The sequence below is a fragment of the Trachinotus anak genome, unplaced genomic scaffold (genome assembly GCF_046630095.1).
Source record: "Trachinotus anak isolate AG129_WGS33_773 ecotype Australia unplaced genomic scaffold, CSIRO_AGI_Tana_v1 ptg000002l, whole genome shotgun sequence".
NCBI classification, from domain to species: Eukaryota; Metazoa; Chordata; class Actinopteri; order Carangiformes; family Carangidae; genus Trachinotus; species Trachinotus anak.
The window spans coordinates 15,926,439-16,067,537 of record NW_027273853.1 but is presented as its reverse complement, the minus strand read 5'-3'; the positions used below and the strand labels follow the sequence as shown (position 1 = coordinate 16,067,537).

General features: G+C 40.6%; 12 protein-coding genes across 23 annotated transcripts; 4 read left to right on the top strand and 8 right to left on the bottom strand.

The window, feature by feature from the left end:
• Positions 1-34,826: 34,826 nt before the first annotated feature.
• LOC139634850 (uncharacterized) lies at positions 34,827-45,763 on the bottom strand. Its single transcript, XM_071501540.1, has 5 exons — positions 44,846-45,763; positions 41,736-41,912; positions 39,866-40,075; positions 38,122-38,335; positions 34,827-37,558 (listed from the first exon to the last, which is right to left on the bottom strand). The coding sequence occupies exons 1-5, from the start codon at positions 45,422-45,424 to the stop codon at positions 37,380-37,382; spliced, it is 1,359 nt and encodes a 452-aa protein (XP_071357641.1). The 5' UTR covers positions 45,425-45,763; the 3' UTR covers positions 34,827-37,379.
• A 3,756-nt stretch (positions 45,764-49,519) lies between these two features.
• On the bottom strand, positions 49,520-56,551 carry prpf18 (PRP18 pre-mRNA processing factor 18 homolog (yeast)). 2 transcript variants are annotated; one of them, XM_071501519.1, is made up of 11 exons: positions 56,376-56,551; positions 55,420-55,497; positions 55,155-55,181; positions 53,581-53,682; positions 53,369-53,482; positions 52,881-53,027; positions 52,575-52,643; positions 52,109-52,249; positions 51,923-51,994; positions 51,667-51,822; positions 49,520-50,329 (listed from the first exon to the last, which is right to left on the bottom strand). In XM_071501519.1, exons 1-11 carry the CDS (start codon positions 56,439-56,441, stop codon positions 50,249-50,251), a joined length of 1,053 nt encoding a protein of 350 aa, XP_071357620.1. In that variant the 5' UTR covers positions 56,442-56,551; the 3' UTR covers positions 49,520-50,248. The 2 variants fall into 2 exon arrangements, with proteins under 2 accessions (XP_071357620.1, XP_071357627.1); XM_071501526.1 differs by lacking the exon at positions 55,155-55,181.
• Positions 56,552-58,148: 1,597 nt separating this feature from the next.
• On the top strand, positions 58,149-63,283 carry bend7 (BEN domain containing 7). Of its 4 annotated transcripts, none has more exons than XM_071501469.1 (10): positions 58,149-58,344; positions 58,968-59,045; positions 59,129-59,482; positions 59,763-59,882; positions 59,972-60,318; positions 60,912-61,019; positions 61,208-61,325; positions 61,431-61,544; positions 61,796-61,837; positions 62,377-63,283. In XM_071501469.1, the coding sequence occupies exons 1-10, from the start codon at positions 58,281-58,283 to the stop codon at positions 62,424-62,426; spliced, it is 1,395 nt and encodes a 464-aa protein (XP_071357570.1). In that variant the 5' UTR covers positions 58,149-58,280; the 3' UTR covers positions 62,427-63,283. The 4 variants fall into 4 exon arrangements, with proteins under 4 accessions (XP_071357570.1, XP_071357582.1, XP_071357576.1 ...); XM_071501481.1 differs by having other exon boundaries at positions 59,766-59,882; positions 62,377-62,575; XM_071501475.1 differs by having other exon boundaries at positions 59,126-59,482; positions 59,766-59,882; positions 62,377-62,575.
• Positions 63,284-63,796: 513 nt separating this feature from the next.
• On the top strand, positions 63,797-72,052 carry sephs1 (selenophosphate synthetase 1). 3 transcript variants are annotated; one of them, XM_071501491.1, is made up of 10 exons: positions 63,797-63,923; positions 67,338-67,460; positions 67,587-67,683; positions 68,113-68,216; positions 68,370-68,477; positions 68,716-68,870; positions 68,999-69,089; positions 69,195-69,294; positions 70,017-70,229; positions 71,227-72,052. In XM_071501491.1, the coding sequence occupies exons 2-10, from the start codon at positions 67,365-67,367 to the stop codon at positions 71,439-71,441; spliced, it is 1,179 nt and encodes a 392-aa protein (XP_071357592.1). In that variant the 5' UTR covers positions 63,797-63,923; positions 67,338-67,364; the 3' UTR covers positions 71,442-72,052. The 3 variants fall into 3 exon arrangements, with proteins under 3 accessions (XP_071357592.1, XP_071357601.1, XP_071357609.1); XM_071501500.1 differs by lacking the exon at positions 63,797-63,923 and adding an exon at positions 64,143-64,446; XM_071501508.1 differs by lacking the exon at positions 63,797-63,923 and adding an exon at positions 66,770-66,888 and having other exon boundaries at positions 71,227-71,588.
• Positions 72,053-72,767: 715 nt separating this feature from the next.
• On the bottom strand, positions 72,768-81,892 carry cpt1b (carnitine palmitoyltransferase 1B (muscle)). 2 transcript variants are annotated; one of them, XM_071501419.1, is made up of 19 exons: positions 81,723-81,892; positions 80,344-80,496; positions 80,019-80,158; positions 79,644-79,815; positions 79,350-79,451; positions 77,574-77,711; positions 77,409-77,486; positions 76,998-77,105; positions 76,400-76,484; positions 75,854-76,049; positions 75,556-75,741; positions 75,361-75,466; positions 75,159-75,275; positions 74,913-75,077; positions 74,654-74,788; positions 73,937-74,089; positions 73,714-73,827; positions 73,503-73,595; positions 72,768-73,391 (listed from the first exon to the last, which is right to left on the bottom strand). In XM_071501419.1, exons 2-19 carry the CDS (start codon positions 80,482-80,484, stop codon positions 73,257-73,259), a joined length of 2,364 nt encoding a protein of 787 aa, XP_071357520.1. In that variant the 5' UTR covers positions 80,485-80,496; positions 81,723-81,892; the 3' UTR covers positions 72,768-73,256. The 2 variants fall into 2 exon arrangements, with proteins under 2 accessions (XP_071357520.1, XP_071357528.1); XM_071501427.1 differs by lacking the exons at positions 80,344-80,496; positions 81,723-81,892 and having other exon boundaries at positions 73,105-73,391; positions 79,644-79,796; positions 80,019-80,154.
• A 460-nt stretch (positions 81,893-82,352) lies between these two features.
• Positions 82,353-85,921, bottom strand: LOC139634785 (kelch domain-containing protein 7A). 3 transcript variants are annotated; one of them, XM_071501443.1, is made up of 8 exons: positions 85,157-85,921; positions 84,873-85,061; positions 84,574-84,758; positions 84,067-84,418; positions 83,804-83,949; positions 83,501-83,655; positions 83,127-83,284; positions 82,353-82,986 (listed from the first exon to the last, which is right to left on the bottom strand). In XM_071501443.1, the coding sequence occupies exons 1-8, from the start codon at positions 85,406-85,408 to the stop codon at positions 82,804-82,806; spliced, it is 1,620 nt and encodes a 539-aa protein (XP_071357544.1). In that variant the 5' UTR covers positions 85,409-85,921; the 3' UTR covers positions 82,353-82,803. The 3 variants fall into 3 exon arrangements, with proteins under 3 accessions (XP_071357544.1, XP_071357553.1, XP_071357538.1); XM_071501452.1 differs by having other exon boundaries at positions 84,574-84,750; positions 85,157-85,904; XM_071501437.1 differs by having other exon boundaries at positions 82,668-82,986; positions 83,501-83,580; positions 85,157-85,558.
• Positions 85,922-86,136: 215 nt separating this feature from the next.
• On the bottom strand, positions 86,137-93,871 carry chkb (choline kinase beta). Its single transcript, XM_071501406.1, has 11 exons — positions 93,277-93,871; positions 92,675-92,783; positions 92,339-92,452; positions 91,868-92,001; positions 91,670-91,774; positions 90,087-90,145; positions 89,348-89,435; positions 89,066-89,174; positions 87,867-87,967; positions 87,666-87,747; positions 86,137-87,518 (listed from the first exon to the last, which is right to left on the bottom strand). Exons 1-11 carry the CDS (start codon positions 93,783-93,785, stop codon positions 87,462-87,464), a joined length of 1,467 nt encoding a protein of 488 aa, XP_071357507.1. The 5' UTR covers positions 93,786-93,871; the 3' UTR covers positions 86,137-87,461.
• An 862-nt stretch (positions 93,872-94,733) lies between these two features.
• LOC139634762 (zona pellucida sperm-binding protein 4-like) lies at positions 94,734-100,265 on the bottom strand. Its single transcript, XM_071501396.1, has 9 exons — positions 100,166-100,265; positions 96,742-97,142; positions 96,431-96,615; positions 96,240-96,337; positions 95,868-96,025; positions 95,594-95,786; positions 95,304-95,511; positions 95,140-95,215; positions 94,734-94,923 (listed from the first exon to the last, which is right to left on the bottom strand). The coding sequence occupies exons 2-9, from the start codon at positions 97,100-97,102 to the stop codon at positions 94,820-94,822; spliced, it is 1,383 nt and encodes a 460-aa protein (XP_071357497.1). The 5' UTR covers positions 97,103-97,142; positions 100,166-100,265; the 3' UTR covers positions 94,734-94,819.
• On the top strand, positions 98,919-102,182 carry LOC139627492 (zona pellucida sperm-binding protein 3-like). Its single transcript, XM_071488280.1, has 8 exons — positions 98,919-100,430; positions 100,527-100,649; positions 100,874-100,973; positions 101,078-101,255; positions 101,362-101,479; positions 101,575-101,657; positions 101,749-101,912; positions 102,118-102,182. Exons 1-8 carry the CDS (start codon positions 99,969-99,971, stop codon positions 102,180-102,182), a joined length of 1,293 nt encoding a protein of 430 aa, XP_071344381.1. The 5' UTR covers positions 98,919-99,968.
• A 1,550-nt stretch (positions 102,183-103,732) lies between these two features.
• Positions 103,733-132,184, top strand: mapk8ip2 (mitogen-activated protein kinase 8 interacting protein 2). Of its 3 annotated transcripts, none has more exons than XM_071501354.1 (14): positions 103,733-104,208; positions 115,818-115,923; positions 121,296-121,535; positions 121,649-121,727; positions 122,162-122,365; positions 122,779-125,023; positions 125,140-125,348; positions 126,977-127,052; positions 127,807-127,979; positions 128,078-128,187; positions 128,300-128,422; positions 128,844-128,914; positions 129,006-129,104; positions 129,591-132,184. In XM_071501354.1, exons 1-14 carry the CDS (start codon positions 104,144-104,146, stop codon positions 129,661-129,663), a joined length of 3,873 nt encoding a protein of 1,290 aa, XP_071357455.1. In that variant the 5' UTR covers positions 103,733-104,143; the 3' UTR covers positions 129,664-132,184. The 3 variants fall into 3 exon arrangements, with proteins under 3 accessions (XP_071357455.1, XP_071357463.1, XP_071357472.1); XM_071501362.1 differs by having other exon boundaries at positions 103,736-104,208; positions 122,162-122,263; XM_071501371.1 differs by lacking the exon at positions 122,162-122,365 and having other exon boundaries at positions 103,736-104,208.
• On the bottom strand, positions 110,737-113,888 carry LOC139634739 (gastricsin-like). Its single transcript, XM_071501349.1, has 9 exons — positions 113,775-113,888; positions 113,522-113,663; positions 113,266-113,383; positions 112,790-112,908; positions 112,168-112,367; positions 111,893-112,009; positions 111,622-111,769; positions 111,351-111,449; positions 110,737-111,224 (listed from the first exon to the last, which is right to left on the bottom strand). Exons 1-9 carry the CDS (start codon positions 113,828-113,830, stop codon positions 111,069-111,071), a joined length of 1,155 nt encoding a protein of 384 aa, XP_071357450.1. The 5' UTR covers positions 113,831-113,888; the 3' UTR covers positions 110,737-111,068.
• Positions 131,522-136,246, bottom strand: arsa (arylsulfatase A). The gene is made up of 8 exons (XM_071501385.1): positions 135,981-136,246; positions 134,627-134,867; positions 134,284-134,502; positions 133,926-134,095; positions 133,528-133,652; positions 133,205-133,332; positions 133,008-133,110; positions 131,522-132,912 (listed from the first exon to the last, which is right to left on the bottom strand). The coding sequence occupies exons 1-8, from the start codon at positions 136,199-136,201 to the stop codon at positions 132,617-132,619; spliced, it is 1,503 nt and encodes a 500-aa protein (XP_071357486.1). The 5' UTR covers positions 136,202-136,246; the 3' UTR covers positions 131,522-132,616.
• Positions 136,247-141,099: the final 4,853 nt, after the last annotated feature.

Below are 141,099 nucleotides of genomic sequence, written 5' to 3'. Positions count from 1 at the left end.
CTGGTGGACCTCTTGCTGGCTTTATAATTTGAAAGATTGAATAATCTTTCCCTGGCATGATGTTGAAAATCCCTTTGCAGGAAGAGAGACGTGGGCAGCAGCTGGCATCTATGCGGTCAGGAAGACATTTTGTTGAGTAAAGTGTTGGCAGGCAGGAGGAACCCCCCGCCCTCCTCACCCACCTCTCAGGCTGTCAGGAGTGTCATATATCTAGGGGATATCTGAGGGCGAGGGAGATTGCAGCCCAATTACGGGCTGATAACTAATCAATAGGCCGCTTATTCCTACAGCAGGAAGTAAAGGAATGGGCCCCTGGGACAAGTAGTTCAGATTACTCTCCCTTCAACATGGGACAGCCACTAATGATGAGACAGGAGAGGAGAGGGGCAGACAGAAGGGGGACATTAAAGAAAAAATAAGACGGAGGGAGAAGCTGCTCATTCTGCAGAGAGAAAGAGATGGAGAAAATGGAGCATTCATGGGACAAAGTCCCATCATGCAAAACGCAGTTTGTCATAATAAGCAGCTGATACAATACACATAAACTACAACTCTTTAGATTTTATGGCAAGTACGGTAAAGGGTTGATTTAACCAAATCACCACCAACAACAAAAAAACAGCACTTACCACTTACCCTCAGTGTCAAGCCATGCCAATAGTGGAACTGGAACTAGTGAAAAAATAGTGCCTCTGAAAACACAGGCATTTCCACTTATTCTGGTTAATTAAAATTCTGTTCAGGTCGAAATTGGGTCTTGCCAGGAGTATGTGGTGGTGATGGTCTCTTGCCAAGAGCTTCAATGAGCCATCCTTGTGTGTACAACACAAGAGGTTATAATATGGCCTCTAAGCAGCGCTACTTCTTCAGAGAAGACTGGACGATACAGTGGCTCGCTATCAGAAAGTGACAAGACAAGGTTTAGCTGGACCGGGGCTAGCTAGTTAACATGCTAACTTCAGTAGTGATAACAATAGAAGCAAAACAATAGGACAATAAGGTTGCTTTCCAACACAGTGCTCAGCGAGTGAAGGAAATAAGTTTGATGCTGAACTTGCAATGTTTCTTTTAGACTGGTAAGTAGGCTGAACAGCTGTTAATGCAAACATTTGCTGTGTAGCAATAGCAAAGCAAATAGGCTGGGCTCGTTTTACCTCTGTCAGTGCCCTCACACTCACTACAGCGAAACAGTAGCTCCTCTTATCTGGTGCCTGAGCTATTTGGCTGTGCAGTTATAAAACAAAGATATAAACAACAAAATATTTCCTGAATGAGGGGTCAACCCCGCCCTGTCTCCCAAACTGGCTGGACATTGGAAAGCTGTGTGATTTCATGTGTCAAAGTTAAATCAGATTGAATTCTGCCCAAACCAATTTGCAACCAGAAAACTAAAAAACAAAAACATATTCAGTTGGCCTCTACAGAGACTCTTGGTTCATAGTAGTTACTGCAGCAGTCATGCTAACTGCAGATTTGGTCCTGGTTTCTGCTTCTAAACGAACCGCCCCTTGATGCTTGAAGGGTCCTCTTTCCCTGGAACACAGGAACTATTCGTTCTCATTTCTTTTGACAGGCCATTCGTTTTGTCGCTCCTCTGTCACTGTCGCCCTCATGAAGAAATATGGCAGCAGCCTCTGCCCCTGTCCCCCACACCCTCTGCCCTTAGCTGACAACCTGCCCAGCCAGGCCCCCCTACATCCTTGGGCCCCTCATCCAAGGCCCCTGTCACTCCAACCACTCCACCACTAATATTCTGTAAATAATCAACAGTTTGTGATTCATTTCAACACAATCAACCCCCGGCTGGGGAGGGAAATCATGATTTGATAGGTGTTTTGTGTTAGAAACTTAATGCCTGATCTGTCAGAGTTGAAGTAGAGTATGATTTTTATAATCAGCCTACAGAAGAGGACTGGAAACTATGGGCATAGTTAGTCTTTAGCTCCTGTCTTTCTTTTTCAGTAGCGCTGTCTAATCAGTAGAATGGTGTTGTTGGCTGTCAAGCAGAAGGCATCAGTGAAAGACGAAAGCCTAAACCATCACCATTAACACTGATCAGGTTTCTCCCAATCTGCTTGTTTATCCGCCTTTCTCCCCAGATCAGTACAAAGCTACTTTACAGCCTCTTAAACCGACATGTTTCTCCTAGACAATACAGACGAACTACAAAACAGTCCTCAATGACTCCAGTGATTAAATGCAAGCAGTAGTTTTGGATGAAATGAGACAGGAGAGAGCAATAGAGACAGAGAGAGTGAGCGAGGGAGAGTCACTCCTCCACACAACTTCATCTCCAAATCAGCTGCATTTGGCATCGGCACATTGGCCAGAGCCAAAGTTTTCCACTCAGAAGAACAATGCCATGCTCCCTCCAAATCGATTGGTAATACGTCTCATCCCATTGATGCCATCTCTAATCCATTCTGGGCTCCTTTGCAAAATGGAGATGGAGAGGCAGAGGGAGAGGTATGGCAAGGCACATGGAGAGAGAGAGAGAGAGAGAGAGAGAGAGAGAGAGAGAGAGAGAGTAAATACTGGCTGAGCGGCCATGTATTCTGAGGAATTTGTGTTGTGACGTTTTTTTTTTCTCTCTCCCTCTATTGCGATGGGGCTGTGTCGTTAAGCTCTTTAGTCCGCGTGGCTAATGAAATAGGGTTGGCAGGATTACACAGGGCTAAAGCACTGTGCCTGGTGAGCCTTGGAGAAACCGCTGTAGCTCCGCCAAGTGAAAGAGAGGGACGGATGGAAAAGAAGGAAGGGGTTTGTAGAGAGGAAGAGGGCAAGGAAAGGGTTTTGGGGGAAGGGAGATGGTTGGTTAATTGTAGAGAGGAAAACTCCTGGCAAAGTAGGACCATTATCACAGCTGTCAGGTCTCATTCTGGATCGTTTTTAGAGGTTTGTTGCAATGATCTGGACGTAGCTGGCCTCAGAGTCTGTTGAACCCTACACTCCCTCGAGGCTCTTAATTTTTAAGATGGTCAACCGCCGGTGGAGAGAGAAAATAGAGTGAAGTAGAAGATAGCTCACAGTTGGCTTCTAATAGCCATAAAAGCAGCAGAAGGTTTTTAACTAGTCGTAAAATCAGTGGCAGGAACAGGAGGATATTAATTAGATTAGCGCATTCATGGTCCTGTGATCACCTCTTCTGCTTCCATGATCATTTCTGAGAGATGGAATTAGATCAGTTCATTATATGATATGCTGTATATTGTGAATCATATGAAGACCTTGGCCTACAGTTACACTGACAATATTTTTTTAAAAACATATATAAAAAAGGCCAGTTTGAAATATTTCAGTGACTCTTCCCTAAAGTTTTGATAATTTTTTTTTTTTTATAACTTTTGCTTCTATTCTGCAATCATGAAAAATCACTTCTCTGCTATATAAATCCATAGAGGGGCTTTCCAACAATTTTACACATGAGGTTTGGTTTACTCACCTCAAATACTGCTCAGCCTATGAAAACAGTTATAGTGCTCTCTGTGGTACTGGAGGAAGCTTTCCAAAGTTTGAAAAAACAACCCTAATAATGTCATCACACCAAACCCATCTCCTAGAAATTACATTTCTATAGACTACTACTAATTTGCAACAGCACATACATTTTGAAAGGAATGTATTGCCACCTGGAACACATTTATCATAAAGACAATTAGGAAACATTATTGTCAAACTGCAAAATGTTGCACTGAATGTATTTTTGAATTTCTCACTAAAGGTCAGGATACGTTGGATATGTTGGTTTCTACTTTTAATATGAGATTTTCCAAACTTTATTGAAATGTGATTTTCAATCACTGAAGTACCACTTTAAAGCACCATTCAGCTTAACCCTCTGTCATGTCCTGCTATCTCTGCCCTTTACTTCTCGCTTCTTCCTTTCCCTCCCCATCTCCCCTCCTCTTGTCACATCGTAGGAATAAATCTGTTTCCAAACATAATGGAGCCCTCCAGGGGGGAGGGGCCTCAGTTTAGTATAACTCTCTCTGATTGGCTGCTCGCTTGATGTCGTATATGATGATAAATCTGGCCCAGGTGTCACCTCCCCAGCAGCAGGTGAGGATTGATGGGATACAGGAGGACTATCCATCATCCTGGGCAGGTGGCATGCTATCGGAATTTGGGAAATCTGTTCCCAATCAGGGTCCCGCAGTGCTCGGCGGGGGTTTGCAACGCTGTTTGGTAGGCGTTACTGGAAATCAATGGCAAGCACTCAAGGTCAATGTACTGTTAGAAAACTCCTTAAGCTCTGACGGATAGATCCCTCTACTCTTTCTCAACCGCTCTCTCACTTTCTTCTTGGGTGAATGAGAGGAGACACTGACATCTTCTATCCTCTGCAGCCCCAGCCCCTCTGTTAAAGGAAAGGTGGTTTTTAGGTGGATGTCATAGTGGCTGTCTGGAGTAATTTGCAACATAGCCCTTCTCTAGGTGGAGCCAGCGAGTGCCAATCTGGGGCCGAGGCTGGGACTGGGGTTGGGGCCGGGGAGTATCGGAGATCTAATAAAAGCCCAGGGCGCCTGCCTGGCTCCTTATTCTTATAGATTACCTGTAAGTCACCTTGTCCCTGCTACTGTAAGGGTTGGGAGTTAAGCTGCATAAAGGCAGACATTCACCCTCACCTCCTTGGCTGGCTGGAAATCAATTCAAACTGCAGATCAGAGGAGGGAGAAACTTTGTTACAGACGTGCTGTAAGCCAGTGATTCAGCATCCTGTCAGACTGTGGGCTCAGTTGCAGCACAGAAAAACAAAAACAAAAAAAATCAGTTTCTTTTGTTGCCCTCCCTCTTGTCTTAAAAAAGTGACTGATAGACCTAAAGTAGAGTTCAGTCATAGCTTGTCAGACACTGTAACAACACAACACATGGCTTGCCTGTTAAGTTATGTTTTTAGCTTTTCACTTCAACTTTGTCAAGCAGCCAGAACGCTCTCGCCTTTCCACAAGCAGGAAATTCATTGTTACCCAAAATATTTCAGAAAGGATGTATTATAGTACATCCATGCAAGTGCGTCCCAGCCGGGTTCATCACTTTTTTTTTTTTTTTTTTTTTTAAGTAATTTTTTGCCTTTATTCTGATAGTGACAGTGAAAGAGAGAGGAAAGTCACAGAGGGAGAGAGGGGATGACATGCAGAGAAAGGCCATGGACTGGAGCACAGGACATGCTCCACCAGGTGAGTTCTTTGTGTCTGCTGGAAACACTCCTGCGTGTTGTGACATGTGTTGTCTAATTGATGAAGATGTTTTCTGAATTTGCTTGTGTTATATCTATTTGCATTAAGTTGGCGTTGAGCTCTCTAGGTTTTGTTTAACAGAAAGCAGCACACGCACACACACTCGAGTGACACAATTAACATAACAGCATCGCAACGCTGTCAAATTTAAACTTGCATACATCTTACTCACTTTGTTAAAACTGGCGAAATTCCCTCCTTACAGTGGGTTGATCTCCGATGTCCAGTGATAGGTGCGCGTAAAGGTGCTCCTTAAACTTCATCGCTTCTCATAATCGTCAGATTCAGACATTTTCCTCGGTGTCAGCTGCAGGTGATTTTTGACCGTACAGCTGCAGATTTGCCCAAAGCATAAACAACACAGGTAAAAACACGCGGTGTACTTCAGTCCTCGGACATCAGCCGCTCATCCTCAAAACTTTGTCCTCACTGTTTATCACATTAGTTGTGCAGGGTGGACTGAGGCTTGACTGGGCCTTCTGAAGCCTGAAAACGTCAGCGACCTGACAGGGGACAGGAAACCGAAGACCTGCGCTTAGGGACCATCTCAAAAGTGCATGTTCGTGGGCCAAGGGAGCTTTTAAAATTTGTCAAATAGTTTTCAGTTTTTATAAGTAGACATTTTAAAAAAATAATTTGTTTCCACCTGGACAACCTCCTATTGCACAATATTCTTTAAGAAATATTCAGTTAGGCCCCATGATTTATTATAGACGTTTTTTTCCTCAACAGCTTTCTCATTATTTAACAAAGAAACTTAAGACCAACTTAACATTGAGCTTAAGCCTCCTCACATTTTATATGCGACCCCAAAAAGTAATAAAATTCATGCAATCGGACCCAGTGCAATCCTGACCTGTATTTTTCAACTAACCTCTAATACAAATACCATTCTTGTTTATATATATATATATATATATATGTGTGTATGTTATATGAGTAAGGAGTAAGATAACAGGAGAATGAGACCAGAACTATAGAAATTGAATTTGTTTTGTCTGCTTTAGGAGACAGTCTGTTTCTGATGTGTTAAACAGATAGGAACTGACTAAGTGTACATTAACACAAGTGCACCCCCACCTATGTCTCTCCCCACACTATCTGTCTCCTTATGTTGACCTCATTACGTGTCTGGAGGTCAACTGCAGGGAGGGTCACAGACCTAACAAACTCTCTTTCTGTTCCTATACACTCTACACTTATATCTTCTTCCCTCACCTTTTACCTTTCATGCTCATTCTTCTTTTATCAACATTCAACTGTACAGAACATTTCATATGTCTGTCTTGTATGTCTAAGTCCATCTTACCTTTACCTCTACTAGTCTTCCCATTGCACATTTGCCACCCCGTCCCTCTATCCCAAGGTGACCCTGCCTCCCAATCCCCACTATCGGTCAGGCTTGGGCCCCTATTAATCCTACTTCATTTGTCCTGCCTCTCCCCTTCACTTTGGGAGGAATTTATGACAGTACCTTAAATGCTAATGGAGTCTAATCTGTGAAGAGCTTCGGTCTTTTCTAAAGACTCCTATCACTCTTTGTGCCACATGCATACAATGAGTCCACACATACAGGGACAGAGCCAGACTTGTATTAAGAGAAAGTTCCCTCAGTGAATAGACAGCACATGTCCATTCAAATGTATTTCCGCCCAGGAAATCATGTCCTCTTTGTGGAATGGTGAAAATAATATATATTTTTTTTGTCAGAATGCCTTAGTCTACACTCAAAAGATGAATCCTCTATCAAAGTTCAATGGCTCAGGTTAAGAGTCACTGCAGTGAACTGGAGAGATTAATTTTGGCCTGAGGTACTTCACTGTGACTGAGTGTGCGTCCGTCCTGCTGTCTGTCTGGCTCCTTCTGTCCTTCTCTCACTGTGACAATTAACATGGAAACTCCATGAGAATGTTTAGCCTCACTCAAGGATAAAACCTGTCAAAAATAAGTGCTTCCTTTTAGAAATGTGTGTTTATAAGGGAGAGGATAAAACTGGACAATTTTCTGCCTCACTAGTTTATTTAATGCAGGGGTAAAATAATGCACATTTTAAATGGATGTAATTACTAGTTATCACTGGCAGTTACTCCAAGTCACTTTGTGCTGGAATGGAGTGAAGAGACCAGAGGTTTCTCTTCAATGCTGGCAGCTATACACAAAACGCACAATGGTTTTGTGAGGGGAACAATTGTGACTCTTCAGTCCTCTCCATTTCACCAGAGGGAGAGACACACTCAGTGAATCCTCTGTGAAGACAAGGACAGACAAACAGACAGAAAAGATGCTGTGCTGGAGATGGATTTAACTCACGACACATAACACGTACATATAAACATGTGATCTCAATATAAAGACAAGTTAATTAGTTAAGCATTAGCCTCTAGATATCTATATAATGTCCTAATCTGTTCCAATCCATATGGTTTGATATTGCAGTGCTGTCTGCCTGCAAAGACAGGTGATGGGTCTGGTAATGGAGAGAGTGGTTTTATTATCCCACCAGTATTATACACCATAAATACAGATCTACATTAAATATCAAACTTATAACCTCAATTATCTGGTAATTATTCATCCTTTTTTTTTTTTTTTTTTACAATAAATAAAGAGATGAAAAACACGACATAATCTAACTTCACTCAACTCTCACATCCACTCTTTACACATTACTTAACATGTGTTTGTGACATATTTTATAATAAATACTGGTATTAAAAGTGCATTGAATGTCACATGCTAAACAATTTTGTGTATTTAGACATTTAGGAGGGATTCCACAGACAGATCTCTCTTAATAATCAACTCAGTATAATTACATCCATAATATCAATGGAGAAACATCATATTGGAATGCACTGAGGCATATGTGGGGGATTGTGTATGTGCAGGTGTGTGTGTGTGTGTGTGAGAGAGAGAGAGAGAGAGAGTGCACGTCCACGCACATGTTAATTCTGTGCTGGTCACTGGAGTAAGCCACGCTAGAGAAGGCAAAGCTGTGATTGCGTTGAGCGCTGTGCTGCGACCGACAGACTTAATACCAGCCCCACTGGGCTGAGATCAGCTATTAAGATAAACCAGGCCAACTTAGTTTAATTCCTGGGCAGAATTACGCTCAGACCTGGTCTGCATTTGCATTCATGGAAATTTCATTAAAAGACTAATTTTGGCAAAGATTTAGGTTCTCCTGTTATTTCTGAAAGCAGGACATTGTCATTTGCATGAATGCATTATGTATGAGAAGCACTGTGACATAAAGCAGTTTAGGAAAAGACACACCTTTTATTTCAAGCCCTTTTTTATTTATATGAGAGATGAAGGAGTGGGTGTATGATCCAGTATCATGTGCAGGCAACATCTATTACAAACCTTGTCAGCTGCACTCTCTTTGTGGTCATGACCTCTTTCAAAATGCCTGCGTGTGGTACAATTGTTGGTTCATTTATCTGAATATATATATTGAAGCAGGTCATTGACTGATTCAGCAGTTCAGTGGAGCAACCAGGATAACGATGGCTGGTGAGACTTCAGTGAGGCTTCAATAATCAGATTGTAATAAAGCTAGTCATCCTACAGTTAAAACACAGTCTGACAGTGAGCTATTGTTTCCTGGAACTGTGGCTACCCATAAGGCAGTTCTATTCTCATAATCACCACACATAATGGATGATATGGGTCAACGTGGAGGTGGGGTATTTTTCATGCTCACTTTTAGCCAGCAAGCCTATTCTTTTATAGAACCTCTTCATGAGCGAGTTAGAACATCGCTGAATCTCACACCGTATTTCTTCCTGTTTTAACCTTGGTTTGACTTGTTTACCTCAAAACGTCAGGCGGAGGTCACGCTCCAGGTTCTTTGGAGGAAAAGAAACACTGAAAGCAGCGTGTTGTGGTGTGGGGGGGGGGGGGGGGGGGGGGGGGGGGGGGGTGTAGCGCATTTTACAGGACTGTTTTCTCACAGCTATATGATATAGAGTACTAACTTGATTCTCCAAATTGAATTTACCTTAGAAATAAAAGAAATACATTTTAAAAATGTACTGAAAAACACAGGAACATCACCAGTGTCACCAAGCTGTTTTTAAAGATGCATTTCTGCTGAGCATGATTTTTTTTAAAAACACACAGGGGCACAGATTGTTATATTTTCATATATTTTCATATTAAGCCATGCATTTATAACTCTGTATTGAACATAAAACACAATAAACCATATGGCATTTTTATTTGTTTTCTAGTGCAGGTTTACAGCAACAAATAAAAGCAAATGTATAGGAGTTTTATGACAAAGGAAATTACTCAAGACTTTTCACTGCACCCCAATGACTGAGGACAGTAAATGTGACAATCAACAGCTGAGAAATGCAGCCTCAGAACATGGCCTTTGTACACCATATCTATTCATTTGTATTATAAGCCATGCATATTGTCAATGTTAGCCACTGGTTCCCAACAACACTTAAATTACTTGACTTGTCAGACTTTTACATGGACATAACACAATCATGCTCTCGCAGAAATTAATGCTTTTATCAGATCCCGTGTCTTCTGCCCACATACTGTGTGCCTACACACAGAACAACTGTAGCCTCATGCACTATTGCCTCCCGCTCCCTAAATCTACACTGTAACGCTGTCAGGGGCTTTAGTGAATGTGTTTACAGTGCTGTACGCCCAGTGATCATGAAGTAGCCTCTTTTCCCCCCAGCTCCATCTCAACCGCCTTAAACTTTAATAGTGGACAGTTAAATATTAATAACTGATATCAGTGGGGGCTGCTTTACTGTTTTTGGCAGCAGTACAACATTAGCCTGCCTGAGCTCCATAACTACTGCGCTGGTCCTGCTCCAAAGAACACACACACATGTGCGTGTTCACACACACACACACGCACACACACACACACACACACACACACACACACACACACACACACACACACTGACCAGTCCATACACTGCATGAACTAATGAACACACCACATGCACAGGCCGTCATACACACAAAAAAAGAAAAAAAAATTACTACCACATTTATAACTACAGTTATTACTGCCACTATTAAAAATAACATGAACATTACTGATAGGAAGTGCTAAAATGATTGGAAGTTACAAAGCACAGTAGTATGCAGGATAAATAGTATTAGCTTGGATAGTGAAAACTAGGGCAGACGGTATAGACATGTACACACTGCAAAGCAATTTACATTGGAGGGAGTTTTGTGGTTCTCTATCGGAAAAAAGTGTGATTCTTTTTATTTTTCCCGAGCCTAAAATAAAATATAAATGGGGCCTGAGTTTTGTTCTGGGGGGATTCCTGTTTCTGCAGGTTTAACACACTCAAGAGAGAATCTTACAGTAAATTTAACATAAGATGATAATATGATTTCTTACTGGCAGAAGTAATAATATTTAGGATTTGAATAGTAAAGGAAAAGATATAATTTGCAGGATAAAAACTCAGCATTCAAACAAGAAGGAGAGTTTGACCTTATAGGTCAGAAATGTTGCATCAATTTAAATTTGGGAAGGCTAAAAATCTACGTGTGCAGACAACCTTTCCACAGTCCTTAATGTCTGTGTTTTTGCATGCAAGTCTTGTAGTCTAAGTCTCTGAAACAGCTTTCAGGCACTCTGTCACGTCCCATCTTCACCTCTAATGCTCAGGTACAGTGATTTGTCAACTGAGATGTCTCAGTGTGTCTGTACATCTTTACCTAAACATGCAGGGTCTTCAAAGGTCAGCAGACATCATACACACTGTCTCCTGGTGCCTGGAGGGTCTCAGGTTTGAGTACCCCCACCATCCTGACCATCAGCCTAGCACTGCAAAAACACAAGCTTTCTGCCTCAAGGCTATACAAAAACAGGCCAGTCTTCAATCACAATTACCTTAATTAAGAGAGAAACTGAGGCTCAGCGTCCGCACAAGCAATAGGCAGTGCTGAAGATGGTCAACAGAGGTTTAAATCAAAATTTCAGCTATATGCCCAAACTTGTGGAGCCTGACTCCATCAGCAAAAACAAACTAGTTAACAAGACCTTGACTTGAGTCCTGCCTTTGTGGTTGCATTCCCTCATGAAGCTTTAATGTGGTCAATTGTTACAAGGCTTTATCACTGAAACTTTTTTGCATTATTTTGAAAATTCAAATAGTTTGGAATCAAATTATTCTGGAGAAATATTACACAAATTTCAAAGTAAAAGTGAAGAGAAATATGAATAAATATTTCTCAGTTAAACATGTATTCTCATATTCCCAATGAGCATTTGCCTATTTATGTTTTATCTAAGGAAACGACTCATCCAGCCGGCACAGAAGAGCGAGTGTCAGCAGTTTTGGCCAGACTCCGTTCTCTCTGTTCTTGTTTTCTCTGTTTCTCTCGTCTCTCTCACCCTCTCGCCTTACGTTGTGCTTTGCATTTCCCAGATGAATCAGATGGGTTAAGGAGTGAAGTGAGCATATACGCAGTAATCCTTTATTTGCTTGATGAACATATTTGTTTACTCCAGGGTACTCACTCTTAGAGGTAATTACATCCCCCTATCTCAACCACTAATTACAGGTTTTGTAGTACAATCAAGGTCTTCAAAGTCAAGCACACAGAAACACCTTTCTTTAATCTTTCTTCATTTCAGTACCTTCCAGCCATATATCGTATTTGTTTTACTGAGCATTGTTATTACATATTCCTGAAACACTGAAGATGATGAACATGTGCCTTTAACCTTATTATGAAATTTTACAATCAAATTTCAGGTCAATACACAACTCCCAAATGTCCTCTTTTCCACCCTCCCGCGTCCTGTGAATGTCTCATATAACTGTTCATCCGGTAAAACTTTGTTGACTAGCAGCTGCTGTGATGAAGCTCAGGCTTGCAGCTTGTAAGCCTGTTCTCATCCAGAGGTCATTGTGGAGGAGAGCTCAACGGGCCGGCACCGGCCCCTACTGCGCTGCCAAGACGAGAGCAGGAGCGCTGCTAATCTGAGAATTGGGGGGATTAGGCTGCACTGTTATTGTCTGTTTGATGAGGGATTAAATTTGGTTAATCCAGACCTTCATATGGGATTCCTCATTTAAGATAGCAGCACAGTTCCATCACACAGCTTAAGCAGGCCTCTCTCACTCACTCTCTCTCTGTCTCTCGCCCTTCTCTCTCATACCAGTCAATATTTATTTTGCTCTCTCTCCTCTTCCCCATGTGACTTTGTGAGTCTACATCTGCGCTCCTCATTTACCTGTGATTGCGATCACTTCTGATAAGGACTGAAAATAATTAAATGTGCTTAAACGCTTTTGTGGTTCAGTTTAAGAATAACACAAAACACAATCTATAACTTGGAAATGAAAGTAGTAAATCTGAAGAATGCAACTGTTCTTAGTATATAAGAAAATATTTCATAGATTAATTCTGAAGCCAGGTAGCCTATGTCTGGAAAAAATCATTAGTGGGGCTTCTACATTGATCCAACATCCTTCAGCCAACAAGTTATTTATTTACTATAATTTTGATTTATTTAGACAAGGTCAGAGGGTCCAGTATTTTCAACTAAGTCACATCATATCACCCTAAAGGAGGTAAAAACAAATCTTGTTAATCACTTACAAGTAGTGTTTCATTTTGCAGGCTCCAGTTGCTTTGTTGCAAAGATGACAGAGTACAAAACACAAGATGATGCTGCTTACTTTGTGTTTTTCATCAGTTTAAGAAAAATGTCCAGATTCTAAATATGCAGATTCAGCTTCACGGCAAGCTAGTGTTGGTGTCTTTGCATAATTTCTTAGAGATGAAATATTGACATTGTTTCTCCTGTTCATAACACCAATTGATGCATGTGAATAAATTATTTCTCAACTTCAAATATTCATGATTGGAATGTGATTTTCTGTTTATTTCTGTAGGTGCAGCTGCTCTCAGGAGAACACATGCAAGGACAATAACAATACTCTTAAGTGCCATTTTGCTGCATCATCACTGTCCTTGCTGGTGTATTCAGTTTTATTGTACTTTTCATTCAGTCAATACAAAAAGAAAGTGGTTTTTAGATGGCTTGCCACTTGCCAATACAAAGGCGCGACCATAAAAGTATATGATCTAATTGATTCGTAGTGAAAATAAATTTCAGAGTTTTATGCATCTGAGTAGACTCTGCACGGGAAACAGATGTAGATATATTTCATAATCTCCCAAAATATGCTTACTAGTGACAGGCAAATAAAGCCACATATGTACATTTAAACAGTTAATAAAACAAAGCCTGTTTAACAATCAGAGCGTGTGGGTGGGCAGGAGAGAGAGATGGGTGAAAGTCAGTATATCATCCATTTATATCTTGCACAGCAGCTTGTAAAATCCCAAGCATTGTCTTTGCCACACGTGCACTGCTTCCCTTTCGCTGACATCCCATCCCTCCTCCTCCTCCTCCTCCTCCTTCGTTCACTCAGCTCTGACACCATTTAGAACAGTTGGCATCATTAATGGGAGGGATTGCCTCTAAATTGGCAACAATGAAAAGACAAATTATGAGTGGCAGAGTGCTGGAAAGAGAGAGAGGGCGGGTGGGAGGAAGAAGGGAAGAATTAGAGTATTTGAATAATTTAGCCCCCTGTGGCTGGGATGACAGGAGTGTTATTCTGAAGGAAGGCCCCGCTGCTAGAGAAATGAGAGGTTGTAATGAGATGTAAGTGTGCGTGTGTGAGCATGTGTACGTGGGCAAAATGTGTGTGTTGCTCTTCCTCAGTGGCTCAGTGCATTTGATTTGGCAAGTATTTTCCCACATAGCAATCAGGCTGGTTATAGAGAGGGCTGGTGTGACATGAGCCCTGCGTGTTTTTCTTTTTGTCAGAAACAGAGAGGCAGTTTGGCATGTCAGCACTGAGGTTTTTGTTTTGTAAGCTCTGTACATTACTTTCTCTAAGCCATTACTCTATTTACCCGTGAAACTATACATGCGGCAGACCAGAGCTTCTATAACTTCAGTGTAACTTTTTAAAAATAATAATGAAAAAAAAAAAAAAAAGATACTCCGCAAACTGTTACCCCCAAAATGTGGTGCAATCCATGGAACACTTGTACCGGACCAGTCACACAGTCTCTGTCTTCTAAAATGTGTGTGAATGTGGGCCTAGTGACAGCTCCGTCCCTCACCTGTCCCCCACAGCGCTATCTAGGGACCCCCTCCCAGGCTCTCTCTGTAGGGAAGAGGGGAGACACCCGAGACACCTCCCCACACTGCACTGCACTTCTGCCTTTGAACACTTCCTCTACTTCAATGGCAACTTGTCTAAAAAAGCTCCTCCACTCCGTTCCTCACACAGCCACTTATAAGAAAGAATTCTCTCTTTCTCTCCTCGCTCCCCAGCTCTCCTTCTCCCTGCCTTCCCTCTCTTTCTCTGCTGGCACTTGTAATTATCTTATGCCTGGGAGACAGGTTTTAAGCAGAGGTGTCAGGCCAGGTGCTTCCTGACAGCTGGGGATGATTAGGAGAATTCTGGAGTTCTGTCACTGGTCTCCATGGTGCTCCCCACGGCGACCGGGATGCCTTGTTGTCACAGCAACAATAGCAACTCTTAATTTGTTGACGGGGAGAAATTCATCAAGGCCTAGGTGGCTCTGCAACCCTAAACAACCGGCTCTCTAGGGGGTAGGAAGGCACACTGAGGGACCAGGGACTGGGCTACTGATGGAGAGACAAAACTTCTGCAGCTCTTCCTCACTTTGCTCATCACATATACTGCTACTTCTCACTTTTTATTCATTGCCCTCTCTCCCTCTCTGTCTCTTTGTCCCACTGCTTTTTGTAAAACTGTAAAACTATCCATCCCACAAATTGACCTCCACCCATCTATTCCTCTTCCTGTACACACACATGTGCACAAACAGAGAGACTTAACTTTCATGGTTCATTAGAGCCCAGCTCACTGTCCTTGGCATCTCCCCAGTGTCTGTGTCTATGTGTGTGTGTGTGTGTGTGTCTGTTTGCTTATGTGAATGTTATGCATGCCTGGTAATGTGCTGTCAACAGTACTAACAGCCATGAGTGTAAGTCCTCCTGTGCTATACTCTCTATTTCAGGACTACAAGAGGCCAGAGACTTTTACACAGACGCGCAGGCCTCATAAATGTTGAATTGGAGTCCCTTTGCTGTGACACACACACACCCAATGATTGAACCACAGGGCTGCTGGGATACATTACAGCCCCAGATCACACATGCACAGTCTACACAGGCAGAGAGAATGTGGCTTGCAATGTCTTTCAGCGGTTTTAAATGAAAGCATGTTTGTATTACGGCCTATGCAATAACATTAATTCTACATCCAACACCCTTAGACCTCAAAAAAACTGTTGCACCATGGCCGCTGAAAATTCTTGATTCTGAGTGGAAGGTGTGGATTAATTTTTCATAACCGGACAGTATACCTAGACACATATGTGTTTGTGGTTGTAAATAAATTATTATTAAACTGTAGGTCAGGACAGCAGCTGTGAAGCTTATTTTTGTGCAAACCCCTTCCCACAAAAATAACTACAACAGTAAAAAGATAAAAACATCCCACTGAGACCCATTCAAATATAATTTCCAGTCCGGTCACCCAGATAGCTAACTATAGGTGAGGGAGAGAGAGGACTAACGTTGGCTGTGGAGAAGCTGGAAGCCCACAGGTCTGTGGAACAGCTGCAGGGGAAAGGAGAAGGAGAAAATGTGAGACATGGAGAAGTCAGGGAGAGCTAACTAGCTGTGTGTGTGTCTGTGAATTACCCCTTACTTTAGAGATATTTCTAATTTATTGCAATTGGTGCCATATTCCTTTTTTTTTATCACTTATGATCACACTATACTCACCAAAGTAATTTTTGAAATCAGGGAACATGGGGATATTGCTACAATTAAGTCAAAGAGGGTAAAAACACAACAGTCAGATAATCAGACAGGGAGTAAACAAGCCCAACAGTTTTACCAGGTAATCAGAAAAATCACCCAAAATCACTTTAATAACTTAAAACAAAAATGAGCTGTAGGCCTGTAAACTGTGACAGATGCTCACAGTTTAGATAATAATTTTATGTTTCAGATTTCTCTTCAAAATAAATTTCATTAACCTGAGGGTTTGTGTAAAACCTGTCTGTTGTCTCCATGTGTTTCTTGTGTTTCCTTGTTCAAGTTCCAACATCTCACCAATTACTTTGGTGATTCCAGCAATGTTATAACTTATGGGAATGAAAAAAAGAACCAAGTTGTAATAAGCCATAATTGTCCTTTTAAAACTGCTCACAATTTTTCTACTTTTGTCAGTTATATCACTTCATGCAAACTCGGCTCTGTCCTCTATTTATTTGTCAAATAAACCTTTTAAAGGGCTGCATATCACGCCTCATTGAACACACACACACACACACACACACACACACACACACACACACACACACACACACAGAGAGAGAGAGAGAGAGAGAGAGAGAGAGAGAGAGAGAGAGAGAGATGGCCTGTCCAATTATGTCAAAGTGATCAGTGAGAGAGATTTTCAGTGGAAACACTCCTTAGTTGCCTGCATGATGAACTCAGCAGGATGAAGGCGCGCTGAAAGACTCACACAAACACACACACACACATACGCACACACATGCTTTGTGGAGGCCCAGGGTGGCGAAGCGGGAGGGTCTAATTGAGGGGAGATAATGAGTGAGTTTGGGCCTCCCTGCCGGCACCACCATGGATGCTCTCTCACCTCTCATCACGTCTCCATTCACTGGCAAAGACAAGGTGCTCAACATGCAAAGGAGCCTCTTAGTGTTGCTGCTATTGATTTGCCATCATGAAAGGCCCGAAATTAATATTGATTCAAAAACATCCACATGATGAATTTATCATGTGCTTGGTGTGTTGGATACATTTTAAAGGCAGAGAGAGTGAGTGAGATGAGATGGGCATGGAGGAAAGCACCACAGATGCCGCTACAAGCTTCTCTTTGCTCTTCCTGCGTGTGTGTGGTGACATTTTAAGGGAGTGAGGCTACACTTTGAGAAGTAAAGAGGAAAAAAAAACAAGTTAAGAGGGAAAGTTAAGTAAAATGCTGATATCGGCAGAAGAGGTTTTGTTGTGAGCATTGTTCGTACGCTTTCTTGCAAATACAGAAAAGAGGAATACTAGAGGGGAATAGGAGCTAATTAAAACTAAGATCAAAGCCTCCCTCTAAGTGTTTTTCCTCGACACATCCGGGAAAACTCAAAACACTGCTTTTATTTTTCTGCCACCTCAGATATTTCATTTTGGGAAAAAAGACAAATACAGTGAACTTTCTTTGAGTACATATTGTTAACTAATTATCCCATTCAGTTTGCTAACATGACCTGCTAACAAAAAAACGGAGGGTGTCAGTCGCAGTTTGTTCGGTTGTGATAATCAGTGCTCATTTATGACCTTCCCACACATGCCTGCAACCTTTTTACAGCCAAGATCGCCCCGGATCCTGATTTAATTTCTCTTCATAAACGATCTTGTCTTAATCCAGCACCAAGCAATTAAGAATGGAGTCTTCGCCTCCATTAACATTTCAATTAATTTCCAGTGTGATGTGTGTATATGTGTGTGTGTGTGATTGTGTGTGTGTGTGTGTGTGTGTGTATGTCTGGAGCCCAGGGTACTGATAGATCCCCTGTAGCTCTGCGAGGATTACACCCCTAATCTACACTGTCACTCTGAATGAGCCCATAGACACACACTGCACTGAGGGGTGTGGGAGCTGTCATGTTCTGTTACTACAGATGGTATAGCTTCACACACGCACGCACACACACACACACACACACACACACACACACGTACATGCAGACACCTCACCCACAGTTTATTCTGATGCAGTTAACATACTCTACATATGGCTCATATAAGGTTTCCTGTCCTCATCAATAACTCCTGGTTATTGTCCTAGATTTGGGAACTTGATTATTCTTCTTGCTGTAACAGTGTAAGAAAATGAAGGTTTGAGTAGAGCCAAGACGGGTCACAAAGTTATCATTATCATTGTGAATGACAACACTTTTATGACATTTTTCACTCTTCCTATACTCCCCATCCCAAAGACTTTACATGGGCTCACTCATTTTGTTTTGTTTTTTTTAACACAGCTCTTGCCCTGCCAACGTGAAAGCCCAAATGCTACATTTTTATCCCACAATTATGAAGGCCTACAACTTCATTATCGATTTATCTAACAAATATTTTTTTCAAAGAATTTTGTTATCAGCTGTCATTTCAGATCCCCCCTCTCCCACCTGCCTATTTTTCCCACCAGTAGAATCACCTGACTGGCTCCTCCATCCCACTAATCTGCTAATTTCCCTTTCCTTCATTAGCTCCCCAGTATGTAGCCAGTCTGTTTCCAGGTCCTCTCTGCCAGGTTGTCTTTGTACCATGTGCCTTAGCTTTCCAGCACTCTCTTCTTTGTCTGCCTGGTTTGCCCACAGTGCTCCTGTCATTACTAAACTAACCTTCACAAGTAAGATAGGTGGTGGGCTGCTTTAATCAGTTTTCGTTGATTTACTAAGCAATTATTCAATTCATTGTTTCATCACTACAATTAACTTCCATGCCAACAGTAAAATATAAGGATATTTGCATCTTTTAAAAGGTGTAGCAATTAAAATTGGACCATTTGTAACTATTTGTTTCTTTCTGAAATTATAAACGGCACCTTCATCTTGTTGTCACACAGTGCCACAGTCGCTGAAAACTGCTGCAGTGACAGTCTTTTTTCCTCTTCTGTGTCCTGCATTGAATGGATTCTGCACTATACACAAAATGGAACATAGTCTCTCTATTATATGATTTATGTCAAGTTTTTGGAAAGGAATTGTATTCCTGTGCTCTGTCCCAGCTGCCATAATATTGTATTGCTTGTATTGTATTGCAAACTCGCTTCCTGGTACAGATTCAGAATAACAAAACCTGGTCTCAGATCAAATTAAGTCTGCACAGAATAACAGGTAATCAACAGTAAAACTTTCTCAGATCTTTTAATTCTCTTTATGAATGAAAGTATTAGACCAAATGTAGGATCCAGGTGGAGCTGTAACTTCAATATCACTCCATAGGTTTGTGGAGGTCACATTCATCTTGTGATGCTCTCTGGTCCAATAAGAAGCGACATTATTACCTGGTCCACTCAGGATTGTAAGTGATTGAGCTGTGCTGTAATGTGACACTGTATTGAGTTAGACCCAGACAGGTCACACCAACCCTTCCCACCTCATCAGCATCACCAGGCCTTAAAAACGGCCTGCTCACCCCAATCAATGACCCTAATATACATACATTTGCATACTAACCTAATGGATCTTTACCTTGATCAGACCTGACCAGCACATGGACATTTGCCTGCGTGTCAAACACTTACATAGCCACAGACTGGGAGCAGACTATATGGCATAACTCATCATAAAGTAAGGCCCAATTTGATTTCAGCCTGTGTTGAGAAGTAAAAAAACTTTAGCTATTTCTTCCCTTCGTGAAACCAAAATTACATTTGAAATGTCTTTGTATGTCTTTTGTTTGATTTTTTCAATGCATGCCTAACTAGATATATGTAAAGAATTATATATTTTTTGATTATTCCAAACTCTAGACTGAAGACTAAACATTTCAGTCACTGGGTGTTTCCAAAGGTGTTTAACTATTTCACAGTTTTGTTTTTGTAAGTACTTATCTGTAACAAACAAAAGATTTGTTTGTAGTTCTGATTAGATTTTCATTCATCAAACCATTTTCTGTTCTTGCTTACTTGTAACCCTGTAAAGAAATTGTCTCTGCTTTCATGTCTATATATCCATATATAGTATGCAGGGTTTACTGCTTCTGTGAAAACGTAATGCTTTCTGAGATTGTTTTCACACACATCCAGGATTTTTGTACTCTGTCTGTCTGCCTGCCTTTCTCCATATTTCTCGATATCCCTCCATTTTCTCTGATCTCTAACAAAATCAGTATCACAAGAGAGAAAAAGAGCGAGAAAGAAGGCCAACTGTGTAAACCCCTGCCAAGAATCCTCCTCAGAGCAGGCTTAAACGGGTCTGTGGCAGTCCATTTATTTATCAGGGGCTAGATTCAATAAAACAGCCCATATATGAAAGAGGGGAAATAGCAGCACTGTCTGACCAGAGGATTTATCACAGCTGGAAAACTGGTTGTTGCTCTTATCTGTCCAACACTGTTCCATTCTTTCACTGCTGATGATGTATGGCTCCCCCCACCTCCACCCACAGTGGCAGGTTGGAAGGCAGCCTGGCTGGAAGACAGACCCTTTACTGTACATACAGTGTAGACACTGTGTAACTGCTGGATTGGAGGTTTGCAACAGCTTGTGTTTATTTATTTCATCCTTTATTTATCCCGTGAAAGGATAAATCACTTCATTTTCCAAGAGGTCCAACAGAGGAAAGAAGAAAACACATTAAGTACACCTAACTATACAGAACACAGTGACAAGAAAGTCTTTGAGGATTTTGGCAATTTTTGAGAAATACACTTATCACTGTTTTGCTGAGAGCTAAACAAGAGGATTGATACCACTATCATGTCGGTATGGTAAATATGAAACCAGCAGCTAGGTTAGCTTAGCTTAGCATAAAGACTGGAAACAGGGGGAATAATTAGCCTGGCTTTGTCTAAAGTTCATGAAATGACATGTTATATCTTGTTTAATCCATTCAGAACAGAAATAAGGAGATGGATCTGCAAAAGTGATTATGAGTATGTTCACCTCCATCACTTTTTAAAGCTGCATTAATTGTGTCTTTTGGATTCTATAGGAGAGTGTACCCTCTCCATCCAAGTGGCACCAATAAGATTATTTCACTACAGGAGTTAATACAGCATCAAGTGTCCCACAGCACACACGCTACCGCTAACAGGGTTAAACTCCACTAAAAACTCAAAGTTTGAATATGATGGTTACCTCAACTCAGAGCCATTACAGCACAATTTACTTTAGCAAAGCATGTGCACGCATGCACACACACACACAAACACACACACAGACACACACACACACACTTGACCCTAACTGAGTGGAAAAATGAGTGTAAAACCTGAAATGATGTTTACAGCTAACAATGTGAGAAGCCTCATTGGACACTTGGTGATTAAATGAGCAGGTCAAGGCAACAGCACATTCCCCTGTCACTCAAGTGATGGCAGATTAGTTGTATGAGTGGCAGCCATCAACTGCCTGCCACACACACACACACACACACACACACACACACACACAGGTGTCAGCAGGCCTATCTCTGGTGACAGGTCTGGCTGTCCAGTCCTGTCTCTCCGATTCTTCAGATCCTGTATCAACCACGTCACACACCAAATCCTGAACCCCGGTTACCTGTACTGCTGTTGGTGCCATGTACACACACCATTTCTCCTCTTGCCAGACAGACAGACAGACATGCAGACAGGCAGATGGACAGACTGAATGACACTTGGACTGATCCATGAATGTCCCCAAGGGCAGCTGCAGTCAGTCTGATTAGGCACACTCATAGCCCCATGCAGGCACTTACACTTACGTGCACACACACACACACACACACACACAAACAGGGTTACCCTGAAATCACCTGCCATAATTCTGCCCAGCAACCATGTCACTTGCTAAAAGTGAACACCTCAGATATGCAGTGACCTCAGACACAGTTTACATTTTGTTAAACCAGACTTTGCCATTATTGGAACAATTCAGGAAAAGGACCATTAGAACAGAAATGGCCCAGGCTAGGTATAGCCTGATGCCAGCCATCACATTATCTGTGTCAAATCACCACATATTAGCTCAACGGGAGCTGTTACAACTATCAAACTGTGCTTTTTGTCCTTAAATGTTGCAGTGTGCAGTTGATCTATGGTGAATGATATGAAGTTAAACGAGGCAGTGGAATCGAGCAGTCTTTATGTCTAGAGATGGGTCTGGTGAACGTTTATTGATTGACAGTTAACTTGGGTTAAGGTTATTTCCTGCTCAAATTATTCATCTGGTTGGCTTAAAGATAAGACGACAGCATGTCTCAAAGGTCCACTTCAGTCAGAGAAAAAACTGGACTATTCCATTTGAAGTTTTTATTTATTTATTTTTTTATTTTTTTACAGAATTCATGAGCAGGTATGGAATACATGGTAATTACCTTGTAAAATTTGTGTGTTTTTTGTCATTTGGTAGATGTTTGATAAAACAATGTATTGAAACACTGAGAGAAAGTGAGAGACTGACTGTGTTATGTAGCCTATTAATCACATCTGAGTCCACTAAACACATGAAAGGTACACGCAAAAGATGCATACCAAATGATGCAAAGGTGGGCGTGAAAACTGACAAAACATCCTTTGTGGCAGATGTAACAACATAGCAGAGAGAGCTTAATTCACATTTGTAGAGCTATATTTAATATTGGTGCAACAAGTGTCACCATACCTTGAAGTTTCACACATGTGCAACGCATCTGCACAAAACATATCAGAAAAATTACCAAAAAGCTGTGCAACAATGTTATCCTGATATTCTACACACTCTATAGCTTCAAAAACCATCCCAGTTTTTTTCTGAGAAAAAGAAAGAAAGAAAAAATAGAAAGGAAAAAAACACACACACTCAAAGTTCCTCTCTCTGTGGTTATATTCCCATGGTAGTTTGCACAAACCCCTCAGGCAAAGCTTTATCCCCGAGCTAACATGCTGGAAAGCCTCTGAGTACCCCAATGATCAAAGTCGCCCATTTGTTTGAACACACTGAGACAGAGTCATTAGAAATGCATATTACAGGACAGCTATTGCATATTAACACAGTCAGGCAGCCAATTAATCATTAGCTCATCAATATCTCATTTGCATGAAATTATTCTCTTTTAAGAGCCTGTGTCTGAGGTGACGGGGTGAGCTCATCGATAATGCTAATGTCCCTGTGGGCTTGGGAGAGGGAGGCAGGGGGAGGTGGGGGAGACCTTGTTCAAATGTATGACTCCCACTTTAAATACCATATGAAGAGAATTAGTATGTACATTAGCTAGAACAGTTTTATATCAGTGGGTTTAGGGAACTTCAGATATGTTGAGAAATGCTTAACACACATAAATGCAAACAGATGTACACACACAGACACAAACACACACACACATTTATGCTATTGGCAAGGCCAGAGAGACTGGAGTGTCTCAAGGTCGCCTAAGGCTCAGGGCTCTTATAGATTGCAGCTACGGTGTGTATGTGCCCTGACCACACCTCAGTGTGTGTCAGTGTGTGTGTTGGAGGGCCGGTAGATGGAAATGGCAGCACTGGGAGTGATTCTGTCACCCTTCCCTAAAGAGGAAGGTGAGATGTGCCATGCTTGTTATCCATCAAGTCATTGATTCCTCAGATGGAATATAGGAAAAGGGAGAGAGATGGAAATGCAACAAGAAAAGACTTCAGAATTACTTGTTAGCCAATTTGTGTAACGATGAAACAGACGGTAATTCAAATGAACGTCTTCATCATTAAATTGTGTGTCATATTTAATTAAAATATTTCTTTCTACCTGTGATTGAAGTTATCTATGAAATCAGCATAAAATAAGTCAAATTGTCCACTTATTAGAATGCACTTACTGTCCATCGTTTTGTAAAACTAGTCTCCCAATGTCCCACTTACAAAAAATGTTATACATTTGTTTTTGTTTTTTTTTATAAACCTTGGTTGTTTACAGATGCTGATGTAAGAACTGGTAAAATAATCTGAACAAAAGTTATGACTGAAGGATTTTAGAGAAGCTACTGCAGATTTATTGCGAACGAACTTGCATTCATTTTTTTAGTGACACCTATGGCTGTCCTACCACGTTAAAATGCCTCTTTATGTTACTCTCACCTCTTGTGTTCCTTCAACAGGCTTTTCTCTCCTTGTTTCTCCTTTCCATCCTCATCCCCTCTCCAGCCCGTGGAGGTGATACAGGTGCTCTTAGCTGATTACCAAACATGAAAAGAGTTTAAGTTCAAGACTTTTCATTGATTACTGACCCCCCCACCTCCCTCTGCTCACTCTCTGCCTCTCCTCTCATCCTCATTGTCAATCCTGCCATCTCTCCTCTCCTTTACCTCTGTCTCTACCCTTTCCCCTCTTTACCAGCACCAGAACCTGCCCATGTCACCCATGTTAAGTGTTGTCAACATAACACAACACTCCCAATTGTGCATGTGTGTGTGTCTGTGTGTGAACACTTCTCTGAGTCTGTCTATTCAAGTGTTTGTGTTGGAGGATACACTTGAGGTCTAATTAGAACTGTTATAGCTGCAAAGGGAGTGGTATAATGGCACATAATGAAAAATGCCAAATTTCCTCTCCAATAAAAACGAAATTGATTAATGAAAAGCACTTTGCGATAGAAGAGGTAAAGCGTTGTTGGATATAAAAGATGATATATTAATCCTCTGCCGTTACAGATGGTTCAACCCTCCTGACAACTGCTATTATGTCGAGACACTGTTAGCATGCATAATTATGCTAATTAAGACCTAATTAAGTGCTAATTCTTTAGAGAGTCTCTTTCTTTGGTTGTAATTTAACACGACTCAGCATTTAACACTTCTTAAAGAATTTCACACCCACTGTGATTCATTTGTAGTCCTTGTTTCATTTGTTATATGTTGTAGACACATGTAGGCCTCCACACTGGTCAAACAATGATGTAAAAAAAGGCCATGGTTGAGAGAGAAATGGGCCTGGAGCAAGACAGAAAAAGAAAGAGAGAATTCAGTGCACTGGTATGGACATACACATAATGAAAATTCAATTATGATAGGTCGTGTTAGAGACTGAAATATATTAGATAGGTTGCAGTATTTTGACACAGCTAATTAGTGAAAAGTTGCATCACTCAGTCAATTTATTTTCATTTAATGGGGTATGACAGGAGATCAGTGTTAATATATAGGTGTTTTCACTCTCCATTAATAATCACAATGTGCACTAAAACACTCTGTATCTTTTCTGGTTTTTTTTTTCTTCCAGTGTGTGTTTTCACTTGTTCATGTCTCCAGCAGGGTGACAGGACATTGTTAGGTTGAGTGACAGACAGTTCAGAAGTTGTTACAGTATATTGCGTCAGAGAAGGATGAAAATTGTGTGACAGTGATCCAGTACATGTTCAACAGTGACCCTACACACGAGCTGTGACTCATTCCGTCATTAAAACAAAGCCATTACAAACTTGACATGACATCTGTCACCCCGGCTATCATCACAGGTCAGGACTCTTGACCTCTCCCTGTCATGGTGCATGTAGTGATCAGAAGCAACGCAACGCAATGCGCTGATTTTCTGCAGAGCCCAGGAGCAGAAGCTGTTTCATAATGTTGTCTATTGTATCAGGCAATGATGTTTCTTTTCAGGCGCTGCAAATTGGCTGCAGTGTGTTTTTCTTCAAGAAGAAACCATAAATCTGACAGTCGGATTTTTAGAGCTCTAGTCTACAATTTCAGCAAACCTCCTCTTTTTGAAAGTCACCAAAAATTACACATTGCTAAATGTTTCATTACATGGGTCAGATTGGTAAAGTATGGGACATCCACAGAGTTTAGATGGACAAATAAATCGCAGACTGTATCTTTAAATTTGAACTTTCACTGAAACCAAATGTTATATAAACCACAGACAGAAAAATGTTGCAAGAGAGGAAACAGATGCAATGTAGTGTAGAGATTTTCTATGTTACTTTAAATCAACGATGGCCTGTAGCATTGGAGCAGGAGTATGTGCAGATAATGAAGTGTGGCACTAAGTAACTGTGGAGTCCCTGCCAAAGCTTAATTAGAGATTCATCCTCTGGTATATATCACTGTTAGTGTGTGTCAACAGGGTGCCATATATCAGCCTTTGGCAGAAAGGGGTTTATGGCTCAAACTGTGTGTGCATGTGTGTGTGTGTGTGTGTGTGTGTGTGTGTGTACTTATGTGTGTATGTGTGTGTGTGTGTGTGTGTGTGTGTGTATGCATGTGTTTGTGTGTAACAGCCACATCTAGGCCTGTGAAATTAAACACCAATAATTAATGGGAGGTAGGAAGTTTACCACCTGTTTCAGTCTACTGTTAATGGAAAATCTTGCAGGAAATCTACTGTGTAGGGTTTTAAGCTGAACATGGGGTCTGAATGTTAACTCCTGAGGTTTTTTTTTTAATTTATTTTTTTTATTTACTTGTATTGTGTGGCCCTGCATTGTGTGATGGTTTGCCCTTAAAGGCCCCACATTGTAGAAAGTTAGATTTCCATGTCCTTTATAAAGCAGGTCTAGGTGCTATATAAAGACTGTGAAAGTATCAAAACACTCAATCCACAGAGAAATGCACAAGGCACTATTCATAAACTCTGCCTTAAAACAAGCTGTCAGGACTTCAGTAAGTTTGTGATGTCACAATGAAACAGTCTCCACCCTCAGCCATGCCCCCAGCACAGCCCTCCTGAACTTGTATTTAACCTTTTTTGTTGTTTTTTTTTCAACTTTATTAACTACCTTTATTAACTAAGCAGTCATTTTGTCACTGAGCCAGCAAACTACAAGACAGAAAAAGGTTGAGGAAATGCTACATAATGGTTGGATGTCAATCTATCATTGCACTGCTTTCCCAAGGATATTAATATCAGAGTCAAGAGGCTGATCCTCTTTTGATTGATCAATTGATCCTCAATTGCACCAATCATCAGAAAAAATGCCTTGTATGTGAAAACATACTTGGCAATAAAACTGATTCTGATTCTGATTCTGATTCTGAAGTTTCTTTTCTTTAAATACCGGATTTTGGTCTCCACACACTTTCAGCACTGACTGACCATTGCCATTTGCATTTATCAGTGAGTTTTACCAAGCTACAGTAGTCAGTCTGTTACATGTGGGTCACTCAGCAAACAGTCAGCCAATCAGAAGAGGCACTCAGAGACTGATACAAAACACCTTTTTCATACTAGAGCTCCAGAGAGAATCCTGAGAGAGAAGATGTAGATGAATCCCCCAGTCAAGTCATGAGCATTATTTAGTTTCATTACATGAACCTAGCTAGCAAAGAAAATTCAAAACTCATTGCCTTTGTATCATTGTATTAATTTTTATATACAAGTTATTCAAAATGTACTACAGTATTTCCCTGTAAAACATTGCACCTGCAGCTCCAGTCCACTGAATCCACTATTTTGAGTTTGAGGATGGCCAGTAGCATTTCATCCTCATTAATGACCTGTCAATTTGACCTGTGACCACACTGAAACCCATAAAGCTTTGTTTTAAATTAGTTTAATCTAATCTAATCTTTAAAACAAAGATTTCAAATGTCAACACGACTTTTTATTTAATGTACTGAAACCATTAAAAAAATGTAACTTAGGTCTGAAACTTTCTGAATATGAATGGTATGGCTTCAATAACACACTCAAAGCAGTAGATACAGTAAGCAGAGCAGTAAGTGATGTGAAAGAATCATTTCAACATATCATTTTTTGTTTGTTTCACGATGAGCAAACTTACAGACTGGGATTCAAGGGTCTAATCAAATTGCGTATCCTCTGTGAAACAGTTTACCCAAATATAATGGGAATATTTGAATTTATGAATCTGTCCCCTTCCTCTTCCTCTGTGCCTTTTCTGTGATTGAAGGAATTCACATACATGTAATGTGTGTGCATCTGTGTGCATGTGTGTGTGTATGAGGGGTGATTTGTGCCATGTTGCACATATACATGCAGAGACCACAGACAATTCCCTTTATTAGTACACATAGTTTATGGTCTCATTTCAGTTCAAACAACATAATATAAATAATACATAATGATTCACATAATAAATAATTTAATTTAACTGTGTGAACCAAAGAGGTTGTAAATGTGGCATAATTAACAATACAAACACAGACAGTTAAACTCTGTCAGCCTTCGCATTTGAGTCATTCACCCATATGTGCATGAATCCATGTGTCTTATGTATGAACACTTACAATAAATGTACATTATTTCTTTACAAATACAAAGACATATATGCATATCCAAGATAGTTTTACATGGCACATATCACCCCTTATACAATGTTTTGTCTAGTCTGTGTTTGTATGTTCCTATGTGTGTGTGTACATGGGGAGACAGCCCCTGAGGTTTGATTATGAGCTGGCGACCATAGTGCCCAGAATATTTGGTGGAGAAGGAAGCACACAGGCGCTGGTCCAGTGACACAGTAACACAGCCCCTGGGACTCGAGCTTTATGATGTTGCTGGCTGAGGCTGGAACAGCACACACACACGATAATGATAAGGTCCCACTGCAGACAGCACACTGCTCAGACAACACTGAGGGCTTGTAAGGGGCTGTCAGCTGTGGGCTTCACCACTCCTGGGGCTGTGAACTTTTATTTCCACTGTGACCAAAGAAAATATTTAGATTGTAAGCGTGTGTATGTGTGTTTTTGTGTGTGTGTGTGTGTGTGTGTCATTAAAGACAGGACTTTCTTACTGTAGTGGGTCTATGAGACGATTCACCACTCCTGCACTCTCCATTACCCTCTGTAATACCAGTTTTTTCAGTGGCACTCTTCTACTGTCTTGAGGCAAACAACACATATTGTCGCACAAGCACACACACACACTCACACAAACACAAACACACAAGAAAAGCAGAACAGCTTCTATATAGTTCATAAAACATGGTGCGAGGTGAGCAGAAAGCCAGAGAGTCAAGGATTATATTGAGGGAAAAGTAGAGAAACAAAAAGGAGAATGGTGGCAGTGAGACAGAGACAGTCTATGCAGCTTCATCTCTCTGTATTAACAACATGTTTCTTGGCAGCGTCATTTAATCTGGCTAATTGAATGCTCCAATAATTCTGAAGAGATTATAGTCCGACAAAGCGTCACACTCAGGTCAGAGGTAAAGCAGGCCAATGATCTATTTGTCAAATACATCAAGCTCTCCTCTAATTTCCTTTGATTGAAATTGATCATTTTGTAAATGCAGGGTCCAGATGGCTGAGAAGATTTATTCCCTTTGTGTTGGGAGAGGCTGAGCTAATATTATGCAAAGGAAGTGCGGATAACTCTGGATTAACTAAAGATCCATGTGAAGAAAGCTGGTTTTAAAGATCCAAAAGGTTTTATTTAAGCCTGGTCTTTACAGATAAATAACTGATAACTTTGCATTATCTAATGTGCAGATGAATTTCAGCGTGCCTCTTTCTCATGAGACCTGGCACAGAGAAGAAAATATTTACTAAATATATAGTAAAGCCCATGAAGATAGTTTGGGATGAACTGGATTTAAGGTAAAAGAAAAGCAACCTGAAAGTGCAACATATTCATGGGAACATCTGCAACAGTGTTGGGATAAACTCTCTGAACTATATTTGATTTCCATTGTAGAAAGAACATCACGAGTGTGTGAGGCTGTTGGATGACTCGAAAATTTAGATTTGAGTTCAACAAGCAGATTGCATGGTTCCTTGTTTTTAGAATCTCCAATTATCTATTTGCTCTATGCTTTAATTTCAGAAACACTGAGACAGTGAATTGTGTAAATAAATTAAAAAAAAAAACTTAACTCAATTTAACTATTTATCTTAACCATCTTATAGCACAGAGCTGCTTCTGGTCAATGTTGCACAAGGCTGCACACATACAGGAAACATCAGTGAGACGATCCAGTGAGACAGAGATGGAGAGTAAGGGTAAGAGAGATGACATTTCGACGTGCAGAAATTTTGAGATTGACCTGTCATTTCAGATGGTTCGTGTATGGCTCTGTAGTGCAGCTATGAACTGCTGAAATGCATTTCTCTTCTGACATTCCACAATATGAGGAGGAGGGTCCAGATTATTCCAAAGTCATTCAAAGTTTACCAAAGCAGGTTGTTTCTCCCCTAAAAAGTCACAGTCTATGTTACTCAACATGATCCCAACTCAGCATTTTGGAGAGTTTTCTGTCAGCATTGCAAAATAAACAGCTCTCTCTAATGCCCCCTTCTTTCGCCCCCCCTCCACTCTTCCCTTTCTGTCTCTCTCTCTCTCTCCCTGTCACAGTTGCTCATTCACAGGTTGATGGGAGGCTTCAGAAGGGATGAGTAAGAGGCATTTGAGACAAGTGTGTGAGAGACACAGCGTGATATCTGTGGAGAGGGACGTCTCCCTCAGAGCCTGTCTCTGGTGATATCCACAACTGGGAGACAACAGATGATGCAGAAGAAAGGATAACCCGGGCAAACACCCAGGGGCAGGATGGTAACATTGGAGAGGTTACCATAGAGGAAGAGTACACAGGGGCAGATGGGTCACCAGGCTGTGTGTGAGCTGGCTCTCCCGCTCATGTCCCATCATTTAAACTGTGTTTTTGTCTGCCTGATGCCCCCCTTCCCCTCCCCTCCCTTTACTTGCCATTCTCTTCCTCCCCAATCCTTCGCTACATGTAGAGCCTTGTCAAGTAGATCTGCACTGACAGGCCCTAGCTGCATGCGTGCACTCTGACCGACTGCTCTTTTTGACTTTGTGTATGTGTTTGTATGTGCAAACATTTGTGTGCAAATAGAGGTGGGGGGAGTAAGTCTGTTTTCTTGGCATCTGAAGGGTCTGATTTTTGTGGCAGGGCTGTCAGATCTCTGTTCCCTCCACGCCAGATCAATGCCAGCACCAAGCAAGTGGCAGCGCCTGATGAGAACCACCCGTCCCTCTGACGGGTGCCCGCTACGACAGGGAATATGTTCTTCCAAATAGCAAGCTGGTAGCAACTAAGTGATGCACACACAGAGTGGCACTACAGAGGGAAATTGGTTCCTCCACTGCACAGGAGCATTTTTTGTTGAAAGCGGTAGGCAAAAAAAAAAAAGGCAGCAGGTACAGAGGCCTTGAGGTCTGGATACAGAAACTATATTCTAGATACACTTGTTGACTATTTATCTACAAGGACATGAAGTGACAATTTCTTCAACAACTCCTTCTAATTTATCGAAAAAGAAACAAAAACTTAACTTTAAAGAATGTTTTTCCTTAATTCATTTCATTAAAAGCAGAAATATGATTCTGTTAGCTAATTATTTTTTATGTATTTATTTTTCTTTCTTTATTTAATTTTTTCTCTCTCTCTCTCTCTTTTTTTTTTTTTTTTTTTTACAAATTACAGCTACAGTTTTTCTTTCAATTTACTGCTGGACAGTTACATTTAATACGTTACTTCCCAATGTGCTAATGGTGATTAAATTATATATTATATTATTATATAATTCAAAACGATACAGAAAAACACAGATCTGTCAGTAATGAAACTCTTCCTGCCTGTGATGTACTTTGATGAAGCAGAGTAAACTCCAGGCCCAGAAGTCTGGTTGGTTGACAAGCTTGACTAATGCACAGAATGCTTGTTGCAAAATCAAACATGCAAACAACACAGCACATCCACTGATCCCGGTTCAGTTTTCCATTCCATCATTGTGTTTAACGTGAGAATATCGCCATGCAATCAAATTTCTGCATGGAACAGTAATTACCTTCTCCCTAAAAGTGGTTCAGTCTGACAGAATGAAATCAGTGCAATAAATTTCACCGCACACATTCTTCACCAAAAAACCAGATGCAGAAGACCGGGTAAAGGGACAGCAACAGGGTGATGCATTTAATACACAGCACCAAAGCCATAACACTAAGTAGATGCTGCCCACTTAAATCTTTACATTCTTCATTCACTTTAGCTCACCAAACACGACAGTCCCCATAGGCGAGTAATGAATAATCATTAGCAAAAGGTCCACAAATTATTGATGTAAAATAAGCAATGATTCTTTTTTTTGTTTCGCAATTTATTGCCATTAACAAGTAACTTGCAATCCAATAAATGTCAGCATGGCTTTCAGTTAATTAAAGGGAAAGATATTATACAGTAATGCAGGGTGGCGTTTATATCTCGATTTCCACAGACTGCAATTTACTGCTGAGCCTTTATTTGAAGGGACCCACAAATAATGGCTATTAAGCCGTCAGGGGATGGACAGGGGATCACATTAATGAAATTAGATAAGGTGGAATGGTGATCTACACAGCCTGGACTCTGGAGACACACAGAGACACACAAAACTACACAGACCTGTATTGCACACCACGCTCAAGAATGACATATTAGGACTGTATACTGTTTAGTTTCCTTTTCCCTCCTCCTTTTATTTGCGCCAACCTGCTTGACTTGTGTTTTTATTTTCTTGTCTTTCTTGCCTTCACCACTTCTGCACTTTGTCCAAGCACCAACCTGAGCCCAGTTAGGTGTTCAACATGAGGAGCTGTCAGCTCATCAGGGAAAGTTTCCCTGTTTGTCCTGAGCACTGTAGGCAGCCAGTCAGTCCATCAGCCTTGCCATCAACACTGCCAACACACACACACACACACACACACACACACACAGACAATAACACACGTCCACATCTCCCCCACTAACAGGGAGGTGTCACTCGGGGAGGCAGCTGCAGTCGCTGGTATGACGGCTCTCCACAAATCAGAGACCCTCGTCCCTGTCAACAGCAACCTGGCCCTGAGGCTACCCCTGTCACACAGCGTGCACCCCTCTGAACACACACACACCAACTTGGGGGGTGGGGATGGGGGAGGAGGTGGTTGTGTTCTACCTGGAGAGCTGTACTCGACAGGATTGGAGGCGCAGGGTGATGGAGAAGAGAGGAAGAGAGGAGGCTGGGGGGGTAGAGGGAGGGTTGAAGATGTGTGTTTTAGTTAGAACAGCGCTCCTGATTTCCTTCCTGACAGAGAGGCCCAATTATCAGCTGTGACAGTTTAGGGAAATTGGGTGTTGAGTGTGATGGGACAGATAGGGGAACTGATAATTGTTCGACAGATGCCCAAGTCAGGTAGAAATCCGGCTGCAAGATTCAACTTTCTCAACTTTCATGTGTACAGATGCAAAACATTTTTTTTTTCAAGAATTACAAATAAGACATCAAGTGAATCACATTCCCTAGATAACTACCCCCCCCCCCAAAAAAAAAAAAAAAAAACATTTCTTTTAACCATTTCTTTTTTTTTTCTGCCTTTGTCCTCACCCTCTCACACTTTCTCTCTCTCTTTGTGTGTGTGTGTGTGTATGAATGACTTGGTCTGTATTTGTGCTGGCAGCAAACATAAGAGGACCTCTGTGCAATCGGACAAGGTGCCGATACCTCAGTCATGTGACAGTGACTTCCTGTCTGTATGTCAGACAGCAACTGAAGGCTTGTCAATACAAGCTCGTGCTTACATCCTTTCCCATCTCCTCAAACACAAACTCACCCGGCCAGTGGAGAAGTGTGAAAACCATTTTCCTTTTTTGTAGGCAAATGTCGAGCTTATCCTGTGGGAACGACTAAAAACCTTAGACTGTGACAATTTTATTTAGTTGATATTGATATGAAGAAGAAGAGAGAAATTCAACTTTTTGTTTTGTTTTTTTTTTTCCATCAGACTAATTGCTCTTTGTATGTCAGTGTGACAGATTATCCTACCCCAAAATACTATAGCATTATATATTTGATTTAATCAAAATAAATGTATATTTTCATGGATGTTTAATAGGACACAGCAGTCACACAGTTTCCATCTGTCCCGTCTACAATTGCTCCACTTCCTCCTCCAGTTTTGCCGTCTGATTGTGCAGCCTGCTAAACTTATAGAGAGCCTGCAGGCGATTTCAAAGGACAACACTGCCCTCCTATGGCTGGATGATGCTATTCAAATGTGACATTCATGCTGGCTTTCATTCAGAACCCGACTAGCTATTTGAAACCATGGAAGTCATCCCAAAAAAGTGTAAAATGCACCTCGTGAGCAGCTGTAAATGTGCAAATATTCTTTAGAAGTTTCTATAAATCAACGCAGAATGAAATATTACAGTTCCTCTCTCAAAACCAATCTCTCGCCCACATGATGCCACTCACACTCTTAGACAAACAAAGGTGTTCATCAGTAATCCAGCTAAATCTCAGTCTATCCCTACAGCATCAAATATGCTTGTTTGGACTGATAGATGCCCGTTGCTGTGACTACAACCCATCCAGTCTCTGTTTAACATTTGTCATTGATTGCAGCCAAACCCCCATTGGCAGGTCTAATTCATTTACGAACTTGTCATTCCACATCATTGATTAAGTTGTCCTTCATCCCAGCTTTAATTACATACAAAGATAAAAGATTTTCTCATTAATGTGTTTAATCTAATGAAAGGCCTTGTGCTACAGCAGGGGCTGGTTCAGAGGTCCAGACTATTGACCTTGGAGGGCACAGCTAGCGGATGAATGTTTTTAATTAGACAGAGCAAACGGCTTTGGGAGCGAGAGCCTTAACTTGTCAGTTAGGCCAGAGGGTGGGACAGGTTGGCACAGAGCAGTTTAATAGATCTCAGCAGGTCACTGTCTCTCACCTATATTGACTACAGCTCAAGACTTATCACTGTTTAGTGCGCTGCAAAAATATCTAATATTTAATATATATTCAGTTAACAAGAAACAATATGGTGTTGATGTTGAGAGAGGGAGTAAGAGAGAAACATTAGATGCATTAAAAAGATTTTCACTATACAATTCACAACACAATATATTTGCAATTACAACTTACTGGAGGATTTAACATGAATGGTTGAGGGAGGATTTAATGTGAGGCAAGAAAAACAGACATAATGTTTTTTCAGCCCACATGAGGGCTGAGGCAAACATATGCCAGCTACCCCACTGACACCTAAAAAATAGGTTTAGAAAAATCCATATATGTTTTTTATTTAGGAATAAAATAAATACATTTTCATACATTTTTCTATTACTGCATTTCAGTGGGAAGACTGATATTGTGACAATAGTGATAGTAGGCAATTAACCACATGATCTTTTGATTTTAGAAAATGTTCAGCTCTGTTTATGTTCATGCTCAAAGTTTGACACTATCCCATGGGTAAAATTATATCTAGATATTGTAAACATGTGGTATTATTGTGTGAACTCAGGGTAGGGGTGTCGAGATATATTGGGATTGAATATAAGCTTGATATTTAGAAAATGAAACATACATATTGTGTTAATAATACACATATAATAATATCATGATGGCAGATGTTCTGGTTGCCTTTTCACTATCCATTATTTGTAATCATTCTTTTTGTACACTTATTACAGTTAATTGTAGACACTCTCTCCACCTCCCTATGGTTGTATTTGAGTCTAAATCTTTCACCAAAAAAGAGAGAAAACACACAATAAAAGCAATTAAAATTGTATTTCACTGATAGCATTATTTTTTTCTAATTTTCTATAGACATTGTGATGATATTGTTATCATAAATTCTTATGGCCACGATAATTGTGTGGTGAAAATTTGATATGGTGCAGAAGGAATCATAGCCTACTAGCAGAATAGTTGGGCTATTAGAGGTGGAGATATTCTGCATGAAAGAAATTGAAAAGAAAGAGGCGTGTAACAAACAAAACTGATATTGCAGAATGATTCTATTAACAAAGCTGCAAATACATGTCATAGATGAAGATATTGAGTCTCTACCAGTACCACTGGTGACCTGACTTTAGAGATCTTATCTTTGAAGGATCATTTGCTTTTACACATTAAATTTAAATAGCACGTCTGACCGAGAGGTGTTCCCAGATTGAGGCCAAGCAGATGCAACTGATAGGCTACACCACTAGAGGACAGTACTGCTTCATACCAGACATTGTGGAAAAAGTGTATTGACAACAGTGTTTTTGCACAGTGCAGACCAGATACAAAACAAACTTTTCATACAGCAGCTTTGAAAACTGTTACAATAGTAAAAACCTTGACAGTTCCAGCGCAAAAGGAAATTAACAGAACAGAATAAGTCGACATGTTTATTTCAGCCATCATCACAACATGTGATAAATTGATACATTTGGTTTAATCATAAAATTGTATTATAAAGGCAGCTTTAATACACATAACATTTATTAACGTAATTAACGTAAATTATTTTTTTCTTTTCTTTTTTGTTAGAGACCTGACCAGCATCTAAATTTACGTTGCTTTTACTTTATTAAACTTCATCTCTGATTACACAAATAAAAGGTTTTCATGTAAAGACCATTGATGTCACTCTTACTAAATCAATGTTTGAACATCTTCACTGGTACTTCAACAGGAGCAGGACATTATTAACAGCACACTCTCCTTCATCTGAAATAATATACTTTTATGGATGATACTTGAGTCTTTTCAGATCACCTGCAGCAAAATATTAAAAGCAAAGTGAAAGTGTGATGCCAAGAAAAATCAATTTAAAATATTATAGTTTGTCCATAATGTGGTTGCAGTCCCCTATTTTTGAAATATGCCAAACACCTTTATTTACAAGGCAGCACACAAAAATAGACCACTCTAGCAAAAACCTCACCATGTCATTGCCACAATTATCACTGCATTGTTAAACCAACACAAAGACAAAAGGCTTGATAATAACACTTTGGAGCAGCTGCCTCCTCACTTCATCACCTGCCTATATGTGTGTTCCCGTGTTAAATCATGGACTATAGCAGTTTTATACATTTTTCATTCTAGCTTATGATGACACGGTCTCATTTCTCGTCAATGTGCTGTCCACAGACCACACTCAGCTCTGTTTTGAGAAAGAAAAATCCTAACAAGAGGAAAAGATGACAGTGATCTAAATGGTAAAGGTCATAAAGTAGTCCCTTTAGAGCTAGATCTCACTGGATTAGTACACTTTGGAGAAATCCAAATCCTACCTACAAAGTATATTGTTTCACTACATGTCTCTTTATGACACAGTTCCTTGTGTTATCAAGGTTTGTAACCTGAAAATCAGAGCAGTTCCAAATGTACAAGAGGAAATGTGGCCTTTGTTATTCTCGCTCCATCAATTAAGAGTAGATCTACCCGCTGAATGTCACAGAGACTTATGGGTACACGTTTACATCCTTTATCCATCTGTTCGTAGCTCACACTCATTCAGTTCCATTCAGTATGTAATATTGGTGGTCCATTTCAGCATCAGACTGATGATTCATTGTAAATATTCACTGTAAACACATATTATCCACCGCCACTTTCCACTAGGTGGCATTATGCATTCACCGGGACGTCCCTCGGTTTCATTCATACATTGATTCAGCCAGGCCTGTCTGCTTGAAGGTCTCAGCCACATGCCTGGAGTGCTGCATCTTAGCTGACAGTGCCTCTAGAATATCATTCTGGTCCACAGCGGTGGCTGTTCGGTAAATGAACGTCCCCATTGACTCCAGACCTCGCATACCGAGATTTACCCCACAACCTGGATGATGAACAGGACATGAAACATAGATATTATACATATGTCAAACTAAAGCTAATCTGTGTAATCCACATCACATATTTGTGATAAGAAGCACTGTTCCACATCTTTCAGACAAATGCCAAACTGTAGCCTTGAGGTCATAGTTATGTCCTAAATGAAAAGAGCACAGTGGCACATAAATAAACATTGAGCAGAATGGAGACAAATCCAGATAAGCATTGCTGAAAGGCCATTGAGTGCAGTAATGAGTCACACACACATCAACATACATAAAACAAAACACACAGCATGCATAAAAAATGGTTTATACCCTCCTTGCATCTCTTTTTCTTTGTATCTTGCTCTTTCAGATTCAGATTGATTTTATTACACAAATAAAAGGGTTTTCATTGTGTTTTATTTATTCTAAGGGCTCTCTTTTCCTGCTTATAAGGATCTTTGATGTTGTGACTCACTGTCAGGTACTTATGGCACATACTAGAATCTTCTACTGTGTTTTAGAGCAAATATTCCCTTCACATTCTCAGCAATTCATTATCTGGTATTTCATAGATGTGTACCTGTGTCAAAGTTGAGGACACGTGCTGCCTCCCCCTCAACAGTGACCGCCACATTGTCTCCTTCGATGTAAGCAGCACTGATGCGTCTGTGTGACAACTGAATCTCAAAGAGACGGCGGCTGCACTGCATGTGGTGAAGTGTCACATCATTGAGCCGAGGCTCTATGTCCGTCTTATAGGCATTAAAGGACTGGTGGAAAATGTTCTTCATGATCTAGGCAGCAGAACAGAAACAGTTACAAGACATTTCTCATAGTTTACAGCATCTTTTAAAGGCCACTTCACCATGACATCATGTGATGTCACATGACAACATTTACATACACATTTGAAGGCTCTTATAATGACCCTAAAATGGAATGAAATACAGAGAGTATGAAAGACTGTAATAAGGTGACAGTATGTAAAAAATATGCTTATTGTAACTAGTAACTGATATTGAGAAGTTGGTCACTTTACATATACAGTACATTTTCATGTTGACATTGCTAACTGAAGACATGGAAAGACACATCAACAACTAATCTCGACTAGAGCTGAAACAAAACATAAAGATGACTAGTTGAGGCTGAGAAATCAGTTGTCAATCAACAGAAAATAAATCTGAAGCTATTGTGATAAATTCATTATTTTTCAAACAAAATGCAAAAGCTCCTCCAGCCTCTCAAATGTGTTTTAAAATAATGTTAGATTGTAGATCTTTTGATTTTGAAATAGTTAAATTGTAATGGGCATGTTTTTGCTATTTTTAGACATATTATATATGAAACCTTTCACTGAATAGTTATCATCAGATTAATCAATAATGAAAATAATCATTAGTTGATGTGCCAATTCAAGCTTTGTATTTTAATAGTCTACCATAGGTCAAGACCTATTTTATGCATCCTTTCTTTCATGAATACCAAAGTAACCGTGTATTTTACCATCTGTCATGACTCATAAACTAACGTTATCATTTTATGGTGATGCATGAACACTGAAGATGAAAATGTGTCCAGTGATTGCTGTGTGCCTCCTTGATTCAACAGTAATTGTGGGTATTGAGAGGCAAGCCTCTCTCTGGCTGTGTCGCTCTGTCTCTCTGCTCAGCTCTGCTCTTCTTCGACCAATACTTGCACAGTCATCTGTTACCAAGTAACAGTGCATCTGAATGGCCACCCACATAGCAACAAGCGTTCCAAGGATGGTCTTGCTACGTACCTGTGTGCACTACACTACACTCTGTGGCTACAGGCTATACATGATCAGAGCGGCAAAACACCAACTGTTTGTGACTGCACCCACAGCCTGTTGTTAAGAACAGGAAAAAAAAACTCACTGCCCTCCATTTATTCACTGATGTGTAACAGCAGGATACAGATGGCCTCTACACACACACACACACACACACACACACACACACACACACACACATACTGGTGAGGGCTAATTTCTCCTCCCAGCTTTCCCCATATCTTCAGCTCCCTTTGGCTCAGACACACACCACACACAAGCAGTCATCCATGCACACGCAAACACATACAGACACTAATGGGCTCCCACAGTATTGCAGTCAAAGGCCATTTGCTGAGTGAAAGGTGAGGAATAAGTGGGTAGGCAAGGCAGTGCCACACTGTGGCCAATTGCATAAACATGGAAATACAGCTGGATATCCGTCACACATAGAATCTTTATCAACAATAGTGAGAAGCAAACAAAAGCTCTGAAAAAGTTTTTATCAAAAGGGGGACAAGAGTCTCACAGAGGAGTTAGCCGTGTGCCTGAGGAAGCGAACCATCTTGGTGTCGGAGAAGGGGCAGACAAGGGCCATGTAGCGGTTTCTGAAGGTGCCATAGATCTTCAGGTGGAAGCCAGGTTTGGTTGTTGGGTTTCTGTGCTCTCGGAGGGCCTCCACTCCGTAAGCGGACAGATCAAAGTAGAGGCTGTGGGCACGGATCTCAGGAGTGGGTACCTGAAGTTCAGGGAGACGGGGAAAGGAAGGGGAGAGAGACCAAAGTGACATGAGATCAAATCATTTCAGACATAATAAAATATTCAGGGACCACCAATGAGATTACTGTCATTTTTTATATCATCAGTTAGACATTAACAATATATTTTCTTAGTAAGTCTAATTCATAACATATATGTACCCAATGAAAAAAGAACATTACCTTAACACCATCTCTGCCTGTGGGGCTCCTGTCACTTGAGTGGAGATTAAGAAAGGCTTGATTTTTAATCAGCGGTTCAATCTGGCACTAACTCCCCTTTTTCCCTTCAGCCAGAATGTATTAATTTTCTTTTCAATGACATAAACCAGCCAAGTGGGATGAAACAGCATTTAGTGCAGGCGAAGGGAGATAGTGAGGGAACAGAGCAGTGGCTGGGAGGGGATGGAAGGGACAGTAAGGCCGACCAGGTCATATCCTGGGGGGTAAATTCAATCACTACAGGAAACAGCCAGGGAGAAAAGGAGCCAATAAAAGGCAGCCACACAGCCACTGAAGAGAATGTGTTATGAATGGTTATGGTGGCATAAAATAGCCACAGAGACTATGCTTGTGTTCAGTATTAGTCAGATATTAGTCTGGAAGCGTTTCACCTTGACCTGTTTATTTGTTTCTCCAAATGAAATAATGAATCTTCTCTGTTGCAGAGATTGTCACCGTATATAATCCTAAGATTAACTGTTCATCTACACAAGTCATTCTGTATGATTCATACATTATCAATGACAGCTAATGTCTGGTGATCTGCACAGGAAGAGGAGCAGGCTACTGCTGTAAATATCATCTGTCTGCACTTTGAATGTCTCCACCTCAGTGAACCAGCAGTGATGTGATGTTTGTTTGTTAGTCTGTCTGAACAATACTTCTGCCTGAATAAGTGCCCAAAGGCTGGTTGGCTGTCTGCACCAAATATTACACATTTCTTGGCTCATTTCCTGTTTTATGTCTGAATCTGAAGCTTATATAATATTACACAAACAAAGAAAGAATGAATCAAATTATTTTTAGGGGAATTTTTAGAAGTAATTACTCTGTGGAAGTGTTCCATATTTACCACATAAATCTTTGATGGCTCTCTCAGTAACATCACTGAGTCATCATTCAAGGAACCATCTGCCTATATAATGACAAGTGACCTTTGGCGCACAATGTGAAAAACATTGCAGCCGATGTTTTGATATCTTGATTCATATTCACCTGGCAGGGAGCAGATTATGAGCCCGTCCAGGGGGTGTAATGAATCCAAAGCTTTATCATGGCCATCGCCTGCCTCCATCAGAACAGCAGCTGCTCTTATCAGATTCAAGGAGAAAATCAAAATATTGCCAGTGTTGATGCTGACATGATCCGAGAGTCTGCTGAAATCTGGCTGTTTACATGAGAGTCAGACATTGTGTTCAGCTGCTGTTGGCAGGTCCACGTCACTGTTTGTTCAAATCAGCTTTATGAGGCCAAAGAAAAACGCCTTTACTGCAATATCCTGTTTTTACTGTCTTCATTCTTTACATAAACAGTTGGTTATTGCCTCAGTGAGTACACATGAGTAAATGCATATATTAGTGAATGCGTATATTTGTGTGTGTGTGTGTGTGCGTACAGACTGTGTGAGTGTGTGTTGACCTGTCTCTGGTCTAGTCTCTCTATAGTTGCATTTGCTCCATAGGCATGGCAGGACTCCACGGTGTAGTCAGAGCTGATGCCCAGCACCGAACAGGACTCGCCACACGACCCATCAGCCACCACAATCACACTCGGCCAGTCATTGTGTGGGATGCGGCGAAGATATTCCTCTGTGAACTAAAACAACAAGAGAAAAACAAAAAACTTTTTTTTTTTCTGTGTACAGCCAACTTCCATAGTTTCATACTAAAAAGAGGTCACCGTATTAGCAGAGTAACAATTCATATTTACTGTGCTGAAGCACAACTTGTAAATACTGATTTTCCATTCCACTGGAGTTGTGGGTGTAGTTGGTGTTTTGAAATGTCAGTGTTTACTTGCAAAACATTCAAGAAGCTTATTTAATACACATTACATACACATACACAAGTTATATTCAGTGCTTTCATGCTGTCATATGCAGGTCAGTTAGATCACTGGCAACTTTAAAAGACTTTTTACAGGTCACTAGAGCTGTAACTAATCCTTATTTTCCATCCGATTAATCACTTCTAACCATTTGGTCTGTAATATGTAAAAAAAAACAAAACTTGTCTGTCACTGGTAGCTAAAGCCCAGTTTATTTTGCCCAACTAACAGTCCAACAACCAAATATATTAAGTTCACTATCATGTAAGACAAAGAAAAGCAGAACATCATAACAAATGAGAGGCTCGAGCCGGGTAATGTTTGGCATATTTGACAGAAAAAAAGCAACTTAAAGGAATATTCAATTAAAAATAATCTCTGATTAATTTTCTGTCAATCAACTAATGGATTAATTTTTTCAGCTCTAAAGTTAAGATCCTCAATATTTAAACATTCTCAATATATAAGCACTTTTTATTTTATTTTAGATAACTCTTATTGCTAATACTTCTATGAGTTACATGTTGTATTATTACAACTTTTACACAAGCAAAGGATTTGATGTGTTTCTCTACCACTGCCTATTAATCTGAGAGACAGGTGGGTTGTATTGTAATATACTCATACACACCATTAAAATGGACTCCAGAGGCTGTGCTTGTCTTGGCAACAGTGCAACTCTGAGAGATTTATTATTATGCCTGTGTATGCATTGCTGCCCCTCAGTGAAACACCAGGTACTTTCCTGCGTGGAGGACGAGAAAGGCTGGGATGAAGTGAGTTAGGGAAAGACTGACAGGCTGAAAGGAAGAATAAAAGAGCCTTACAGAGTCTATAGTAGTTCAGAGCCCAAGAGATGTTTAAACCATTTAGACTGCAGAGAACAGCTGATTTAAAAGACCCCTTTTGTACATTCTTATCTTATTCTTATCTTATTTTTACAGTCTTACCTTCTCACCACCAACAGGCTGAGAGGGTAAAAAAAAAAAAAAGAAATTAATCATCAAACACAGTGCCCTGTCTAATCAAGAGGAAAGGGAGAGCTTGGCAGTGATTCTAAACAAAAGTGAAGTTTGTTGTGATCAAAGACCCTCTTGACCTTGTCTTCCATCCTATAAAGTTTGGTGAGTCATTAGATAGCAGGAAGGCAGCTGCAGCAAACAGGAATGACACTGGAGCTGAAGAGGAAAGAAATGCTGCTGGTCACAGCCTAGGAGGAGTACAGCAACACACAAGTGCACAACTAAGATAGTTATGTTTTCCACTGTTTGATGAATGGTAGGAAAAAACATCAAAGCGCAATAAAAGCACTATCACCCTATTCACAGTAACGCCTTGATGGAGCAGTAATAAAAAAATGTCGAGGCTCTGGTTCCCAGCCATGACACATTTGCTAAACATGTAGTCTTTGTTTATATGTTAATAGTTATTACTTTGTTCTAGGTTGAAGCCTAGGTTGGGGGTGGGGGGGGTGGGGGGGGGGGGGGGTGGGGGTTGTTCTGATGTTATTGTTCTCATGGCGTGGCTGTCCACAGTGAGAGACATATAATAAACTTTTATTTTATTATTATTTATTATTTTTAATAAAACAGGGATAATATTTGTTATTTTATCATCAGATCAGTTTACAATTAGTCATATACCTGGTGTTGCTCTAAAATCAGGTGCCAGAGCAACATTTCATTTAGTATGCATTTGGCTTGGGGATCCCCTTAAAAATCCTCTGCTGAAAGTCATAATTAAATCTTTTTTCCAAATTAGGTTACATTTTAAAATCCATTTGATTTTGATGCTTCAGTATGCTTAGATTGGAATTTGTCTACTATAATGGGTACAATGATCAAGTCTTTTACTTCCCACTGGCCTAAAAACTGTAGGTTTGAGGTCATCTTACATAACAGGTTATTTCAACATCAGCTTTCAGTCTGATTTTATACAATGTTGTGTGAGTAGAAGCTTTGGGAGAATTGTTGTATTGTATTGTATCTACAGCATGACTGTCACAGATAAGAAAATAGAAAAACATAAAATCAAATGTTGAATAGATTGTTCCTGAAGTATAGACTGAAAACAAACAATGAAAACTGAATATACTGTTAAAATAAATATGTTGTCTGTGTGTTTCAGGGCGCTTTAAGGGCAAAGTGGCTCATCTTGAATGGAAAAAATAAAAAATAAATAAAAAATAAAGATTCATTAAATGTCAAAATAGGAAGGAGTGAGCTACAGTCTCAGTCTCAGACAGCAGCCTTGTTCAGGTTCACTCAAGAGCCCGATGAGACTGGGACCTCTGACAGGTCGCAGGAGCAGACATCTCTGTCACCATCACTGCTGATAGCTGTCAGACCTCTGCTGGAGAGGAGACGCACACCAGCCTCTTGTCTATGACCGCTGTAACTCAGGGAGGATCTGGTTTTGACCTTAGACTGTATATAAGGCACAGTCATCACAAGATGAGGTAATGTGAGTCTCTCTCCTCTCTACAAAGTCACCACACATTATTTCCAGATCAGTGGCATCTATGTATTATTGATACTTTTGCATAAGAGAAATAAGTTGTGTAACATGGGATTTACACCCTGGTTGTGAAAGTAAAACATGATTGTGAGTATGAAGCCAGTATAACACGTTACATACAGACTACTAGACGATCCGTAATGTGTTACCAAACCATGAGCTGAAAATCACTGGAGAGGCTGTACCTTGGTTCCCAGCTGCACCTTGACGTCCACCTTCTGTTTCTTCTGCTCCAGGATGCTCAGTAGGTACTCCTGAAACACGCCTATCCTGGTGAAGAAATGCTCGTTGTGCCAGCAGCCCTCCATGTTATCAAAGTCCACCCCGAGTCCCAGCAGAAACTTCACACTGCGGGGATCCAGTGCGATCTGCTGGGGCCGGCAGAGCAGGGCAGTCCGGTACCTCTCATCCAGCACGGTCAGTTTCAGGACCTTCCCGGAGCGGACAGCGACCAGCGCGGCCGTCAGCCCGACGGGTCCCGAACCCACGATGAGCACAGAGATTCTGGCCCGCCACTGCCTGATACCGTCCAGGCTGACTTTCACCAGCACGTACACGGCCACTGCCACCAGGGTGCTCAGAGCAGTGTCATATGCTAGAGCGCGGTACTCTTCCTCCGCGTTTTCCCCGGTGCCGCCAACTCCAGCTTTCTCCGCCTGCAGCCCGTCCATGCCCAGAGCAGAAATTATACTGTGAGTGTGCCAGAAGATGTTTGCCAGCTGTTTTTCTCCCTTATCAGCCAGCCGAGCCTCCCCGCATCTCATCTAGCCTATGAGTTCACTGAAAGAGCAGCAGGATTTACATCCATGCTCATGCACAGCCAGACCAGCTGCGACTCGCCACATGCGTCCTCTCCGCTCCCCCCGCTGCAAGTTGAGTTGGTCTCTCTCCCTCTATCTCTCTCTCTCTCTAGCTTGAAGTAAGGTGTGCGCCCTGTATGGAAACCCAGGGAGCTCAGATAGCCTATAGCAATTTAACACGTAGGCTTTCACCAGTTTACCATAAAGGTTCAAATCAGTAGTACCTCTTGAAGCGCCAGGACTTCAGAAAGCCAGTGGAAACACAGACATGCGATTCTCCATCCACTAAAATGCTCAACAGTGCACTGCAGGGGATGGAAGGTGTGCTTTGGTTTTACTCTGAGAACTATTGATTTACTGTTGCTAAAACAAGAGAGGTCGATTCACTCTCTCCTTCTCTCTCCTACACACATAGGCCAGCATTTCAGAAAACCCACTGTATTATCCCAAAGGACTGATTCCTGGTATTTTACAATAACAGTGTTCCATTGGGGATGGGTTGACAAATGTTGTAAGACGCAGATCCTGAGACACATGATTGTATGACAAGAGTTAACAGAGTCACTCTAAAGTTGCTGCAAAAAGATTAAGAAAAAAGCCAGAGCACCGGGGATGCTGGTGAGTGTTTCCGCAAATCACATCAGCTAGGAAGCCTCACATTCATCTCTCCTTATTCCTCTGTGCCTTGCATTTCAGTGTCACTTGAGTATATCTATTACAGGACGATTTCCTTTTCCTTTTTTCTTTTTGCTCATCTCCTCTCTGGAAAAAAAGGAAGCAGTGGCCAAGAAGACACTTCACTATGGCGATGGCTCCTCAGAGGACAGGGCCAATTTATATGACAAGACGCCTTTCTGTGGTACTTCTGCTGAAGTTGGAGTGTAATGTCACACTGAAAGTAGGAAAGACGATAATAGCATTGTTCGTTTTTTTCATATTTCATTTTATTTTATTCCAAAAATTATATATATCTGTTTATAACTTATTTCTGCACTGTGATGGACAAGTGACCTTACCAGATCTCTCCTACCCAGGGTGCTATGGGCCCCTTTTACGTATACTTCACAAAGAAATAACAAGTAAAGGAGCTGAATAAATGAACGCTATGAAAAGCATTTGGTGTCATACTCTCTCATCGAAATATTCCCCATCATTTTTCTCCTCTCTGCTGCCACTGCTAAACGACCCCAATGCATCACATTCATTATACGATTTAACATTTTAACTAGTGCTCTGACCTTTAAGCTCCATTTGAGCCCTGCTAATAAAATGAGCACTTTGAAGGTGGTGATGACACCAATTTACCTAACTGACTCCTGATATATGCCAAAGCCTTCACAGGGGACTGAAAGGGGGGTTCATATGGTGAATTTCCCTCAGTGTCTCTAACTATGAAAAAAAAAAAGTGCATGGATCTATAAATCCATCTAAATTGCTAAGTGTTCAGGGAGAAAGTGAGAAGAAAAGGACAAACACACACACACACACACACACACACACACACACAGAGAGAAAGGGGCGGGGGGGGGGGGGGCATATTGGTGTGATACACTATGCCTCTACCCATAATTGGTTTCCACCTCTGCTCAGGTGCCTGGCAACGATCCTACCATCCAGCGAGTCCAGGTGAAAAAAGAAATGAAGCTCTAATTATAGTTGAAGACCTACAAGCTGGCAAGCATCAATAGGCAAGGCATTTTCATGGAAATCAAAGGCGAGTGGTCACCTGGAAACAAAAAGATGAGCTGAAATATTCCATAACGGGGCTCTGATCATCAATTTATAGAACTAAACTGTTGTCTTTATCTAAATGCAGAATGTGTTGAAAGCACAGCATGGTAAAGATATGGTCCACATCCACTTGCTCTGCATGCACGAAACATCTATAACCTGCTTAAATAACGTTTCTTTACATTTATGGGTAGATTTGTTACCTACAATGAGATTATATCTCACCCACCTCAACTACTTCCTGACCATGAAATAATTCACTAGAAAACAATTAAGCTTCTAAATAACACTTTTGGTTTGATTTCCACATTAGCATGCTAATATATGCAGTTGCACAGGGGCTATGGAGATAATCCTTCCACGAAGACTCAGGATTTGAATGTGTTAATGACAATTAGTGGATCTCTGACACATCCTGCAGTGACACCATCCTACGCCTGAACAAAAGGAGCATAGAGCAGGTTTTTTATCAGCTTGCCCACATCTTACAGCCAGTAATGGGGCTGTGCATAGATCTGAGGTCATTAGAGAGAGGGAAAAAACGTTAGGCCCCCACATAATGAAGACAAACCCTCATTGTTGTCAGGGAGTTCAAACAGTATTAAACCAGCATATCCACATACAGGGTCACTGCCAAGAGAATGGGATGAGGCCACATATTTGTCTACAGCCTTTAACAACATCTTTGAATGGGACAAGCTGAGGTGAAAGGAAGAGGACAATCAAGAGACAAAGACGGAACATGAAACAGAGCTCAGAGTTTTGAGATTGAACTGAGAAATTCAGAGGGCAGAGAGAGTCACAGGAGCACATCAGCTGCTCTGATACAAAACATATCAATGCTAGGAGCAAGAAGTGCAACATGTACCATCCCAGCAAAGTTTTGAAATACACTGACCAGACAGTACATTCTGCAAACAGGGGAGATATACAGTAGCACTTGTTACGACCTTATACATCCAAATACTGCAGTATATCCAAAATGCAATGCCTCTTTATGGTCCCATTTTCTTCCCAGCAAGCAATTTCTCCACCACTGTTCTAAGCCAGAGGTGTCATCCTTGCTGTCCACTGTGTCATGATGTTTTTTGGAGTGATCAGTCTGACGTCTGCCTAAGTAGTACAATGGGTTTCCTAAGCTGTTTCATCAAAAACTGGTGTGCTGATGATTAAATTCATTCATACAATTCCTCCTCTAAATTGTTCTGCTATATGCACCTGAATAATTATAATGATTTCATAGGCAATCTTATAGTTTCACTATGTTTACAAATGAAATGTATGTCCTTTTGTGATGTCCACCTAAAATAAATCTCCTTCCTGTTGGTCTTGGAGATAACAGAACTCACACAAACCCTCTGGTATGATAACGCACAAGGAAGTCTCTTGTTAATTTAGAATGAAATGCAAATATTTTGGACCATTTCAAGGCCTTGGCTAAGCAAACGACAGAGCTGACAGTGACACAACAGATTAGACTGGACAGAAGCCAAAATATTCCACTCTGTTCATCTCAAGGACAGAGAAGTGTTTCATGGACAAATGCACTGACTTTTGATTAGGTTATTTCATGCTCTTGAGCTCAAATGTTTTTCCACGCTGTTAAAAGAAAACTCTTCTTTACTGAGGGCTAGATGTAGGTGGTGAAAGTGGCACATTTCAGAGAGAATTTGCTTCTTTCAGAGGACATTTGCCACTGGAAAATCAGAACTACTTCACAGTATTTGCACTGCCAACTGTCAACCTGTCCAGCTGAGTCTCAAGCAGTGACGTGTTCAGAGCTGGCAGACTGAAACTCTGGTGACGTGGGTTCAGACAGCCGAGAACACACTATGACCACAAGGAACAGATCAGATCACCATGGTTACTACTCAGCGTAGTAAGGTCAGTGTGTGACGTTGGATGTTACTGTCTTAGCACACTACTGGAAGGTTTCCATCAGCAATCAGCTGTTGTAAATCTAGTTGTTTTTCTGGACTGCCATCCAGGAGAGCACATAATAGCACAATGATTCCTTAACTGGCTATTTTCATCTGACTAGTATGTTCTTAATGAATTCTTAAAGCACACAGTGGGCAATCAAAATATTCACTGAAGCATATTGTGGCACATTGCTGAGGAGAGTCCTTTATAAGGAACCGTTTCCCAAAAGACACATTTTCAAAAAAGAAAAAGAGAAAAAAAACACTGTGGTGGTTAAATATAGTCCTATTCAGCAGTCCAGCTGCTCAGAGAGCAAATCTTGACAATCATGGAGTAAAATTTATCTTGAAAGGGAAAATTAACTTTTCATTCTGCATAATAGTGATCAATCATAAGAACTGTTGCTGGTATAAGAAAACAACACTTTATTTTCTAATTGACATTGTACAGAAAGACATTAATTGGTTTCATTATCTGCTGAAAACATGACAACAAAAATGTACAGATAAAACGGACACTGCAGCGGTTATAGTATAAAGACCTGTAATATCTCAGGTGTAATAAAACTTACACTATTGGATCTTCCTTAGCAAATGACACTTTGCTTGCCACATCATCAAAATAAGCCTTTGAAGAACTCATGCAAGCCAGTATTAAAAGGAGTATGATTTTAACGACAAGAGCAGTAAATAGAATTAACCCTTTTATTTGTTTTGACTTCTCAGAGCATCCATACACATAGACGTTCTCAAAAGGACAGAAGACCGGTGACTATTAATGGCAAGACAGGTGCATTAGCTGTCCCAGTAGTTCACAATGACAAGTCTAATAAGACTCAGAGGTGTTGAGCGTTCCCCTGCTAAATCTAAGATATTTTCATTAGACTTTTAAGTTAGCATACTTCTGACTGCAGACAACTGGTCTTACCCCATTTTTGTTTGAATTATGCTTTTTTTCCTCTGAAAGGCATTTGTACTTGAAGTCCCCTGTTACACAAGATTTGGAGACATTTCTGGCACAACCACATTTCAGTCAGGCCAGAATCCATGACTGAGCTGCTACAAAAAATTCCCATTTTGAATAGTGATATAGTGGACCTGACAGCCTTGGCAAGGATAACAGTAACATTTTAAGTTAAAGAGCATTGTACTCCACACACTTTGAGGGATCAGTTGAGAAGTGTTTCTGGCAGATAGTCATTAGCCTCTTCAGTCCCTGTAGTAAGACAAATAAAAGGAAATTCAGCTGTCATTGAAAAATGTTGTTGGCAGAGATGACAACATTCACATATATGGTGAAGTGATTTCCAAAATTGCCTAGGAACACATATCTAGCTACTTTTTAGACCTTAGGCCTTCTTTAGACATGTTAATCAATATTAAACAATATTAATTAATTTGTTAGTACATGTCATGATTACAGCATTCCAGGAGACACAGTGATGCAAAATGATATACGACCAAATCTGTTGACTTCTATTAAATACTGTATATGACCAGCCACTACCCTAAATCCTGGCCTCGTCCATAAACCTGAGCAGTTTGTTTAAAACACATTAGTAACATACAACAAATGCTAATTTATGCAGGTATGGTGACCCTTTTACAATGAAAATAATGCAGCAGAATTTGCATTACCAACATGCAAAATCTACTGTGACTAGGGTAACGATAGGAATTGTCCTTCAATAATCCCTGTCATACAATTATGTTACAGTATGCGCTTCTGTGAAGAGACTGTCTTTTTAATTTCAATAATAGAACACTTCCATGAAAAGCAAGAAGTCATAAAAATAGTGCACTTTACTTAAGTAAGAATTTATGATTATTTGTAGTACAAAATTCACAATAGCCTGAATATGGCATTTCATAAAATTAAATTATGAGAAAACTACAATTACTGCCTCACGGTTGTATGCCCCCACCAGCCAGTCAAATTGCAGTTTACATCCATGTCTGTCCAGACTCATACAACATACGTAGATGAGACTTCGGTGGAATTTAATAAAATGTAGTGTATTTTGTCATTAACAGTGTGTGCATTCTCGAGTTATGGCCACACATATGTTATGGCTAACATGTGACAAGTTATGGCCACACATGTGACCTCACATGTTTTGTGAGGTCACATGTTACCTTGACCTTTGACCACCAAAATCTAATCAGTTCATTCTTGTGTCCAAGTGAACGTTGAAATAGGAAGTGAAATATGAAGAAATTTCCTCAAGGTGCTCCTGAAATATTGAGTCCGTGAGACTGGAATGGACAAACAACCCGAAAACATAATGCCTCTGTCCACGGCTGTCGCCGGCATGGAGGCATAAAAATGATTTCATGCTTTGGCATTGAGCATGGGGCATTCATCAACATTTTGTAATTCCAATACTTTTCCATGCACAGTGTAAACATGTGTACATGATGTCCACTGACGATCATTATATGTCAGTGTCAGGATCTTGCATTCGCTATTAGATTGTATTTGATCTTATGAAGGCTGTCCTGAAAACAAATCCCATCCCATTCCATTTGTAGTGAATAATGTGGGGTTCTCACCTGAATGTATTTTCTTTGTGTCTCGTCGTTGAGTACATGTGCCACATGTTTGGAGAAAATCTTTTCTCGCCCAGTACGAGCATGGATACCCACCATGGTCACACCGATAGGCCAGGGAGCATTTCCAATGGCCATCTGCAGATAGGCATCATTTGCCTAGAAAAAACATGCAAATTCATTAAAAGATGTAGAAGTAGATTTGTAATAATAAAGGGACGGCATGGATCAGAATCACTGTTTTTGGATATCCACAAACCTTGACATATTCTCTTTCCAACATGAATTTAATGATGTCTGTGATTGACTCTTTGATGTCAGCTGGTAAGCTCTGAAAGAGATCATAAAAAAATCTAAACTAATAGAAACGAAATATTCCCATAAAAAAAATTAATTAATTAAAAAAAAACATCTTGCAACTTGTTTTGCTCTCTGCAAATATTACCTTCTTCCTGAGCTTCCTGAAGAGAGGTTTGAGGTAGGACTCAGTCTGTGAGTGTGTTGCACTGGCCAGCTTGCCCTGGACACTGCGCTTCACGTGGTCCTCTCGGCTGTTCAGATCCTTGGCCCAAACACCAAGAAGAAACTAGAATACAGCAGGAAATGTGACTATTAAGAAACCATTATCAAGAATTGAAACAGTGACAGACACTAGACAGATGATTATTATTTGTTCTTGAATAGTAGCATTAAAATACATCACAAAAAAACATCCCATCATCCAAAAAAACTTGTAATATTTCTTTATCTATTACACAACAGTTAATTTATTCAACATGAATGCACATCAACGCCATAATATAATAGAGTAATAAACGACAACATGAATAGCAGCCACAGTAGTGATGTTAACATTTTTTATCCAACAGCTCCCTCTAGACTGAAGGTTGAGCATGACTTTCTTGTCTTACCCTCAAAAACTTGTCAATGACATCCTGGTCTCCATCATCATCTCCTGTACCCAGGGTTTTACCAAGAGCCTAGGGGGAGACAATATAGGGAGACAAAAATCAACTATAACCTTGACTGACAAACCCTTTAAATGGATAATTAATATGACCAACTGATCAAATTATCAGTTCATCGAAATTTGTACCTCAGTGTGTGATAGCTTAAGAACACAAAAGTAGTCATTACACAAATTGCTCGTAGCTTGACATAACTGAAAATGAACTATTTAACAGTTGAGGGCCCATTTTTCCTCCATGACACAGTACCTGCAGTTCTTCTATAGTGGTGTTTTCTTCATGTACTTTCAGGTCGTGCTGTGTGTCTAATTCTCCTGACTCTGTTCCTCCAACAATTTCATTCAGGTACTGCTGGTCAATCTTGTCCATGGCTGCTTTCAGGTCGTTCCTCAAGCCCTAGACACAGTGGCAGCAGCAAATATTAGGACCAAAAATTTAAGAGTGTAAATCGGCAATCAGTGCCAAAAATCACATGACAGATTAGCAGCCCTATCACTTCCATTTTTTTCACTCAAGACCGTGTGAATAACTCTGGGGATAAATAGCTTCATTACTTCACAGAATTTGTCAACAGTTTTGTTGAACAAAACAAAGAAAATCTGCTTTTGATTACTCTGGCCTGTTATCAGAACAGTGATAATGATCGTGATATGCAAATTTCCAAAGTCGAGGCTTCAGCGTGAATTTCTCTCTGGATCTGGATACTGGGCTCCACTCACAGAAGGTCTCAGGCCTACCTTGTTTACTTCTGGCGTCAGAATCTCAATCTTCCTGAGTCTCTGGAAGGCGTCATAGTCTGACTCTCCGAACAATCGGATTGGTTCTCCTCGCTCTCTAAGCCGTCGAATCACCTACATAAAACACAACAGAAGACACATTTAACATGTAACATGGAAATAAAAAACGAATGCTCAGAGGAAAAAAGTGTTAATATTACATATTCACTCACCTCCTGTCGGGATAGTGTCATTGGCAGTTTCTCTTCTGTTAGTTCCAGTTCTAACACTGGATTAGCTGAGGTGGATGGCTCATCTTCCTCCTTCTTATCAATCTTCAGGGCAACAAGGAAGAGAGAGAGATATACCAAGTTATTGGAGGTATCAAAATTTGACATCAAAAGATCAAACGTTTTTTGGGCAACTGCAAATGTAACTAATAGGACTGGGATATGCATGAAAAGCACTTGTAATGCCTTCATGAGATATCTCAGGACTGAAGAAAATGCATATCGTTACGATAAATTGTACATAGATTCATATCTCTATCTTACCTGTGGTAAGTTAGTCAGTGACTTAAAGCAGATAAGTCAGTGAATAACTTCTCAGTAGAAGCAAGCATATAGAGTATTAATCTCACAACTTTCATTTGGTGCTGGCTGCACCACCTGAAAACCTAACCACAGGCAAAACATATTCAGTCTTTTTTTGCAAAACAGAAACTCAAAGTATGCTACCAGATCATGCATTCATGGGCACATGCACTCTGGCACTCTTAGATTGTGGTTTAAACACCACAATCTAAAAGATCAAACAGAAACTGATGACAAAAAGCCTTCCAAACAAACAGTGGCCCTAGCTCGAAAAGACAATGTATACTGCAGAGCTGAATAAGTCTGACATTTAAAGTCTTGCACAATGTAGAAGGGGAAATGCAGTTTTCCATAGAGCAACTGTTACAAGGCGATGCAAACTAGTGACAAAAAAAACAGGGAAAACTCATAGTCACTCTAAATATTAAAGCTGCTGTCACAGATTATGTGCAAAATAAGAGGTGCAGCTTGACAACGGAATTATTTTTTTCATTTCAGTTCAGTATCCCATGCTGAAATCCATTCTGTGGCTGTGTCCCACCCTGACTTTGTGGCTTCCTTTCCTTGTTTCCTTGCTTTCTGACAAATGACGGTTTCTGAGTTTGCAAATAGTTTGTAACACATTACCAGTCCAGCATATAGACTAGTAGTCATAGTGGTTGTTGCACATATAAACAAACAGTAAAAAGCATAAATATCAACAATGGTGGAGTTTTGGATGCATGAGGTGATTCAGCAAATTCATACAATGCAAGTAAATTAGAATAAATTCATACTTTCAAAAGCTTTTATACGACTCTGACAAAAATTATTTGTGCGACAAAATAAAATTTGATTAGTAAAATTAATTTTCAAAATAACCTAAAGCAGACCAAATTTATCAAGCACATTTAGCAGAGACCTGGTGAAAATTTCCATTTCTCTAGGCTTGATATCAAATTCATATATGTTTACAGACTGACTGAATTGTGTGCTTGAGATGAGTGTATCTCAACATCTTGCACCAAAACATCCAGCCCTCATGGGGTTATTTCTAACAACCTGGACTCGCAAATAAAGTCGTCTCCACCGTGTTATTTCTGCTTTTATCCTCACTGGCTTCAGTGAGTGAACTTTCAAAAAGGATGCCAAGGAAGTGGAAGCTTTTGGGACACATTGTGTTTTATCCTTTTATCATGCATCCTGTCAGCTACTTTCACTCTGCAATCCCATACCTGGCTCTCAGGAGTCTCTCTCTGAACCTACAGATGCAGGCAGCAGAGGTAGGTTGGGAAAAAACAGCACAGTAAACACAGATACATACACTAATGTTCACCTGAGCATCAATGCCTGACCTTATTTTGTTTCCTGGCAAAAAATGTAATTACAGTATTAGACTGCCATACGAAATATGACATAAAACGGAACTGAAGAAAGGCAGTGAAGTGAACAGATGTGTCTGTGTGAGATAGTGAGAGTCAGAGCGGCCTTGGCATCAACCTTGTATCCACATCTTCTGAAGTAATCTTCTTGTTCCTTGTGTACAAGCTCAGCCCTTTTGAAGAATCTTTTCGAGTCCTGGGAATGAAAAGATAATAGCTTGATTTACACTTAAACTTCATCCCAGTGTACAGAGCAATGAAAAGATCACGTTGATGGTGAAGCCTGGAGCGGCATGACATAGCAACTGTTTCCCTTCCTTTACTATAACATTGTAGATATGTCTTTAACACAAATGGCTAGTAATGAACAGTTTTTCTTTCTCTGTACTGAACTAAACGTGACAACAAACCCAGTTCTTTTCAGCAAAGCAAAATCTCACAATTTAAAGTTCAACTTTAATTGAACGCAGGCATGTCATTAGCTAAAGAGAAAACTATTAAGAAATTCTGCAAGGTACCATGATGTGTTGTTACATTAACAGTCAAGTTTAATGAAGAAGGTGAGTAAAAGAGTGATATAGTACATTTAAAACCGACGTTTTCAATGACATTGTATCGGCACTGAAGAAGAAACACATCAATACGCCTATTCCAATGTTTCTATCACACTGATTATGTCATAAATAACCTTAATTTACTGAATGGATGCTTTGAAGTGTGGAGTTTGTATAGTTTTGAGGTTTTAGTCACAGTGTTAGCACAGCTATCCATTAAAGATTATCAGACAACATGGCGATAATCTGATAACGTTAGCGCTACGCATTTATTTCCTAATTAACTTTTTGCTCTATTTAAAATACGTTAGCCACACGTCTACCTTTAACACGCTAGCGTTAGCTATATCTTGTATTATACATGAGGTTCAGCGCTGCGCCAACGCATCTGTAGAGGCGTGTTAATAAAAACATCGATGATTTTGGAAAGACAACATTGTCTGAACTAAGTTAGCGCTTGTCAACATTAGCAACTGGGCTACCGCGCTCACAAAAACAAGCAACTTCATCAGCAACTCACGTCAACAAGCTGCTTTTCCTCCAGGAGTTTCCTCTTTCTTGCAATTTCAGCTTTAAGTATATCCATTTCAAAACTGTAATATTTGTCGTTATTCGCTTATTTCAGCAATTAATCACTGTAGCAGACGGATACAACCACGCTACCGGCTAACCCCTTTAACCGGAAGTTACTAATCACTGGATTTCAGTATAAGAGTCTTCAATGGTTTCTTCTATTTTATGGATTATTTCAAAATAAAAAACGTAAAAATAAACGTAAACACAAAAACATTTAATGCGCCAATTGATAAGAATATTATTTAGGCTTTCGAATAGGGTTGAAATTAACAGTGAACTTGTAATGGCTAGGTTACTGAACAGCAAAATGGGCGATCATAAACTTCCACTAAACCTTTAATAGCCTATTTAATAATATCTTATTTGATGTGTAGTAATATATAATGATGAATAATATATATATATATATATAATATAATAATAATATTAATAATATCTAATATAGCTATTTAAGTGTTGGGTTTTCAGCAAACCTCACTTATCTCCAGTGTATGATACCATCATATTTACAATAAACTTGTAAACAAGTGATTACATTATTTAAACACAGTTCTAAAGGATGAAAAGTGTCTATTTTGTATCTACTACTCCCAAATGTGCTCAGCCGCTCCCCCAGATTGTCTGCTTGTCTCAACTGCATCAGTCAAGCAATCTTTCCTTGAAACTGATCAAGACCCAGCTTAGAAACAGAGGTGAAGGAAGGCTCTCAGATCTTCTGCTGCTGTCCACTGAGAAGAACATCCCAACTGACCGTAATGAGACCATTCACTGACAAACTCCTCAGGATTCTCCTCAGATTCTATTACAAAGATGTTTGAAAAATAAATGTTTCAAAGGCAGATATTTTTTTTACACAGAAGTGTTGCTTTCCTTAGATCCTGAATGTTAATTGGGGATGCTGTAAGTGTACTGCAGTTCACACCCCCATCTATGAGCAGATTTTGATTTTAACAGGTGACCATCACAATGGTAGAAAATATGTGATGAGCATTCTCGTATTCCAAGAACAGGGTTTAATGAGAGCTTTTTGAAATAGGTTTAAGCTGAGAATGAAAATATGATGGAAACTTAACCATCTAGCCAGTCCTTGTGACTCAGTACTACCTCCTATTTTCTGCCAGGTCTCTTAAGTGACTTTATACTCGAGTCATGAAACGAGGTCATGACTGGAGGAGGGGGGGCAAATTCACCCTTTGATGTACCTACATGGATATGGATATCCACTACATGCTTCAAGGAAGTGGATTTATTCCATCTGAGTCCTGCCTGCCATGAGACACGGAATTTAGTTCTAACAAATGTACAACATAAACACGACAAACGTGTCATAGGTCATTGAATAATTTTTTTTAATCTATAAAATGAGTCGTTTTGACATCAATAGAAACACTAGTAGCATTCACGTGATAATAATTTCAGAATCTAGAAAAAAAGTTTGTAGTCTGGTCTCAATAGTGCTTTTGCTCAGATGCCAGCCAATTGTCTGGACACTACAGTGCCAAATGTCTGACTCGACCTTTTAGATGAGAACGTTACCATCAGGTGGCGCAAAGGGATATGTGACGATTTTTTAATATTAAAGTCATTAATTTATTTACATGGCGCAAGGGAAGAACCAGCATCATGTTGGGAACGGGAACAGATGATACCACAGCATTTATCTGGTCAATTTAACCAAAACACGGTGGAAATCCGCCGCTGACAGGATCTGTAGCGCAGCCTGAGGAGAAATTTAACTGATTAATAAGGCAGACGGACACTGATTCCGCTGAGTGTCTCCTTGTCACTGATTTCGTCTTTCTGAAGAGCGATTTCCGACCGCACGGCTCACTGAATAATCCTCCTGAAGATGGAGTTTGGGGAAAGGAAGAGGAGAAGGAAGTCACAGAGCTTTAAACTGGTCACGGATGAAGGTAGGCTGCTGAATGAATGCAAGACCTTGCAAGACGCGCGTCCGTGTCTGGGTGTTTGTCTGGCGCTGTGTGCCAGCAGAGACGACTCTGTAAACAAAAGCGATGGCCACGACAATGCCCATAGTCTGTGGCTCGATTTCAACCAACCCGCTAACTCTAATGATTCAAGTCTAACACGTAAAAATCCTCCCTGGACATCTGTCTCCACGTAGATCATTGTAATTAGATTTAAAAGAATGAATTAAGTCAGCAAACACTTCAAAAAATGAAAATATGTCGCGCATTCTGAACATACAACATTGTCCACTTTTTTTTTGCCGAAGCTGTAAGCTCCAGGCCACCTCTCTTCCCTACACTACTTCAATAGCACCTACAGGTGGTGGTTTCTACATGGGATGGGAGGGGGGTGGAGGGGGGTGGAGGGGGGGGGGGTTTCTGCCTCGGTTGACATCACAGTCCCCATTAGATGAAGCACAAGCTAACTATCATAAAAATGCAAAAGGCCGAAAACACCATTCTTGCAATCATCTGTCAATAGGTTTTAAAATAAGATTAAGCTTTTATTTGATTATTGTTATAGGCTACTACTATTTCATGACAAAACCTTGCTGTTCTACCTGCAGATTGTGAGCCCTCATATATGGTGAATTCCAGCTGTAAAGATGCCAATGGAGAGCCTAAGGATGCCTCTGTGCCTGATGGTATGTGCCACTGTAAGGATCAATTTCTGATATAGCATAGCAGAGCTCACTAATTCCACTAACACTCTTCTCTCTCAAAGTAGTTTGGCTGGGGGATGAGGGCATGGAGATCAAGAGACAAATCACAGGAATGATGAGGCTTCTGAGTGATAAGACCAGCAGGGTATATCAGCGTGTGGGAACAGAGCAGGACAGCTTAACAAAGGAGCCCCAGGATAAGCGCCAGGCGTGGGCACATCAGCCTGCACCTTTGTCTCTCGTATCAGAGGACCACCAGAGCAACAGCTGGAACTCTGCAGAGGACCCAGGGCCTTCCCCTTCATCCATATCCACCCCAATCCCCAACGGTCCAGGCTGTGGCCAGTACAGCACCCGCTCCAAAGCCCTGAGGATCCTCAACAATACAAAGCATTTAATCAAAATGAATGATGCTAATGGTAGAGTACCCGAACATTTGTGATGGAGACATGATGAAATATTTTCATAAAATTTGAAAGTAGATCATATCTAGTGCTGAACATCAGACAAGTGTTTTGTTGTTGAGGTATCTGTGTGTAAGGCAGGCACTTAGAGGTGCTCTTGGCAAGTTTATCCATACAAGTTTATCCAATACTTACAGTGCACCCTTTGTTGTCTGAGACATGGCATGAGAGTGCATTTTGTCAATATACCTGTTTGAGAGAACCATCACTAACCATTGCACCATTCCCATTCCAGCAGATGTAGTACCTCCTGCTGTGCCAGAAACTCCCTGCTGTATGTGTAACTGTAAGGGCACCTTGCAGGCAATTTTGCAAGAACTACGTGCCATGAGGAGAATGATGCAGACTCAAAAAGGTCAGTGAACGCACACACATTCTCACACACTGTGACAGAAAGACAGAAAGAGAGAGAGTGAAAATATAATGTGTTACTGTCTTTTCAAGCTTCCTTGGAAAGACAGGAACAGACAGCTTCACCATGCCAACCTCGTCTCAGCCCAGGACCTGCTCCTTGTCGCAGGCCCCGCAAGAGGAGGCCAATCTATAAAGTGGCACCACTGACTGTGTCTAGCACCAGAAGAGCTGCTCTTACCCCTCTGGAGGCATCGCCACTTGTAGTTGCACCTGTAGAATCAGGAAAGAGGGAGGAATCTGAGAAAGCGCAAGACTCATCCACAATCAGCAGTCAGCCCTCAGAGGTCTCTCTGCTTCCACCTCAGAACAATCCAGTAACTGTCAACAACACGCACAGTCCTCTCCTGAACCAGTTAAGGGAACCACAGTCATTGGAGGTAACCTACATGTTAGTGTACACTGATGTATATATGCTCATGTGTGTTTTCAGTGCTAAATTTCCAGCTCTGATTTATGTTTCAGTGTATTACACTCTCTCCCTCAGAAACAGTACTTATAAATTTGAACTTAATCTTTCCTATGAATTGGTTCTCAAAAGGAATTTAAATGTATGTATTTACTGCATTTACAATGAAAAGAAATCTGATACTTTTTCTTACTTTAACTCAACCGAAGATACATTTTAAGTTCTTCTAAAGTGTTGTTAAGCTACAGAAATTGGAAAATAGAATCTATTTCTATTACAAAAGGTTCTTTCCTCAGTGTGTTTGATTGCATTTACATCAACATCATTGTGTGTATTGAGAGCCTATGTGAAGGGGCATGCTTTTTTGCTATTTGCACCTTTGTGTCTCCTGACCTCTTGGACTCTTTCACTCATTTCATTTTAGAGCAGTTTGAGAAAATTTTTTTTTGCATGCTCATTCTCTGGTTTTTATTTTGCAGCATCTTGAATCTTGTTATGTGTTGATGTATCATTTTCCCATGATACATCACAATTCACATCGTGTGTTATTTGATTCCTTTTCAGTCTGAGGTGCGTCTTGCAGAGGATTATGACGTGTTTATCTCAAAGGCTCAGTTAGACTCTATTCTTGTCAACTACACACGCTCTGGGAGCCTGCTGTTCCGGAAACTGGTGCGTAGCTACATTTTTAAAAAGCATATTCTTTAGGCCTTTGATTAGGTTCACAGTCATTTCAGTTATGTTGTCACTTGATACTCGCATTTTATTTTAAACAATAATTTCTATCAATTCACTTTCATAATAAGCTAAGCTCAATAAAGGCAGAGCAATGTTTTACCATGGAGCTACTACATGTTTAGGTGTGTGCCTTCTTTGATGATGCTACCCTGGCCAACTCCTTACCAAATGGTAAAAGAAAGCGAGGACTCAATGATAACCGTAAGGGCTTGGACCAGAATATTGTGGGTGCCATTAAAGGTAGGTGAGAGAAAGATACTAGAGATTTTATCAGTCTCTTTATAGTTGGGTAGAACAAACGTGATTTGGTGGAAATATTAATTCAGTTGTGTGAACTGTATCCAGTGTTTACAGAGAAATACTGCACTGAACACAGAATAGAGAAGTTGCCTGGGCCACGAGACTGGGTGCAGATCCTCCAAGATCAGATCAAACTTGCCAGGAGGAGGCTGAAAAGAGGTATTGAACTGCTATAGAGTCTGCCAGCTAAGCTTTTCTTGTAGTAATTTATACTGTATATTTATATTTTATCTGGTGTCTTTTTTTAAATCTGGTTTTATGATGCAAAGGGTTTTGTGAGCATGGTCAGACAAAGTTACTGTATTATTATTATTATTATTATTATCAAGTAATACGTTTAGTTTAGCGGTCAGAGAAGAGGTCTTCTGTCAATGCATTAGGTAAATCTTCATGTTCCTTTGGCTCCTTAGATGCTGCAGAAGCAGAAGAAATCTTAAATGGACCATCTACAAGTATGAAAGATGCTTGCAGGGGCAGCTACACACACACACACACACACACACACACACACACACTATTGTACCCATTTATTCAGTTGTCTGCTTTTGTCTTTCTGTGTCTGCACCTTTCCCTTAACATCAGTGCTCCCATTTTACAACATCTTTCCATCAGCCCCCCTCTGAGCCCACAATGTCTTTACCTCTCTCCACTTCGCTGTCACAACACACACACACACACACACACAAACTGGTGTTGCTGGCTCACTTATTGGCTCGTATGTCTTTGTCACGCTGCCGCTGTGACATTTGACATTCTCACGCAGCTTCCCAAAATGTCAGCTAATTATCTTCACACCATGCACCATATCCTCTCTTTCACCTCTCCATTTCAACCTCGATGTCAGAAAAGCTTTTCTCTCTCTTTTTTTTTTCAAGGGAGACCAAATTTGTGAACACAGTTGTCTTGACATTCTCACACAAATGCATTAAGGCGTTTTTTATGATGTTATTTAATGAATTAAAAAAAAGAAAATGTCTTTCTTCCTTTATAGGCTGTGACTACAACAAGTCTGAAGGGACAGTGATGAACATGACTGGCTGATTCAAGGACCTGCCACCATGGCCTTAGAGCAGATTTGTTGATTGTCTTCATTACTTCTCTAACTTGATGCATTTAGCCACTTTAGATATTTCCTTTGCTGCTATGTGTTATGAATGTAAAGGAAACAAAACAACAGGACCAAATGAAGAAGAAGCCTGCTCCATGATATCCTCTCTCTCTCTCTCTCTCTCTCTCTCTCAGTCTCTCTCTCTCTCTCCTATACACACACTCCGCCTTTTGTGGTCCTTCAGACTTTTCATTTGACACATATGACACCACTTGGATCTGGGATTTTGTGACAGCAGACAATGAACTATACAGTGGTTAAGAAATGTCAGGTCATTTTCATGTTTAGAAGTTTACATTATTGACGACAGCTTTAAAAGCACACTTTCCTAGTTCTCATATGTCATTACTAGGAGAAGTCACAAGCCTAAAATGAGAAAAAGTACTGTAACAGCATAGCATTCATATATTTTGCACAAATTACATTTTACGGGAAGTTGCCCATTGTGGATTGTGCCTTTTAAGTGACCAGTACTTCAGTGGGTGTAATGTGCAGTGCAGCATCCGCCTCTTTTCCAAACATTAAAGTAAACATTTGATGTATTTTTGGCCAGTTTTTCTAATTAAAATGGGTTGATTTGCTACATCTGGCTGAAAAATAATAATAAAAAATGACAGTATTCTGTCAATAATGTTTCTTTTTACAATTATAATCTTTAGGCTATGCATACCAGTGCTATTGTTGTGAATATTGTGATGGATTTGATGGAGATACTGCATTTTTCTTTCATTTCTGCTCAGAGTACCTATGAAATGAATAGCTGTTTCCATCATTAAATATGGTTTCTTGACAACTGTTTTTCGTGTTGTGTTTAAATGCCCGACAGTATAATGAGATAATGAGACAAACAGAAGTGACGCATTGCCTAAAGAGGCCCAAGTATAATTAAACAATATCATCCTAAGGTGACACAGCGGTGTAATAAAACATTAGTTTCAACAATTACATAATTATTATTAAAAGGTACGCTCATAAATGCTCTTAAAAGTTTCTAAACCTGTGCGTTTGTTAAGCAGCTACACTTTGAACCTGGCAGTGTCGTGGTGCTGTAAAAGCAATTGGAGGGAAAACAGTAAATTAAAGGTACACTCCATTGTAGAGATTTTGTTGCCAGACTTCAGAGCTCGTTAAAGGGGATGTTAAAGCCGCCACTGTGCAGGCAGAGGACCCTTTGACATCTCGTTAGTTTCCTCTTTATATTGCAACACTAATAATTTTATATGAAGATAAAGCCAAGTCGTATACATTTATTGATTATAATATAATTAATCAGACGTGATGGCTTACATTTTTGTACTGTAGTTCTGGGGGAGAAGACAAATATGTCTCTCTTTTTGTCAGGCGATCTCAGACGACGCCCGATTCGAGCCGCAGTGCATTGTGGTCCAGTCCCCGCTCTTCTGTCGGGATCCACCGCTAACGTGAAGCTGGTAAGGATAAACTGGTCAGAGCAATTAAAGGGGAAATGTTGCAAGAATATAAGTCCGCTTTGGTCCTAAAATCGCATCTAGGGCAATTGTAAACACTTTTATTGCACCGTGTCATTATAAACTTTGCACAAGTCGCATGTTTAGCGTTGTTTTATTGCTACTAAGTCTGATGTTGCACACATCGCATGGCGAGGGACAGGAAAGGGTTAATTTTTTCCGCCGCCGACATTTTTGTTCGGCGGTCTACGGCAACTTTTTAACTTACATGTGCAGCGAGCTGACGCTATGTTTCGCAACCGTGTTTCACATTTGTAATGCAGCGTGCACGGCGTGTGTGTTTTTTTATTTAATAAATTACAGCTCGCCGGCTCGATACGTCTTCAGCTCTTTGTTGGTCAGAGCTGCTTATGCTCATCACCTCATGCATGGATCAGCGTTTGCTAGCAAGATTTTGTACCGAAACGAAAACTGCATTTTCAGCAAAACAGACAAACGTGAAAGATGTAGCTGTCACTGTCAGCATGTATGTCAAAGCTTAGAGCCTGGTAGCTTATACTGTAGCGTCCATTACACTGAACAGACAAGTTTAACTCTGGGCGCCACTAATATTGTCAGCCAGTGCCTCAGGGTTGAATGAACTTGGCAACATTTTGTCTCTTGAACACTCCCTCTGTTTACAAACCGGGCCCCCCTCAGCGACTCACAGCAGTTTAAACCACAAACCGGAGTTATAAGTAAACAATAACTTCATTGGCTTGTCTGACAGGTGGCCAAGTGTTTCTGACTGATATGTCATCGTGGATAATTCATTTGTTACTTCCGGTCAAACTACAAACATGAGCGTCTGTGTTTTATGTTGTCAGGAGTGATTGAGCCACAGAGAGATGTTTTTTTTTTAACATGGATTAAACATATACACTCCTGATCAAAATCTTAAGACCAGTCAAAAAATTGCAAGAATAAATTTTGCACTATTGGGTCTTAAGAAGGTTTTAAGTAGAGCTTCACAATGCTAAAAGAGGAAATGGGAGCAAGACACAAAAAAGTTTGAGCAGGCAATTTATTGAAAACAACAATTTAACTGAAATAGGCTGTTCATCAGCTGATCAAAAGTTTAAGACCACAGCCTTTATAAGCCACAATCTGCGCAAAAATTTGGATCCTATGTCATTTTTCTGTCAAGTATTCACACTGTCATGACCTCCTGATGGCAAAGGCAAAACAGCTCACTGTCTTTGAACGTGGTAGGATTGTTGAGCAGCATAAGCAAGGCCTCTCACAACGTGCCATCGCTGCTGAGGTTGGACGCAGTAAGACAGTCATTTTGAATTTCTTAAAAGATCCTGAGGGTTATGGAACAAAGAAGTCTAGTGGTAGACCCAAAAAAATCTCACCAGCGCTGAGCCACAGGATCCGATTGGCTGTCCATCAAGACACGGGATGACCCTCGACCCAAATTAAGGCCATTACTGGTGCTGACTGCAGCCCAATAACCATCAGACGGCATCTGGGAAAGAAGGGCTTCAAAAACAAAAAACGTCTTCAAAGGCCATGTCTCCTTCAACGCCACAAAATTGCCCGTTTGGACTTTGCAAGGGAGCACCAAACATGGGACATTGAAAGGTGGAAGAAAGTTTTATTCTCTGATGAGAAAAAATTTAACCTTGACGGTCCTGATGGCTTCCAACGTCACTGGCATGACAAGGAGATCCCACCTAAGATGTTTTCTACGCGGCACAGTGGGGGGGGGGGGGGGGGGGGGGGGGGGGGGGGGGGCATCATGATTTGGGGTGCTTTTTCCTTCAATGGAACAATGGAGCTTCAGGTTGTGCAGGGGCGTCAAACAGCAGCTGGCTATGTGGAGATGTTGCAGCGGGCATCCCTCATGACTGAGGGCCCTCGTCTGTGTGGTAATGACTGGGTTTTTCAACAGGACAAGGCTGCAGTTCACAATGCCCGCCTGACAGAGGACTTCTTCCAGGAGAATAACGTCACTCTTTTGGACCATCCTGCGTGTTCCCCTGATCTAAATCCAATTGAGAACATTTGGGGATGGATGGCAAGGGAAGTTTACAAAAATGGACATCAGTTCCAGACAGTGGCTGCCCTTCGTGAAGCCATCTTCAACACTTGGAGCAACATTCCCACTAGCCTCCTGGAAACACTTGCATCAAGCATGCCTAAATGAATTTTTGAAGTGATCGGCAAGAATGGTGGAGCTACTCATTACTGAGTCATTTTTTGACACTTTGATTTCTGTTTTGAGGGGGTTTTCGGTTTTTTTTTTAGCTATGGTCTTAAACTTTTGATCACCCGATGAACAGCCTATTTCAGTTAAGTTGTTGTTTTCAATAAATTGCCTGCTCATTATTTTGTCTCTTGCTCCCATTTCTACTGTTAGCATTGTGAAGCTCTACTTAGAACCTACTTGAGATCCAATAGTGCAAAATGCAAATTCTTGCAATTTTTCAACTGGTCTTAAGATTTTGATCAGGAGTGTATGTTGATAACCTAATAGATTCAAATACAGTAGAAGTGCAGAAATACTAACTGAGAACTGTTCATCGTTTGCAGAGAGGTGGTGCTTTAATTCTCTTCATGTTTGTAGCTGTAACTTGTGGTGTTGTGATGGTCTTGGAGGGTGTACCTAACATTATGTCTACAAAATATTTTTTACTTATCATTATTCAGTGTTGATTCGTAGTTATTTCTGTCTTGGAAACAAGATGACAACAATTAGTCAATGGAGAGGTGGATTGACAGAAAATTAATCTCTAACTATTTTGTTGAATGACTAATAGTTTGAATTAGGGCTGCACCATTAATTGAAATACAATCAAGATTGCACCATGGCCAAGTGCAATCATTTCCTCTTTCCAGTCTTTGAGTTGTGAGGCTTTGCTGCTGCTACTAAATATCTTTAGATTGTGGACTATTGGTCAAACATCATAAGAAACATTTAAAGGTATTAGCAAGGGATTTTAGGAAATTAAAATTTAACTGGCATTTTTAATTGTGTTTGGACACTACGTAAGAATTGCTAAAATTGGGAGATGAATTGATAATGAAAATAATTATTAGTTACAGCCCTGAAGATAACAATTGAGTTAAATCAACAGTTGTCGGACACAGTCTGAAAATATTAACATTATAAGCTGCACAAAGACAGGATTCATTGCAGTGCTGTTGTTTCATACTGTAAAGATGTTAAAGCTTCTTTGATTCATGATTTATTTGAGATGATGCACAAAAAAGCGCATTTGTGAATTGTCTCCGGTTGCATTGTAGTGTGGTGAATAAGCTGAGAGTTTGTTTTTTTTCAGTCTATGCAATTAACACAGTCTTCTTCCAGCCCTCCAGAGTGTGTTTCTAATAACCTATATTTTTTCTGTCCCAACATTAATGTGGTCCTAGTGGTGAAGGCCCAGAGTTTCTTCAGACATGTCTGTGAGGGAGTCCTTTAACCCCGAAAGCTATGAGCTGGACAAGAACTTCAGGCTCACACGCTTTGCTGAGCTCAAGGGCACAGGCTGCAAGGTTGGCTCTCTTATCTACCTTGGATGCATTATTGTCTGTGTACAAAGTAATTACACATTCTGCCTGATAAGGAATATAGTATAAAGAATAATGTGTGAAAATAGTGGTTATTTTCTCTGGTCACAGGTGCCCCAAGAAGTGTTACAGAAGCTGCTAGAAACCCTACAGGAGAACCACTATCAAGAGGATGAACAGTTCCTGGGGGCAGTTATGCCTCGATTAGGTAGTTATGATCTTTATATAGCACGATAATAACAAATACCTTAAGTGCTTAATAGTAATGAATCAAACAACAGCAATTGTTCTAACCACAACAGGTCAAACTTAAAAATTTATAATCTAAAAAATTATTGAAGATGGTATGATAAAGACTTGTCTCTATGTGACACTTCTGAGACAAAAACTCTCATTTGTGGTTGAAACCAGTTTTAACCTCACGGCACTGACTGTTGACAATTCTGACCATTTTGTTACTTTAAATGTCTTAAATAAATAAACTAAAATATCATGTGATGACATGATTTTATTCTACATTAAAGCCAAGCAGTCAAAATCTGCACAACCTTTTTGTTAAGGGGTGGTATATACAGTACTGTATCACACATACAAAAAAATTTACAATATATCACAGAGAACTTTTTTATTTTTGAAGGCATAGGTATGGACACCTGTGTGATACCTCTCAGACATGGAGGCCTTTCTCTGGTCCAGACTACAGATTACATCTACCCTATTGTGGATGACCCCTACATGATGGTACGGATCTCTTCTTTTGTGGGCTTTACATGTAACACATGGGAGGATGTCACTGTTTTAACTCTTGCAGATGTGCATTATTGGGTCTGATGTAGGCCTAGTTTACACACCCAACCCTTCATGTGCTTAATTTTCAGTATTTCTGTTTTGTAGGGGAGAATTGCTTGTGCCAATGTACTAAGTGACCTGTATGCCATGGGGGTGACAGAATGTGACAACATGCTGATGCTTCTGGGAGTCAGCAACAAAATGTCAGAGAAGGTAAGAGGCATGTCAGTTGATGCATCCCACTTTTGGATTGTGTGTCTGGCAAAATATCTGCAAGAACCAACTGTGTTAATTATTAGAATCAGAATCAGAATCAGTTTTATTGCCAAGTATGTTTTCACATACAAGGAATTTTTTCTGGTGATTGGTGCAATTTACAATTACAACATAGTAAAGTTATCATATTCCATTGTGCTTCTGCTTCTGCTCTGACTTCACTGGATTTTTACAGGAGAGAGACAAAGTCATGCCACTGATTATCCAGGGGTTCAAGGATGCATCAGAGGAGGCTGGCACATCTGTAACAGGAGGACAGACGGTGCTGAACCCCTGGGTGGTAATGGGAGGAGTTGCTACAACAGTCTGCCAGCCCAACGAATTTATCATGTAAGAATGGGTTCCTATAACACATTTCTTTACTTAAGCTGTTTAAACTACTCACAGCTGCTTAAGAATTACGTATAATTTTGTTGTAATGCATCTATCATGATGATGCCATGTTCGACATTTCTTAGGCCAGACAATGCAGTGCCAGGAGACGTGTTGGTGTTGACAAAGCCACTTGGAACGCAAGTGGCTGTTGCAGTGCACCAGTGGCTCGATATTGTAAGTCTGCCTGCCCACTCATGAATAATTATGTCGGGACAGTTATTGTTTTTTAGGATGACTACTAATGCCACAGGCTCTATATGTTTTCTTTTAATCCCTCAGCCTGAGAAGTGGAACAAGATCAAGCTGGTGGTAACCCAGGAAGATGTAGAGCTGGCCTACCATGAAGCCATGATGAACATGGCTCGCCTCAACAGGACAGGTAAAACCACTATGAATGTCCTCATAGTTGATTAGGAGTCACAACTGGCTTGAATTTTTGGTTCTTGACATTATTTTTCAATAAAATAACCATGTTAAATGAGCATTACTACGTGAGCTGTTGGGCAGATGTCTTGAAATTTGTGAACAGCAGCAGCCTCTGCTGCAGCTCAGCTGTATTACACCCTTTGCTGCTCAGTCTAGTCTCTGACCACACTGAAAACGTTGAAATACTAAAAGGTAATGTTTCTTGGGAGACAGTAGTTGCACACTATAGTTAAGTGTTTGCAACACACCATTGTTATCTCAAGGACAAAACTGGGACCCAGTCACATAGAAGCATAGAAATATTACTTAAAGATAGGAAGTGTTAGTTCACTGGTCACAGATTTGGTTTCTAATAATTGTTTTTGTTTCCCTTCATTGTATCATATTGTTATTGTTAACTTTTGTTAATTTATAAAAAGAAAAAACTTAAAGAGGATTAATTACTTGAATTGAGGTATCTGTCATCATACTGGTTGTTTGTTTGCTTTCAAGATTGCATATTTGGCCCACAGTGAGTTACAGTCTTTGTGAAAATTAACACAGATGGAATAATCTGTATTTGTTCATACCACTCACTAATCTTCAACTATCAAAACAGAGTTGTGCATATCCCTAATCAAAACAATTAATCCTCCAGATGCCTTGCTAAGTCTCTCTCTCTGCCTTCCCTTGTAGCGGCTGGTCTCATGCACACCTTCAATGCCCATGCAGCCACAGACATCACAGGGTTTGGCATCCTCGGCCACGCTCAGACGTTGGCACGTCAACAGCGAAGTGAAGTGTCATTTGTCATCCACAACCTCCCAGTGCTTGCCAAGATGGCTGCTGTGTCCAAGGCTTGTGGGAACATGTTTGGTCTCATGCACGGTACCTGCCCTGAAACATCAGGTGTGTGTGTATTCATGGTTATTTTCTTATTCTAATTCTAATTTAATCTACCTAACTTTCAACCCTCACGCCTTTTTAGAGTGAGTGCCAGAAAGTGTTTTATAAAATGACCTCATACATAACACAGGAAAACATCAATAAAATGCTGTTTTACTGTCTGTGGGGTCATAACTACAAAGATGCAGTCACCCTTGGTTTTGAATTTTCACCAAGGCCATAAGCCCCTGTCTGTATAGTATAGATGTAAAACTTGAATCTGTACTTTATATGCACCACATGAAGTAAGGCCAGTTTACTTCAAATGTGGATTCATGTGATAATTTGTTATGAGATGTGAATACTGGCTAGGACAAGATACAGGGTGAATAATTAAAACATGGTAACAACAGATCATAATTAAGAAATATTCTAAGCCTGGATAAACAAGAATATTGTAATAATTTGACACTTCTGCTGATTAGAAGTCCTGAGAATATGACATAGTATAGGCTGAACTTTAACTTAGGCTCAGCTGTACCTGATCAATGCTCTCAGTGCTGATGAAGACAAATTCTGCTTTGTTAGAATTTAGAAACTTAAAAACAGTGCTGTAACATAGCTAACTTGTGTAATTGATTTGGTTTGAGGGTAATGCACAAGTTGTCTATGTAGTAAAGCAGTGGTCTATGAAACATGAAAATGCTAAAACTATGATATATGGAGTTATGCAAGAAAAACCGGAAATGAGCCCTGAGGGACATCAACTGAAAGGGGAGTCCAAAAAGACAGAAATCGCTAAAGAGACCGAAGAACATCAGTCAAAAAAGATATGACGAGAACCACTGCACTTGCTGCCCATCTATTGCCACCAAACACCTGAGCCTATAAACAACACCACTGTGTGTATCAGTATCAAAGGCGACATGTAGATCCAGCTAGAAGAGAACTGAACTCTCATCGGCAACACTACACATTAGGAGTTATCATTTTAACTGACCAAATGTCCTTTCATTTATAGGAGGCCTGCTTATCTGTCTGCCCCGGGAGCAGGCTGCCCGCTTCTGTGCAGAAATCAAATCCCCGAAATACGGAGAGGGCCACCAAGCGTGGATCATCGGGATTGTAGAGAAAGGAAACCGCACTGCTCGCATTATTGACAAACCACGGATCATAGAGGTGGCACCACAAGCTGCCACGCAGAATGTCAATCCAACTCCTGGTGCGACCTCTTAATCCTCGTTGGCTGAATCATAGACCGGAACCCAAAAGCTCTGTTGAGTGATTTTAGACACATAAACTACAAAACCATCCTAGAGTGTTGAAATATATACACAAAATAGTATGTACACAGAAGAGACTGGGTTGGCTTGTATCTACATGAAAAACAGCGCACACACACCACACAGTGACCCGGGGAGCATGTCACCACCCAGTGGACTCAACCTGCAGTATCCCCATGATAAAAATTGGTAAGAAATAGAGCATACTTAAAATCCATATGCCTTTTGTGTCTGTTGTATTCTGTTATGTTAAATGTGCTTGACTGGCAGGCAGCTTCTGGTAAGAGAGTGATGAAGACAATAATCTGATACTGTTGATTCATTTTGAATCTTAGGAAGTCTGGAGTCTGTTGCCTCTTTTAAAGTTGTTCTCATAAGCGACATCAAGGTGATGTGATGGTGTTTTTGTTTGTCCATTCACTTTGTACAGTTATAAAACCTAGTATTAGTTCATTGCTGTAACTGATGCCTTGAAAGAAACTGAGTGTGACCAGAATGGTTTGTTTTTTATTACTTTGACTTTTTGTAATGTCCCCATATAAACTAATAAATATTCAAATAGAAGATGGTTTGTTCTCACTGTTTGGGACCTTCAGTTTTACAGATGAACTAAATCATATGTGACATTATCTATTTACATCATACAACTGCAGATTGATAACATACACAGCTGATGAGTCATGGTTTGAATTCATAGATAGAGAAGAAATCTGCATAACCCTCAGGAGATGTACCATCTGCGTTCCCAATAACAGAATCAGAATTGTCCAACTGTATAAAAGGAGAAAGAGGTTTTGTCAGTCAGCAAGTGCTATAATCCGTGAGTTTGCCGCTTGTTGCCTTTGCTCAGGATCTGGTGCATTTAGTTTTGCTTTCTCAATGTTGCCAGAAGATGTACTGAGAGAAATCGGACTTAGTGTAAAGACGCCTCCAACTGATCAAAGTCCAGATCATTTTTGTTTATCCTAATAGCTGGGATGCAGCTGAAAATCCTCTGTTAATGTTCACATGGATATCAGGAACAAGACAACCTTCACCTGACCTCTTATAATAAACTACTCTAATAACAGATTGTTTTTCTGTGTCTTTTTTGTATTAGTATTACAAATGTTTACTATTACAGTTGTTTAAATGTGTAATGAAAGTTACCAGTATGATGAATTGATATCTAATGGTTTATCTTTCTACTGTTTATTAATTGCACAGATGCCACTGATAGTAATCTTATGTAATGAGAGTATATGTGTGTTTTATTTTTAATAAAAAATGACAAACACTGTAAAATGAACAGTAAATTTATAAATGCTGGCATATACCAAAGGATTTACATCTTGAAACAGCACTGAAGTCTTTCGGCAGATACATGAACAAGCTTCATATGCACAAACTATAGACCACATCTAAGATTATATTTAGATTTATTGCATAGCATTAAATTTATGTACAGTCTATGGCGTAAACTGACAAAACATTTCAAGGAGAAAAAAACAGTCAAAATTTCCCATAATTAGAGATTACATCTTTCCCTCAGCACCAAACAGCTGTGAAAAGTACAATATAAATAGAAATAAATTAGTGGAGTAACAACTATTCCCTTTGTCTGAGTGAGTGGAATGACTGCCTCCTATAATATGACCCACCAGAAAAGCAAAAAGATCACAAGTGCAACCTGTCACCAGAACTTTGTTTTGTTTATATGAATGAAGCATGTCAAAGACTGACTCACAGTCTTGTCAGTCAAACCCATCAAAGCAACCCACAGTGTCTCTTATACATGCTTTTTCCCATTTTCCAGCTGCACAATCTTTCCATGCTCCACCATCTTCTTATCATTTTCAGGCTTAAAAAGTCCTTGGATATCAAGCATGGCCTTCCGAATGTGCTGACCAAACCGGAATGAGTCCTGCAGGTCACACAGAGCAGGAATAATGAGACAGACAGTATTGAGTTTTGAAAGGTTACCTAAACGGTATATGGATCAATAATATGCAGTGCTCTGATTTTGTGTTCTTACTGTGTCAGGGCTGGAGAACTTGCTGGAGATGTGGAATGTAATGAGGTTTTCCCCAACAATGATATAAGACACACCATAACCATCATCAGCCACCTGGGGGTACACAAGAGTGCCATTATTTCACTGTGCCAAACCTTCCAGATAATGACAACAGGACCAAACATGAGCATGTAACTTGTGCACATCTCTAAAATGAAACAATCTAACTCACTGGGCCAAATCCACCACCAGCACCCACGTATTTAGGGAACTTGTTGATGTCAACTAAATTGAGCTGCTGCTGTGGAGTCTGGCTGGTAGACAACTTCCAGGGCTCTGAAAGAACCTAGAAGCAAAGACATTGAATGCTGTGAGTAAAATGGCAGATTAGAAAGTAAAAAGGTTATGATAGGCAGGCTAAGACAAAAAAATCGGAATCAGAAATGAATCCTAACCTTCTTAAGAAATGGCGAGTCAACACCAAGGTATTTGGACACTATGTAGAGACAGAAGAGGTGACGGTCAATACCAGAACCAGTCATGGCCAGACGATACATATTTTGATGTTTATCTGCTGCCTTCCGAAACAGGGCAAGTCTCTGGGCATTCTGATCACAAAGACAACAAACAAACAGACGGTTTAAAGTCTTGTTTTCACAAAAGAATAGTCTCCAAGCATGTACATGTGACTTTAACATGACCTTATTTTTTGTTGTGACATGAGTCTCAGTTTAACCTAGAACATCAGGGAGTTCAAAGTCCAGTGCACTGACACACAGGGACACATTGTGTCTAGGTTTTGGTGACCAAGTCCCGAGCAGCACAATGTGACCTTTTACAGGGTGACCTCGCACAACATGACCTGTCATATACCTCTGTGTAGGATCGATGCAGAGCCTACGCCTAGGCTTAATATGTCACAGATTGTGAAATTGTAAGCCTGATAAGACACTCATTATTATGATATATTCAAGATTATTTAGCAAAAACTTGGAATTATTCAATCCAGTGAAAGGTTTTAATGTCTACAGCTCTGCTGGACTCACTACTACAAATGCATTATGAGTAACAAAGCATCCTTCAAACCCATAGAACCTTATGTAATGGAGCTTTTATGTTGCATTACCCTTATTTACTTTTAGTGTTTGTGTGTATTTATGTGTTTTTCTTACTGTTCCACCTGCATCTTCCATGGCTCTGACAAATGCAACTGCCTCAGAAGTGCAGGAGCGTACCGTCTCTGTCCGACCATCTCTGAACATTCGAGTCATTGATGACTCATACGTCAGACAAAACACTCCCTGGTCCTATAAAGCAGAAGGATTAATGTGATTTAATGAAGGCAGATGATACGATTAAAAGCTTTAAAGGCAATAGTGAGCAATATTGTCATTAATGTGATTCCAGACACAGGGCTGATTCGAGTCCTACCCTGAACTGTGCCAACTGCAGGGCCAGCTGAATGAAGGCATCAGGGCTGGTCCTGCACTTCTTGATCAGGCCTTTCCCAAACTCACTAAACAGATAACCATTGAAGTCCACATCATCAGCTATCTGCTTGGCTGATAGGTATGAGGTGCCAATGACTTCTTGACACTAAAGAGAGGGAACTCTTTTAGTGATGGAAACTTGGCTAACTGTATTAATGGCAATAAATGATTTGAGCCTGTACTGTACCTCCTTTGGAATCTGCCACTGCAGTCGAGTGGGATTAGGCAGGCCCTTGTTCACATCTCCTTTACAGTGTCCCTCCTCTGTGTAGCCAAGATGGAAGCAGTCTGTCGCAAGGACATACTACACAGAGGGAAAAGGACCGCTGAACATCACTGCGATTTTTCAATTATTGCTTTAACATAAAATACCTGTGCAGATTTCATACCTCCCACATATGACCTACAACCGGTGCATCAGCCCAAGAATGTTCAGCATTTATACCCATTTTTCCATTTGGATAAGAGATCAAGGTGAAAGACTTGTCAAACCACCTGTGAGACGAGAACATTTTTAGGGAAATAAACCACTAAATTCGAACCTGCAATGAGCAGAAAAAAACGGTCTCTCCTCCTCTGCCTACCTGTCGTAACATTTTCCATGTAGCAGGGACTTGGCGTAACTATCAAGTGAATTGGTCTTTGCGGGGTCATAACCCTGTGGCTCATCATCCAGTGTCAGGAAGAATGCAGCTGACTCAATGGCATCCAGGGACACTTTGTTTACTCCCTGGCTGAAATATTTAATCCGAGCCCGAGCCCATGGAACTCTAGAAGTAGAGCGAGACAATAACCTGTTTATCTAAGTGAGTGAGTATGTGTCTGTGCATGCGTGTGCGCACATGTCTGTGTGTTTGTATGAGTGTGTGTGTTTGAATATACCTGTTTCCTGCGGTGAGGGCAGCTAATTTGAGTTCTCCTGGCTGGGGTTCAGATGTATCATTGAGGATCCTTTGAAACTGTGTCTCAAGTTCACTGGGTAAGAGATGGCGCCCTCCGGTGTACAACCACACTTGGAAGAATCGGCCTTTGTGGTAGACAACCAGGTGCTTACGGTCAGTCAGGTGCTGCACAATATCTGCAGGGATAGTTCAGCGAGAACAACAAAAAAGTAAGTAATCTTTACTGTAACAACAAAGATTAAAGGTAGAATATAATTAGAAGAGCAATCCATTAGGAACTATCTCACATATTTTGCCTTCAGTGCAGTTGTTAGAGAGTAAATCAACACTGAAATCCACACTGGGGAGAAAACTGCTCTCTGTGGGCTGCAACTTAAGCCAGTTGCACTTCTGGCCATCTCTCAGAAATGTGTGCTGTGTGCCAAAACTTCAGCTGAAAAGTTTGACTCCAGCACAGCAGGAACTCTCCTATGTGACTGAGTGTTGATCCACCCCTTAAGCTGTGCAGACCTGAATAGTTGGTCACCTGTTTCAATGCCAGGGATGCGAGTGGTGTTAAACATCCTCTCCATCTGAGTGGAACACATAGGAACAGTCCCCAGAGCCCTCAGCTGAAAAGAGAAAGAAATGAAATCATGCCTAAGTTTAAATCAATGGGGAAAGAAATTAACTAGATTTAAAGGCCCACATGAACAAGATATTCTTCGCCAAAGCTGTAATAGCTTTAGTTATTTTGCATGAAAGATTCCTGTACTTGTGTTTTTGTCTCGTGAGTTTTAAGTGTGGGTTTCACGGCTCAGGTGGAAACAACACTATCATATGCTCCCATGCACCAATTAGGATGTACTAATATTCCAATCTAAATCTGCTGTTTGCTTCTAAGAAGGCTTCTATCAATCAAACCTGAGCAAATCACACCCACACAGTCCTGTTGAAATAGATTACCTTGGGTTTTGAGTGTTAAACTGCCAAGGGGTGTTTTTTTCCCCTCTAACCTCAGATTTGATTGTTGCTTGCGTAGTCATGAATGTTTAAAAGGTTTAATGTTCGTTCTTAGACTAGATAGAAGATACCGGGAGAAAATGTGGTAATGTCATTACATGGTGGTAATATGATGGCATTACCGGTGCGTGTTCACCACGTTCCAGTTTGCGTCTGTACTGCAGCATGGCATGGACCACATTTCCTGCACGCGCAGCCTGTCGGTGTGTTGGAGTCACGTACAAGAGGTCCTTCATATAAAGAAATGCACCACATGGACAAACAAGACATACTGAGCCAGCAAAAATAAAGATGCAGAGCAGAGTAAATCAAAACAGATTTTTATTCCAAATATTATTACTGGCATGTAAAAGGTGAAGTTCTGAGAATTAAAGGAATTTTTGTTGTTTTTTTAGTATTTAGCATGAAAAAGTCAATTGTATGTAGTTCTTTTTCACCTTTTAATGTATAATTTCCGAGTAAAATTTTAAAATAGCATTACTAATACTAATCCACTGGTATAACAAAACTGATCAGATGACAGTCTATCTTACCATTATATAGAAGTTACTGTTCACCATGATAGGACTTCTGCCCCTGAGGTAGATGTACTCCTCCCACCAATCACTTACCTATGGAAGATATAGATTATTATTATATAATATTATGATGCTCCTGAATTTGAATTCTAATGTAGTGTCACCTCTTTATTTACTTACATAATTTGTTGACCACCAGGATTTTAGGATTAAGTATCTCTGTAGCTGGGCTGCTTTGGAATCTTTAAAGTCATTGGCCAAAATCTCCATTTGGTTGTACTGGTCACTATTCAGCAGAGGATGAACCGACTCCAGGTACTGTGGGAAAAACATGTTGATGTGTGTTGTCAGAACAAGGGAACAGAGTTATGTATGAGATACACAAACAGAAAACCTGGAAAACACTTAGCAGATGTGCAGTACACGTAAGGGGACATGACAGATTCTATTACATTACTACTTTAATTTTCACAAGTTGGAAGAGGGCAGCTAGAACAGCAGATGGTGGTATAGTCAAACCATTATCTGTATTGCTAACCAAACTACATTCAAACATTTAGAAAAAGCTTCACTGTGAAGGCTTAGTTCATGTGTTAGATAGGGTAAAATGTAAGATGTAAAAGTCATAAATGGAAGATATGTGATATTAGTTTTGAAATAATGGATCACATGACAAAAGGGAATGTTTACATTTCAATGTAGTCTTGGTATATGATTATAGTAAGTTTCTGGACATGTGGCTAGAAGCTGACAGACATATTCAGACAGTCTTGACTTCACTACCATCTACCAGCCTTGCTCTTCTCCACCCACACAGGTCCCCAAATGTTATCTACAGGGCCGATGCCTACATGGCAACTTCAACTTCCCACCAACTGTGGCCTAATTAAAAAAAAATATATATATCAAATCAGATAAATTGAGTGTGACTTTGTTGGAATACAAACCAGTGAATGTAGAGTGTCTTTATTTGCAAAAAAAAAAAAAAAAATAATAAAAAAAAATAAATATGATAAGTGCTGTCTGTGTATGTATCATGATGATGTCAGAGGTCAGGTGATGGCCGTGGAAATTTAGCGGCTAATTGCGAGAGAGGATTTTGTTTTAAAACATCATGGAATACAAATTTATCTGGACTTTTCGGCAGAGAGCCACAGCCCTGCCACACACCTGTTCAACTGCACCACCCTCATCTCCACCTGTGTAGGTTCAGTAACGAGTTGAGCAGCGCCACAGTTTACCACTCTCTACTTTTGCACATTGCGACAATTAAAAATAAACTGATAATAAGGATGAGGCGACAACGCTTGAATTCTTTATCGATACTGGTCAGACCTGGACTTTAATGATGCAGTGGAGGAGTTTTCCAGGAGAAAGGCCAGAAAGAAGTCTGTCACATGAGGTAGGCTTTCTCTCATATTATCATTCACACATTATAGACAGTTCTATATCCTGTATGTGTATGTTCCTCTCTCCCAGTTGTTGTGCTTATAGTAGTATGTGAAGTAGGTGACATTGGTTGGTTTTAGAAACACTTGACTATTGTGTCAAAACGTCTCTATACCAGGATAGTTGATATGGTGGAAGTCCTGTGTGATACAGTACATGGTACATACATTATTTATTATAGGTCTACCTAAGCAGAACAGGATGAATCAATCACTGTGTGTGTGTGAGTGATTGATTGATTGATGGAAGAAAGCTGATTAGTGGGGCAGTATGAGTTTGTGCGCCATTCGTGTTGATATTGTTGCTGCTGGCCCAGGAAAAGTATCGTTACAATCATGCATTGTAAATCCTGTACGATAGAATATATCTATCTATATCTCTTTAAAAAAAAATCCAGTACATACTTAAAATGATGTCTTTCGTTTGCTTCCACACCATGATCATGTACTTCAAAAAACCTTTGGGCCACATTCATTAAAAAGAAATAAATTCTGTGTAATTACACACCCTGCGAATTGTATCATCCACACTGGGCACAGGGAGCCGGGGTAAAGAGGCCTGGAAACTGTAGAGGAGTGGTCTGCGTCCAGAGAACATCTTCACCAGGCTCTGGTAACAAACAAACAACACCATAAATCCTACAGTAGAAGAGATGACCATTTATAACAGATTCAAACAAGAATCAACCACACCTTCTGCACTGAGGGTGGGACATGATTAAATTAGATGGTGTACTGGCAACCAGACAATTCAATGGAACTTGTAGTACAATAAAAGACTTTGACAGAGGGACAAACGTACCAGCCAAACTTTAGTAGATGTGCTCATTTTCCCATGGGATTCAAAAATCCAGCCATGGTAGGAGAGCAGAGCTTTAAGGGTGTATCTCAGGAGATAGATGAGGAACAGCCACAGACCGGTGGCAAAGAGGATGGCACTCAGCACCGCTCGGGTCTGCACTGACATATAGTCTCTGCTCAGAAAAGGCACAACACTGCACTTGTCATCTTATCAAAACTTAAAGATGAAATTGAACAGACAAGACTATAAATGTACATTTTAAACACTTGGTTTATTGCATAAGTCATCTGAACAAGCCTATGATCCAGAGGAATACTTAAAACTGAACCAAACCAATGAATGATCATTCTGGACTAGGGGGAGGGGGATTCTGACCTTTGTGGTAGGTTATCCTTGATGGCATCAATCATTCCTAGAGAGGGGTCTATGCGTATATACAGGGAACTCATCATGGCAATCACAACTATCAGCCAGCTGGACGGACTGGCTGGATAGACTCCCGCTAATACTCCATTCTGTGAATAAAAAAAAACAGGATTCAGTATTAACACAGGAACATAATATCCTATGTTCTGTTCAGACAATGTGAAAGAAAATGACCAAATACATGCATTGTAAATACTACACTATGATCAGGAGTGACTCCATATTTTGAATTTGAACTTTGAACACTGACAACCAGAGCTACATCTGGCTATACCTTGAATTGTATGGCTTTCTTCTTCCATGCTGTCAGTCCTGATAGGTAGATGTTTTTGATGACCTCTTGACTGAGCTTAAGGTCCACACCATCAGGGCGCACGGTGAACTGGAAGCCCACCGCCTGATGCGCCTCAGCCATCTCCGCGTATTACTAACATGGAAAGCAAAGGAAAACTATTAGGTTTCTAACGGAAATATTTAAACATACATAGTATTCAAATAATAATAATATTTAAAAAAGACTTAGTACTAACACCTCTTTTGCAGTATGGAATATTATTTCATCTGTTTACCTTCTGTATAGGCTTTAATGTAAACCAATATCACATTAATATTTCACATTTTTAAAATATTGATCACACTGTAAGGCGAACTCTTAAGCCATTTTAATGTAATCTATGCTTTAAATGTACAGTATGTTGGTTTGTTTCAGCTATAGATGCAGGTCCATCCGACATCACAATGCCACAATCCATATCCTGTAATAGCTAAATATTAGATAACACACTCTTATTTCTCACAATCTCCACCGGAAATGCAGAGATCAACCTCTAATTTTATGCAAATTAGCTCCCAAAATAAACTTGACATTATTTTGATGAAGAGTTACAAAAAGCAGACAAACTTTGACAGATCTGAATAGAAGTTGTTTTTATTTATTTAAGAGAAAGTTTCACTGTTTGACTCCAGTGTTTGCTCATAATGTGATAAGAATGTCCACTGATATGGGATTCATGGATGTCAGCATGAAATGTTGCAAAGCTGGAAGCGTTCAGTTATTGTGTTTTAAATGATATGGGCTTGAGAAATTGTAAACATAAATATTTGGCGTTCAGAAGTGACTCCATGTAATGGTCAGGGTGACAGGTCTAGGATTTCTTTTTCCATGTCATATGACTGAACAGTCACCAAGTGGGACAAAGTTCAATGGCCATATATAGCGGTGCACCGGCTGAGCATGTGCATAGACCTCAGATGGACATGAAAATATAAACACAGAGTAAAACCCACAGATGAATGCTAAACTCCCTGGTATTACAGAATACTGCGAGAAGCTATCTACATGTTAAAGGTCAACATGATTGCTACTGTACAACTTATTAGAAAACCTTTTACAGAGCTAAAATTAATGTTTCAGCTCTGTGTGATTGAACTTCCCCATCACAACTTCCACCTAACATTTTGCATAAATGACACATGAAGTGCAAGACAATAAAAGATGTCAATAATTTAGCATTTTCACTGTAACCTTTTACACACAAACAGTATGTAGTTAAGTTTATGCTACACCTATCAGCCAAGAAAACCTCCGCACCTAAAACAAGAACATGCAGATATGAATAAGAACAACAAACAAGAAGCAGGACCATATTTTACCGTTGTCAGAACAGAGTCCGTGTAATCCACTCAGGCAAAGAAAAGCTGTGACTGGTTTGTGCTGGTGAGGCGGTGAAATTCCTTTGCACACAGGGTCGAGTGCTCTCTGTGTGACTCCAGTGCCCTTGAAATGGCTTTCCTCAGGTAGTGAGATCAGAGCTCCCGTCTGCACTTCCCCAACACCACTCTCTCTCTCCCTCTCTCTCTCTCTCTCTGTGACATGCTTCTTTTTGTAATAAGACACCAAACATAGACAGAGCCCAACCTCATGTGCCCAGGTCTCTGCTGTGTAACTGAATATGTTGCTGTGTTAGGATGTAACTGAGAGCGATGTGACAGTTCCTTTTCACTGACAAAGAGTGCAAGCACGTCTTCAAAATGATAATAAAGATGTAATTATGTGAGGGTAGAATTATCAGCAGATTCGAGCATCATGACTTTTCTTTGATTAGAAGGTTAGAAAAACAAAATGTCTTAATTGCGACTGACCCTGTGTGGCCAGTTGTGTGAGTTTAGTTCATAGCACCAGAAATCTAAATCTAAATCCAACAATAATGTCAGAAAGACAGGGAGACATTTCTTTAGTATAAACCGCAAACAAAAAATAAACAACACCTACACAGGGTGTTACAATTCAGGAAAGCCCATATTCATGAAAAACCTTTATTATCCAAAAAGAATTTCATTGAGATTTTGAATCCCACAAACAGGCAATAACAGTAAAAACTACGCTTACAGATCCAATAAGCACTAAAGTCCCAGCATAGGAATAGTTAAAAGCAATTATAATTTACAATCAAGTGAAGGTCTGAAGTTCTCTGTACTCTTCAAAATAATTTTCTCCCAGAATTACTACAGCGCTTTATTCTGTGGTTGACCCTTAAACCAAGATTTTAAACACAAGAGACAATGATAATCCCGCACTGATAATCCCCCGATGGAGTTTCAGAAAGACTTAAGTACTATTGTATTCATCCATGTTAAATAAAATACAGTACCAGTCAAAAGCTTGGACTCACTGTGTGTCCAAACTTTTGACTGTTACTGTAGGTAAAGTATAACAAATAAACTCACTATAACCTTAGAAGTGAAGATAAAAGACAGCTTCATAGCGGGTGGAGACTGGCAGAGGAGGTAAAGCTCTGAGGGAGAGAGTTTGGAGATCTAGGCTTGCAACAGCGTTGTGCTCGATACTTGGCATCAGGACCTTGTCACCTGCAACTGTACCCTGTCCTGCAAATGCCACTTTCTCAGCCCCCTGCACCTGGATGGGAAAAGGATAAAGGACATTTTGACTTCATTTAAAAAAAACTAGACAAGACGTCTTTGTGCTTCAGATGCAAATAGTCAGGAACCTCTTTTTTTAATCAGCACAGTCTCAGTCACTTGTTATCTGATTCTTACCTGTCCCCATTTCTGTGACTGCACACAGAAGGATGTCACAACGTTCTCTGAGTTGTTTCCACCAATCACAAGCAGTCTGTCGGTGGCACCCAGGAAGTAAAGAGTAGGGAGGTCTGCATCTGCTCTGGTGAGGGTGGGAAGTAGTTCAGACCAGGAGTCTAAAGCACAGAGAAAATGCAGCAGCACCGTTTTTCATAAGTCCTGATGAGCATGTTAGGAACCAGTGTAAACTGTGCATCTAAAGTGATTAGACTGAGCTGAAAGCAATGGAGCAGACAACTAGCAGACAAAAGCACACACAAGTATGAGCTTTTTTCCTAATGAAACCATTTGTTCTTCTGGTCAAATAGAGCAGTGGCTCGGCCTTGTTGTACCTTCCCTGGTGTTGTACTGCAGCACGAGTTTCTCTCCAGTCCTCTGGATACTCCCCAACACATAAAGACAGTGTCCAAGGCTAGTAGCAAGGGGCACATCATGGGACAAGGACACAGTAAACTGGAAGTCAGTGAGTGGCAGTGAGGAGACAAACCTAAGGCAGAGATTACATTCAGTCACCAATACACCAACAAGTGCCTGAGGAGGGCTATTCTCAAGGGGAAACATTTCAGTTAGAAAAGCATAGATCCAGTGCTACACAAACCTGCCAACTGGTTTGCACTGACAAAGAAGACACAAACCTCCATGTGTCCTCCCATGGATCGTAGCATTCTACAGCTGTATAGAGAGCCGTGCAGGAGTCCGGAGTCACCAGGGAGTCCAAATACCAGCCTCCCACAGCGTAAATAAAGCCTTCACAGGCCACTGCACTGAAGTGCCGTCTGTGCTGTGGACGCAGCAGATGGTTACAGTTTTCATCAGTGTTATATAAATGACTGACAAAGACAAGGCAAGAGAAGGGGTAAGGTACACAGATCAGATGGATTTACAAGCTCTGTCTCACCTTAATGAGAGGAGCTGTGGAGGCCCACGTATGAGTAATGGGATTATACCTAAAGGAAGCCATCTTGAACTCCCAGCCTCTCTTCACACGCTGCCGATAGCCTCCTATGATGTACAGGTAGTTATACAGAACCACTGTAGTGAAACACCACTTATCAGCCCTGAAAGGAAGCTCTGTAACTGGATGCCAGTCTTCACTGTCCTCTGAGCTGTTCAGGATGAAGAGGTGTCGGGCACGTTCTGTTTCTGGGTCGTTCCAAGAAGTTAGGTTCTCTTTCCTGAGACTGCAGAGATGCTGGTCTCCTTGTATCCTCAGGTTGACAATTTCACCCTTCTCCTCATCGTTCAGACGCCTGAGGTATGAATCAGTTTTATAATGACAAGAAAGAAACATGTCAAACCCAGTCCTTGTAGTAAATCCTGATTACAGTCAAGAGCTTTACCAAAATTAAAACTGAACTGATTTGAGCTTTCCAATCATTTAATGATACCATTAAGTGTTGCGTACTTGGTGAGGAGTGGCAGCTCCATCATGTTTCTACTCAGGTAGGTTAACACTGTCATCTTCAGCTCTGCACAGCAGATCTCCTGAGCCAGATTCAGGTAGGATAAACAGTTATCTGGCCTGAGTCCACTGGCCAGCACTGACAGGCACTTTGAGAGGAAGGCCTCAGTTAGGAGATAGCTGCTGACCTCCAGAGTCCGGAAGGGTGGAAGCAGGAGGTGGTAGGTTAGTTTTGGGGTGAATCACAGCACTAAAGGAACATGGATAAATATCCATGGAGAGCTAAATCTCTCTCTGCATACCTGGATGTGTGTGCACAACTCCTCCTGAGGGACCTTAAACTTATTATAGAAGGAGAACTCAAGGAGATTGTAGAAGACGAAAGAGGACACATGGTCCAGGTGGATGAGGCTCTCTGAGGTCTCTCTCATTTTGGACTGGGACAAGGCCCGGAAGTACTCGCTGCACTCTGAAAGTCTTCCAAGGTCCACCTTAAAAATGAATTACTAAAGTCAGTTTCTATGGTCTTTGGTTAGTTTTTCGATTAACCTGCATGGCTGGGAGAATTGTTTTGTTTTATACTTACATGGAAAGCATGTGTACTAGTTTGGACTGTAACCATAGTTTTGCCTCCATCTCCAAGGTGATATGTGCGGAGTGCCTCATTGGTTTTCCACTCCTCTGAGTCCTCTTGGCATGATTGCGTATCTCTGGTAACTGGGGATGCTATCCAGGTATTGACTATTGGAAAATCTCTGAAAAGCCTTCTGAGACCATATTTTAGCCATAAGCTTATCCATTCAAAGAGAATCATAAAATATTGCCTGAAAGGATTCATGTCACTGACAGAGTATTCTAAGTTTAACCCATGCCAAACTCTTTTAATGTCCCAGATGTTATTTGATTGTTAAAACTCTAAAGGTCTAAAGATGCTCTGCACCTCTCACACAACCACTGCTCTAATTACACATTCAGAATGGCACTGTAAATCCTCCATATAAAGGGAAGGCAAGCCCCCCACATAATTCAAAACAGCCACTGTACGATATAAAAACAGAGGACAGAACAGTCCATATTCAAGTGTAGTCCATGAACCAACAGCTCGTCTTCTTTTCCCTGTGTCAGCTGTCACAGTCACGTGCCCTTCAACAGCATAAACAGTGAAGCAGCTGTCAGCGATTTAAGACCGCAGGCCAACAGAAACAGCATGCTAAATAAAAGGCTGGTAAATGTAACACTTCAACTCCAGAATTCCTGTTTGTTCTGCAACAGATCCAGTTGATTTAGAAGTATCCTTCATTCTCTGAGCAGTGGACTTCTTTCTGCTGGTCTATTCTTGGCACATGGGGGTGGGACAACAGTCAGCCCTCTGAGATGAAACATGGCCACCTTCACGCTGCTCTTGACGTCATCATGGGGCACTCAAGTTACCTTGCAGTTAGATGGTAATAATGTAAGATATCAGACTAACTTCATGTTTCACAAAATGTATCCCTACATTTTTTGGAATATCTTTTATTTTAGATATTTTGTTGATGAGAAGAAAAATAGGTACACTGACACAGGTTCTAAGCACATGTATTTATTTGCTTTTAAATTATATTTTTATTAGTGCAAATCAGACCAACATAATACAGAGAAGTTCTAACAGAATGAAACTGTACTGGGACAAATTTGCTATAAAAACAGCTGCAGTTAATGAGGCACAGTCAAGTTTCTAGTTTCTTTTCATGAGTAGACAGATGCAGCTATGTGTAAAACACAATTATGCAGACGTTAACTGATGGCAGTGCATTAGGTCAAATCCAGGAGACAGTCTAAATAAATAAAAGAATCATAAAGGCATTTAAACAAAGCTTCTAGAAAATGTCAAACCCCACTTCACATTCAAAGGGGCTACAGGGAGGTCATGTGACTTTATTCCAACATAGATTTCAATTGTTGTTGGTTCTAATTTAGGCAATCCAGTTGAATGTGCTGGATGGACATTTTAGTTAACATAATACAACCTAATAATCCAAGTTAATATTCTTGGCAAAGGAAAACAAACAAAAAACTAAGAATGGAAATATTATATCAGATCAACAACAGAGGTGAAACAAGCTGAATTAAATATGGACACACAGTTAAAGATGCAACTGAAATGTACAGTTAATAACTGATATCTAAAGTGGTGACAAGATCAAGTTTTACAGAAGTAAATGCCATACACTTTGTAACATTAAATGTTGTTGGCTACAGCGATACTGTATAAAATAGCCCTTGTGATAAATTGATGAATGTGTCTAAGATTTTAACTTAACATTTAAGATTGTTGGGGAATATTTTCACATACTCTACAGTAAAACTACCTATGAGACATGGGATAGTTTAAGTTCGGAGTAGCTAGGTGAGAATGTTGACAGATTGCTTCTTCCCTCACAGGATGCCTTTACAGTCAGTCCCTGTGGAATCTATGCACCTGAATGCAGAATGAACATGAGAAGAAAGAAGTGAGGTAGAATGACTAAAAACACTAAAGCAAAGACCTATACAAAAGCCCTCAACACTGACCTCAATACTATCAGTTGAATATACCAAAATGACTATTACAGTAAGATTTAAAGTCTGACATAAATTCTCTGGCGACTGGGACTGTCCACCACTGACATGCACAGAGAGCACAGCTACAGAAATAACAATGCCCATGTCAAAAAATGGTCCAAATAAGTGAAGTGCATCTTAAAATGGCTGATAAAATAAAATAGCTGAACATCACATTTACTGAGCGTGTAAATGTATACCTCTCACAAACCATTACTTATCTTAAGCAGAGCTGCATAGAGCTGGACATGAGATAGGCTTGAAGGATAATGAGGACAAGTGGACGAGATGGTACATTCTGGTGGAATTCAGGAGAAAAGCTTTTTTTGCTTGAAGTAGGCATCAAAACGACACTGGGCATAGTCCTGCAAAACAACAGTGTTTACTACGAGGCAAGATAAACTGAAATCAAACATTAAAAAAATACTGTAGAGTGAAGAATATTAATGTGTGCCTTGTTTGTGTTTCCTTCAGACTGTTAAAAAACAACAACAAAACTAAATTCTCCTTACCATGTATCCAAACTCGATCTTGGATATCTTGGCTTGAATGATGGACCATAGCCCCCAGAGAAAGTGTGACGCTAATGCATATCTACAAATCAAAACAAACATTTAAAAAAAAAAAAAAAAATGTCAATGATCTTGTGACTCCGCTGAAAGTTTTATGATACATATTCACCACTGCTGTAAATTATTACAACACTGTGTTACCTGTTCGCCTCAATTATCATGTCCTCCTCGATCTGTGTCTGGTCCCTGGTAACGTCAGAGTGTCTTTTCTCCTCTGACAAATAATTTCTTATGAAATAAAGCTGCAAAAAACAGCAACGATTATTTAATTATTATTTATTTGTGACATGTTCCATGTATATTTCATGTACAGTGATCACATTTGTTGGTGACTTGTTGCTTTATTTTCTTACCTCCTAAATTTGTTTTAGCTTTGTTCCATTCCATTTAATATTTCATTATTATATACACATTTTTTCTTACATTTAGTAATTCTTTTTAGAGACAGGAATTCTAGCTTCAGCAATAGATAAGTAAGTTAATGCAAGCTTATTACATTGAAACATTACTTCATTACTTTTACCTATTAAAGATTAATATGCTTTTTTATTTAAGTGTTCGTCCCGAATCTCTATGTTAAAGGACAAAAAGTATTGCAGTGCACATTACTGATTTGTACATGTCCGGTAGGACTAATAACATGCGCAATCAGTTACCACCAAAGCCCAAAGATAAATTCTGATTCTGATTGTTCTAGCTGATTATTTTTGCAATAACAGAAGGCAGGGAAAAAATATCAATTGACAGTTTGGTTAGATTTCTGCGTGAGTTTGCACTCTCCATCTCAAGCTTGCGATAGAGAATGTTACCACTAGATGACACTGTGACACCAGAACACTTTTCTTTTGTTATCTTTTACCTAAGCACCCTTGCCCTTGGGTTTAAGCTGTAGGATGGTGTTATCTGTCTGGGCTCCACAGAGAGAAGAGAGTACAAAACTATTCCGTGAACTGTGCATCTAACTAGATTCAGCAGGGAAATGTTGCAGAAAATCTATTTGTAACACTTTAAGTCTTCCTATTTAGCAGTATATAAATATTTCATAAATTGTTTATAGCACACTATCGAGTACAGTAGTTGCAAAGCAGATGTAACTGTTTATTAATGTATATGTCAACATCTATAAATCTTCCTGTGATCACCAGGACATGGAGTTTGGTATATAGATAAGAATATTATGTAGGAAACACCTTTTACAACAGTAATTCCATGCCTTCAGAGGGGAAGTTACAATCACGACTGCTAACAAATACTGTGAGCCTCTGTTACAAGCAAGGATGGAGATAAGAGGGCAAATAAAAAAAGACCATCTTACTGTGCTGTAAAAACTTTAGACTGACCTGCTGCTCTCTGGTGGGGTAGTTCTCCGGTGTGGCTTTGTAGAAAGGCCACTGGTCGTAGGTGTAATCATACATCCACTCACAGAAATGGTTCCCAAAGTCAAAACCCCTACAAAAAAAGAAAATATAGTATGTTTTATAGTAATACACCAAGGTGCAATTAAGACTGGAGCCCAAAACCACTCATTTCTAATTATAGTATTAGTCAATACTGTTGAAGTATAACTCATTTGATTTGCTGAAAACAAAACCAGTCCCTTAACACCAAATGTATGACATTACCTGTAATTGTAACTGCTGTATTCAAAGTCTATCAGCATGAGTTTTTCTGTTGAGTTGTGGTCCCTTTCTTCCAGTATAAGAATGTTACCTGCAGTGGAAAAACAAGAAGTGATAAAAACCACCACACCCACACTGATGAGTCACGCTATTTAATATTAATAGTATTAAATATTAATTGCATCAGCTACTTCTAGGTTCAGACCACAGGATGGTTTAGCCCAACAAAATGGAAAACTGGTATATCTGTTATACTGACAATTATCCGAACTCTTCATTCTGGTCACCACACATACTGTGTGCTGCCCCGGTTGTCTGCCTCTACCAACCAGCCCAATTGCAGTTAGTTGGCATGTGAACTGAGTTAAAATGTATTTTGTGTGGTCATGGTGACCTTGACCTGGCATGGAGGAATAATTATCAAATTTAGGTATAATGTTCAGGTGTCCACATACTTTTGTCCATGTAGCGTAAGTCCAAGTGTAGTCTTAGGTGGTTTCCTGTTCTGTTCTCATTCATTAGGAACCTAAATCTGTGTCTGTCGCCCCCTCTTCAGTAGCTCATCCTCACCCATATGATGATGCATGTGAATATGAGCTGTCCCTATTAATACACCACATCCTTCCTTTGACTTATGCAATATACTACTCTCCTACGAAATGTGACAGCACAGCCAGACAGGACAGGTGACAGGATCAATCAGACAAAATTAGAGGTGTGACAGAACGTTACAAGGTTGTACCTTCCTGGACGTCATTGTGGCAAAACACCACTGGTGATGGAGTCGCTGCCAGCAATGCACTGTTGTGGAGGTAAGAGCCAGAACAGAGTGCACGATGAAAGAAAAAGGTAGAGGAGAGAGAGAGAGTCAGTATTGCATATGCAAGTAGTGTTATTCAAGCATTATTATAGCTCAACTATGAGGTCCAAAAAATCATTCAACACATTCAACAAGTGGCAAGTTTGTGAGAGTATAAATGAAATCTTGAGTTCACTACAGTGATAAAGCCTGAAAGGGGAAAGAAAAAAAAATCAAACTTAAAATGTCACTCTGATTGACTTGTCTAGAATGAACCTATGAACAGAGTACACTGAAGTCTTATATCTAAGCAAAAGATGTGTTATCAACTTAGATAAGTTGGAGGACATCAAATGATAGCCAGGGGATTTCCAGGCAGTGGTGACTGCATCTCAGTGCGAGACTGGTACATGTCTGCAACATAAAAATGTGCTCATAGATAAACACAGACAACAGTGGGCTGATTCTCTATTGGTTGCAGAGGTCAGACGTGTCAGCACGACTCAGCCCGTGAAGTCGTGGAGGCACTGGAACAAAGGTCAGCATTTGGACAGGAAACAGAAAGACAGCATGTTCTGTCCCTGAGATTAAATTCTTGTCTCCAACAAATCTCCAACTACAACCCTTCCAGCCTTACTTATATAACATACGATCTCTTACCATTAATCTACGTCACCTTATTTAACTATTTGCAGTCTTGTCTAGTCTGGTGGTGATGACATTGTGTACTGTCTAAATATTTGTACATCTGTCACCAGTTTGTCAACATTCTACTGTTGCAAGCCTGGTTGTACCACTAATCTTAACTTAACAAGAAAGACTATTCAAAAAAAGATATCAAGCTGTTTAAGGACCAAGATTTATGCTGTAAACTGACATTTTGTTTTAATTCAGCAAATCTAATGCCAATACAGGCCACAGATGAAACAAGCCTTTAAGCTTTATTGTGACTCCCTTACATGTTGGATAAATACATATGAATATGACCACGCACACACTAGATAATAGGATAACTGATTTTATTTTAGGATCCACATGTTCACAGGGTTACTGTGGAGCCAGACAAGAGGGTCTTCACTCCTATTTAATCATTAAATTGGCCTCCCAGTGTTCCCCTTGTCAACTCTGATGTTAGAACTATCATTCAACCATTCTTGAGTGATTTGGTGGTGGCCTCCTAACATTAGAAGATCAACAGACTAAACTGTCACTCTGCCCAAATGTTGATTACAGTAGGTAATATGAGACAGCTCTGACGACACTGCATCTAGTTGGCACTTGGCTTAAGCAATAGTGATTGCATCATCGTTCTGACCGTAAAGCTCTGGAGCAGGAGGGCTTTGCTTTGTCTCTCACTGACACTGGTGGTTACTGAAAGCAGAGGAGAGAGGATACTAGAGGTTTCATGCCACTACTTTCCTTAACCCTACCTATCACAACTTTATAGCTTTATATATACCAAACATATAAAGTCAGTCCATGCAATATGCAGTATTTGGCCTTCTGAGGCCTGTGCCACAACTCACCGGAGGCTCTCCAGCTCAGCAGGCAGGTCCAGCTTCATCAGCTTCTTGTACTTCTTCAAATGTGCATCCCGTACAAAATTAAGCTTCATCACTTGATCCATGTATCTAAAGGAAAAAAAAACAGACAGTAATATAATTATAAAAAACAGACAGTTCTAGTAGTAGAAAAATGTGTGAGCCATATCAAGGTGTCCTTACCTGTCAATGGTCCCAAACAGCCACTTAGGCTCTTTGTTAAAGGGCATGAGCATGTTATGGAAATGTGCCATCTTGATGGCAATCTCAGCTGAGATGGCAGGATGTGAAAGCTGATCTGTACGCATACGGGCATTCTGGTAAAACAGAAACACCCAGAAATGACTGCTGCTGCAAATGCTTCGTCAACATTAAGAATTAAGTCAAGTAATTACTCTCGGACCTTTACAACTCCACAAAAAATATTTTCTATAGAACCTTCACATTATAATTTGACCCTGAATATTGAATGCTTTACATAATAACACACACGATGCACAATAACTATTGTAACTATTACCACTACTATAACATGTGTCACTTTGTTTTCACACAGATGCTTATGCACTTTGGCTGAAGATGACAGCAATGTGAAACAAGGGAGACACACAGTGTGTGTATGTGCGTGTGTGTATACTTAGGTATGCATCATACCGGAAGGTATTGTTCCAAGCGTCCCTCAGGGAAGATGCCGTAAAGTTTTGGCCCCAGAGTTCGTTCTGCCAGGATGGCAAACATCACGCTCTCTAACACCAGAGAATCCACTCCCTGTGGCGAAGATACACAGAAAGAAAGACAGTCAGACTTGATATATGGTGATTTTGTTTCTATCAAACTGGCATGTGAAGAACAACGACAGCAGATTGACTACAGTAATAGCATATTACTTAATCAGACTCTGATATTTTCCCCACGATAATTAAATGTATGCGGGCACACATATTCACATAACAAAAGGAATTCTTGAGGACCCCTACTCGACAGACAAACCTGTAAGATGGCACCATATATTCTGAGGAGCACCTGGTGAGGTTCCTCCCCCTCAGGCTGCACATGCTCAGGCAAACAACAAAGATACAGCAGATTACTCAGTCCACCGCTGCAAAACATAAACGATAATCCAGCGTTATTACACTGTAGGAAAGTTAACAGGTCCTCATAGAATCTGTCATAAAGATTAGTCACAAAACAGCTGGAGATTTTGCTTAAAATGCTTTCATGTTGTGTTCATCCCCTTGGGCCCAGACATCTGCCAGAGTATTTTGATAAAGTCAATTTCAAACAGTACAGAACAAGTTTAACACAACACAACACACACACACACACACACAGATGGTTAAGTTTAGGGTTCCTTGGAGAAACAAATGGTAATCCCATAGTGTTAGAGGGACACACCATAGATATCACAACAAAATATGACAATAGGATAAAAAAGATATGGTGACTACTGCCACAGGAGATGAAAACCAATGATCTAAATGAATGATGACCCTTATAGAGTCCATGCAGAGACATGCAACACAGGTTCCTACAATGACTACTCGTTACAAGGCCATTCTAGTTTTTATTTTTTATTTTTTATCATTATTTACCTGACGATGCTGATTTGAAAATCATCCTCTTGGATAGTCTTCCACGAGCCTGACAAAAAGTCTCGGCACCAAGCAAACGCCCTGCTCCTGGTGTCCCGGTCGACCTCCTCGGTTCTCCCATCCCGGAAAGACTCTGCCTCCGAGTCGTCATCATAGTTTGCCCCAGACAGAGGACTCGGGGTCCTCAAGTTTCTCTCGTTAACGACAAGCGTGCTTCCCACTCGTTTCATCTCCGCCGGAGGACCCGTGTCCTCTGTTGTGATCGTAGGGATGTTGCTGAAGAGCCCCGGCCCTGGCTTGCCTGCTCCGCCCGAGCCCTCCTTGTCGCACCCGCTGCTGCTGGTCACATTTGGGCTCGACTGCATCGTTAGTTTCCGGGCGAAGAGCAAAGGAGGACTGGTGCGAAATGTCGGTCTGAGACGGCAGAACGAACTCGCTGACAATCGTAGTTCACCGGTAAAGCCACTTAACCGGAAGAGCCAAACATAGCTGGATGGTCTAAATGGCATGGGAGGCGGTTAATAGAAACCATTAAATTATTATATATTCAGAAAACACCTCTTCACACGCACAGCGCCCGGTGATTTGGAATGAGCCTAACTGGCGCATTCAACGTCCAATCACAATGCGATTCCGTATCCACCTGCCAATCCCATTGGCCGTTTTAGGGCCGTAACTTTACACGTCAACTTCCCGTACGCTGAAGGTTTCTGGGAAATGAAGTGTTTGTTTTGAGCCATGACAGAACCGTGAACTTAAACTGAATTGACTGTGTATTAGGTACACCTGATTTAGCTAAAAGAAATGCAGTCAAATACTACAGTCCTGCAATAAAATTCTCCCTTGTTGTTTCCTGGTTGTAATGTTCAGGTTATTTTGAAATAGTTTTAGAGAGATATTAATTAAACTGTATGCTCATTTTGTAGGATGCAGTTTGTGGTGAATTGTATTTTGTATTAATGTCGTTGTGATGGATCTACCTTATTGTGATGGATTTTGAGCAAATATGAAGCATTTTGACTTTTACACTGTATTGTACTGCATATAAAGCCTACAATATGCTTTATGAATGACATTCTGCTCATAGCCCATTTATCCTTAAGGACTTTCAAGGTGAAACACACAGAAATTCATCAGAAATAACTTATATATATGTAATGGTTTTCCTATTTATCATAATTTGCTCAAATGTGTAATTGTTTGTTTATATAAACTTATTAATGGATTTTAATTTTAATGGTCACCTTTTGGACAGTGACCAAATTGTCTCTTTATTTCCTTCTTTTTACTGTGAAAACGCATAACTGCATCTAATCTGGTCTTCTGGAGGGAAATACCTTAATGATGAGGCATAGTCACATAGTTTTATGCAGGATTAGTATTAGATTTTAGGCAGTGAGATCACAATGTATAGGTTTTTATACGTTTTATGAGATCAGACAACACATTCAGCAACTTGGAAGATTTATTTGAAACTCAGTCACTTTAACAGTAACCACTGGGAATAGAGATTTCATGACAAGAAAGTTCTGTCTGGTTGTTGTTACTGAATACTTCGGCTTAGGTCAGTGAAGAAAATCCCCTGACTGCTAACCACAGTGGTCTCCTCTCTGAAGCCGCTCTGAAAAGAAGCAGCAATGTCTCTCCCTGTGTAAAAAACATGGCAATGGTCAGTTTTACGTCAGACTTGAGGTTATGTAAGACACAAGATGATACCAGAACTTATTTACTCTGGAAATATGTTCAGCTAAAGGTTTTTCTATTTTCTGCAGGACAAAAATATATAAGGGAAACAGACTTCATACAAATGTCATAGGCTACTAGTGGTGTATATATCATCAAAGTGGATACTGTACTACTCACTTTTCCTGAAGCACCTGGGTTCACAATTATTTCCAAGAGAGGGTTGGCACACAGCTGCATCACAGTGGATATACACCTGGTAGAAAACAAGTGTATTGTTTGCAAATATGTAGATAAGGTGATGTTAAAAATAAGATTTAAAATAACATTTTTGGAACCCATACCATGTCCTTGAGAGGAACCAAAGGCTCTGAAACTCGACCCACTTGCTTGCTGGGATCAGCCCCTCCCTTGGGTGTATTGGCAACACCAGCACCTACAAATGTGAACATCTTGAAAATAAAGCGCCTGTGGTGGGTTGGGTAGAAGAGTCCTGATGAGGCACCCACTGGCACTAGGGTGGTCAGGTAACGGTCATCACGGTAGGGGCAGCTATGACAAGAGGAGAGAGGGTGGAAGTGTCAAAATGTATTATCAATAACATTCTCCAAGTCAGCCCAACACTTGCTCTTACCCATCAATCAGCAAGTCCCATTGAGGATAGCTGTGAGGGTAGGGGTCAGAAGTTGCCCAGCATCTTCCAAGAGTCAAGACAAGGTTAGGATCAGTCCTCTCTAGTATTCGGACCTCAACGTACACAGGATCCCTGAGCACCTTTGTGACGGGGTAGTCGGCATCTACGTAAAAGGAGCTGTAGGCCACCTCCTCTGATGAAACAGAGAGAGTGGTTGGTGACACAGTCACTGTCAAACAAGGCCAAATGCACAAAATATTTCCCTAACACTAACCGTCCACACAGCCTTTGACAGCACACTGTCCATTGGCCAGCCTGAGCTCCACACGCAGGGGTCCAGGAGCAGCAGCTGGGAGTGGTGGAGGAACCAGGTCAACCTCAATGATCAGAGCCTCAACTGAGGTGCCAACATATTTACACTGGACAATTAGCCTAGGACAAGAAATAAGCTGTATGTCAGAAAATCATTTGATTTAGGATTGGCTTAAAAAATTTCACAATGAACTAACCCTTACCCATTGCAGAAAATTCAGGGTGAGTTCACTTTATCTTCTTAATACCACTTAATTATCTGAGTAATGTAAGCCTTAGCCTAATGTAATATTTATGTTGTGACCACTCAGTGTTACAGAAAAAAGACACATACTCATAGCTGCTGTCCCTGGTAATATCTCCGAAGGGTCCAAGAGCGACTTCGTATGAGGAGGACATCCTGTTCTCATAGATTATAACACCAGGCTCCTCCTACAGTAAGTTGGCAGTATTTCAATCTTCATTACTACCTGACAAAAGTGAATTCAAATCAAATCAAATAGTCAGAAGAGTCACAACCCTTACCATCACAAGAGTGCCGCAGGCAGTGACAGGGAACTGATAGATGACAAAAGCTGATGTGGTACCAACAGGATTGCAGTTTTGATCATTTCCATAGAAAGAAATTTTGTCCAAATCGATGTTGGGTAGGGTGGCGTCTCTGGCCACCACAATAATGAACTGGGCATCCTTGGTGCACTGAAGAGTCACTGAGAATGACAAGTTAAAAAGCAAAGTGCAGTGTTCAAGCTATGCTCTTTGGACTCATTTAAATTCACTGTAAGTGTCAGAGTAGTGCATCTATAAAGTTCTGTGAGGAATAGAGAAATACTTACCAGATTTGCCGTAATAGCACATGCGTCCATCAAAGCAGCAGTTTATGGCATCACAGTCTGAAGCAGAGATGCTAGGAGCCCCGCATTGTATCTTGTATTGCTCCTCCACTTCACAGGTGTGAAATACTGGCTGCTTTGGCACCTGGGGCTGCTTTGGCTGGTTTGGCACCCGGGGCTGCTTTGGCTGCTGAGGCACTGGATCCACGACATATGTGGGTGGAATGTTTGACCTCTGAGGCTGTTTTGGTGGCGGGTTTTTCGGATATTGGGGCTGCTGAGGCTGCTTAGAATATTGAGCATCAGCCAGACAGCCAAGTATGGCCAGTGCCAGAAGACAACCACAAATCAGCTTCATTGTCATAGCCTCACAGCACAGAGTGACTCATGAAGACCACCAGATGCTGTGAAAAATATGGTGAAAATTAGTTGACTTTTATAAGGTATGGGTAATGCTGACTTGTTGATATCTTACATCCTATTCGTTGCCTGCAGCTGCCAATCAAATGCTCCAGTTACTGGGTGGTCCGTGGTGGAGCAATGAGGAGACTGAAGATAATGCCAAAAAATTAAACTCAAACAAAAGTTATATCAGTTTTACTGAGATATTCCATCAGTATATACTAACTGCGTATATGATAGAAAACATACTATTATATACACATGAATATTTATTAATAGGTATCTACACTCCCCTTCTACAGAGAGCCCTCTGGTTGTTATTGATATATATGACTTACAATGTGCCGGTCACACTATTTGTGCAGCAGGGCTGGACAAAACAAATACCTCCTCTTATCTTTAAATGTAGTTGTTATTGCTAAATATCATGATGAACTCGATGAAGCCTCATTATAGTAAAATAAAAAGAAATTAAATTGAGAAACATCCAGAATCACATAGAATGATTTTCACATCCATATATAAGAGTGAGCTAAAAGGTTTGAGCATGCATATAGAACAGTATGTACTTAACCCTTTTACTTTTAAGTAGTCACATGTACTGGGAGTTCATTTATGAGAGAACATCTCAAGTTCACTTTTGACTTGCAAGTGTCTTTGTTGTGATGATAGATAAAACTCAGATTGAAATGATCCTAAATATAGATCTGACTAGTCATGATTTTGATTAAAGATAAATAATCAAATGAAAGATAAATTGGATTTTTAAGTCAAGCTGGAGTCATTGTTATAGGCAAAAATATAAGGGAAACATTTCAGTTTATGTACTCTACAAAGAGGTTATGAGCATCTGGAGTATAGTGGAGACAGTGCATTGCGATATTTAAATGACTAGCTATCAGCTATCACTATGACAAGTCATTATTACATTGTGGCATAATAATAAATATTTCCTGAAATAGTTTTACTTGTTAAAATTCCTTTTGAGATCTACAGTATGTGAGGGATATATGTGATATTTCATTTGAAAAAAACATTCTAGGACCTTTTCCTGGAAAAAAACTGCACACAAAAAGGTCAATGTTTGGAAATTCAGGTTGGTCTGACACTGCTCTGAACCTGTTTTTTTACACCATTGTGGAAATAAAGATAGTGAAATCCCATACATGTTCTATATCTTTAGTTTTAAAAGGAATTTGAATGAGTAAACTGAAATAAGTCATATCATATACTGTATGTACAACTGTATTTTGAGGAATTATGTCTTGGTTTAAGATATCCAAAAAAATATGATTAAAATATATAAAATTGTCAGAAAAAAAATCATTAGTTAATATTGAAACTATGCACTTAACTGGAAATATCTTTAATTAGACTTTTGAGTGGTCATTTAACTTAAATGGAGCTTTATGTGCTACATTTTCATCAAAATTCTGTTAAGTAGTCAGTATGTAAAAACAAGTCAGCTGGTAAAATATAGGCCTCTTTTGGGGCTTTAACCAGATTTTTAATATTTTATATTCAAAACATTTTCTTCACCTAGATTTTTTCTGTATTCTTAAGTTGACTGAGAGATGGAATAGTGTCTATGTGAAATATTTTTTGTTAAAAGAAAGAAAGAAAAAGAAAGCAAGAAAATAAATAACACATGGACATTAAATACTGTCACAGCTCTATATTTTGAAGAATACGTAGAATATATATATTTCAATAGTTTCCCCCCCCCCCTAGAATTATGTAACAGGGCAAACAAATATTAGTTGTCACTTTTGGGATTTTGAGGTTGAGATTGTACTAATAACAATCTAAGTAATGCTAATAGTAAAATAAAGTAAAATAAAAACAAAATATAAAATGAAAATATAAGGGAATACCTAAAGATTGTAGGATTCATTGCAGAATAGACTATGAATCCCTAAAACCTGAGTAAAATTTTAGTCATGCCATTGCATGAGTGGTACGATAGTAATGAGGTTATCCAATAAAGGCTGGAGAAAAGAAAACACTCTTTTCACCACTTTTAGCCAGTACGAAGAGAAGGAAGAAAATGTATATTAAAGGATTGAATAGAGGTGGACTTATTGGTTTAAAACACCAGCTCGTTTTGAGCTTGCAGTATCTGTCTTCAGTTATCTCCATGCTGTGCTCTTAAAGACCACTTCCTCCAAGTTCCATAGACTTATTACAGCTGGAACTGACTGAACACTTGGCGTCTGTATTCTGTATTTGATGGTTAATCAGCTGATACTCGCTGCAGCCAAATTGATTTGTAGGTTTTTACAAAATGTGCTTTGGCAAAGAGTTTGACATGTCATATTGAGGGCAGGTAGTCCTAACCCATGTCAACATAACTTTGTGACCACTATTTTCCAAGTGCATGGTTGCCAACTATTCATACATCTTTTCTCACTTGTCTAAAGAAAATTTAACAGTAACTTTCAATTTACCAGTATGATACTATTATATATTTCATTTTAGACATTACACTCATATTGATTTATGTTGGCACATGTATTGTTTTGTGTTTAAAAGACAACTTGTATCCACTGCTTATATTAGCACAGTCACATTGCACACATTAAAAAATTATATAATCTCAACCCAGCTGAAGAGCTATAGGCATCATGCTGTCTTAGGTTTTGGTCAACAGCTACAATCATTTCACTGACTAAGGTTTAGGCTCCTTAGCTCTAATGGGGAGTGGCCAACTCAAGGGGCGGGAATATAATGGAAGTAAACAGGCTCGCTGTATTATAAAAGTAGGTGCACATTTCTACCATCCTTACAGCCCCGAGTGAAGTGTGCAGATCACTCGTTGTTGTGAAGCCATGGTGATGAAGTGTGCTCCTGTGTGCCTTGTGGCACTGGCCTTGCTTGGCAGCTTATGTGATGCTCAGTGGGGAGGAGGTATTCACAAGCCCTCAGTACCTAAATACCAGAAGCCATCGCCACCTGTGAGACAGGAACCCAAACACGTGCCTCAAGAGCCCCAACAGTCAAAGCAGACATTTGAGAAACCACTCACCTGGACATATCCTGAAGATCCCAAGCCCGAGCCTCAACCAGATGTGCCTTTCGAGCTGAGATATCCCGTTCCTGCTTCTACCGTTGCGGTCGAGTGCCGAGAGAAGATTGCTCATGTGGAAGTCAAGAAGGACATGTTTGGGATTGGCCAACTCATCAACCCCGCCGACCTTACGCTGGGAGCCTGTGGTGCTGTCGCAGAGGACATTGGTGCTCAAGTGTTGATTTTTGAAGCTGAACTACATGATTGTGACAGCAGATTAGCAGTAAGCACGATGAAAAATGCAATCAGTATTAATTAAAACTATGGAAGAATATGTTCATGTATGCTGCTATTTGTACTAATATTCATTCTTCACTAGATGACAGAAGATGCCCTCATCTACACCTTCACTCTGAACTATGATCCCCAACCCGTGGGTAATTCTCCTGTGGTGAGGACTACCAAAGCTGCTGTAATTGTGGAATGCCACTACCCAAGGTATGTCAACTATCAGTAAGAGGTGTGGCAATGGACCAACTAAACACAAAACAAACAAATGATATAAAGTAAAGATAACATAAAAATCTTAAATTAATGTGCAATCTGTAATGTGTGTAATACGTAATCTGTAGTCTTTGACCTAATCAAATCCAGTAACTATGGATTAAATGATGGATTACTTTAGTTTTCTGCATTTTAAGAAAACATGTTTAATCATTTAGGAAGCACAATGTGAGCAGCCTGCCTCTCAACCCACTCTGGATCCCCTTCTCCGCAGTTAAGATTTCAGAGGAGTTCTTATACTTCACCCTGCGACTCATGACTGGTGACAGAAAATACAATTTATCTGCATATTTCTCCTTTTATGGAACTGTGATTCCGATTATATATTTGTCAACAGTACTAAAATATCATTTTTTCGTTGCACAGATGACTGGCAATACGAGAGGCCAATCTACCAGTATTTTCTGGGAGACATGATTAATATTGAGGCCATGGTCAAGCAGTACTTCCACGTGCCCCTCCGTGTTTATGTGGACAGCTGTGTTGCTACTCTTTCACCTGATGTAAACTCCAGTCCCAGATATGCCTTCATTGAGAACCATGGGTGAGGTTTAATGAGTCAATTGAAGTTGATCTGTAGAATGAGAATTGATTATTACAAACACAAAAACATTTCTGTCCATCTCTAATGGTATTTTTTTCATGTGCAGGTGTTTGCTTGATGCTAGGATCACAGGCTCTTCCTCAAAGTTCATGTCTCGCTCTGCAGAGAACAAGCTTCAGTTCCAGTTGGAGGCCTTTAGGTTCAAAGGTGCTGAGAGTGGACTGGTCAGTGTCTCCAAGACTGAGTTAATATTTTCTGTTATACATCAAATGCAGCAGAATTACACCTGACAGTAACTCAAACTCTGTTATTCAAACAGCTCTACATTACTTGCCACTTGAAAGCAACATCTACTGCTTGTGCCATCGATAGTGAACATAGAGCTTGTTCCTACATAAGTGGGTGAGTCTGCGAGTGTGCGCATATGTTAATGAAAAAGTGTGATTAAAGAATTGATATGGAATTGACCTCTTACATCTCCTTTTCTTTCCAGCTGGAAGGAGGCCAGCGGTGTTGATCCAGCTTGTTCCTCCTGTGAGTCTGGTGGATTCATAACATCTGGCACTTCATCTGTTGCAAGTGGGACTGGTACATCAACTGGATCAACCTCCCTGTCTACTCCTGGAAGGAAGATCCGTGATGCACCCAAAGATGATAGTATGTTATATAAAAAAATTAACCGTCTAAAGTATTTGATATCATATAAGGAAAATTGAACAGTCAACATTTAACACTAATTTATTGAGTTGCTGTTATGTTAGCACTACCATAATGATAAATCAACTTCTTACTGTATGCTTGCCTGTGTTGTAAGACAGCCGCAGTGATACAGTAACACATGTCTTTTGTTTTTCTTTCTCAGTTTTCGAATGGGAAGGTGATGTCACCCTGGGTCCCATCCCCATTAACGAGAGAGTGATTGCTTAACTCACTTTCCTGCCATGGCATTAACCATCAAAATAAACATTCTCATTGGTTAATATCTGTTATTCTCTTCCTTCTTGTTAATAGTTCAGTTTAAACAAGGAAAGAAACTGCATGTACTGCATTAAATGTAATCAAAATTTGCCTCATCAAAAGCATAATAAAATTGTGAGAAAACAGAAGTCCCTAAGATGAATTTATAACATGTTCTAAATTGCTCTTTGTGTAATGACAAATGTTACTTATAGACCACATCTGCCCAGTTCATAGACTGTAAATCCTTCCATTTAATGGAAATAAAAATGCAAACATGTTAAAAGCTTGTGTCATACAGTGAAGGGGACATTTTTCCTATTTTTCTCTTGAGCTGTACACTGAGTGTGGAGCTAATAACTATTAACTACTAAATGGGCTTTACTCTACATTTCTTCGGTGTTTGTTAGTTGAATGAAGAAGGTCTAACATACAAATCTCCTTCTGTTGTCTACACCCAGTGAGTAAGTTAGCATTCACCGCCCCCCTGTGGCACAAATGCTCAATTCTAGTTTAGCAAAGTGCACAGTTTCAGCACCACAGGCAGTGAACAGCTCCACACTGCGCTTGCCCAGTACAGCATGATGGCTCCTGAAGTCTGAGGTGTGATTCACTAAGTGATTATTCATTTACAATCTGTGAGGTAAATAGAAAGCAAACCATCTCATAGCAATGCCAGTCTCAACACAAAACACGCCCACGTCTTTACGTACTTTCTTTGAAAGACATTGTGTCCTCTGGAAGTAAAAGGGTAGGCCTATAGATGCTGTGTGGAGCTTATTGTGGTGATTCTACTCTACAGTCAGCTGTACACCAGCCAACACTGTGTACCACCTGTGCACAATGAAACTAACACAACAGGCTTTTTATATGTCTAATCCATTATATCTTACCTTGTGGGAGACTTTTGTGTCCTTACTTTGTGTCCTCAGAATTCACCAGCTCTTTGCCAGGCTTCATGCTGTCTGCCTGTGCGCTTTGTGTAGGTCTATTGATCAGCTCTTCGGTTCACTGACACTGTGCTCTTTTACTGTCAGCACTGCTCCTTTTTTTTTTTTGTCTCTTTGCTTTTGTATGTCGTCTTTTCGGTGCCTGCTCTGTTATCTTTACAGAGCCAAAGCTCAAGACAACTCTAACTGATGGAGTCCAGGTCAACAAAATCCAAACACTATCCACATTCATTGTCCATTAAAATCACGTAAACATGGACAGCTTGATTAACATTGAAACTCGTCTTTTCCGGGGAACCCCTGGATCCCCCTCTGGGGGAGGATGTGGTGCTGCCCGGACCCAACTTTGGAGAGCACGGTTGTTCTGGCTGTTAATTCCACAGTCAATGTAATGCCACCGTAGACACTTTAAGGACACTGTTTTTCAACGCCACTGTTTGACTGCTTATCGAGCCTGCAGCCTTTAGCTCTGCTTGCATCCACTCAGGGCGGCCCCGATCATACGGTAACGGCGCTGACGTTACATCGTCTCTGCTCCACACCCCCTCCTCCTCTGTCTCTGCCTGTCTCCGCACTGCTGGCCTCTCATCCGCTGCGTGTCACAGGCAGCATCACGGCCGCAGACGTTTGGCGAGCACCACCACGGACTGCGGTCGCATACTGCGCGCTTGTGCTTGGTGTGGACGTATCGAGGGAGACGCAGGATTGTGTTTTAATGTCCGTGGTGTTGTGAGCTGTCTCTGAAGAGCCTTTCCGCCTTGACACCCCCTCCTAGCCTGCTTGCGTGGATGGTTGACTGCAGATTTGATGGTGCTGAGCAGGCTCGTCTGATTGAAGGCTTGCGGCCAGGGGGGCATCTGTGGGGCCGCGGAGAAAGACGCCTCTGTCCACGGCCGCTTCCGTCCTCTGCCCTGCCACTGTGAATGGACTGCGCTCCCTCCGTGATTTTCTGCAGTCGCTCTGAGTCATTTGTGGAAGAAGATGGCGGACAGGGCTGAGATGTTTTCCCTATCCACTTTCCATTCCCTCTCTCCTCCTGGCTGCAGGTAAGAGCTTCCATGCACAGCGACGGCGGAGGAGGGATGATGGGGGCCGATGTGCACGGTTTATTAGTGGAGAAAGGGAAACGAAAGACGAGAAAACACAGCTGCCTATCAGATTTGTTTTGATGACTGCAGTAAAGCGCACATCCTGAGCCTGGTGGTAATAGATATTTTGGATAACCTGCCAGGCCTGCTACTGCCTCCCTGCGCGCCTATTGCCCAGGAGCTGCAGCTTAACTGTGCTGCTTGTTTGTTTCTTTTTTTGGGGGGGGGCTGATGCGCTGGATGAAGACTGTTTTTATGAGAAGACTGTAATATTCTCGTCTGCAGAGTGTGAAGGAGGGTAAATGCTAAAATAGATGGCAAATGATTGATCTTTAGCTGTCGCGTCAGTCACCCGCTTTGCGCATTCTCTGTGTGAGGCCCACGCCCTGTTGAGTCCTACCCAGGCAAGGGCATGCTGCCGAACAATGATTTACAGAAGTCCTACTGATATTGAAGCTGTTTCATCCGCCTCTAATATGACCTCTGCGACACACAATATGACAAATCTGCTGGCGGTTTCTTCTTGCCCAAGCACAAATGTGAGTAGGATTCTACTGGCAGTTACCAGGGATCAATAACTTGTGCAGAATCAGTGCTAGAGCTACATGAATTTCTGTTCGCAAGGTTGTTGCTTTTATAGGTTAGAATAAATGACATGGGGTTATTTTACTTAACTGTTTCTTGGATGAAAATTAGGTCTGGCAAGATGTGGAATATTGCAACACTTTGGTTTGGTATGGCTGAAATGGTGTGGAGGCTGCTGCAATATTCAGATCTGCTTTTTCCTGGAGGCATATTCCAGGAATATATTGTAGAAATATGATAGAATTCATTGTATTTCTACTTTGATATGATTTCCATATACAATGATCTCAGTTACTGCTGCCCAGCCCTCCTCTCTGTTACTCCATGCAGAAGAACAAATCCTATATTGGCCACTCCACAACAGAAGCAATTATTTATTATTGTCTTGCTATCATATATTACTCTACAACTATATACAGTAACTTTAACCCACCCATACAGTGGTAGGAAGAAGAAATGTGAGGAAATGGATAGTGGAGGGTCTCAGCACTAATGCATAAGATGCAACAGAATTTCATTGTCCCTGTGTCTGGCTCCACATGTCCTACGGAGTCCAATCACATTAGCAAGCCATCTCCCAGTGGATTTTATATACACAACATGCACTCATGCAGGATTTAGTTACATACTGCCTCTTCATCTCATGAGCGGATCATATCAGATCAATAGACCTGATTTTTTGCATGACTACCAGTGACCTTAGTTCAGAGCACAGAGCCAAGCTTTGGCCATTACATCAACAATTTGAATTTACAGTACTGGCAAAGCTAATCTTAAATGTATCATAGGAATAATGGGTACAGGTCTTTCTGTATGTACACTTTTGACCTGCTTATACATTGTGTCACTTAGGCTACTCCAAATGTACTTAAAGTCTGTCTAGTTAATGTGCTATGGAAAATATAGCCAGTGTTTCAGACCACTGAAGAAATGTGAATAATCAATACAGAGAGCACCACTCTCTTTTGTGTGTGTGGTGGAGAGTTCATTTTTTTTTGGGTAGAATAGTAAGTTTGTGTATAATTTTAGGTCAGATGTGCACCATCAGCTTTAGGAAGTAACATACCAATAAATCAGATTAATGAAATATTAGTTTGTGGAGCATAAAGAAATAAAAAGTGTATTTGTAGATTTGTTTTTCTGTAAAATTACATACACTGATAATGTGCAGCATCCATGTTTTCTTTTACTGTTTCTGTGTGTATGTTTGTGTGTCTCTTTCTCCATGTCTCTCTGTGTGTGTGACTGATTCATGGATGGAACCACCGGCATTGTGATGGTGCGGTACAGTCATCTGCCTTACATAACCTTAACACTGTTTCCAATGGGCAACATAATCCGTAAAAGAGTCTTCGTAATCTTTCTTCCCTGAGCACCAGAAATTTATGACAGACTATAATTTCTCCTGCACTGAGGGAGCTCTCTCTCCACTGAAGATAGAAGAACATGAAGAGTTGGGCCTACATGCTGTACTTTACAGAGAAAACAGAGTTCACCAATCATGATATATATATATATATATATATATATATATATATATATATATATATATATATATATATATATATATATATATATATAGATATATATATATGAAGACTTGAACTTACAGAAATATTTATTTAGAAATGAGATGAACTCCAGCAAACATAAGCTCCTCTGTGGTTTGCTGCTGAAACCTAAGACAAAAACGCTGACACATTAAAATGTCGTGCTTATAAAATATAGACATACCCATACCCATATACCCATACATGTTTTTTGAAAGCGTTTATTTGTGCTGTCTTTGGTAGATTTGCTGAGGCAGCAGTCTTAATGCAGCCTGGAGGGAGAGGTTTTTTTTTTGTTAGGCTGTGAATTTGCAGAAGGGTTTATCAGGTTCCATTTTGGATCCAGTTTGAGGTTCTGTGTTCAACAAATCACATACTGACAGTATACCGCTTGTATTTTGAATGTACAAAACATCCACAGTGATTTAGCTAAATCATATGTAATCTACGGTGTCTGATAAAACCCAAGCTTTGGTCCTTTGAATGTCAGTCCTTATGTTTTCTTGTTGTTTGTTGTTATTCATAAATCCTTGAGAATAGCTAAACCGAAATGGATTCTACCAGAGTTAAAATTATTAGTCAGTGAATCATGTTAACCAACACAAAATACATCAGCAATTTTAGATAACTGATAAATCATTGAAGTCATTCTTAAGCAAAAATAGCAAAACTGCGCTTGCTCCAGCTTTCCCTTTAGCAGTCGATGCTCCACTTTTGCCTTCCAACTCTTTGAAAGCTGTAAGAGATGGCAGAGGGAGGGCAGTGGGTGGTGGTGGGTATGGTTATCATGGGGTAAGAGGCTTAAATCAAATACAGATTCATTTTAGCTTAAGCGTTCCATCGCTGCCTCCCCCCTGCTATCATCCTTTCTCTCTCGTGGTGCTCCTGTATTTCCTTTCGCTCATTCTGTGTACAACCACCACTTGCCATGTTCTTGCCTTTCGGTCTTCTCAGTGGATGCTGCTATAGCTTTGTGTTTCCTTTCAACAATAATTAAATGAGTCGTATTTGTGCAGTCCGTGAGATTTGTTTTCCATCGGTATGATGCCACTGACGTTTCCCATCTATCAGCAGCATTCACTTTACATCTGATGACCTCATTAATCCAAATCCATACAAATCTTAAAATCATCCTCTCTGAGCAGACTGATGCATCATCTCCGCCTTCGGTTCAAAAATGGCATGATCTTAAGGTTTGGATCTGACAAAGACAACGGCAAGAGCTTCATTAGGTTAAATGCATGACTCATACGTGTGTGTGCCTGAATGTGTTTGTGTGTGGGTGTGCGTACATTACTGGAGACTGACGGTGGGTGAAAAGCCTGGAAAATTGATCTTGTTAATGAGTCAGTGGCAACCACATCAAAAGTCCTTATCTTTTAAAGATGATGATGTCACAGTGGAGCAGGTGCTCATGGTTAAAAGTCAGCTCAATTACGACAGAGACCCTATTTCTGGTCCCCCTTTGCATCTGTATCTATTTTAATGTATTATTAGAGTGTCTTTTCATTTCTTCCCAGCTTGAGAGCCTGAGAAAATATGAAATTTACACTTTTTGTCTTATTTCATTCTTTGATAATGGACATCTGCTATTTTGCTATTTATACAATTCATATATGCAATTCTGTAGGCATTTGCTTGATACTCCTTTGGTTTGAATGTGGTTATTTAAAGAATACCTATATAGTAGATGGATCATAGACTGGATTGGGGGTGCAGTCTACAGTTTATTTTCTCAGTTGGTCTATAAATGTTCGACCAAGAGACAGAATGAGTTCACTGTAATGTAAGAGACGGAGAAACATCATCAAATGCTGGGCTTTATTGATTGAAAAATAATTGTTGATTGATTATAAAAATGGAAACATTTGCTGTAGATTGATTAATCATTGCCACTCTAAAATGAACGAGGCTCTTCTATATAATAAAGGTTGTTAAAAGTAAAGGGCAGCTTAACTCAATCGGACAGTTGTGTGAACTTGGGACACAGAATAATTGTTAGAATAAATGTGGGCTGGAGAGATCACTTGAAACTGAAAGCGGCAGGGAGAAAAAAGAGCCAGACCCGAAAACACATAGAGATGGCAATGAAAACCTTATATGGGTGTGCCCTTGCAGCAACATGACGTGTAAGTGAATTGCAATTTTGTGCTGACTTGTGTTCTTGTGGTAGGATTCACATTTTGCTCAGCATGTCACAATTCACAAGAGATGGAGACTAATGTAATGCAGGACTTTTTTTTTTTTCCTGTACGATCTCAGAGAGCATCCTAATGATGTTTCTCTCTCCAGCTCAAAAGCCTTGGCTTCAAATCCTAATTGTTAAGAACAGTCACAAGCAAAGTTGGACTGGATGCAAGGGATGTCACAGTGCGGTGTCAGATAAGCAGCAAGCACCACACAATATAGTGCGACAGGCAGTGCACACTCACTTGGATGCTGTCTAAACACCAAGCAGGAACATGGACGTATAATGTCAACACTGCGAAAGTGGCTGCATCTCACTATCTGATATAGATTTTGAAATCAAAATAATACAGAATATTTCATAAAGGGATGCAGAGCATCTATTGTGAGACAAAGTGAGAGAGCAGGAGAATAGGGAACTTTTAGGTTTGTTGTTGAGATGAAGGAGTGTAGGTGCATGCATTTATGAGGTGCATCTCATATGCATGTACTTGTATGTTTATGTGTTTGTGTGCGGCTAGGCTTAGTCACTATTTCAACACTGGAGTGGGCATCATTCTGTGTCTGCAGCCTTTCACTGACACACATTTCTTAGGTTTTGCAGTTCAGGGGAAATGGGGCCACACTCTGTTGTGACATGCATTGCAGAGCTACAGGACGACTCCAACGCTAAGCAGAAGAGGACACAAACAAAATGGAGTCTGGAAACACAGGCGATTAGGAATCAATGGAGGATACCAGAAAACGGATAACAGAAAAGGAGATGGAAAACAGATGGCAGATAATATTAAAGAGCCTATTGATTCAAATGACAAAAAAAATGATGTATGTAGCCATGCTAATTTTTCCAGGTTTTGACATATTCATCTACATCCCAACACAGTGGAGGGGAATTGAATTTTTTTTTATGTTGCTCACAGCACTGGAAAATTACATTTGTGATCATTCAGCAGCAAATGTGGATAATTCACATATTTCACTATGAACTGTTTTCATTGATACTCACTTTCTACCCAAGAACTAGTCTTGGGTTGACATTGTGACTGTGTTCTGTGGTATGATCCAGAGTGATGGGGACGTGGTATTTAGGTGAACTGACTCTTTAAGTCTGTTACTCTATGTATATGCAAATCATTACCACATCCATTTTAGGACATTAGTATAATTATTTTAAAAACAACACCATTAGAAGCCACACCAGTCTGCATGTACTCTGCATTTTACAGAGTGGCAGTAGGTCGGATTTCACCCGGAATCTGTTGCGATGCTTCTTGTCACCATGAAATTTTTATTTCTCTGGTGCACTTGTACTTTTTGAATTCAACAATTCTACTTGCCAAGTTACAGGATTCTCATCTTCCTCCCTCCTTGTCCAATTCAACTTTATGATTACCTACCTGTCTCCTGTATCCCTGAGTGTTTCTAGCCCTTCATCCAAAAAGCAAACATGGGACTTTGTTGCAGTTGTGTGCTGATGACAAGCTGCCTTGGATACAGTTGCGTTGATGTGGTGTTTTTCCATTGTGAATCACACACCCACACATACTTAGAAACACAGATTCCCTGAAGGCTCAGATGGGTGGGGAGCTCATTAGTGACCTTCTTCCTCCAGGTTCGGTTAAGACAGGCTCTTTCTGTCTCGGTGTGTATCCATGTGGAAAGGTTTTGAGTCTCAAGTCCCACCCACAGACCACACATAGGCTGAGAGGTTGCTGTCATTTTGCGCTACATGATATATTGTTTCACAGTGTCTGGCACCAACTGTCACACTGCAGTGACACCAGTGGTGCCTCAAATCTGGCATGGTAGACGATAAAACCGTTTTAATGTTGGGCAGAAAAGAAAAAAATGGAACGTCCGCTTTTTCATGACTAGTCTTGAAAAACAACTGTCTTGTGTATCTCATAAATAACACAATTTCTCCTGATTGACATTATACTTAGTGGTTTGGCATGTACCTGAACGGCGAATGAGCTTGTATGGCATTTAAAATTGCCACTAATTGTGAGGAGTAATTGGACACGCACACACACATGCACACACACACACATACAGGCCCATGGTTAATTACAAAGGGAGAAAACCCCTTTGATGTCCCTCAGCCCAGGACCTGTGCTGTTATGATAATGCAGGCTCAAAGATAAAATGTTAAAGCACCCGCAGCAAGTATTTTCACCTTCATTCTGCCAAAGCATAATGCAATTTCATGGACACATTTAACTTTTTTCCTTTGCTGAATATACAGTTTTCAACTACAGTAGTTCATCGAGATTTGTACACAACAATTTGAAGATTTAATAGACTCGTATAACAATATTTTTACTGTAAATTTACAGTGACAAATATGTTAACTGCAGTTAAACCCATATTTCCAGATGATGGCAGATGTTTGAGATGTATCAACGCCTCAGATTCTTTACAGTGTTTGACTGGACTCAAACGTAATCATTATTATCTGATCAGGTTTATGGTCACGTTAGGTTACACTGATGATACTTAAGCAGCTGCAGCAAAGCCGACACGGTTGTTGGTGCGGTCGTAGACGGAGTAGTACTCTCTGAGGAACACGTCTCCAAAGATCCACAAGGGCTCTCCATCACGAGAGGGCAGGTAGGTGGGGGTGATGCCCACTGAGCAGGCATTGTATCCATTCTGGTTTTGTGGGATGTGAAGAATGGAAATGTATATATCATTGTATGTACAAAAAAACAACATGGCACGTACGTGAAGGGAATTTGAACCCACACAGACACATGCTTATGCTGAGCAGTTACTTACCTGGATGATGTAAGCAGAGGGAGGCAGAGGGAAGGAAACGCCACTGATAACGAAGGTGAGAGTTGGCAGGTAGTTGACTTGGCTGCAGTCCACCATATACTGGAGATCAAGACAACAGAGACATGCTGTTTGAGAGATCTGATGGTCAGGTATGTTTTGTGACTCTGACCTCCTCTGCTCATAATGACTTGGTGAGGGATCACAATGGTGGCTTAATATCTGATTGCTTCGTCTAAGAGTGTGTGTCCACCTGTTTGTCCGTTTGTCTTACCATTCCATACTGGTTCTGCTGGGCTCCAATGGCCTGCATGATGTAACCCAGAAGCTGGCCTGGGGCTGTCAGCATGGAGGTTCCAGTGTCCACAATGGACTGGCAGCCCTGAGAACACCAGCCAGTCTCCTGACCATTGATCTGGAATCTGTGGGGGGAAAACACATGCCAAAAGGTTTTTTTTTTTCTTGCAGTCATATCAGGACACAAAATACTCAATAAAAATCAGAAGATCATTTCACATTGCACGTTTGCAATATGTTGAACAGACCCCTGAACGCCGATCTGCCAGTAGGTCTGAGAGGTGACAGGGGTCCAGTAGATCTGTCCCTGGTACAAGCTGCTGTCCACTCCTCCGAAAGAGAGCACACTTCCCTGCTGTCCTCCCCTAAACCAGACAACCAAAACTTAGCTGCAAACTCTGCATGTTGAGAGCATTTGCTTAGTGCCAGTAGTGCGGATATATTACAGTAACAGCTGAGGCAGTGTGTCCTGTACGTGCTACTGGATAGGTTTGACTACATAAAAGTCTTGTGGCAGTTTTACCTTGACAGGTAGAAAGCGAACATGTTGGCATCCAACAGGTTTTGAGACATCATGTTGTCCATGACAGGGGTCTCTCCTCCAGCTGAGATTGAGGGGTAGGACAGTCCAAGGATGCCGTCAAACTTGGCCACAACAAAGTTCTGACCAGGCTCATTTGTGCTCAGTCCAACTTCCTGGTTATTGATAACAATCCCGCCAACCTACCGGTACAAAACCAGCCAATAAGATGAGTAATATGCAAATCATAGACTGTATTTATATACATTCAGCCTTGCAAAGAAGTGTGACTGTAGACAGTAATGTCAATAAATGAATGGGGTAGACCTCTACTACAATACCATATATTACAATTATGCCTCTAATTCTAATGAAATGAGAATTACAGAAAACTGCTTCACTGATCTTTGTGTCTCGTCACACTTTAGTCAGGGATGTTTTTGCTGTGAGGTAACACTGAGGTGATATTGAAAAAGGCCTGCTTTCTGGTAATAGTGTGTCTCAGTACCTATGACTCAGTCTACTCTAGTCTGCTAAAATTGAATGAAAAAGGTCACAACTCAAACACTAGTAATGTTTTGTTGAACCAGTGTAGCTACTTGCTTGTTTGGTGGGTCAGACTCACATTGACAGTGTCATATCCAAAGACTCCATACAGGCTTCCAGCTCCGTAGGGCAGATAGAAGGACTGATGTGTGCCACTGAAGGTGGAGGACTGCTTGGGGTTGAACTTTTTGTGTGTGTCTGTAAACGGCACAGATCTGGATTATCTTTGCAGCCTTTTCCTTAAACATGTCCTTTTGAGCATTTTGACATACTGATAACTCACTTGATTATAGAAATCATGAGCTGAATTTTAACTAACGCAGTCGCTGATGCTTCCCTAAGACTGAAATTACTAAGTGGCACGCCTGTAATTACACAAAAACTCTAAATCCCATGTGTGTACGGTATTTAATCTCTTGGAAACAAGCTGGCAAACTGAAAGGTCTGTATGCTCAGCCTATATCAGCTTTAAGTCCTCTGGACAAGTTCTTCACATGCAATATGCTCTGAAGAGCATGACAGATGAGGGATTTTTGTCTGTTGGTTTGTACTCACTGCAGGCCTGAGTGTTACAGTAGATGGAGTCTACCCACAGGTTCGCAGAGCCAGTGTCAAACAGCACCTGGAAGGACTGGGGGGGTGTCCCAATGGTGATGGCTCCAAAGTAGGTGGTCTGGGTAACACGTTAGTTGGAATTTAAAAAAAAGATAGGAGCAGAATGTAAGAAAATACAAACCCATCAGTCAGTTGATACTTTCATGAAATTTGTTTGTACAGTATGCTTAGGTGGCGCTGACCCAGGATCTCTTACATCAGCATAGTTGTTGATGTACATGCTGGAAGAGCCGGCGAACTCATTGGGCTGGTACTTGAGAGCTGGATCCTGGTAAGGCAGCTCGATCCCTTTCTCTCTCAGGGCCTCGCGCATAGACTTGTGCTTATGCAGAGGGATCCTGAGGAAGGAGGAAACAAAACCTTTCATTTTCAGTCACTTTAGAAGAAGACCTTAAAGTCAAAATTGTTTCATGCCAGAATTAAGAAATACAGTGAGATCGTTTCCTTACTTGACAAGTCCCTCGGCGAGCACCACACAGACCAGAACAGCAACAAGACACTTCATGATCCCTCCTGCATACACAGTTCTCCTGGATGGATACAACTCAGCTTGGATCTGAACAGGGTTTATATACACCTGTTTGGTCCCGTATCAGCTAGACTCTTATCAAAATTTCAGTCATATCAGCTCAGACAGGGTGACCCTTAGAGACTTTTTCCTTGAAGCCATAGTTGGTTTGTAGATCTAACATTAAATGCTCCACAAACACAGAAAAAATATCCTAATTAAACATATTATATAAACAAGATATACTAAGAAAAAGGTATTAAGTTGGGTACATCCAGTGGAATAATCTAGTGGTGACAATAAATATTTCATCTTTTTATTTTTGACACTTTAAGTGAAGTTCTTAAATCTTATTATTGTACTATGATCATAAAAATACCATAGATAAATCTTGCTCATTCTACATCAGCAAAATGGTTTGAATTAGTATTATAATCTTTCAAATTAGAAAAATGTGACATGAAGCATCATAAACATGTTTCTCTTTTTTCTTTGTTTTTAAAAAATTAAAGCTGAGAGCTGAGGTATGACTTCAAGTTGGGATTATGAATTCATTTCTACCATTTGTAATCATAACTTTCTGTTGCTTTCTCCAAAATAGTCTGCATACTGTTGCTAATCCTCAAGATGCCACTTTTAGTACAGTAGTACATTTTATCTGATTAGATATACAGCATACACTGTATATCAACAGCAAGGTCAAGCTTAATTGTAAGGCATTGTAATTTTTTGCAAATGGAAAATGAATGTATTATATCTAGGCTTCAGTATCAGTAGCACGTTAACCACACAATTTTATCAAAACTTTTTGTGCTGTTCAACTTATCATAACTTTAATATTGTTTTCCATTTGAGTTGATTTGAGTTTCCTCACCCTCCGATAAAATAAAGACTGTATGTTTTCAGTCCTTGTTTTTTTAAAACATGATACAGTTATATATGTTTCATAACACAAGGACATTTAGTTAAAATGAAAGTCAGATTTTTATTTACATTAACTGATTTTATTCTCTGTGATTTGAACTACATAATCAAAGTCTTACTGCTGCAGATGACATGCGCTTAATATAACTCGAATTGAAAACCACTCTTTTATCCTCTGATATCTCCTTCATGGTTAACTATTCCAGTGTTTTCTCTCAGAAGCACTGTCTTGTACATTAAAGTGGACCAGTAGCATTGGGATGCTCTGATTACTGTGACTTTTTCGTCACCCTCTTTGTTTCACTTTTAGATGCATCAGCACATCCTCATTTGCTCCATGGGACCAACGACATTGTGTAGACAGGACCCCTGTATGAACGTGTGATATAAGCTTGCATCCATACGTAATATGTGGAGTGTCCTTTTCTTAGTGGGAGAGCTGCAATGCAGCATTTCCTTCAACTCATTGCAAGCCAACTGCTGTGGAACTGAGAGCCTGCTGAAACTAATGGGGCAAAGATGAGACAGAGCATAATCAAGAAAACTTACAATGCCATGGTTCAGTACAGAGACATATATACATCCCTGCTGTAGTGTGTTGGTGCTGTAAATGGAAGCTGAAAAACTCTGGTGTAAGAAGAAACAGCCAATAATTCACTTACAGCTCTGTTTATAACATCCACAGCTCAGACATATATATGATACAATTCAGCTAACTTAATCTGAAATATTTCATTTCAGTACTTCATGTGTTGCTGTTTTTATTCAGCGCTACTGACATGTGTCACACCTTGTTAGTATGGCTTGGTATAAGCGAAGAGAAGTCAGAAGATGTGGGTGTTTGAGTGGCTGCCTGTGTCCTGTACATGAGACTGAGACCCAGATAGAGTGTGACAGGCATGAGTTATAGCAGGTTCCCTAAGAACAGGGCTCAGTGTGTGGGTATAAATCAGTGAGAAATTCCCCTCTGGAGCGTTCACTGATGAAACAGCCATATTGCAGATACCAGTTTTCTTTTTCATGACATGTAGTGAATATACTGTCTCTCATGTATTTCCAGGCCAGCCCACGACATCAGCCTGGAGGAGTTTGATGATGAAGATCTCTCTGAAATTACAGATGACTGTGGGATTGGACTCAACTATGACTCTGATCCATATGAGAAGGTGAGGCTCTTTGTTTTTATGGTGGTTTTTGCATCGTTCCATTTAATTATATTTTACCCATTTGTTGCTTTGTGGTTCCAGTATGTAAACACACAAACTTACAGTGTCAATTGCATCATGTCTGCATTCATATAAAGTAGTTTAGTAGTAGTGTAAGTGTAAAACAGAGAAAGTCTTTTGTTTTCTAAATATTATGTGTAATGATTCCTTAGACAAACTGTGTGTCTGTCTGTTGTTGCTCCTTTGCAGTTTCTATGGGTGACAACTTTCAGTATCATAGTTGATTAATAACAACCTGAAGTAGACAGATGGCAAGTGCAATGACAAGAAAAATATTAATATAAGAACAAAAGATAAAGTCTGACCTGGTTTTTATAGTTATTTAGTGTTGAGCACTGCTCATTTGCATATGGATATCTTACATAAGAATGTCTGTAGCTTCAGATTTTAACTTCAGGCTACCTATCTTACCAGCATTGCAGTTTTAACAGCAATGGCCAAGAGCCTACAATACCAGGGCCAAGATGAGAAAAATGCATGGCTGTGTTTAAGTGAAAGACTCTGCTGAAGTACTCTCCATGTACTCAGAGCATCATTAAACATCATACAGACTGGATCTGAGCAAACAGCACACATTCACTAAACTTCTCTGCATATAATATGAATTTTAAGCAGCACTTCCACTAAGCCTCCTATTCATGTGACCATGTTATGAAGTATATGCAAATAATTGAGTCATTAGCTGTATCAGCCCACATGTCTGACCAGCTTAGACCTTAATTACACAGATTCTAAGAACTATTGTGTCACCCCTCCCTTCTCTCTCTCTGTCTCTCTCTCTCTCTCTCTCTCTGCCCCTCCTTCCCGTTGGATGTAAATGTTTTATGCTGGTGGCGTGGAGCCACAGCTGCAGCAGAGGGTGGGTGACCCAGTGCAGTTTGCTGCTATGCAGAGACAACCTCCTTCCCTCCCTCCATCTTTCCCTCCCTCCCTCCCTCCCTCCCTCCCATATGTCTTCCCTTCCCTTTCTGCTATGCAGTGTTGCTCGGAGACAGAGCTCAGATTCCCTCCTCTCTTGTTCTCTGCCACCTCTCCACTCCCTCTCCCCTTAAAGCTTTCCCTCCCTCACTTTCTCTCTTCTGCTCCTCTCTGCTGAAGTGATTTAGCTCAGGGATGGTTAGTTCTGAGGTTTAAGCTCTCGGTATAAATCTGTGCTAGATGTTTTGCTTCCTCCTCTTTAATCCACCAACAAAACACATTATGGACAGCCAGCAAAGCCCGTCTGTAACAAAGCTGGATTTCGCATAGCATGAGAGGAGAACTCCAGAGAGAGAAAGACTTTAGAGAGTGGATTTTTTTCGTATCATGCCAGATAGGTCATACAGTAGTAAAACATGCATCAATGCCCTCTTTCTCCTCTCTACCCCCCACATTCAGTCACACACGCATCAAAAGAGGCCCTGACTGCCCACTTCACAAACAAGAGGGTGTCGGTCCTTGTTACGTTACATCATTGCCCAGAGGAAGGAATGTTGCTGACATGGGATGGATAGGACACACACCCAGCTGCCCTCTTAGTATGCGCAGAGGAGACCGAGAATTTCATGTAGAGGGTATTTCACATGGTGTTTTGCTTGCATCAGTAGGGTGTGTGACATTTTGTCAGCTCATCAGCAGCAGCAGTCCCTCCCTGCACTGCACTCTGCTGATGAAGAGAGAGGCTTTTGGTTTATGTCAGTATGATTTGGTCATATTGGGCAGCATGTCTTTGATGTTTTGGAGGAACAGCCAATCTAAACAGTGAGATTATCCTCCGGCCCCAATCCCCAGCTCTGATTAATTCTAATTCGTTATGGGGTTCAGGTCTTAATCTGCAAAACCCTTTAGATCAGAATTTAGCCTTTATGATGGGAGGACACATACATGTGAACAAACAGACATGCATAAGATGCCTTTAAATAGCTTATTCTGTCATCTGATTAAAGATCCTTCGTGTGGTTGTTGTCCATGTCAGATTTTCTGTCTTTTAGGAAATTGTCATTTCTGGCCAAATGGCTAAATGCTTTAGCAGTTCTGGCTCAGGCTGCCCTTTTCTACTATCTGTGATGTCACTGAGGATTCAGTTTGACAATGTGCTTTCACTCGTGTGATTTGTTTTTTGTTTTTTCTTGACCTTTAATTTTAACCAAGCATATAAACATAACAAACAGAGAGAACACAGCAGAGGGAGTACCTCCCTTTTTTGTCTCTGAGTCTCTCTCTCTCTCACACACACACACACACACACACACACACAACCTGCTGCGTCTGCCTTGCCTTGCCTCTGATTTTTCTGTCTCTCCAGAGCCTTGATTGAATACCACGAGCGCATGCATAATTCAGTATGTGACAGAGCAATGGTGTCTCAGCTCTGAGTTTAAAATGTGGAAATGTACAGAAACACTGATAGATGGAGTCCATCACTCACTGGGTGGTCTCCATTATTGGAAGACTAATCATTCCAGCATAAAGCTGACCCACATTACAAGCTATATTTGGTATATCAGGCTTAGGTGGCACATGCACCCACACACGGACACAATTTATACAATGAATGTACAAACAAAATAAACGTATAGATATTTTTGCAGTGGCGGAGATTATGTGCTGTAGGCGTAGTTGCTTTCTTTGTTTTGTATTCATCATTCAAGAAGCGAGCTTATTGCAAAAACTGTGGATGTCGTAAACATACGATGAGTTTGCAGGTGTATATGGAGCCCAACGATGCACCAGTGAATCATTTTATGCCCTGATCAGACAGCATCCCAAATAAAAAAAGGACACTGATGATTAGACAACTCCAGCACATCGACACTAATTGAGCAGCGTCATGGTCAATCAATAGCTGTATATTAGTCGGCGACGATGCTTGCCATCACTATCTTTTTTGTTTTCTGTTGACCCACTGCCTGTTAGATCTTAAAACACCACTTAATTCTCAGCCTCCACTTCTCTTCTCGGAGATTTATGAATCCCATTCACAAGGCCGTGCCACCAATGCTCGCTTAAGGATTCTGTCCTCAGTTTCTCTCATCTGTCCAGCGCTGCCTCTGTCAGCTGGTCAGCTCATTAAGCAAGATGGCCCCGCAGTTCAACCCAAAGCCTCTGCTCTCTCCGCTGCTGAGGGCAGTGCTGTGTGGTGGAACTGCCATCTCACGGTCTTCTCATGTGCAGCAGTCAGTAGGTATAGAATTAACCCTGCTGAGGAAGCTTGTGGTCTGCCAATTAGAGATGGAAAAGCTGCTCTGCTATCATTTTTTGTCACAGTGATATCTCTTTTCTGACTGAGTAATACATAAAGGTGTTTCTAACTGAGGATCAGTACAGTTTGTATGGGGTTGGGTGTATCTGTGCATGATATGATATGAAGGGTTAGTACCAGTCTGCCTTTAGACTAATTTAATTTAAATTGAATACATTGCTCTCTGATGCTAGTGAGTGTGTAAGAGGGTTAAGCTCATTCACAACACATCCCGTGCCAGTAGGACAGCATGCTTGCACAAGTCTGTTGGGTGACAGAGGAGGGACAGTCACAGGGCTGGGTGTCCTTGGGAACTGGAGACCGTGGGGATCGATTCTCGCCAACACACAACTCTTATTTATAGTTCTCCCTCTTTCTTTAAGCCTGCCTGCCTGTTGGCCTCACTAAAGGATGTCTCCTGACAGTGCGGATTGTTCTCCCAGGCAGATGTGGCATTTTCAAAACCTCACTGATGGATCTCTGGATTTCTTACACTGTAATAAAGTTATATGTCACATATCCCCAGTGATAGATTGTAATGGGTTAGTGTGGGGAAACAGCACTGTGAATCTTGACAGTAGGTTGTGAGAGTTGAGAATTCATATCTAATTACAAGTAATTGTCTATAACACCAATGCACCAATTCAAAACATTTCTTCGCAGCTAAATCACAGAAAAAAATAGATATGTTAATTATTTAGAAGTCTGCATATTAATGTGTACTCTCCTGGTAATAGATTGAGCGTTGATTTCTGTTGCTGTGGCATGAAGTGGATGCACCAGGCGTCAGCAGAATTGTGTGGTGGATAAGTGAGAGGGTGAGCTTTGATTCAGCCATTAAAAAGACTGCACTGAGAGGCAGAGAAACTGCAGTGCTGTTCAAACTGCAAACCAGATAAATCAATCCCGGTGTTTTCATTGTGAAATCCATTCAAAGTAGGGAAGAGATGATCAGAAAAAATGTGTTGGTGACTGCACTGCACAGTCTGTCTATAAAAATGACAATATAACAGCTTTTATCAATATTTTGATAAAAACAAACAAACAAACAATACTCAACTCAGTGCCTCAGTGAATGTAGGTGAAAAGACCTTAAATACTGTTGGGCCAATTATAACATGATCATTATTTATAGTTGAATCAAACAATTCCACTCCACAGCTATGTGAGAAATTGTGAGAGTTGAATCTCCTCTTCTTACAGTGTGAGGCGTATGTCAATAATCTACTGTACTTTGTAGACCCCACAGCAACATACCTTGTATCTGGCAAATGTAAGGGCTACACAGCCTTTTCTGGAGGTGTGGTCTATTAAATCTCAAAATCATTTAGTGCACTACGTTCCGGTAAACCAACTGAAACCTGAGAGATGTCGGATTGATCCACTCTTGCTTCATTCTTCTTCTCTGTCTTACCCACACACACACACACACACACACACACACACACGTACATACACATACACACATCCTTGTACATCTACCTTTCAGGGGACCCATCATTAACATAATGCATTCCATAGCCTTTTACCCTAACCCTAACCATCACAACTGAATGCCTAACCCTTACCCTAACCCTAACCTAAACCTAATTTTACCCCTAACCTTAAACCCAAGTCTTAACCCTCAAACAGCCATTTAAACACACACACACACACACACACACACACACACATATAACACATCAGCAAAGTGTACTGTGGCTGTTAACGTAAACTCTGTTGCCCACTACAGTGTTTTGATGTGTGTATATGTGTGTGTTTGTCTGTATTTTACAAATGCCCTCTGTGTAATCAAAGAACATTGTGTTGCATGCTGTCCATCTGTGCTCTCTTAGTTCTGTTCATCTCTCAGACAGGCTTGTTCTTGGCATAACTGTTAGATGAAAAAGGAAATAGTATACTATGGAAGGCAGCACTGTTTTCCCTCTGTGTTTGCTCACTACATAATAGTTTCCCCTCTGCTGTAAGAAACAAAGATGCTTTGATTAGTGCATCTATCATCTGGAATATGCTGAATGTGTGTAAATATTTAGCATTCTCTCCTTTTTCACATGTCCCCATTACTAACTCTGTCTTTCTTTTCTGGGGTCAGGATTCCCTCATTCTGGAGAAGAATGACATGCACCACCCAGTCTGCTCCTTCCAGGATGACTTCCAAGAGTTTGAGATGATTGACGACGAAGATGAGGATGACGAGGAAGAAGAGGAAGAGGATGAAGAGGTTGACCCTGATGCGCCCCCATCCCCCTCTGCCTCCCCTCCTCTCTCCCCTACTCTTGGTACTCTAAAGAGCAGACCCACCACACTGAACCTCACCACTGCTGTGTCACAGGTAAGCAGACTGAAGCTCTGGTCCTAAACACACAGCAAAAACGTACTATGCATAGTGTCTTTGTAACATGTACGTGCAAGCTTGTTAAATGCCCTCCTCCATCTTCTTATTAGGATTCTCTGAACAACAACAGCAGTCTGTCCCCAAAGAAAGGAAGCTGGCAGGACTCTTTACGCAACCCTGCCACACAGGGTGAGTACATGACTAGTTTATCTAGAACTAATTAGGTGTGGACAGTGGATATGTTTTCATCCACATTTGTATTCATTTGTGTTCACTACACATAATACCTCATACAAGATGATGCAAATTTTATTTTTGTGAAATAAATATATTGTTATGTTAATATTCAAACATTTTCAACAACAGCATTAATTATTTTATCTGGACAACTCTGAATCAGAGAGGGATTTCCTGATTGTATTTACCCCCGGAAACTCACAGATGCTCCGTTTCTTATAAAATGGCTCAAGTGAGGGACCAAAATCACAAATACACATAAATTACAATTAACATAAAATAATAATATTTATGAAATTGCCCAGATCCTCAAAACATGGGCTGTTGCCTTCAAATAAAGCTCAGTTATGATAAATTATTATTTAAAATATCTACTCTACCTCCAGGCCGTCTTTCTCCAACCCACTCATGTCTGGAGGATGGTAGCCATGTGACAGGCCAGTGCCCAGCCTCTCCAGTTTCCCAGGCACCAGGGTCTCAGAGCAAAGGTACTCCACCAAAACAGGCAGGGGAGGGTGGGAACCCCCAGTCCCCTCACAGGCCCCTCCTCTGCGACATGGAGGGCAACAGGCGGGAGAGGCCCGAATACGGTAACAAGAAGGCCAGCCCAGCAAGCTTAGGGCTCATTCCATTAACATCAGTGTCGTGTTGTGAAATTAAGTGATGTGACGTGAATTTGACTTGTGATATAAAAGTTCAGCAAAACATCATCATGTTGATTCTTACAAAGCAGTTTGTACCAGGGAAATTAGTTTCTCAATAATTCAAAAGGGTTTGCTGAACTTGCTCATCCCTCATCCTTGTGAAAAATACCTGCGCTTTGTATCTCTCTTGGTTCATTATTCTTAATGCTCTTTCTTTCTATCTTTGCTCTTTAATTGTCCAACTTGCTCTAGCCTTCACAAGTCCTCTAATCTGTCTCCTTTCTCTTTTTACATCATCCTGTGTTTTCACACTCTCATGCCCTTTCTTGTTTCTCCACACCTTTTTTTTTTCTTTGTAGGCTCATTTGGTCAACATAAGTCCCACCCCTGCTCTGGTGATGTTACTGAGCCAAAAGCTGACCCTTCAATCCAAACGACCAGAGTACCCTCTGTAGATGAGCACTCCCAGTGTTCGGACACAGAGGTGGACCATGACCTCAACAGTGACCACAATCACAAACATTTGAACCGGTGTGCCACTGACACTTACACAATCACCAGCGAGTCAGGTCTGGAGCCAGAAAATGACCCAGACCCAGATGGAACCAGTCGATGCTTGTCATCCACTGCACCCATGGGGGTCAACGATGGCGCCGACACACCCTTGTCTGATGAGGAGCTGGATAAGGACTTTGAAGTGGAGTTTATGTGTAAGGAGACCTATGATATGGTGTGTAAGGAGAATCAGTCATCATACATTGAATTCCCCTCCATTGAACCCTCTGAGCCTGCCTCCTTCTCCAGCTATGTGTCCTCCAGTCGCTCAGATGCTCTTGACCAGTCCAACAGTTCAGATGCTCCAGCAACTTCTGCCGTGGAGGCAGCAGCTAACGACTCCACATCTCCATCCTCAGATCCAGGGATAGCCGATATGAACCAACAGGGTTACATAACTTCAGACCAGGACAAGGACCTCAGCTCTCCAGGTTCTGACTCAGACATTGAAGGGGAGCTGGAGGCAGCGTTTACCTGTGGAGGTGCCGTAGTGTCCAACATGATCTCCTCTATCTCAGAGACAGAGCTGGACCTTACCAGTGATGACAGTAGCAGTGGACGCTCATCTCATCTCACCAACTCCATTGAGGAGGCCAGCTCGCCTACATCAGACCAGGAACTGGACCCAGATACAGAGTTAGAGCAGGACAGTGGTATTGTTGGACTGAAAGCGTCTCTACTTCTCGGCCAGCCTGACCCAATCAAAGAAGGGTCTCCTCTACCATCTCCTTCCCCTCTACCCTCACCCACTATTGCTACGCCATCCCCTGTTGACTCACCCATCTTACCTTCTGAGTACTACGTTAATGGTCAAGCTCTGATGGGGCTGCACAATGTGGACGATGAGCTGTCCTGCGAGCACCAGGCTGACCCAGATGAGACTTTGCCGCCAGCCCAATGTTGTGAGGACAGTCTGTCCAGACAGATGTTGCTCCAGATAGAACCAGACCACAGCCTAGAGAGCTTTAAACGCTCCTTCTACCTGCCAGTGGGACCCAGGCTAATGCCAAATGCAGACGAATATGATGGAACCAGTGAGGGAGACTCAGAATCAGAAAGTGAAGATGACCTGAGTGAGAACTCTGACTCACCCTGGCTGCTCAGCAACTTGGTCAACAGGATGATCTCAGAGGGCTCGTACCCAATCAGCTGTCCTGAAGAGTGCTTCAAGAGGAAGGTGTCTGTGTCAGACACCATCTCACCATCATCAGACATTGGAGAGGGAGATGGTTTCAATGATGAGGACCGAGAGAAGAAAGCACGGATGGAGGGATCAGAGGAAGAAGAGAAGGAGGATGAAGCGTGCAGAATGGAGAGGATGGAGCCTGGAAAAAGGAGTGTGGAGTCTTCAAAAGAAGGAGCAGTGATAAGTCCCTGTCTCTATATGAACAACCCTACTGGTGACTCCATAACCCCTCTGGTTTTAGAGCGCTGTGCAAACAATGGGAGGGGAACCACAGATTTTAAATCCTTGTATACCAATAAAGACTCTGAGAAGAACATCACAGACAAACCAGCGAAGAATGGCAGGCGACAAGAGGAAGATGAAGAGCCTAATAACGACTTGATGATGATGGAGGGGAGGAAGGATCTGGACTCACCAAGCCTCAGTGAGAGTGTGGTCAGTGACAAGGATGAAGGTCGAGAGACTGAGCCCAGGCCAACAAGCCGTTCCTCAGCCTCTCTTGAGCGTATCACAGAGGTCAAACACAGCCTGACGCTGGACATCCCCACCTCTCAGACCAACCGATGCTTTAGCCTTACCTACTCCACAGACAATGATGAGGAGGAGGATGATGGGGACTCTTATCCATTCCTGGGTGGCTTGAGGAAGCAGTCCTACAGAGGTAGTGACTTGGAGCTTGACAGTTCACCACCCATTGATTCCAGTGTGCAAGACCATCCCTTATCTGATAATGATCTCCCACTGTGTGAGAAAGATCTGGCTCTAAGACAACCGAATGAAGATGATGGACTGGCCTATGACTCCATGAAGTACACACTAGTGGTGGATGAAAATACTACATTGGAACTAGTCAGCCTCAGAAGGTATGCTGAGTAAACACTACCTTTTTTATTGTTTGCATTCTGTGAGTTAATCCAGCACTTTTATGGTATTAGTGTTGTCTACCCTTAAACTGAGATTTGAAATTTTGTCATCACAGGTGCACCTCTGTTCTGAGTGATGACAGTGAGCTTTCCACACTATGTGATGAAGAGCCTTTGGGAACAGATGAGGTGGGCTATGGTCGAGATGATGAGGAAGTGAGGCCAGAACTTCTCAGTTCTTCTGAGGACTCGTCCCCTGAGGCTGACCTCCCATTCTCCAAGAAGTTCCTCAATGTGTTTGTCAACAGCACCTCCCGCTCTTCCAGTAAGTCAAGCACGTAAACTATTGGACATTTTGGGAAATGCACTTTTTTTGAATTTGTTGCTGAGAGGTGGATGAGAAGATTGATACCACTCATAAATTTGTCAGAACATTGTAACATCAGTCTTGTGTGTCTAAAGCTCCACACAGATTTTTTAAATAAAGACGGACAGTGCAGATTTAAATTTGAAGTGAGGATGAAGCCTCCATGTGTAATGTCTTTCCTCACACTGACTGATCTATCATAAAAGAGGTCATGTTTGTAAAGACAGGTCATGGGTAACAAACTGTCTAATTGGGATTTTAATCTTCTCCCAACATAAATTCTTTAAATGAGTGTGCTCCAATCTGCACTTTGATACAGAAATGACGCTGTGTCAGAAGCTTCTAAATTGCAGCATTAGGGGCGGAAACAGACAGAAACCTGGGGTTTGTTGAAGAAAACCTACCAGCGAGCAGTTTAGCTTCACAAAGTCTATTATCACGGCAACTGAATCAGAGTTAAAGTGATCTCAATTTCTGAAACTAAAACTCAGAGAGGATAAGCCATTGAAACTAAGCTGCTGTGTTTGTTTTCGCTATCAGGCCACTGCCCCTAACTGTAACCACCAATCACAGAGCACCCCTCCAATTGATCCAATCTAGCACTTACCACACTCCACCTGACCTAGCACACGCTGCTGCTCATGCAGGAGGCATCCTTGCGTTTTCTTTTTGCGTATCGTTAGACTTTTCATCTCCACTCGCTGTGTGTGTATTGTGTGTCGGTCGTTGCTGTTCCTACCATACTGAAATGTGTGCATTTGACTTTTCCATATCAGTAAAGCAAAAAGTCACATAGGCTGTGTTTTTTGCAGAAGGTTTATATTGGGCGTGGGGGTGGGCCATTCAACTGTTAAGAGCACTCATCAGCAGAAACATATATTGGTGCCAATGGTACAGCACACGGTACCCAGAAAAACCATGACTTGATTCTTTTGCACTTTGATTTTTTTTTGTTCCCAGCTTCCAGTCTTTATGCTAAGCTAAGCTAACTGTATGTAGCCTCATATTTACTGTACAGCTTTGCGAGTGGCATTGATCTTCTCATTTAACTCACTGCAAGACAGTGAAAGTGTATTTCCCGAAATGTTGAACTCCTTTAACTTAAGCCAATGGAAATGATATATCCAACATGTTATTGCCCAGCAGCATTATTGCTAAAATTATCCCCTCATGGTCCTTAGGATGAATATACTTTATTAGGGTTTAACTCATTACTGTCAGTATGATGCATTAACATGTGTTCCAAATTTGGCAGGGAGGCCACACAAGACCTATGGGAGGGCTCTGCTCCCCAGTGCACCCATCATCAATCAGTGCTCTCGCTTCAAGATTTATATCTCTAATGAAGGGTGATTTGCATAATGAAAGGTTCATTACAAAGCCTTACTTTGCCATTTCTTTTTTTGACAAATCCAATTAGCCATCATTTAGACTTCCTCTCAGAAAGTTTACATGAGAAATGTTGCCTCAACAAATAACATTCAGAGAAAAATGAAAGAATTGAGTGTATTTTATTTTGCATATTTATCTTTCAGGTAGTTTTCAGGACATTAAGATAGCTTAACTGGTGTCTGTTTGCCACATAGGCACAGAATCCTTTGGACTTTTCTCCTGTACAATCAATGGAGAGGAGAGGGACCAGACACACAGAGCAGTCTACAGGTAAGATGACATACAGTACACTTTGCCATTTTAACAATAGGACAACAGTGGGAGCTATTTTGCTGAGACTTATAGCAAAATTAATAATAATAATAAAAATAAAAATAAAATTTTGCTAGAATAATAGTTGTTTTTGTAGATTGTAGAAACAGTATGGTATGATGAATTGTGAATGTCATTAGTTTAGCATAGTAGATTGCATAAAAATCCTTGAATGGATAAACAAAACAATATTTTTTCAAGGTTTCATGACTTTCAGTGTGCTGTAGGGGTCATGCAGCAATAGTGAATCACTAATAATGTTTTGGGGGAGGAGGGTAGACGTCCAAGTTACAGCTGGGCATGAGCACTGCATAATGGCCAGCAGTAATCAAATCAGCAACCACCTATGTTTGTATGTGTGTGTGTGAGTGAATGAGTGACAGAAAGCTGCATGCTCCTCCCTAGTATATATGTTGTGCATGTGTAATTATGTATTTGCTGTACAACAGCCCTCTTTCAGTAATCATGTCTCCACATTTAGAGCTCTTTGTCTCCCTTCTCCACCCACCCCACCATCTTCCTCTGTCAGCTGTTCCATTACTCCTCTCTCTCTCTGCTCCCCTCTGGGAGTCACCTGAAACCCAAACAGATGCTTCCTGATTAAATAAACCCCAGTCTATAGGCTCAGCTGCAAGGATACCATGTAAAGACACACGGTTTAACAGAGATGGTTTTCTCTTTTTTTCCTCACCCTCTCTGCTGCCCTCTGCAGGTTCATACCCAGACATGCAGATGAGCTGGAGCTGGATGTGGATGATCCTTTATATGTGGAGGAGGAAGAGGATGACTACTGGTACAGAGGCTATAACATGCGGACAGGGGAGAGGGGCATCTTCCCTGCCTTTTATGCCCATGAGGTCATAGGCCAGTCTAAGGAGTTGTTGGGTGAGTGCAGATATACACCTACTGTCTTTTTGCCTGTCTCATTGTGAATCTCAGAAGACTCACATGTTCTGTATTTATGGCCACATCATACCCTGTAGGAATGAAAAGAAATCCAGCATGGATAGAGACTTTCAGTGTTCAGTTTCTGGGGTCTGTTGAGGTACCTTATCACCAAGGCAATGGTATTCTCTGTGCTGCCATGCAGAAGGTAAGCAAAGCGGAAAACACCAAAACACATGCACAGTAACAAAACTATATGCACCTACAGCTTGCCTCATTAAATCATCTTTGTTTTAACATGAATGTTTTCTGCCACTTAGATTGCAATATCGAGGAAACGGACAGTACATGTGCGACCTCCTTCTCTGTGTGAGTTGGAGATTAGCTTGCAAGGAGTGAAACTGATCATGAGCCTGGAGGATGAATATGACACCCTCGATGAGGTATGGACAAATAAATGAATCAGCCAATGAACTGCTATGAATCAGTCATTCTTTTAAAATGCCATAATATTGGATAAATGCTCTGTTGATGATTTATGAAAACTTGTTGAAATGTTGTTGAAAAAACAATGGGATTATTTTATATCTGAATATATGTAGTAGTCATAGGTTAAAAAGTCCTTTGTCAAGCAAGCTGATACCAACAGGCGAGATTTTTATCCAAAGTAGGGAACAAATGAAATCTACCATAATATTATCTTAATACTGTGAATGCAAACTCATTCACAGTATAGAGGGAGTGTGTTATATTGGTTGTAAAGCCCTCTGACAGAAATTTGTGGTATAAATAAAGTCTACTTGACTTAACCTGACTTGTCTACAGTTAAACTTAATCTCTCTCTTTGCATCTCACTATCTTTAGTATGACAGATGCAGTCACTTCTTCCAGATGAAGAACATCTCATTCTGTGGATGCCATCCGAGGAACAACTGGTAAACAAACGTCCCAGTCTCCTGTCCCGATGTTACAAGTGTGCAGTGTAACACCTGACTGATTGCATCATATGTTTTCTCCTCTCTGCAGCTACTTTGGCTTCATCACTAAGCACCCCATGCTGAACAGATTTGCTTGTCACGTGTTTGTTTCCCAGGAGTCCATGAGACCTGTAGCAGAGTGTGTTGGGTTAGTCCAAATTAAATTGTTATATCAAATACTCTATACCAAGCGTATACATGGGATGGTAATGACTTTAAATTGTTTTTATACTATAAGCCATGTCTGAGTTCACATATTTACTAAATAAGTAAGCACTCAAGTTAATTTTGCACACTGGCCTTGTATGTGTGTGCATATGTGTAAGGTTGGATCTGAATAAATAAAGATGCAGATAGTCCAGTGTCTCTGGATGCATTGAGGGCAGGCAGCAGAGAATGTGATGGGCTGATCTGTTTTATCTATCAGCTTCTCATCCCTTCTTGTCTAACAGTTACTCTCCTTTGATTCAGCAAGCAATGTTCTGTATTTCACTAGCAATATGTTTACTAAGCACTCTTTTTGTTATTACTGCTGAGACATCTCTTAGGAAACAGAGCATGGCTGTAAAACGTTCTGTTTTCTAATAGCTGTTAGGCAGATCTTTAGTCATGTGTTCATCTGTCTTTTCTGCAGACGAGCCTTCCAAGAGTACTACCAGGAACACCTGGAGTACGCCTGCCCCACCGAGGACATCTACCTAGAGTAAGAAGTGTTGCCATGACGACCACCTTCTTCCTCTACAGCTTGTGTATGTTCATCAAGTTTGCCACATGAGGGCACTGTCAGTGGGGTCTTGTCTCCATTGTAAAATACTCCTGCGTCCCTCTAAAACTGGGATCTTCATTTCTACAGTATGCTAGGCATTTGACTGATTTCATCCATCCCTCCCTCTTTGTTTGTTTCCATCACCTCGATGGATCAATTGCCTGTTTCTTTTATCTTTTTCTATGATATAAAACTAAGACGCTGAGCACCTGTTTATTTAAAGGTTCCTCTTTTGAAATGAAAACAATATACCTACTACTGCTGTTTCACTTTTCAATGCATGGCTAGTAGGGTTAATGCACACAGACACACCAAGAAATACACATATCCAAATGAATGGCAAGCAGCTCAACAATCAGTATGGGAATGGTGTAGAATCAAGAGGCTGGTGTTTATTTAACTGTAAATATGTATTTGTTCAATATTGACAAACTGCTAATTTGATTTCTACTGATAGTGGCATTGGAGCAAAGTAGAGAGAGTGCAGTGAACTGTCCTTGATCCGAGCTTACCCCTGTGTTGCGTACAAGACGTAGTGTGTGTTGTAAATACATGTATAGAAAGTAGACATACAGGCGTCTCATCCACACTAATTAAGAAACACACAGTTGAGACTGATGGAGGGGATTTCGTTCTTAGTTTTGATGTGGGTAATAATGACTCACTCTGACAGGAGTGTGAGGTTTTAAAAAAACAGTAATGACTTGGAATGAACTTTGAATGTCATTAGCCTTGCAGATGTTTTATTCAGCTTGGATTCGGTGCAGCAACTGTCCGCACATTTGAATGATACGACAGAACCATTTTACTCGTGTCCAGTCCCAAAAAATGCACTGTTTGCTGACTTTCACCGTGGGGAGCTTTCATAGGAAATCATTCAACTGCTGAACTGTGCATCACTGTATGCTTTGCGATGATTGATGTGACTTTCAGGTCAAAGAAAGCAAAGGCCCTCTGAAAAGCCATATTCTCACACCTCTTGACTGTTTAACTCTGGTTTTTAGTGACGTCCTAGTCTCCGTTTTCTTTTGACTTGGGAGTTTCAACGAGGGAAAAGGAACGACTAGATTGACCTGTAGCCATGTGTCAGTTATGCTGTATGGCAGTGTGCCTACTGTGCAGTGAGTGTCCTGCTAATCTTGGTCCTGGTATCACAATGGAATCAAACCTTTAATAAAGCATTAAAAAGGGTTATAGTTATGTAAATGGTTAGACTTTGATCTTGTTTTTTAACTATGATGGACAGAAGAGTTGGCCACATATTCCAATTTTTATTTATTGCTTTTAGTCTGGTCAGGGGTTAAAGCCTCATTCACATGTTAAACAATAACCTACTCTGGGGTTGTTGTAGTTTATCATAGCTTACTCTCTAGCACCTTACAGTACGGGAGGGGGTATATTTTAAAAATTAAGCAGTCACCACAGTCAACAATTACCTGAAATTTCAGGCTTTGAGGTTCACCCCTCCCTACCACCCACATCTTTCGTTAAGACACTGTTAAGCATCTTGTTCTGCTGCTTTTAGTCACAGTCCACCAGAACAAACACCTCAGATCTGCAGGACTTCAGTGTTTAAAGTTCACTGAAAATTGTTATGGCAGGAGGGGGGTAGGGTGTTATCTACATATGTATCGCTGTCAGTTAGATCATGTATATACAATAGCGAATCTAAGATAGTGCTGTGTCCTTTATGTTGAGTATGTTACCAAAATGAATATGTACATTAATTAAAAAGAAATTAAAAAAAAAAAGATCACCAGACAAAAACCCCTGAAAGAAAAGAAAAAGACGTAAATATCTGTGATCTGCAATAATTTTATTTCAGTGTGTTATGTTTCTACACAAGGTGTTATCTCAGTATCTGTCACACAGGTGGCATATGGGTTCCTGCCAACTCCATAACTCTCTACAAACAAGCTTCAGCAGCACATTTAGGGCACATTTGTGAAATGTGACATTATTCGTGTGTGACACACCCACCAGACTACTGACCAATCTGCTGTTAGAGCTGAATAGTGACTGAGTCAGCTGCCACTGGAAAACTATTATTGCGTCTTGCCGATTATAGTAATCGCCTTTGAGCTCCAACAGTGTGACCCATCTCTGATCTGTATCTATTTGCTTCTGATTATGTTTTTCTATCTTGTTACAGCCTAGTTAAAATCCTTCTTTCCACTCAGCTACACAAAAACAACCTCTGAGGATGATCTAGTCCCATATAGCCGCTGAGACATACATTAACAGTTAAACCAAACTTTTGACTTTATTACATTAACAAGATTCTTCACTGTATACCTAGAGCAAAACAGTATGTGACAGAACAAACATATCCTATCTTGTATCTTTAAAAACAAGGACTTGTAAAATTCAAGGGAAAAACAAAGAAAAAAAATGACAAAAAAATCACTCTGCCTTGTCATGGATTTGGTCTTATGAATAAAATATATGCTTGATGTCCAAAACTTTTTATTGTTGTCTTTATTGTTCACATCTACTCTTGACTGTTGGCTGCAAAACATTTCCACATATAAATCCACACATTTCTTACAAATGTTATGATCATAAACAATGTTGAAGTGGAAATTACAAAATGAATCAATTAATAAAACATGTATTCAAGTCAGAAATATACAGTGCATTGTTATTCATTACTGTTAAATATAATGAATATAAAGATCAAGAAAATCATCTCCTCACTGAGGAATCAGATTGTTTGCAATATTACTTTCCAGTATGAACAGCACTGAAAACTGTCCACAAGAAAGTAGCAATGCATAATCACAAAATCAGCATCAAATCCTGTGAATTCACTGAGTAATTGTGGGGTAAAAGCAGTGCAGTACCTCCAGTCTTCCCTGCAGTGTCTTCATTAGCAGCTGGGGAAATTTGTCCCATCAACACTGGCAGCACCTGGGCTTGGGGCTACACTGAGGATTGCAGCAAGGCTCCAGGTTGGGGTCTGTTCCTTTTGATATCTGGCTCTCACCAAACACCATGGAGGCTTCAAACTGCTCCTTCACTTTTTTGATCTGCTCCAGCAGGGCTTTGAGGTCAGGTCTTCCCATCAGAGGGAGAGGGTAGTGCTCAGAGGGGTCAGCCTCCAGGTCAAAAAGCAGAGGGGGGTCATGGGCCTTGAGAACTGCGAAAACTGGGCAGTCTTGGTCTGGGGTAGTACCACTGTGGGTAGCACCTGATGCACAAACATCAACAAGTAAACGAGTCAAAACCACCTCAGTTCTCATTGTGTGATTCTGCCAGATCATGTGTGCATGTAGCATACCATACCTCGTGTATAGAAGTGGGCCTTGTACTTCCCCAGCCTGAGAGCAAATAGGCCGTACATCTCACTAGGATCTGTGGGGTAGAACATCATCGTCTCCCTTTTACTCTGCAAAACAAGGATTTAAGGATAAAAATAAATACACCATCTCAGTTTTCACAATATTTCAATATCTACTGAGTGTGAGGTATGAAGCCATTACCTTTCCTTGGTTGACAAGGATTTCTCTCATATCAACTCCATCCAGCATCACCTGGGGCAGTTTGGCTCCTGCCAGACTTGCAAAGGTAGGGAGGATATCTAGATTGCTGGCCATCTCATGAGTGACACCTACAGAGATGCATACAGAAAAAGAGAGCAGCAGCAATCACTCAAAATGTGACTGAAACATGCAAAACCACCAATATGGTCCTTGAAAGGGGAACAGAAAGTGCTGTTTTAGTGCAAAACTAAAGCTTTTAATTTTTTTATCTTTGGAGGCATCATCCAGTCTAGACTTTTTGCAGCTGAGTAAAGTGTCATGACCTGGCCTGATGGTCCCTGGCCAGTAGGCGATGGCTGGCTCTCTCATGCCCCCCTCATATGTGGTGCCTTTCCCACATTTCAGAGGGCCAGCAGTACCACCACGGGACATACGCATCAGTTCAGGTCTACACCCAGAGACAGGAACAACACACCATTAGATAAAAGCTAATAAATGCAATATCACAAGAAGGCCATAAATCTAATACAAGAGAGGACAAAGATATAATGCAACCTGACCTTTGAGCAGTGGATACACACGCTACTGTACCAGAACCACTGGTTATGGAGGCAGGTTAAACTGACAGTGTACAGTAAGAAAGTATGACAGTGACTACAAACACAGATATAGGCCTTAAATACTAATTTACATATACAAACAAACCAGGAAGAAAACCAACCCATTGTCTGAAGTGAAGAAAACCAGTGTGTTGTTGATCACTCCTGTCTTCTCCAGGGTTGCCAGTACGTTTCCTATACTGTTGTCAAATTCCAGCAGAGCATCTCCAAATGGGCCCCTTAGAGACTTCCCCGCTGCCCCTGGACCTGCATACTGGGGGTAGTGGGTGTGCTGGAGGAGTAAGTAGAAGAATGTGCAATTATTTTAGTATTTACTCTCTCACTTTCTTGCTTTGAAAATCTCACTTGGAATATTTAGCCTATTTTTAGTTTTTTAAAGAGTTTAACTGACCAGGACAATGCTCTGATTATACAGTGTAAGTATTATTCTGCTGGCTTGAGGATGTATTTGTTTCTTACATGGGAGGGATAGTAGAGGAAGAATGGTTGTTTTTTCTTGGCTGATGTGGTAATGAAGTCAGTTGCAAAGTCACTGTAAGCCTTTTCCAGGTCCAGGAAATTGACAGGTTGCTGCTTGATGAGCTCATTTTGCATTAGCGGGACCGTTACAGTGCCAACATCACACAATCCGAAACACTTAACATCTGGAGGGAAACAAGTCAGGTTCCAACAGGGGCCCTAGAAGAAGAACAGGGAAACAGAAGAACAAATATTAAAATAGACATTACAGGAAAAAAAAATACACAAAGATACTTTTATATATATTATATATCATCACATTTAAAAACTCAATCACACTGACCATGTCATGAGAGTAGGGGATCCCCAGGTACTGGTCAAACCCCTGCTTGGTTGGAAGAAACATCCCATTGGGTCCAAATCCCAGGTGCCACTTCCCTATGGCAGCTGTAGCATAACCCTGAGGTTTCAAAACCTCAGCAATGGTGGTCTCATTCAGAGGAAGACCCCCTACAGAGCCCGGGTACAACACTCCTGGGTAGATGCCTGAGCGGGTCTGATAACGCCCCGTCAACAACGATGCCCTGAAAAGCCATTGTTACCAAAGAGGCTGTCATTTAAGATAAGTGGGAGGTTTCATTTCATAGTTTACACTGAAACAACATGATTTAGTTCCTCCTTTAAGTGTTGAACTGTGCAAAGCTGAATGTTACGGTGGAATAAACTGAAGCTTGAAACGAAAGCCACATTGTCAGACACATATTTTTTTTCTGTTGTGCTAGTTTCACATTGTGAAATCATCAAGTTTTTTTAAAGAACAACTCCGAAAAACTGTTTCTCTCTCTCTTCTTCCTGCCCATGTACACACACAGGCAACAAATGAGAGACTGGATTTATAGTGTGTCTGTTTAATCAGCCCTGAGTTTACATTAACCACTTTATCTTCATCTGTTGTTGTATAATATTGCAATGGCGGCTCCCAGTCTTGATGTGTTCTAGCTATTTTAACAATTATTCATAAGTATTTATGCTAGGAAGAAAAATTTCAAATCATTAGAGAGCATTAATGTCGCTGTTTTGCATCTTTCTTTCCCACATTTTACGACTGAAACTTTCAAATCGTACACAGTAAGTTACATTATATTACACTAGTAAATCCATCTGGCAGCAATCCAATCTTGTGCCCAATACTGGTCCCCCATCAAGATCTGTCCCCCCCCAGCCCAACACCTGTCCAAGGCAAGGGAAGACAGAGCGGAGAGGCTGCAAGTGAAGATGTATTGGAAGGAGATGGATCAGCACTGTTTTGAATGATGTCAAAAGGTTTCTTAGACATCAAAATGTTTTCTGTTAGAGTTAAACTAAACATGACGTATAAGGAATATGATGATTTTCATAGTTCATGTTTAAAGTACATCCTAGTTATGGTTATCAAATACGCCTATAACCTTTTTTCAGGCGAGGAAAAATAACAAACATGTATGAACTGATTTCTGTATAGGTTAGAAGCAAATTTTCAGAAACTAGAAGATACCTCTTAGATGTATGTTGGCCTTACAGTTCTTCTGTTATTTCTGTTATCTGTCATTCACATATGCAAACGAGAGAAAATTAGATTTAAAAAAAAATTTAAAAAATTGTGTGTACCATCCGCTATACCCGCTTATACCCGCTAATTTTGCTGGACAGCACAGTACCTGGAGGGGCTGCAGACGGGGCTGGTGCAGTAGAAATCTGTGAACCGGAGTCCTCCCGCAGCCAGGCGGTCCAGGTTCGGGGTGAGTGAAGAGGGGTGTCCATAACAGCCCAAATCCCCGAAACCCAGATCATCTGCGAATAACAGGACGAAGTTCGGCGGTGAAGCCGTGCAGGTGCAAAACAGACAGACGCTCAGGAAAAAGAGATAGGCGCGACCCATCCTGCACCGCCTGACATGAGAATGAGGAACAGCAACCAAAACAAAACGTCACACGTTTGCTTGCGGAAATTGTCGAGTAAATATGACGTCACGCGCATCCAGGAAATGTAGTCTCACTTATTTTTTGGGGACTTCACAATGCATCTAAGCCACAATACATTCATGAGTTAAACTGATTAAATCTTCAGAGTAGATGGTTTTGTTTTTATCTGCTCAAAGACACGACGTCAGACTCAATTCTGTGATTTATTCCTGTGTGTAATCTTTTATCCCTGAAAAATCTCTGTAACAGGAAAGCACAAAAACTGGCTCCCACAGAGGACACTGTGAAAGATATTTTGTGTTTTGCCAATTCTTTGTAATTTATCCTTACAGCATTTAAATTAATCTATTTTTTCAGTGCCTGCTTTATGGCTGTGCTATGTGAGCTGTTTTGCATCGTTTGAGCTATAAGCTGTTGAAAAGATAGTAGTTAATTTAATATGTGAACTGATTGCACAAAGTCAGGAGATTATAATGTGTTTACAGACTCATCACAGTGTTTTACATCCTCGGACTACAGGTTCCCCTTAAGACATCTCACAGGGAAGATATGCATTAACAACATATTAAACCTGCAATATTTTTTTCAAGTTGTGAACACAACATTAACATCACTTGTGGATACGTGTTATGGAAAAACTGAATTATAATTAACTTGAGTTATTTATTGTTATTCATTTTGGTCTCTAGCAATTCCAAGGAAAAATCTGGCTTCATGAGCTAGTTTCTGCCTGTGTCTGTCTGCTGTACAGTGGGTTTTTAGAGCTTTTCTGCTGAAATAGCTTCCTACTATGGCTGAACACAATGGCATGAGAGGCCTACTGTGGCAGAACAGAGACTGTCCTGAGCTGTTTTTGCACCTGCACAGCTGAAGTTTCATCTGCCTCTTGACTGAAGGTATTAGTCTGAGGGCCTGCAGCTGAGTTTCTTTTCTCATTGACAACCCTGGTTTCTGTCACTGATTCAACCTGACACACGGTCAATTACACAAACAAGAGGGGAAATAAATCTCTGGTGCAGTGCTGCAGCAGCCACCAGTTTGAGGAGAAATGGACGTCACAGCTGATTTTGTAATGTACACTCCAGTGCTGGGCCCATTTTTTTATTTATTCTCAGAGCCGTGCTTCAGTCAGGTGGACAGGGAAAGAAAAAGTAGGTGCGATCTGCATTAAAATTAGCTGACACCGTGTATGTCCATAGGAATCCTACCACAAATGTAATTTTAATCACTAATACACTTCACTCAGGTGAGTCCTAGGTGATTTTATACAAAGTAATGCTGACACCTGAAACAAATTCACTGAGGAGTGGAATTCAGATAATAGCTGCTTGTTTTGGTCCTCATGAATTATGCAACACATCTACTGTATCTTTCACCACTGTGTGTGTGTGTGTGTGAGAGAGAGAGAGAGAGAGAGAGAGAGAGAGTGTCTGTGCGTGTATGTATGGCTATCATTTAGCTTGCGTGCTGTCCACTGATGCTGTTTAGCCTCAGGGAATCATTGGCATTGGCTGATAGACAGTTTTGATTTACTATTCACTTTTACTCCCCTCTACAGGGTTGGCCTACATTCAGTTGCTACAGTGTGTGTTGTGTGTTTGTATGTGTGTGTGTATGTATGTATGTGTGTGTGTGTGTGAGAGAGAGAGCATTAGAGAGAGAGAGAGAGAGAGAGAGAGAGAGAAAGAAGAAAAGAAAGAACTGAGATAAAGGATATAAAGAAGCAGATACTCCACACTGATGCAATTTCATCAGCTGTCTTTTCTTTTTGACTTCTCTAACTTGTATTTTCTTATGCTCTGCGAATATCACACTCCCCCAGCCATCAATGGATGATTGTAATCACAATTGTAATTAGCATCAGTTCAACACATACTTTACAGTGTGTGCACACTTGTGACTGTGCATAGTTGTGTTATGTTCAAGTATACAGATACCTGAAAGAACGAGAAGAAGCAGGTTCACCGTTGAAAGTAATACCTTTTAATACTTGACCCAGTGAACTGAACAGAAGAGAACACACACAAATACACACTTAGACCCAAATATTCATATACACACATAAGACAAGCAAATTTGGAGCTGCTGCATGCAGGAAAGCCAATGATAAGAGAGAGTCTTTGAAGAACTAATTCCCAGCTGGAGCTCCCTTCATCTAATTGTCTGAAACCCTGAGCTCTGGAAACACCTCTGCAGGGAACAGCTTGGTGCTACAACCCTGGGGGTGGGGGGACACTAACATTCCTCCTTTTCTTTGAATTGTTCATTTTAAATTTAAGACCACAAATCTTTCAAGGCATCATACTCAGTTCAGGTAAATGATGAATCAATCATTAGAGCAGCAGCAGCTTGTATGTAAATACCTAGAAGCAGGATCAAATAATTTATGATAATATCCGATTAGGTTTTGCCACTACTAATGACTCATGAGGTTGTTTGCATCCCATCTAATGGGCAAGCTTGTCTCATGGAGAGGACTGAGGAGACCTGCTTCGGATAAATGTCTCTGTGTTACACAGCCCAGCCTATTCTACTGCAATTCAGTAAAAGATGACTGCTCTGACCTTTCATTGTGAGTAAATGAAAACCGCTGCCAGTGACAAACACAGAGCAGAACAAGTAGCTTGAAGCAGCTGAGGTGACAAAAAAGGTCCTCACCCCTGCCTGTATGTGTGAGTGCGTGTGTGTTAGCAGGATTGGTGTGTGAGTGAATTTGTGTGGGTCTTTGTCCATATCTGTGAAACGTCAGTTGCCATGTTCTGTTGACTGTTGCTCAGGATAATGTCGCTGCATTTATTTAGGATTGAAGATTGGGCATCTTCATATAAGACGGATTGTCCTGCCAGAAAAATTAATCTGATTTAATGTCCTATAAGTGTGTGGTGTGTGTAAGTGTGTGGTGTGTGTGTGTGTGTGTGTGTGTGTGTGTGTGTGTGTGTGTGTGTGTGTGTGTGTGTGTGTGTGTGTGTGTATGTGTGTGTGTGTGTGTGTGTGTGTTTTTAAATCATCACCTACAAGTGCGTGCATGTGCACATAATGTGTGCTTCAGGCAGATGGAGGTGTGGTACAAAACAACCCTGCAGAGCTGATGGAGAAAATGAATCCCACCATCCACTCTCATCCCTCAGGACAGAAACAAGGAGAGAGGGAGACCAGCCTTACACCTGCAGGGAGAGTCTCTTTCCCCACATCTTCACTCTAGCTTTCCTCATCTCCCTCGCCTCCACTTAAGAATAAGATATCATGCTCACAGTTTTCTGCACATGCTGCTAGTTTATTTGGATTCACAAGAGGAACAGCAGGTTATAACTGGGATGTGAGCCAACAGTAAACAAGCACCAACGGGCCACTGTGGAAAAACACATTTTCTTATCTTCTTCTTGCCGTTTGTCATTTCACACAATATTAACAGTCAGAACTTGTGAGTTAAACTGTGAAGTGCAATGCTGCAGTGCTTGAGGATTAGTGTATGTAAATCAGTCCCAGAAAATGCAGGTCAACTTTTTAACAGTAGTGGGCGCCATTGGATCACAGTTCCCCTCCCTTCCTTGCACGTATTGCTTCCATCAGTGGCTAAGTCAGATTTTTACCATTAGTTCCACATATCATCTCTTTTAAATCTGATCTCTCAAGCTATGCTACACAATACACTGAGCAGTAATAGGGCCATTGAGGGTTGATATGCATCTGCGGCACATGTTAAATTGCAAATTAGCTTTCTGACATTTCCAGGCTGGGTATAGCTGCTCTCTCATGTCTTCATGTTTCCTCACACTTGTCTTTTCAGCTCTGCCTCTTCCTGCCATTTCTCTTGGCAAAAAAAAAAAAAAAAAATCTCATCTTACACTCTCTACCTTTGTGGTAACTTGCAAATTGCTTAAGAGAGATTGTTATAGAAGATTGCAGCTTAAGAAGTACAGAGATGCAGTGTGAAAAAGAAAGCGGGAGATAGATAGATGGATAGATAGAGTGAGTGAGTGAGTGCAAGTGAGAGAAAGGTAGAGAAAGGAAGGTATGAGGACAAACCAGTGGATAATTCAGAACCATGGACAGCTCTTAATACTTTGATTCAGCTCTGCCCTGACAGCACAACGTCTCTGAATGAGTAAGCTGGCTATTATCTTGTCGTCATGCAAATGCATTTTGAGCAGCATACACCACAACATCTTTGAAGTCAGAGAAGATATAGTGGTGAATAAGGACAAATTGAAAATAACAGTGTTTCATATCCTGTGGTTTTCATTACAGACTTAACCTCATTGTAATAAATAACAGTTATAACACACAACGTCACTACAGTACTAAAAATGTGTAAAAACACAGTTTAATTTAGCTTTAGCAGCAAGATTACATTCAAGATACTGTTAAGACAGCTGGAGGTATTTGCTGAAGGCAGTTGTGTGAGCCTATTTTGTAAATACCTCCTGTATGACAAGGGATCAACCATTCTTTTCAGTGATGAAAGTCATTGTTATTTTGGCTTGTGAGCTGAGGGAGCAGAGATAGGAAACATTCTGGCAAATAAACAGAGGTTCATTGGCACAACGGAGGCTGGAACAGAGCACAGAATTATGCAATGAAATCTAACAGGCCTCTGCGGAGCAACATGAGCTGAAGAACTCATAAATGTTTGAGGACCTGCCGGGGTAATATTCACTTTTGTCGACATTGTCGGCTCACAAACTGAAGCTCTCGTACTAAACATAGAGCAAAAGTTCTCTTCAACTACACTGCACCCTATGCACAAAATACTGAAGGGACATTACAGTGAAAATGAATGGTAGTGTCAATTTGTCTTCACTCCACTAGAATACACACAAAATACACAATGACAGTCAGATATAAAACTGCACCT

Coding starts and splice junctions, on each gene's coding strand:
- LOC139634850 (XM_071501540.1), bottom strand. CDS start 45,424: ATGAGATGCGGGGAGGCTCGGCTGGCTGATAAGGGAGAAAAACAGCTG. Junction 40,076..41,735: donor AGAGACTAGACCAGAGACAG/GTCAACACACAC, acceptor CCTGAACTTCAG/GTACCCACTCCTGAGATCCG. Junction 37,559..38,121: donor TGTCCTCAACTTTGACACAG/GTACACATCTAT, acceptor TTCATCATCCAG/GTTGTGGGGTAAATCTCGGT.
- prpf18 (XM_071501519.1), bottom strand. CDS start 56,441: ATGGATATACTTAAAGCTGAAATTGCAAGAAAGAGGAAACTCCTGGAG. Junction 55,182..55,419: donor TCAGAAGATGTGGATACAAG/GTTGATGCCAAG, acceptor CTGCATCTGTAG/GTTCAGAGAGAGACTCCTGA. Junction 51,995..52,108: donor TCAGGAAGCTCAGGAAGAAG/GTAATATTTGCA, acceptor GATCTCTTTCAG/AGCTTACCAGCTGACATCAA.
- bend7 (XM_071501460.1), top strand. CDS start 58,281: ATGGAGTTTGGGGAAAGGAAGAGGAGAAGGAAGTCACAGAGCTTTAAA. Junction 60,319..60,911: donor GGGAACCACAGTCATTGGAG/GTAACCTACATG, acceptor ATTCCTTTTCAG/TCTGAGGTGCGTCTTGCAGA. Junction 61,838..62,376: donor CTTAAATGGACCATCTACAA/GTATGAAAGATG, acceptor CTTCCTTTATAG/GCTGTGACTACAACAAGTCT.
- sephs1 (XM_071501491.1), top strand. CDS start 67,365: ATGTCTGTGAGGGAGTCCTTTAACCCCGAAAGCTATGAGCTGGACAAG. Junction 69,295..70,016: donor GGCTCGCCTCAACAGGACAG/GTAAAACCACTA, acceptor CTTCCCTTGTAG/CGGCTGGTCTCATGCACACC. Junction 70,230..71,226: donor TACCTGCCCTGAAACATCAG/GTGTGTGTGTAT, acceptor TTTCATTTATAG/GAGGCCTGCTTATCTGTCTG.
- cpt1b (XM_071501419.1), bottom strand. CDS start 80,484: ATGGCTGAGGCGCATCAGGCGGTGGGCTTCCAGTTCACCGTGCGCCCT. Junction 76,050..76,399: donor CATCCCTGGCATTGAAACAG/GTGACCAACTAT, acceptor CTATCCCTGCAG/ATATTGTGCAGCACCTGACT. Junction 75,467..75,555: donor CATGGAAAATGTTACGACAG/GTAGGCAGAGGA, acceptor CTCGTCTCACAG/GTGGTTTGACAAGTCTTTCA.
- LOC139634785 (XM_071501443.1), bottom strand. CDS start 85,408: ATGAATCCTTTCAGGCAATATTTTATGATTCTCTTTGAATGGATAAGC. Junction 83,285..83,500: donor GCAGTACAACACCAGGGAAG/GTACAACAAGGC, acceptor TCTGTGCTTTAG/ACTCCTGGTCTGAACTACTT. Junction 82,987..83,126: donor AGTCACAGAAATGGGGACAG/GTAAGAATCAGA, acceptor TTTCCCATCCAG/GTGCAGGGGGCTGAGAAAGT.
- chkb (XM_071501406.1), bottom strand. CDS start 93,785: ATGCCATTTAGACCATCCAGCTATGTTTGGCTCTTCCGGTTAAGTGGC. Junction 91,775..91,867: donor CTGTTTGGGACCATTGACAG/GTAAGGACACCT, acceptor TTTTTCCTTTAG/ATACATGGATCAAGTGATGA. Junction 89,175..89,347: donor TACAGCAGTTACAATTACAG/GTAATGTCATAC, acceptor CTTTTTTTGTAG/GGGTTTTGACTTTGGGAACC.
- LOC139634762 (XM_071501396.1), bottom strand. CDS start 97,102: ATGACAATGAAGCTGATTTGTGGTTGTCTTCTGGCACTGGCCATACTT. Junction 96,338..96,430: donor CCTGCGGCACTCTTGTGATG/GTAAGGGTTGTG, acceptor AACTTACTGTAG/GAGGAGCCTGGTGTTATAAT. Junction 94,924..95,139: donor ACCCAGGTGCTTCAGGAAAA/GTGAGTAGTACA, acceptor TTTTTTACACAG/GGAGAGACATTGCTGCTTCT.
- LOC139627492 (XM_071488280.1), top strand. CDS start 99,969: ATGGTGATGAAGTGTGCTCCTGTGTGCCTTGTGGCACTGGCCTTGCTT. Junction 100,974..101,077: donor CACCCTGCGACTCATGACTG/GTGACAGAAAAT, acceptor TTCGTTGCACAG/ATGACTGGCAATACGAGAGG. Junction 101,256..101,361: donor GCCTTCATTGAGAACCATGG/GTGAGGTTTAAT, acceptor TTTCATGTGCAG/GTGTTTGCTTGATGCTAGGA.
- mapk8ip2 (XM_071501354.1), top strand. CDS start 104,144: ATGGCGGACAGGGCTGAGATGTTTTCCCTATCCACTTTCCATTCCCTC. Junction 121,536..121,648: donor TCACCACTGCTGTGTCACAG/GTAAGCAGACTG, acceptor TCTTCTTATTAG/GATTCTCTGAACAACAACAG. Junction 127,980..128,077: donor CCAGTCTAAGGAGTTGTTGG/GTGAGTGCAGAT, acceptor CATACCCTGTAG/GAATGAAAAGAAATCCAGCA.
- LOC139634739 (XM_071501349.1), bottom strand. CDS start 113,830: ATGAAGTGTCTTGTTGCTGTTCTGGTCTGTGTGGTGCTCGCCGAGGGA. Junction 113,664..113,774: donor CTCGCCGAGGGACTTGTCAA/GTAAGGAAACGA, acceptor CTCCTTCCTCAG/GATCCCTCTGCATAAGCACA. Junction 111,770..111,892: donor TGGCAGATCGGCGTTCAGGG/GTCTGTTCAACA, acceptor TTCCCCCCACAG/ATTCCAGATCAATGGTCAGG.
- arsa (XM_071501385.1), bottom strand. CDS start 136,201: ATGGGTCGCGCCTATCTCTTTTTCCTGAGCGTCTGTCTGTTTTGCACC. Junction 134,503..134,626: donor TCCCCTACTCTCATGACATG/GTCAGTGTGATT, acceptor TTCTTCTTCTAG/GGCCCCTGTTGGAACCTGAC. Junction 133,333..133,527: donor GCCAGGGACCATCAGGCCAG/GTCATGACACTT, acceptor GCATCTCTGTAG/GTGTCACTCATGAGATGGCC.